Here is a 114,553-nt window from a genome sequence, read left to right as displayed (position 1 = left end):
TTAAGAGTTTCTTTCAAGCAGCTTTGGTCCTGCTAGAACTCGGACTAGCGGGAAGATCAATAAATTCTAGGCTAGTGGACTGGGGGCCAATTTTCTTTCCAATATTTTCATTCAGTATAAATTCACTGAAAAAAATCATTTCAATACGTATAAAGTGTCTTCCTTCTAGATGAGAGTTGAAAACTCTGGGTAAGACAGGGGAGCCACGAGAAAAAAGTATGGCTCAAAGGGGGCCACGGGAAAAAAAAAGGTTAAGAAACACTGCTATAGATCATGTTACAAAATAAAATACTGCATATAAAAATGCTTAATTCATGATCTAATGAAATGAAACAATAGCTTTTACAAAAAAAGACGATGCGAGATTGGAATTTGTGTTTATGTTAACGTAAGGTGACTTGATAAGGAGTTATTAATATAGCCCTTATTCTAGTTTAGCTTACTATATGCTTAACTATATGATAACGCACTCATGACGTCATGAACACGAGAACAAGCTCGTCGAAGGTGAAAAGACCGAGACAGTGTAGATGCCAAAGTCATCGGTATCGCTTTGTGTATATATATATACATAATAGGATATGTAATATCATATTCTTGTGCAGATGCAGCTCTGGTCTTGGACCAAACAACCAGTAGGGGTCTGGAAGCTGCTCAGACCTCGGTTTGTAGATTCGCTCTCGGAGCGACCTCACTCGCAGCAACGTGCGCAATTCAAGGTGAAGTTGGTATCTCCACCTTTGAAGTAAGGAAAGCAAGATCAAAACTATCATGCGTCGCCCAACTTTGGTCACTGGATGATCGTAGAGTGGTGAAAAAACTCTTCATCTACTCCTTCTATTGCCTCCAAAGTACATCCTGGTAGCGTAGGACCAACTTCCTCGGTAAAAAGTATCTTGACACGCTAGTGCTACAAAACATCCAGCGACCAGGTCGAGCAATTAAAACATCGATTCGCAAGAAGGCCCACAAATTGTGGAGGCAAGAAGTACTAAAGAAATCATCATTGAACTACTATTGCAGGAAATTAGCCTATTCCTGGGAGAGCGCGTATGATGGATCTCTTCCATCAACACTCTTCTTTAAAGCTCGAACTCGCTCACTGGAGACGAACCACCGTCTTGCTAAGTTCACTGTGAACATGGTCGCTACATGCCCTCTCTGCAGGATGAACGAGGAAACCATAGAACACATCCTATTACACTGTCCTGAATTGTCACGCTGCCAAATGTACCTACAAGAGCCTCCAGATGTAGATGACGTGTTGCTTTTAGACTCGGTCTAAACATAAGAAGACCATCTGACAAGGAAAAAATCGTGAATGACACGAAAGCACTGCTAATGCAGTGGCATAGCAAAAGAAATTAACTACGATGAGAAGAGACACCGGTGTTGCGGTGCTAGCCGTTACAAAGGCATCCTTATCCTTATCCGTTGTTTGTTTACAAATTTCCCAACACGTGGTGACGGCGTGGATTCGGACGCTCCCGTGAATCAAAATGCCGAAGAGAAGCAAATTGGATCGCAAAGAAAAGTAAAAATACTTGTCATTATTCATCTACACTTTGTGTATCAATTTATGTTTCTTTTATCTCTTTGTCGGGTTAATTATGTGAAAATATTTGAGAGGAGTTGAAAGAGATAGACCAGAGGTCTTCAACCTTTTTATAGTCGTGAGCACTGCCTGTACCAATCATCAAAAGAAGAGCACCATTACGGCAAGTTTGACATACGAACGAATGCCTTGAGTGCAGTTTGTAGAAGGTGTTTAATCGGAACATTGAAGAAGTGCTCGCGAGCACAAAATCAGACACGAGCGTTAAGCACCCTAGGTGCTTCTGGGAGCACCATTGTGCTCGCGAGCAACGGGTTAAAGATGCCTGAGATAGACGGATAAGGGTAACAACGTAAAAAAGCATCCGGGTTTTCCTAGGAGCAGGTTTACTATGCTGTGTGTAGCGATTGATCAAAAAAACCTGAACATCAGGTTTTTAACCAGTCAGTGTTTTCACACTCACTTGCACTCCTGAAATTCTACTCCTAAAGCCGGGTTTTCCTAGGAGTAGGTTTTTTGCTCCGCGTGAACCGAATTAAATCATTTCCGGCCGGCAGAAACGTGTTAGGTAATCGCGCTACGCGTTTGTGTTTTCCTAGCTTGGCGCATCAGATCAGGGCGGCTATATTATGGTATATGGCCCTGGCATCAGCTATTCTGTCGTCTGCATTCTCCGATTTGAAGGAAAGGGAAAGAAAACACAAGAATGAAGAGAACATCGGCAAAACGCACAACGCATTTGACTCCTCCAGAAGCAGTCTGACATAAAGCGCTGTCGTGAGACATATTGCGCTCTGTAAGAAAACAGTCATGCTGCTTTTCTTATTGGTGATAGGACACGTTTCACGCAACACAGGAAACCTACTCCTTTGAAAACCCGGTTTTTCCCTTAATATTTATATAACAATGTCGCCTAGTTTCACTCACTATTCTTATATAGACTAGTTTATTATATTATTGGCAAGTCTTTCCCGGATTTTCCGAATTTTAAGTCCCAACTCCTGAAAATCTTCCGAATTTTCACTGTGATTGTAAATAGTCCCTACTTTAAGGGGGGGGGATTAATCCCAAAGAATTTACCCAGAATAAATGACAGTTTCTTTTATTTTTATTCCCCGAAATGACATCATAAGCATAATATAGCAACCATAGGCGTACCCAAGATTTTCTCAGATGGGGTCAACTTTTTTTCCTCTTCCAAAGGCAACTTGCAAGGGGTGCTGGCTAAAATTCCATAAGCAGGGTTGCGCCAAATTCGCCATTTATTTATTTGCCAACTGATCATGTTGATTCTTTCAAGTTTTTTTTTTTTTGGTACAGTAATGTTTTTCAAAAGCCAACATTCCGTTTTGGCACAATTTTCATTTCTTATTGCTACCAGTGTCCTAAGTCTTGTTATCATCATAATTTTTTTATTGATAAGCATTGTTTAGTCAGACATCGGTTTTTGACCGCATTTAGCATGATCTGTTGCAGAAACGATAATAATTTCTTTGCTGGAAATGTGTCTCTAGCATGGTTTTCAACAGCGATAGCACCAAGAAATTTGGTTGGCGTTGGGCTGCCATAATAGGGATACAAAATTGTAGTTGAAATGGGTCGGTGAATTCCGTGATCAATACTCTCTTCATTGGTCCAGAATTCTTCTGCACCATGTTCTAGCTTGCCAAATTCATATTTTGTCAGCCGTCTCGATTTACCCAACGTTGAAGATGTTAGGCAAGCAAAAACCATACCAATTTAGCATACCAATGACATCTAAACATAAATCATTATACGTTTAAAACAGTATTGAAATTTGTACTCAATAGAAAATCAAAAAGCACAGTCATACACGCAACTGATATTCCTTAATTTAATAAATTTAAATATTCTGGCATAATATATTTATAAAATATGAGCTGCGATACCATAAACTCTTTCCTGAGAGAGAACCGCCTTCAATGAACAGAAGTGTTCATTACAAGGTATGAAGAATTTACGTATGTTGTAGCATAATCAAAAAGCATGCAAGGGGAAGAATTTGAGCAGTAAAGTTAATATGATTACTTTTTTAAAGAAACCTATCTTGTTTCCCAAACTGTGACCATTATTCCCTTACACAGGGTCAGGGTTGTTTGGTTTAAACCATGTGGTTTTTTTTAAAAAATCAAATAAAAGTTGCCTAAATATCATTTTTTTTCCTTGAAAAATATTATATTGGTTCATTATTAGCCAAAATGTTTCATTTTTACCACATTTTATATCCTTGGGGTACATTCTGACGGTATATCTTTAAATGACATAAGATTTTATAAGTGGTTTTTTTCAAAAAGTCTCATAAAAGTGGCCAGAATATATATATATACATTTTTCATATGAAGTATCTTAGTTATTTAAAGTTATATATAAAAGCCAAAATTTCTCATTCTTACTACATTGTCTAACCTTTGGCTACATTCTGATGCTCAATCTTTAGCAAATTCATGAATAAGGATTGCATCACAATCTAAATGTAGTGGTGTATTATCTCACAGGGTTTCTTTTTTTCTTCACAAAGAAGCAGCTGCAGTAGTGACACCATCATGCTAGGGGCAGGTGGTCCTATAATCCAATAAAGGCACCAGCTGTCCTTAAAGGACAAAGACTAGTGTACTAGTTATTACATTACCTCACATACATTTTCATTTTCTTTCCCATAAGCAGTAGCACATCTCGTACTGTATATCTCCCAGTCTTAATATTCTCTCTCTCTCAATAGCTGTTTTTTTTTTATACTTTCTCACACACACACTGTTAAGCCCAGTTAATCAAGGTTCTACTGTATAGTAGTAACAGATTTTTGAAAAATAATCAGCTATATACAGGGTGATTATAATTAAAGTTTTGATTCCAAAACTATACAATAAGTACTAATCAGAATGACTTGAAAATTTGCGTGGATACTCCTGAAGCAATGGAAGTTTCTTTCGCAAAAGAAAAAAGTGCAAAATATGCAATAGATGATGCTGTACTTGGCCAGCAGTATAATCTGTTTTGTGCAACCACATCATTTCGGCACTTCCACAACATCAGTGTGTGGATAGAACTTCTATCAAGATGCACATTGCAATACCAGCAAAGCAGCTGCTGAAGACCCATTTTGACAGAATGCACCTTAACCCTTGCAACTTCTGGCTGTGGGGGTACCTCAAAATGTTATAAACAGTGGTCAGATTGCAAACTTTGGTGAATTGCAATCACCAGCACATTCCCTATATGTTAGAAGTTCCTCAGGAATATTAACTATTAACGGGGGGGGGGGCACGTTAAGTTTAATAAAGCTGAATTGCAAGCACATCCCCATTATGACCATGGCATACTCCGATTCTGTTGTCGAACAAGAATTTTTGTGCTTTCAACCTCATAGCCAGAACACGCGGTGGACAACATATTTAACATTTCTTACGAAAGTTGTAGTTATTTGTTCAATTACTTCGTTTTTTGTGATGTTTCCATGAATTATGAAATCTTGAAATGCTATAATTAAGGTATCATCTACCAACACTGGCTATCGTTTCCATTCTGCGAACAAATTTCCCACATGTTGGATGATGTCATTAATTTTACATTTTTAAGTATTTTTTCCCCTTTATCAAATAAAATTGAATTTTTTCAGAAACATTCATGTCAATTTTCAAGTCATTCTGACAGTCGTTCTTTTTTTACAGTGTTTTGAAATCAGAACCTTAGTTATAATCACCCTGTATATCGTAAATCATTGCTAATTAATCTGCATTATTTATGCTTCATTAAATACATTATATTCACCTAATTTTTATTAGTTTTTGCAAAATAGCTTCCTAATTAAGTATACTGAAAGTAACTGGAGAAAAATCTTTATATATTATATGATTAATAATAACATTAAAAGAATTTTCAAATACACAGTACTCCATTGAGTTAAGCAAAAAATAATTAAATTGCAAAAGTCGGTTTTTGTTAAAATGTAATAAATATTTATTGATTAATTAGCATGGGAATAATGTTAATTACATTAATAAACATTTTATTTTAGTTAATTATTGGAAGTTTGAATGATTTTTCAGAAACTTCATTGCTTTAAATGTTAATACTATTTAAAACAAAAAACCGGTTTAAACCAAAAAAACCTGGTTTAAACCAAAAAAGCCGGGTTTTTTACCAACCCTGCACAGGGTGATTCAGAAAAGGTGGAGAAATCTTTAGGAGGAGATAGTACATACTAATATAAACAATTGTCATCAAAGAATGCATGGTCTAACATGAAACAGCCACTCCGCAAATATTAAAATGGCATTCCTGTTGAAATTTATCGGAAGAAAAAGAACACCTTGTGTGCAAATGTAACTTGGGTAAGAAGAAGAAACCATATGTTAATCTGCGTCACAGTGAATAAAAGACGCAGACGCCAGCCTTGTGAAGTTATTCCAACATGCAACCGTTCTAACAGTTGTAATGCATGGGATAATGGCGCACTTTAATAATACTGAAAAGGCAGACATGCATTTCATTCACGCATTCTTTAAGGACAATTATTTGTATTGGTGTGTACTATCACCTTAAAGTTTTTTCCATCTTTTCTGAATCACCCTGTACAGTGTATTTCCTACTTCCTCAAAGCCTGTAGTACATTCCTTTCATAGTACAAAAATGTGTCTATACAAGTTGATACCCTCTTTAACACAATTTCACCTTCTCCATAGTGAAAAAAGTTCTTGGAAAAGACTATACATATTAAGAAGACACCAACGAATAAAGCAAATACACAATTGTGTATTTGCCTTATTCGTTAGTGTCTTCTCAATATTCTTGGGCAAAGTGGATCAACTCTTCTATAAGACTATACATATTTTTCCGTAAAATCTCTTTATAATCTTATGAGAAAAAAATTAATTAATTGTACCGATCTCACTCTTCACCTAAAAAACAAATAATTTTATCTCATTTGTTTAAATATCAATGTGTAAATAACTAAAATATGATATGAATCAGTGTTGGCAGGTGGGAAAAACTGCCCCGGCAAAAATAGTTTTTGCCACATTTTTGCCAGTGGCAAAAATTCATAGAATTAAGAAATTGGTTTTATCTGTTTTGTCTGTTAGTTTACTATTAGTAGTTTAAATATTTGGATTGTCTCCTACTTATTTTTTATTATCATTTTTAGCTTCTCAATAATCACCAAGTATGAAGCATTTTACACCGGAGGAAATGTGCAGGTAAATAGAAAAAACAGGATTTGTATCAAAATCGTTGTTGCTTTTACTCTTTGTTGGTTTTGACATCCTCCTTACACACTGAAGTCTGATGACTGATAGAAGTTTCTACATCCAGACGATACAACACATATATTTCTATGGTGCTTCTCACGCAAGGATATCTGCGATTTGGCATGTTAGTCGAACTCCACATCAGTACTGCAACTCTGAATCATTTCTAGGTGCCATTTTAACAATCACAAACTCAACAAAAAATAGATATCAGTTCTACCACAGTGGTGAGAACTAGTTCGATCCCACCCTGATAACCATATATTTCTATATTTCTATTGTGATAGTATATTTTCCTGCATATAATCCAATGATTAGGCCTATGCCCCTTGAAAAATGATCTGAATTTCATAATGTGGATTATATACTACTGTGTATTATCTATCATGTGTACTTTGGTGAAAAAGGTTGCAGGTATTAGCTGCTGCGCATCAGTGTCTTTTGTTCAGAGTTGGTTGTTTGAAATTGAACATTATTGTTTCAGTTCACGAAAAATGGTCATTCCATGTTGTGCAGTTGTGATGAAGTTGTCAAAATAGTCAACGTGGAAGATGGAAAGATTACGAGTAATATTGGATCAAAGGTAATTTATTTTAATCTTTTACTGGCCAAATTGAGATTTGAATTGGTTTTCTAAATTCTTTTCTACTATTTCTTCTTCTGATCCTTTAGTATAGAAATATCAATCACAAAATTCATGGAAAAAATTTTCTTGTATGTTTTCTGGACTCTTGCCCTTGTCCATAGAAACAACATTAAAATAAAAAATTATTTTTCCCTAAAAATAAGCTATTTAAAAAAAATAATAAATTTATGGCATTATATAGTGCTGAAATGAATGAAATTTTTTGTTTTGTAAATTAAGTTTGGAATCTCATGCATTCAGGAAAACAAAAATCAAGTGCTTCCATGTAAGAAAATGTTTTTTCTAATTAATAAAACGATTAAACTTACTTCTGAAGTGCAGTCTGTTGTGACCACAGCTCACAGTCAGGAAAATAATTGTCGTTATAGCAGATTTTTTTGTTACAAGCGAATGTTTTTTATGACAATCACTCGTTATATCAAAATTCTCTTTATAACAGACTTTTACTATATTATACATACTCGTGTGTAAGCTGACTCGTGTATGTGTACACAGGGTGAACTTCACCTAATCAGCCAAACGAAAGGGGATGATAGATGAGCCCACTTGGAGCATAAAACACCATAGGAATCCTGTCTTATCTCTAACCGTTTTTGAGTTATGGTGGAAAGAAGGAAAATGCATCAAATTGAAAAAGCTGAATTTGTGAACCTCTCAAGAGACCTACGTGCAAACCAGAGGTGGGACAAATATTTGGCGGCTATTCGGTATTTAGCCTATTTGGCCCTTTTGTTAAATATTCAGTTCGGCAGAGTATCTGTGTAAATCTTAGCGCAACAAACATTTTTTTAAAAATTATATTAATTAAAATTTTTCACATAAATTAACTATTTACTGATTATACTTGATTGTATGGCGCATACCTATCATTTTCTGTGCAAGAGGTTATGTCAGGGTGAATTTCTAGGATAAGTAAAACAGGAAGCTGAAAATAGAATCCTAACACAGTAATGTGGAAGTGAGCATGAATTACACAAATTCACTAACTGAAGAATGCACCTATACAAGAAACGTATTGAGCTACTGAAAGGGGCAAAGGACATCTAGAGAGGAAAAATAAGTCGTAAATTTTATGACGCATTAATACTTGAGAGTAAATAATGATTGGCATTTTCTTAATTATAGATGTAAAATTTTGTAACAAGTGTTGAAAAAAAATTGATTTTGTAAGTACGGTGAACCTCTGCTAACTAAATTTTCCGGCTAACAAAGATTTTTTTGTGATTTTTCTGCTTTCGCTAATGAATACAGATTCAGCTAACAAACATTTTCAATGATATGAATGCACGCACTAATATAAAGTATCCATCGTGTGAGCTGAATTTTTGCACCAATCATCAGAATGAATGTCACTTGAGACCAATTATCTCAAGCTGAACAGTCTGGGAGATTATCTTCTCCATCAACGTATATAAGAGACAGAAATTAGCTGAGCAAATCGCAAATGGATGGGGACACATGAACTCGATTGGGTCGTGTCAACATGAGCTTTATTAGACTAAAGCTGGTGTTGGTTATGAAAAATGAAAAGATCTTCCTGTATATTCTCATTTATACAATTTTCAAGCTATTCATTTTAGCCTTCAATCAGTTTTTGTCTTTTTTATAACATTCCTCTGTGTTTTAAAAAAAACTAAATTTTTGGCAGAAGCTAGAAAGAATCAAACAATTTTCCATAGAAACCTACGGAAAATCACATTTCTGCTGACAAATGTGATTCTAGAACAAATCATCTTCATTAGCCGAGGTATCACTATAATATTAAAATAGAATATATCATCATTAAATTTGATCATCAGTATCACTGTAGCAAAAATCTTTTGGTTACCAGTTTTTTAATACCTAAATAATAAATTAATATTAAAATGCACTATCAATCATTTGAAATTACAAATTATTTTATTTTCAATTAAAAACAACAATTTTATTTATAATTTTGATGAATTTTAAGGAAATTGATACTTGGCCGCCAAATATTCGGTATTCAGCTGTTTGGCAAATCACTATTCATCCTATCCCTAATGCAAACTAAGCATGTACTTGGAAAGAGCAGAAAAATCCTATAAAGTGACAGTAATTCCATCAGAATATCTGGATTTAATGCTGAGCCTTTAAGCGATGAAAGATTGGCCAAAGTTCAAAATGAAATTGTCCCCAAAATCTGTTACAAATAATTCCATAAATCACCCTTCTAACTGTAGCAGGTCAAAGCAACCAAGAACTTGCCCACTCCACAAGCTCGAAAAAGTCTGCAATAAACCATATCAAAGTTCTTGTTCAGGAGAAATTAAGCTTTTTGTTTCATAAATCACTGAAATCAGTATTCATCAAAGTGGACATTTAATAGATTTCAGCAACTATTTTTTGATTTCTCACTTCGCCAATACCTCGGCACTTGTTGCTTGCCATTAAATCCAGATATCCTAATTGAAATGGTGGCACCTTATAGGATTTTTCCTTGTAAAATCAATTTGTCACCAAAATCTGTAACCACCAATTCTGAATAATTGTCAGATTCAAAAACTCCAATATAGGAATGAATCTTTCCAAAAAAGAAAAAAAAAATGGCATGCATACAAGATGTATTGAAAAACTGGCTGATTATGTAAAGATAGTGATTTTTGGGAAAATTTCATCTCTGCCGCTACAGAGGTGCGAACCCGGGTTCCCTCGAATGCTCTACCAACTAAGCTATAGTGATAGATAGAATGTTTCTTTTAGCATGCATATATATATGCAGAACGGTACTGTGCGACGAATGGTGGCAGCAATCAGCTAATGGCTTGTAAATGACATCAGGCCCCTCAGATGGTGGCATATATATAGAGGAAGATGTACCCTATGCTTGTTTATACAAGATATATTGAAAAACTGGGTAATTATGTAGAGATACTGACTTTTGGTCCCTGTAGCGACAGATGAAAATTTTTCAACAAATCCAGAGGACATGGGTGTGATTTCCCACAAGGGCAGTTTAATTTTATTTCTTTCCGAAATTTATCTTCCATACGTATCATCCAGCTGTTGAAAACCTTCGTATGGATAGTGGAGAGAGGCATCATTCTTGAATACCAGAATGGTAGCATTATCCGAGATGTAATAAGCAGTGTCTACTATATAATCATTACTGAACCATACATGCACCTAGTAAATAATTCTCTAGGGAATTTCTAACAAATTGGTGTATGCAGGAATGTAATGTGAGTAAATATGTATCACCATGAGATCACGCTGTGTTAAAAATTGATAGCTTTGGTTGAAAAAATAACAACGGTATATATATTTTCAGGAGGAAGATGTTGAACTTTCATCATTTCTTCTTGCCGATGATGACATCACGCTAATAACTGCTGGAAAAAATGGAATTTTGAAGCATTGGAATTTCAAAGATGGGAACTTGATGAGGACGTGGAAAGTAGGTGTTCTATGTATAATCTCAAGTAACTTTGTGGCAATCTCTTTCACTAGTGTTTCGCGAAGAACTTTCAATAGAAAGCTAGAGTAGTTTTTCAATTTTATAGTAAAGTAACATTTTACTACTACTACTGAATCACACATGCACATTGCCCATATTCCCCTGTGGAAGTAATGTTGTACTGGTTGATTATCCAGATGACCGTTCATATGCTTTTTCAAATTGGTGAAGTGTAGAGACTTTTTCATGGTAATCCTGGCATTCCTATTCTAGCTTGTAATTTTAATGACAACCTTTTTCAGCTGTCAAATACGCTCACATAAGGCTTGACAGGATTTTTTTCCCATCAATAGTTGGCCTAGTAACTGACCGTTACCAATAATACTTTCTTGCTCAAAGCAATTTTTTTGGATTGTTCTACAGCGAGCCCTCAGCTAAAATAACATGTAAGGGGCCATTCAAGTATTACGTCATCATCGATGGGGGGGGGGGCCGATTTTTTCTGACTTTTGATGACAAGGGGGTAGGGGGGTGTTTGGATAATGCTTACGTCATCAACTACCTTTTATGAAAATATGAAATATTTTTAATGGCATCATACTTAATGCCACCAAAAACGAGAAAAACCTTTCGATAGTTTGTGGGCAATTGAAGTAACATCCCCCTATTGATAAGTGCCTTACAGAGCCACTTTAGTGATCTCAATGTTTCGCGGATCCAAGTTATCTGGAAATGTGTCCGGGCTGCTTAAGTGCTCTGGAAATGTGCCCGGGCCACTTAAGTGCTTTGGAAATGTGTTCGGGTCGCTTAAGTGCTCTGGAACTGTGCCGCAGATCACTTAAATAATCTGAGAATGTGCCGCGGGTAATTTGAATGATGTAGAACCGCACTGGGGGACAGTTAAGTGCTCTAAAACTATGTCACATGTCACTCAAGAGATCTTTAAATGTGTCACGGATCGCTTAAGTGTTCTGGAATTGTACCGTGGGACACTTAAGCGATCTGTAAATGTGCCGCTTGGGTCATTTTTACAAAATTAGGTTTGAAGAGGGCAGGCTGTATCAAATAACCCCCAGGGACATATTTGGGTCAAGGAACTTTATGTGATTTATCATTATATGGCTAAAAGGGTGGGTCGTAATGAATTTATTAAAGATAAATTTTGAGTTCATAGCCTTCAAATAACACTGAAATTAACAGAAATTGATTATAATTACATATAAAGGTATTTTCTTCCGAAATTTCAATTTAAAAAAATGATTTTTTATGCATTAAAAAAATAAATTTGCGATCGTGAGAAGGGGGTACGAGAGAGCCTTTCTATGCACACCCCCCACCCCCTTGTGTACGTCTCTGATCCCACCAACATGTGTTAGGTTTCAGAGGGACAGAGCTGATGACAAAATTTTGCTGACAAGGGGGGGGGGGAGTCAAAAATGGCTAAAAATTTTCTTACATAATACTTGAACAGCCCCTAATAACTGTTTTCTGTACTGTTTGGTAAATAGTGCTTTTTACACATTTTTCTTAAAATTCTTCCCAAGATTGCTCTGCAGCAGCAGCAGCTCTTGTTGTTCTATGAGTTCAGTTACAGTTTTTGGCATGGTCTGCTTTGTGGGCTTTCTTGCCATTTACAAATACAAAAACAAAGGGCATAACAGCAAAATGCCTAACGAGGTGGCTAAAGCGAGAGGGATACTGCAAGTCGTATAGGTAAAAATGTAATTCACCAAAACCATAATAAGACGAATGTGACATGAATATATTTATATGACTGTAATTAATTTGTCCCGCTCATGCCAGAAGCATGAATGTGTAATGTCCTTGAAAAAAAAAAGAATATGGGAAATAACTCTTGAATTTTTAGTCTAACCCATCTTACTCAATGGAAGTTATTTTCCTAAGTTGTTTTGCAAAATATATTTCAATGGTGGGGGATTTATTTTTGCCTATCAGGCAAAACTTAGATAGCAAAATAAGATATCCAACCAGCTTATTAAAAAAAAGTGGAAATTTTCACATTCATGCTTGTAGCATGTGAGGGGGGACAAATTATGATAGTCATAATATAAATCATAAGCCATGAAAATAATCTTAATTCTTGATTTCAAAAATTAAAATAAGCCTTGTTGAAAATGTGAAAAGAAATGGAACATTTTAAGAAAACTACAAAAACATTCAGTAAAGTATGGGTGATATAGTTACCTTATACATACAGGTTTCTGGCCCAAGAGTGGCAGAAATACTGTATATCTGGCCTGCATACTGAAAAGGGTGTGTACTCTTGCTGTAATGCGTATAAGGGTTTTTTCATTATGTTCTCATACAGACTCAATGTCTACTCTGGTGGAAAAAAATTAAAAATTTTCTTAGTATGTACAAAAAAAAAGTTTTCATTTATACACATGGGTGAAAAGTTGTCTGAAGAAATCAATATTTGTCCTAACAGATTAATATTAGTTTATTTGTTTGAGATTTTTCTTTTTCTTTGGGCAGAATATCATTGAATTAACTTTTCCATATTTTCATTACAGTCTCTACATGTTGGTCGTGTTGCTGTTATGGCATATGATTCAACTATCACTTTGCTCGCTACTGGTGGAAGTGATTCTACCGTGAAAGTTTGGGATATACTCAAGAAGTATTGCACTCACAATCTGAAAGGAGCACAAGGCGTTTTTAGGTGAAGTGAAATTTGCCATCATTTAATTTTTTTCACAAAGGTTTTTTTTTCCTTTAATATCATACTTGTAAAAGCATAAAGGACTAAAAGAAAAATATACGTGCAGTCAAACATAATAAATGGTATTAGTGTAAGGGGTTGAATCAGTTAAGTAGATCATTTTTTTTAGTTCCTTCAGGATCCCAATGGAAAATCAATAAGGGATTCTGTTTTAGTAGATACAACCACAAAATTTACCCCTTCTTATCCATCCAAAACCTTCAACACAGTAAATGGCACCCCCAAGTGGGTATTAAATTGTTCAATTGGTTTTCTTGTTTGCACAAAACATACAGAAATTCACACGCACAAGGTTTGTTTAATGTATTAAAAAGTATTCGACCATAATTTTTCGTATGTAAACCAGTGAAGCTAGAAAAATGGTGTGGTGCAAGTATTCAGGTGATTCCAATGTGCATGCGTAAGTTTTCGCCTACCTGCAGAAGTTGCCAGTATGGTTGATGAGTGAGGGATTGTAAATGAGTGCTGTCAGATTTTTGCTTGACTGAAATCTGCCCTGATATCCTTTCAGGGACATTTTCAGCTTGGTGAAGAGCCATGTAACACAAACCATGTTGAGAGAATAGAGCTTGACGAAGCACAGACATGTTGTGTTCGGCCAATAAATGCTGAACCACAAATGTGAAGAATAGGCGGTTGCATTATTGTGATGAAATTGCCAATTGCCCACAAGTCCTCAGGCAATTTGCATCTCACAGCATCATGAAGACTACTCAGAATCTCTTGGTAGTACTCTTTGGTGATGATTGTGCTGTGTGATGTATATGCATGATGAACCATGCCACTGGAGCCAATGTAGACGATCAGCATGACTGTGGTCTCTGCAGTTATGTGCCGCGATTAGCAGTTGTACTACTCCTTTATCAGTGTTATACCCATTGCTTTGTCCCTGAAGACCTGTTGAATCTTGCGGGTTGTTTTCATTCAGGAATCTCAAAGCTTTGCACATGAATGCAGCAGCATACTTCAAGTGTTTCTGCCATTTTGCCAAAAATGAAAATCTGATGGCACACTTACACATGTTCGCTCATCGGCAATCTGCCAGCAACCAAAACTGGTTGCTTTTGCAGGCAGGAAAGAAAAATTCAAGCATGCACATCAGGAGCGCCTACATAGGTGCACCAAACCATGCCTCCTTAGCTTCATTGGTTTACGCACAAAAAATTATTGTCGGATACTTGTTGAACAAACTTTGTTAGAAGCTTTACCTAAATTACTTTGTGATAAAGGACAGATTAAATAAATTTAATGAAGCAATTTTACTGTATTTTACATGATCAGATAAACGCAAGTACAAATTCAAGGGCCACAACAAGCAAAATGCCTAACGAGGTAGCTGGGAAGAAAAATAAATGAAATAATAATAGTAATGATAAATATGAGTGGGTAAACTGCTCATGTGAATATTTTTTCCACAGTCCCAATGATAGCTTGAAGTACTGAACTGTATTATACAAATCCACGCTATTTAGTGAAATTACTGATAATCAGATGATCTTGTAATGTTTCAATTAAATTAGAAAATTCAGGTACTCAGAGCTGTGAAATTGTTTTTAATATTCTAATTAATGAAATTGCACAAGAATATGCATAGCTACATAGATTTTTTTTCCCAATTAATGTTTTCAATGTTGTAGAATTCTTTCATAAGAAAAACTTACGACTATAGACTGACCATATTGGAGTTCTAAATACAGGTTATCTGCAATTGCCACCATAAAGTTGCCAAAGATGATCTGAGTTATCAATTATGGTTACAGTTGCCAATGACTGGAAATGGCTCTACTGCAAATTGCATTGGATTGAAATATACTTCAGAAAAAAAAAAATGTTTAAAGTGACAAATATGCAAGATATGAATATTTCTACCTATTGTATTTCCACCGCATTAGTCGAAATGTTGTAAAACTTAAGGGACATCTGCTTCTTGAATGTTGGGGGTCTGATCCATTCACTGCATGCCGGAAAAAGCAAGGTTTAATAAGAATCACCACATGTATTCAGCCAATACCACAGATTTTTAGCATAAAGATATTTAAGAAATTTCCAGGACACATGACTCTCTCTCGAATTTTATAGCATGGCTGAAAATACAGGGATTCCCAGCATGCTAGTTTCCATTGCTCTTCTCTGGTATATTGGGAAGTGCAGGGGAATACTGTATTTATAATTACAATTATCATAATATAATTTATAAATTAAGATAATAATTTTACACCTTCATTTCAGTACATAATAACAATTTAAATAAGCTTGAGAAGCTTCCTTGATGTATTGGGCTGTGAAAAGCCATCTCATTCTCGCTAGGGTCCCACCTGGGGGCCATTTGCTGAAGTTAGCTGATTCAGGCAATTTACTTGTAGTTTACCCTGATTTTTTATTTTTGTTCCAGTGTACTCAAATTTCATAACCTGCATGGAAAATTGTGTATTTTTGGTGCTGCTGATGACTGTAAGATTCACGTATGGGATCTGGACTCGAGCAAACGAATCGCATTCCTAGACGGTCACTTCAGTGCAGTTACTGGACTGTTGTTTCTGAATGATAGAAATGAAATGATAAGGTACAGCATTCCCGAATGATATGATCTTTTCTCTCTATTTTTTCATTGCAAATATTTCATCAAGCTGATTATATATTTGAGGTTCTTTGGTTGGATATAAATTAAAGATGTCATTTATCTTATATTCCAGCTGCGGTAGAGATAAAGTGGTGATTCTGTGGGATTTGGAAAATTGCTCAAATCAATGCAAACCAAAGAAAGTAGTTCCAGTCTTTGAGGTATGGCATTTTATGTTTTCTCTACCACATTGAAGGCCTTGTAAAAATATTCAAAATGCACGATCATGATGAAAGTTGCACTAGACATTTTCCTAAACTGCCACAAAATATTTATGTTCAAATGATTAAAACAACCTCCCAGAAGCTGAAGCTTGTATCTACCAAAAATGTCCAGAACTTTCTAAACCAATATCAGCTGCTGAGTCTCCCAGATTTTCTGGAAGGCCTCAGAATTTCTATTAAATTCCTCCTAGACTCCCGAAATTTTGACTAAGTGAAAAAAAAAAAATCCCTACATTTTGGGGAAAAATTATTTTGAAAGAATTTGCCCCCAGAAAAAGTCAGTTGCTTGTTGAATTCCCCCCCCCCCCCAAATGATATCACATGTGTAAAATTACTTTTCACCATTGGGCCAAATAATGAAGTGTTTTATTTTGGTGAGGAAAAGACAAAATTTACCCAACAGCTAATGTTAGTTTGATCTCTTCACGGTGAAATCAGCATGATGACCTTGCATCCTATTCAGTCTTTCCCATTGGTTTTTTGCCGGCTTCATTTTGATTTGAGTGTAGCTATTTGATTTATGATTTGAGTGACATTTGAGCTGGTAAGAAACGTTTCCTCTAGCGCAGTAATAATGGCAGGTAGTTTTCCCTATTGTTGCGGTAAAGTACATGGACAGGCATACCTAACTCAGCTAATAGCTAATATATACTAACATTTGTATGAATAGCAGATAGCAGAGAATAGAATCCTGAAGTTACCATCTGATGGTAAAATGTCAGTATGTTTACGAGCTGTTAGCTGAGTTAGGTCTGACTATCCATCCCATTCCGCATATTTTATGCTCTATGGAAAGGTGTATGTCACTTTCACAGCATATTGGACTGTCACATTCAGTATACATGTGCTCTATTGAAAGATGTATGTCACTTTCATAGCATATTGGACTGTCACATTCGCCCAGATTGCAAAGGGGGGACTGTGGTTCAATTCTCTGCAGAGGCAGTTGTATTTTCTTTCCTGATTTCATCTTTGCATCAGCCAGTTGTGTGGACCAGTGGTTCCCAAAGTGGGGTTCCTGACCTCCAGGGGTAGCGAGAGATTCTCCAAAATGGAAGCGTTCGAATAAGAAATTTATTTTTATTTTTTACAATGTTAGTATAATGTTAGTATAAATATATCAAAACTAAAAAATGCTTCAAACACAGCTGAATAGTTACTTACATGTATCATGTTATGTTATTTTATCACATTCTACATGTACAGTAATTGATAGGACAAGTTAATATTTATACAGGGTATTCAGAAAGAATCAACCAATTTTAAAACATTTTTATATATTTTTTGAAAATAAAAAACACAGTATCTGAATGTATAGAGGAATGCCTACATTTTAGACCATGAACAATTAATAACGCTATTGTGTCATTTATAAAGCTTTGATGAAGTGAAGTTACTGAAGAAATTTTTGCACTGGGCCCTGCATTTGATAAGGGTGACCCTGAGTTTGGTTACCAAGTTATCCACTCTACACCCTTACAATACATAAGATACGTATTTAATACTAACTTGCCAACCATTTGGGTAGTTTGAAATCTCGTAAGAAAACAGTTCTGCCAACTAAATGTTGAAAAATAATTTGATTTCATTCATCATCGATTATGGAAATTGAAGCACATTCATTAACGAAAAATCAAGAATGGCCTTTAAAACGGGGTATATGGCCATTTTATATAGTGGGGGATGACCAATAAAATTCTTGTCAAAAGGGGGAGTCACGCTTCAAAAAGTTTGGGCACGCACTATTCTAGACCTTTGTATGAGTAGCAGAGAGTCACATCTTCATACAATTTCATGTTTTTGCAAAGGAAAAAAAATCCCCACTATTTCACTTTCATAATGAAAAATCCCTGCTTTTTTCTTTTTTTTAAAACCCCTTTTATATTTGTCTGTGTATGGTTTTTGTACAGAATTTGAATCCTCAGGAAAATCTTCTCATTCTCGAAATTTGGCTGCTATGCAACATTATTTGTATTGTGAAGTTATTTTATGGTTCGAGCCAAAGCTGCCATACTTGGAATTCTTGTCTTATTGTAACAGAATAAAAATGGGAAAGGACAAATTTAAAATGAAATTAAAATATTTGGAATTTATGTCTGTCAATAAAATTGATTGGGTTCACCTCATAGCTCTTTGATAACATACTTATTGATGTCTCCCCGATTTCCCATTCTTCCTTTATTTAGGCTGTGGAATCAGTATTCTTGGCGTCAAAAAGCTTACTTTCTACATTAACAGTTTCTGATGAAGATTTAGTAGTGGTAACAGCGGGCAATAAAGGTAAGATATTTGCTATATTTCCTGATTGTGTTTATGTCTTGTGTGTCTCATGTATATGTATTTAAATACATAAGTAATTGAAGTAGTTAGCAATGCAAATCACATATAATAATGCCCCGTAATACACATGATGATGTAGGGGGAAGTCTCATGTAACTTTGTAAATTATCAAGTAAATATGCACAGTTATTAATCCATTGTTGACAGGAAAACAGGAGAAAATGCCTTTGATTTCTCAAGCACAAAAGATGGTAAATGTAGTGGGAAGGGGGGAAGGAAATCACGGTTTACCTGTGTTATAATCTAACTGCATCGCAGCTGGATATAGTTGAATTTTTGGTTAATTCAAAATCCAAAGTCACTGGAAAAAAGTTCAAATCATCGAATTAATCTATCCCGGATCCGTGAACTGTCCACAAATTGCAACTTAATCATCAATATTCACATATGATAATAATGATCAGTTATTAAAATTTTATGATCAGTTGCAAAACTGTTTTCCAAATTTTTATAATTTGTAATTATAATAATTGATCTTAGCTGTGACATTATTCCATTACTCTGGAGTTAGCATCACTGCAGAATTTCTTCACCATGCTCAGTCTGATTAGCTGAAACAATTCATGATCATTCGTTACGAAACTGTTTTCCAAATCAAGGAAACAGATATTTTCTGGATATTATGCTGAAGTTAACTCAGAAAGGAAAGTCTGGTGTCTGCTGGGACTTGAAACCATGCCCTTTTGCAAACCGGGCAAGCATGCTACCATCTACACTACTTTAGACTCGACTCTGCCTTCCTTATTTCACACACTGAAGTAGAGGCGTTTAGTAGTCTCTCTTAACTTTAGCAAGTGGCAACCAGGTGTGATGGTAGAGAGAGATGGAAAACTTTCAAGGAAGGCAGAGTTGTCTCCAGTTGTGTAGATGGTAGTATGCTTGCCCGGTTTGCAGTCCAGGCAGACACCAGACTTTTCTTTCCAAGTTCACCTCAGCATAATATCCAGAAAATATCTGTTTCCTTGATACTTTGGGCTGAGAACAAAAAGTCATCCATCTCTCTATTTTTAAAATTTGTGACGGTCAAGGCCGACCGTATTCGTGAATATAGGTGGCGCGCCCGAGATTCGCTCTCGTGGCAGTCGTGTTCGATGTAACGTGCCGATGGTCCCCCGGCGTAAAAGTCTGTAGTCGCCGTTCCGTAAATCTGTTGTGATTAATATTGTTACTATTCATCGGCAGCGGTGATCGTATGGCGACGATCAAGGCCAATCGTGATGATGTCCACCTACGATCACATGCAAATGAGGTGACCTTGAAGCCGATTGACTTGATTAGATACGTGCGGTTGGAAGTTTTTGCTTTAAATACCGGCCGTACGTTGTAACAGGTCTGACTCCGTGTTCATCCTTTGTTTGTTCTTTTCAACTGAAGTCCTCTAGTAGGACGGTTCACCGTCTTGCTATCGTATCCATTGGCCTTAGGCTGGGAAAATAAGCTGATAATTAGTTAAAATGAAATAATTTACAGTATTTGAATTTGTTTCCCGGCAGGTCCGGAATCGAAAGCATTAATTAATCTTCACAGTCAAAATTCTTCATTGCTGATGATAGACGTAGCAGCTGGCCTTGTCAAGGCTACACATAGTAAGTGACACCAAAGTGGTCTGGCCCTCAACCGAGAGGCCCCTTGGAGCTGATCAAAGTGGTCCGTAAGGGCCGGACCACTTTGGTGTCACTTACTATGTGTAGCCTTGACAAGGCCAGCTGCTACGTCTATCATCAGCAATGAAGAATTTTGACTGTGAAGATTAATTAATGCTTTCGATTCCGGACCTGCCGGGAAACAAATTCAAATACTGTAAATTATTTCATTTTAACTAATTATCAGCTTATTTTCCCAGCCAATGGATACGGTAGCAAGATGGTGAACCGTCCTACTAGAGGGCTTCAGTTGAAAAGAACAAACAAAGGATGAACACGGAGTCAGACCTGTTACAACGTACGGCCGGTATTTAAAGCAAAAACTTCCAACCGCACGTATCTAATCAAGTCAATCGGCTTCAAGGTCACTTCATTTGCATGTGATCGTAGGTGGACATCATCACGATCGGCCTTGATCGTCGCCATACGATCACCGCTGCCGATGAATAGTAACAATATTAATGACAACAGATTTACAGAACAGCGACTACTGACTTTTACGCGGGGGACCATCGGCACATTACATCGAGAGTAGTTCGAATGAAGTTGTTGTAATGTCGCTCACGCGGTGTATATTTTGTTGTAAGCCGGATTTTTTTCCCCCCAGATGTAAATTTTCAGTCCCTTCTTGAAAATAAATATAGTAGTTTCAACCCTACGAGGCTACAAATTTTTGTTTGTCATTCTTGTTATCTAAGAAATATATTTCCATTAACGTATTACAATTTTTACTAACAAATCTACTTTCCATACTCTTAATGGCGATAAAATTATTCAGATTTTGAATGGTTAAACATTGATTCATTCTTCACCTTGGTCCATTCTTGATAGATTGAACAACGTAATCGATATCAAGTGGTACACATTCTTGATGCACTTCAGCTGGACAATAGGTGCTTTAAAAATTAGCATTGTTTGTAAACTATTTTAAAATGGGAAATTAAATTATCGAAGAAAGACTAGAGACAAACAGAATTTTCACTCACCTACACACACTTTTATTTGTTTTTGAAATTTTTTTGTTCTTAACAACTTGGTCTTTGGTTTTTAAAAACAAAGTCTGACACAGAATTTTTCCAAATTGAATTTGCTCATTCAAAAATCATGATTTTTTTCTTCCAACTTTGAGTTATCCAAAATATTTTTTAAAAAATTCAAATTAAAAAAAAATTTTAACCTTAAATTAGATAGAACTCCAGGGGAGTTCGTAAAAGTTTGAATAATCCAAAATTCAAATTAACCAGTTTTACTGTATAACAATTTTTTTTTAACAAGTCTTATCACTGGACGTTATATTATGATTCTGAAATATTGAGATTCTACCTTATATTGAAAAAACGTGCTGGAACTTACGATCAATTTCTTTCTCAGCAATTATCTATTAATATTTTCTTCTCATTTTGCCATATTTGCTGTGGATATTTTTACTGTGTAACATTTAAAAATCTCCATTATTTTTTTTATTAGGGGTTTTAAAAGTATGGAATGCATATTCGGGAAAGTGTTTGTTGGAGCAAAAGAATTCTTTAGTTGCACCTCCTGAAGATGCAGAATACGATGGGCAAGTGATCACCCATGCAGAATATGTTGATTCCATTGATGTCATATGTGTGGTATCTTTCGAACATAACATAGTTTTCTATGGGAGCACTGATTTTGAAGTCAAGAAACAGGTTAGATAATCGATGCATGTTTTTATTATTTCCAACCAAAAATGTAGATTTATATTGATGATTTTTTTATATGAAATATTATTAATTGTATTGATATGGATTAATTCGCACCTGCAGAAAAACCTTATTTAAAAACATGCATATATATGTCTCCATGTCAGGAGTATCAGTCAATTTTTTTAGTTGACTTTACTGCATTATTAGAGGATAGAATACCTTCAAAGAATAAATGTCTTTATTACAGTGAAACATGTCAAAGACAGACACTCTATGAGACAGAAACCTATCGTGAATATGAACATGGTGAAAATCAATAAATAAACATAGTGTCATTAATAATTAATTATTTGATATGCACTTTAATAAAACAGACGCCTGTTTAAAACAAAAAATATATTTCAATCTCTTGGCGTTTATTTTCATACAGGTTAAACCATATAACTAAAGCTATAAGTGTTAACCAACACAGCAAGTATTTACAACATATATGCCAGATACCAGCTTATTGACTTATTTATAAATTAACAATGAATTATAAATTATCTTTGGCCTCAGAGACAAGCAGTCCAATACAGTGAGGCCTTGCTACAATGATGCTCGATATAACGATAATCTCTCTACAACTATACTTTTGTTGGTTCGACAGAGTATTGTTATATTGAGATTTCACTGTATTAATAAGAGAAATAACAAATGGATTTTGTACATCTGATGAAGATAGACTATTTCAAATTAGGGAATAATTGTGAACAATGCAAATTTATAAAAATATATTGTTTATTTATATACTGTATTCACCCACATTAGCCAGCATGCTGGGAAACAGTGAGGGAGACTAGGATGCCAAGAATATCCACATTTTCCCAGCCTGCCAGGAAATCAGCAAAATTCTTAAATATTTTTATTATAAAAATCCATTGAATTGGCTGAATGCATACTGTGATCGTTATTAAACTCCTCTTTTCTCGGCATGCTGGACTCAAGCATTAAAAAATCTGGAGTTCCCAAGCACACCAGCTAATGTGGGGAATATACGACAATGGTAATACCTGTATACAGTGATAAAAAGACTTGTATCCCCCTGTCAACTTTTTGCACCCTGCAGTTGCATAGTCTCTCTCCTTACATTTTTACACAGTGGTAAGGATGCTCGTCTTCCACTATGAAGGTTACCATCAAGGTCCATGGGTTCGAATTCGGGCATAGAACATCAGAAGCAAGTTCTTTACCTACCGAACCTAGGGCGACCACCGATGGATGGAGCCTTCATTTCCCACCCAACTCCACTGGTTGGGAATTGCTGTATGGTGATATATGACCGGAGTTGGTGTGCGGTGAAGTAGTATATTTCTTTGGTAGCACAAAATCGATAAGTAAAATTTGGGAAACAGTTTTGTAACAGATGATCATTAACTGTTTCCATAAATCAAGCTTTGAGCATTATGAAGAAATTCCGCAGTGATGCTGATTCTAGAACAGTGGAATAATGTACTAGCTAAGATTAATTATTATAATTATAAATATATATTAGAATTTGGGAAAACAGTTTCGTAACTGATATCACAGTTTTAATGATTAATAGTTAGTATCATCCTATAGAGATGTTGATGATTAAATTGCAGTTTGTTTTCATTTTATTGATTCAAGATAGATTAATTGGATAATTCGAAATATATGAATAATTCAAATTTTTTTAAAGTAATTTTTGACTTAACCAAGCTGAGAAAGATTCCCCGTACTTACTTTTGGGATCCAATTTTTGGCAAAAACAAGGGTTTCTTACACACATTAAAATACAGTAGATGCACTTAAGCAAAGCTTGAAGGTATTTGACTACATGTTCTGAGAAGGGAAATGTTTCCTTGTTGGAGTCATTTTTAAGAGATGAATCAATAACAAAGAATAAGGTGACCATATCACTTGTATTTTACTTGACACTCCTGTAATTTCGGCTATCTTATTTTTTTATGCTAGTTTTACAATGTTGGAGGAAATAAATACAATAAATTATGATCATTAAATACAATCGTGGCCATTAGATTTTGATGAAACTTGAGGGCCTCATTATTTTAACAATATATCAGTGAGGAAAATTTACCTTACCACCCCTTTTTTGATTTATGTTATTAATCTTGGATCAAATTACTGACGTAAGTCAGAGTATCGCTGTGTTGTGAAAACTTACTATACTTCGACTATCCACTGCAATACTTACGTTTCAAAAGCATGATTTTGCAGGCTTATGATGCTTATACTAATTTTTGTTGAGAAATAAAAAGCTATGATCTCTCTTCCAGAAATTGACTATGAAAAAATATAGAACATCCACGTTGCAGCTAATTAAACAGCATTTTAAGTGTGCAGAAGTGGTTCTGAACATTACCAAGCATTTTCTAACAAATATTTGTTTATAGGATATGAGAAACATAATTACATGAAAGGTTAATTTCATTCCGGAAAGGTTGTGATGGGAAACCTTTGAACATAGAATGCCAAGGTGTGCATTTGCAACGTTTGCATTAAGCAATTTTTTTCCCATAGCTTTTATTTATAAGTGAGGCACCATGTCTATGTGGCAGGTAGGCCAAGAAATATGTTCAATAGGTATGTATAGCAATAAGTTTGCATGAATTTAGCAATCAATCGTTGATCATGATACACTGATAATATTTCATAGTTTGTTGGCTTCAATGATGACGTTCTTGATGTAAAACTCATGGGCAAAGATGATAGTCACCTTGCGGTTGCCACCAACAGTCCGCACATAAAAGTGTTTGAGTTATCTACATTCAACTGTCAACTTCTCAAAGGTCATCTGAACTTGGTAGTTGCATTGGATGTATTTCGGCGTGATCCATATCTGTTGGTCAGTGCATCAAAGGTGAGTTTTCAATATTTTTTTCTCCATTTTTGCAATCCATTCATTTAAATTGATTCACATTGTAATAACCCCATTAAATATAGATTTTTACCATAGTGAAGCCACATATTGTAGAAACTTTAAGGTCCTTAAGACTTGGAATTTTTGAGATTTTGAATCATGCTCACAAATTGTATTTCACTAATCATCACTGATAGGAAATAAAAGTGTGAATTACCGTACATACTCGTATGTAAGCCGACTCATAAACAAGTCGATCCCCCCTCCCCACTTCAGGACTACCAAAACCACAATAAATTGAAAACCCGTGTATACACCAACCCCAAAAAATCTGTGCATTTCAGAGAAATAAAAAAAATTCTTATATTTTCATACAAAATGAACAGCCTACGGAAATTTACAATAGAAAATTATTCAAACTTTTTAATCCGTTTCTGCCAGCTCTCTAAGCTCATCGTAATCCATCAGATCATCATAGGATGCAGCATCTTCATTTTTATATTCATCTGGACTGTCATCACCATTGTCACTTTCGAAGAGGATATCTTCAGTTCCATCCATCGCATTGCTGATGCAACACTTTTTGAAGGATCGGATGATAATTTCAGTGGAAACAGAATTTCACCGAAAAATATGTACCCATTGGCACACTACACTAGATCAATGTCAGGTTTCTTCGAGGCACCACTTTTTCTGGTTTCTTTATCATTGGAACTGATCCATTCGATCCACAAATTCCTCAAATAGTCTTTGAAAGGCTTGTTGATGCCCACATCTAAAGGCTGTACAATCGACGTTAGCCCACCTGGTATCAAAGCCAGTGATGTTTTCGATTTCTTTGCCTCGGCTTTGACATTATCCATTCTGTGGGGGTTTGAACATATCCCATACCAATAATGCTGGTTTCTCGAACACTGCTACAAAAATTACTACTGATTGTGGGGGTCAGTGTTTTCTCATCAAAAACTGACCCGAGTATAAGCCGACCCCCCGTCCCCAGTCGAGGAACGAATTTTTCCACAAAAAAACTCGGCTTATACACAACTATATATGGTATATCTCATTATATGTTTCTCTCATTTTTGATTTCTAATTCAATCTGTAGATAGATTTTCTGTATTGAAATTATGCCAGTATCAAATTAATTTCTCTTCCTTTTGAAGGATAATTTTCTGAGAGTTTGGAGAATGGATGACGAAACACATGAGGTAGAATGCAGATTTGTATGTCAAGGTCATACTCATTCTGTGGGATCAATCGCATGTAGCCGGTAAAGTTTGTTGACTATTTAGCAAAATTGGAATAACCTTAAACTTTATTATTTTTCATTTATGATTTTTCAGAATTATGAATAATAATGATTTCTTGTGGTATTTTTCTAAAGGACAAAGTCATTATGCTTTTTGAGTGGTTCTCAGGATAACACTCTGAAGCTATGGGACATACCTGAGAAAGTGCCCCTGGTTGCGCTTATGATTTCTGTGTCATCCCGCTGTGCGGTAAAAGCTCATGATAAGACTATCAATTCCATCGAAGTATCTTGTAATGACAAATTAGCGGCTACAGGTTCCCAAGATAGTACAGCAAAGGTACATAATTTGCATAAATATATTATTGAATCATAGTAACACCTTCAATTATAGATTTTTTTTAATGAAAAATTTGAACACCATATGTTTAAAAGAACCAGCAAAAAGTCTCCCCATCACTGGAATCCTTGCTCACATGTAGGAAATGAAGAGGGCATTTTGTTCTTCTTTCATAGACCAATACCCTCTTTTTTTATGTGTCAGGAACTTGTCAAGAAATTTCCCTATTATAGTTGATGCCATTTATTGAAATCATGGATAATGTTATCATTCCTATATTATTATTACTTTTGCAAAGAATGGAACAGATTAATATGATAACATGAGAAAAGATTAGTTTATAGTAAGTTATCAGAACTTCAGGTTTATGTTATCAATTTTTTTTTGTCGAAAGTTTTTTTCTTTTTGCATATTATTTTGAACACATAAGATCAAACCAGGCTTATTTTTTTTCTTTACAAATCATTGTTATCAATCTCAAGACTAAGATGGAGGTCAAAAGGCTCTGTTTTTCGTGAAAAATGCCTGTACTCAGTTCACAATGTCCTAATTGGGTCATAAGAGCCGCTATGATACATGTGTGTATCATCTAACCTGCTATTCAATTTCTTTTGTGTAGTGTAAAAAAATCCCTTTCTTCAGTTTGTGGTCAGTTTCTTCAACTGGCAAATTTACAGTTTTTGAGTGGAAGACGTTCACAAAGGATCTGTGGAAAATACTAGGGTTGATAAAAAATCATTATTTAAAAACATATGTATATCACATTTTGTTTTATTTAAATCAGATTTTTTTTAAATTTAAATTCAAAATATACTCATTTTTAGTTACAAGTTTGAAAAGTTCTTATTCAGGGTATTAAATATTTTTGCTCGTATTACATCTCACAAGTTAGAAAAAATCATATTATTCAAAATTGTTTGAAATATCAAAGTATCTGATTCAAATTAGTGTTTTAAAAAATCAAGATTTAAATTGAGACATATACCCTGGAAGTACTGTACATTATAAAAAGTATCGTAATTTGCGGTACACACATTATACCGTTCCATTTTAAATCCTCTTAATTCCTGAATGAAAAAAGGGGTTTTAGCTTAAAAGAGAAAAAAAAACAATCCTGTGTGTTTTAGAACAATATGAAAAAAATGAATGATGACACACCAGTAACTCTTCGCAGTTCTTCATACCCCCAACAGTGATCTGTTTTGATGGATGAAGATTGAATTCAAAGAGCATACATGAACATTCACTGTGTGTGTAAAGACACTAATATGGTTCTCCAAACAACGGACCATCATGTAAAAATATATCATCTGTACTTTTTTCATTTCAAATAATATGTGCTAAGATGTAAATTGTTTCTTAACATGCTTTTTTTTTTAAAACACATTTTTATTTATAAACTAAAACACATCTTTCATATAAAACAAATCATATGAACAGTTTCATTCATTCGGATATTCTAAGCAATATGAAAACAATATATACATTTATCTTTGACTGTCAGAATGATGACACACCAGTAACTCTTCGCAGTTCTTCATACCCCCAAAAACGTGGCACGGTGCAAAATTTTGAAAGCAGTTGTGTGTCCAAAAAAAAAACAACCCTGACTTGTCCCATTTTCATAGGTCCCGTTCGACCAAACAGGGCATTGTTATTTTATTTACTACCAGGAATTTTTTCACGTATAGTTATCAATTGGTTATCAGAATGTCTGTGTCCCAATGCATTCACATTAAGCGGTGTGCACTGTATTTTCAATTATAGTCCTCCTACCACGAGAAGAGATTTGGCTACGGCACGTCATGTCACATCAAATGATTCTATTTCATCCTAGAAGGACATGCCAATCGTGAAAGCTCAGTCACTGATGAACTTTTTCTCGATGTGCAATCATTTTACTAAAAAAAAATTGAATAAAATCATCCGACGTGACATGACATGACGCAGCAAAAATTCATCTCGTGGTCGGAGGACTATAGAAAGAACGAAAAGTTTATTGAAGTGAATAATTTTTTTTTCCCCTCCAACCTCACCCTATGGTTGCTACTTGCTAAAATGGAGGTACATATATATGCATTCCTTTCAAATAGGCTATGATGAGCTAACTCATTTATTATAATAACTTGTAGGGCAGAGGTTTTCAATGTATGGCCTGCAGTCCACTGAGCTCTTTGGTAATATGTGTGTAGTATAACCGTGTGACCTGCACTGCGTCAATCGTTGAAGATGCCTATTGTTTTAATGAAAGCTGTAGAGGTATCAAAATAGCTTCTAAAAAGCAGTTTTAGCTCTGCATTATTTTACATTTATAAAAACAGTAAAACATGAATAAATAATAAAATTCTGAAACACTTTGGTAGCAAAAAAAAAAAGGTTTTCATAAAGTATAAAAGTATTATTTCAGCATGCTAGTGAATATATCTACAGCATATATCAAGTATAATCAAGTGTATTAAGTTCACGTTCCCCCCCCCCCCCCAAAGAAATCTTTGTAACCTTTATTGTGAATAATGTGTTCTCTCTGCCTTATTACATAACATGTTTTTTTTCTTAGGTTTGGAATATGTCTGATCTTTCTCTTGTTGGCGTGATGAGGGGCCATAGGAAAGGGATTTGGTGTGTCAAATTTTCACCAATTGATCTTGTAAGCTCTTGTCTTTTGTTATCAAATCTGTTTACTTTGCATATTTATTTTTTGTTTTAGAAATTATATGAGGGTGTCTTTTTTTTGTTTTTAACTTTTTAATATCCATATATATATCGGCATAATATCCAGTGTTCTGTTTTGTTGCCTACAAAAAAAGTGAATAATTACAAAGTAATTTGCATATTAGTGATCAAATAATTGAAAGTTGAGTTTTTGGTAGAAATTCTTATTAAAGAAAGTACAACAATTTCTGAAAGAAAAGTTGCAGCATTTATGCGTATAAATGTTCCATTTGAAGTCATGCCACTTTCATGCACATTTTTACCCCAGAAACATTTTCTTTAAATTTCAACTAGTAAAAGCTGTAAATTGATAAAAAGTTAGGATTATCCTCTCTACTGTTGCTATGAAACTTCCTAAGCTTATTTTCAAATTCCATACTGTTTGCCAATAGAAATATTTTTGTCAAACTTTTTTTTCAGGTGCTAGCAACATCATCTGCTGATGGAACTGTAAAAATCTGGTCGTTGACAGATTTTACTACTTTGAAAGTATGTTTGAGTCTTATTTTCTTCCTCCCATCAAGATTATATTCAAAAACTGTAAAACTTATATAAGTGCAAGTTTATGCAAGTTGGAGATAGATTTGAGTTGATTGTTGAACATTTAATGTTTCCTTTACAGACTTTTGAAGGCCACGAATCTTCTGTTTTGAATGTTCATTTTCTATCCAAGGGCACACAGCTGATCAGCAGGTAATCAATACAACAAGGGGACCAACCTTTTCATTCCATTTCAAACCAAGAATGTTTTTAACTTTCATGCTATGGATCTGATTTATTACTTAAATTTTTATTAGGGCTGAGAATCAATTGAAGTTTTTAATTGGTTAATCAAACAATTTTAATTGATTAATCAAATTTTGATTGAATATTTAAAAATGCTAATCGTTCATATCAAATGTAATATTAGTAACTACATAATATTAATTTATGCTATAAAAATATATTCTATTCATTTCACACACACTAACAAATGTAGAAATAGATTAAGAAATTACAGTTTTCTGCTTGAAACTATTTATGTTGAATTTTGTCAAAATCTGTAATTTCTTCACTTGAATTGTGTCGTGTTTCTTTTTAAATCAGTTATTTTAGGTTAGTCACTGATTTCAAACTAATTTTGATTTTTTTTAATGATGCTACTCCTCCCGCCCCCACCTGAAACTGCTTTCAAATGGTACTGGTTGGGAAAGACAGCTGATGCTTCCCGAAATAAGAAAACTGTTAAGGAGAAATGGTTTACCCGTATTTAATGCTGTTTCCCCCCCCCCCAACTTTCCTCTTTTTCTCGAATTCGAATATCTCAGTGAATATTGCACTTGGAAATTCTGGATTTCTTTTGCTGGCATCAGAAGAGACAGGGCAACAACTTTGTAATTGGGCTCTTGAGCACAGGTTGTCCATATAAAAAAGTTAACATTTTTATTTTGACAACTATATATCCCCTTGCTACATGAATAACATATCTGGGTACTACACGTTATGTGGATACTTTTTTCTAATTGGAAATATGTGTCTAGGATCAAAGGTTTGCCAGTAAAATAACATATTCCCTGTTACCGATGCGCCCTGTGTGTATAAGAAAAATTTAAAATTTTAAAATTGGCAGTACAAAGAAAAATTGTACTGCCAATTTTTAATTGGTCTTTTTTTTTAATTGGTCAACAGTGCATCAGATGGTCTTTTGAAGCTGTGGGACATAAAGAACAATGACTGTATGAAAACATTTGATGGACACAGCAACAGAGTTTGGGCCTTGACTGTATCTTCCGATGAAAGCTTTGTAGTGACAGGTGGTGCAGATTCTAATATCATCATGTGGAAAGTAAGTCCTTGTGAAGAACTGAAATTTGTTTCTTCATAAAATCTTTATTACCAAAAGTTTTCTATAAGATAATATAAGACACTGTGTGAAAACTGGTTTTGTTTTGCATATAATTCTATGTAATAGAGCAAATTTTTATCCAGCTCTACAAGAAGCGTGAATCCAGGGAGATGTGTTGGGACGAGTGATTAATTGTTTAGGGTTGTTAAATTGTACTTTATTTTATGGGACAGGTAAATTTTTCCCTTATGTTTTGACTCGTGGGAGGAGCGATCACCCCCCTTCCCATATCCACAATCCTCTACAATCAGTAACAAGGCTGGCTTTCTTTCTCAAATGTTAAAATATTAAAAATATTTTGGTCGAAAAGGATTGTTCAATGGGAACTTTATGCACAAATGTGAGGGTATGCCATTAATTGCCATATTCCTTAGCAGGGACTATCAAAAACTGACGACATAAATGAAATTATGGCTTAAGATGGGCAATGGTATAAAACGCCTCTAAAGTGATACCTCTGCTAATGAATACAGATTCGACTAAGGCCGGGAATACACAATAAAAGTTTGATAAAATCCCTTTTATAAAACTTGAAAAATTCAACCAATAAAGCAGGCCCATCATTTAGGGGGGGGGCCTTTTCTCTCTTCCCCCCCCCCCCCGGCTTTTGAAAATACACTAAAAATGGTATATATATATATATATATACATACATTGAGTACATATGCTTTGCCCCCCCCCCCCCCCGGAAAAGTTGACATGACAGCCCTGCAATAAAGCTCATAGGTTACATTCGAGCAAATGCAGCCGATAATCTTATTGGTTAAATTTTATAGAACTTTTAGAAAAATTTTATAGTGTAATACTGGCCTAACAAACATTTTAGTGGAAATGGATGTACACGTGGCTATATAAAACAGCTGAGTTGTGAGCTGAATTTTTATATAATCATCATTAGAATTACTGTCGTTCCAACTCGATTAACTCATGTCCACATCTGAACTTTTTTTTCAGATGTATCTCTACTTCTCTTTCTCAGAATTGTTGAACCGTTTAATGTAAAATGAAAGATTCAATCAATAATATATGCATTTAAGAAGAAAAAAAGGGAGCATAGGTTTTCAGAGCATTCATTATTTCAGTGCAAGACTAAGCATCAAACTGAACAGTCTTCACATTCTAGGAGATTAGCTTTTCCTGCATGAATATGAGCCATGGGTGGAGATATGGTGGAGGGCAGCGTCAAAGGCAGAGCCTACTGATCTAATGTATATGCGTATATATGAACTGACATCATCATCGTGCCCCCTCCCCAGACTTTCAAGTGTATCGCCACCTATGTATGAGCACCAGAAATGAGCTGACCAAATCCCAAATAAATGAAGACAACTACAAGCTTGACTGAGTTGTGTCAATGTGTTGTCTTAACTGTGTTGGTTATGTAAAATAAAAAGATCTCTTCAGTATCCCATCTTCCTGTGAAAACATTCATCCAACATTATCATTACTTATTCATCCAATTTTGAACCTGTTCAAAACTGCCTTTGGTCAGTTTTTTCTTTTTATTTTATAGTGCTTCTTGGTATTTAAAAAAACTTATCTTTAAATTTTGCATAACTTCTGGAACAAAGTAAACGATATTCTATAGAAACCTGTAGGAAATTGTATTTCGGCTAACAAACATGATTCTGGAATGAGGTATCACTGAACTTTATCAGGCTTTGACTTTTTCCCAATTTTTTTTTTATTAGCAAGAAGCAATTCATAATTTTAGCTTTTTTTAGAAGTATCATGTGCTGGTATTCGTGTAATGACTGGAATCGATCTAGAAAACTTCATTTAATTGGGAAAATTTTAAGTTGCATTTTTCTCATGTTTCTTATTTGTTAAATTGAATATGATTTTGCAAATAAAATTTAAAAAATCAAAAGTGAATGAAATTTTTTTGTTGTTTATGTGATTAGTTTGTATCCCTTTTAAGTAATTTAAATGCTTTTTCTTTCAAATATAGGATATTACAGAAGAGGAGAAGGAAAAAGCTCAAGCTCAGCAAGAAGAGTTCATTTTGAGGTATTTACAACAGATCTGTTATGTGCATTTCCAATATTACTATGTAATGTAATAGTATTAGTTAATAATTTTAATGTATTATTAACCATTATTTATCTAATTAATGCTGTTGATAATATAGTAGGAATTAAATCCACGTCCAGTTCGTAACAATGATGACACCAGCTCTATAACCGATTCATAAAATTGAATCAATTAAGAGCTGGAAAATCATCATTAGTATAAAGGACTAATAGAGACTGAAGGTTGTCCATTTTAATGAAAGTCTGGTTTATAAGAAATAATTCTTTTTGGCGTGTATTGCAACAAGGTACATCAATCCATAAAAGTGTATTATACGGCCATCTCTCAGTATTCGCAAGGGGGTTACATTCCAGGGGTGACTAGGAATAACCCAAACTCTAAACTTTGATTTTTTAAGGCATCTCATTTCTACAGTATCTGCTTTGCATGGAAAAAGTAGAAAGGGGGTCCAGTGATTCAAGGCGATGCTGTCTGGAAGGAACAAAATAATGTCTGTTAGTCATTTCTTCTAAATTCCAGTTAATTTTTTGGAGAAAAGTATAACAAGGCTTCTCTACATGGGAAAAATGTACTACAGATGTTCAGTGTTCCTCTGTTTACATTATGTTTTGATTCTGTAAAAATTAATACTGTAAAGAAAAACTTGTTTCTCTTATAGAAGTTGTATTCATTATTAAATTTTTCATGTTTTTTCTTGTTGTTTCAATTCCCTTTCAAATTGGGACAATTTTTTTTGGGAAATTAGATTCAGAATGTTTTTATTGATGGGGTTGCGTGGATGTACCCTCATAAAATTTCTCTTAGAGGAAAAAAATAGTTGGTACACACGCACACACCACTTTTTTGAAAGGAATCAATCATTGCATATAGGGAATTTTAACGTTCATAAAATTACCTACAGCTACCAGGGCCACCTGGTATACACTTAATTCATCTCAATTTTTCTCTGGCTGGCGAGCGGTACGAGTCATGCAGAGCATCCATGTTTACACAAAACACAACGATCGATGTTTAAATCGTTTACTTGGAAATATAAAATTTTCCAGATGAAAATAAGCATCCTTTATTATTATTTTAAAAAATGTTTAACTATTCGTTATAATAGGGTCTGTTATAATGAGGTTTTACTGTATCATTACTTTAAAATTGTAGTGGTATTACAATTTTTTAGGACAAGTACTAGAACTAAGTAAAATTATAAATTCTTTGTGTATGCCATTGTTTTTTGCTTTTTTTCATTTTGAAATATTTCTAACTTTACACAAAATAAAATTTTTTTGATGATATGGGCCAATTTTCCACTTTTTCGAATGATGCAAATGGGTTAAGGAGACTACAATTGCTACAAAAGAAGAAAGAAAAGTGATGGCGACTACAGCAAAAAATCTGTCTCCACTCCCAAATGTCTGGTCACCACGTGGCAGATTAATTTTCGCCTTCACTATTCATGTGTTGAAAAAATAAATAAAAAATAGAGAATTTTTGTCAAATGTTGATTCAAGATTTAATGCTTTAACAATTTTCTGTTATTTTTTAGACTTATAGAGAAATAATTATATTGTGGCATGTGCATACTTTTGTGTATTATTTTGAAAAAGAATTGTTTGTGTTCATTGAAATGTTTATACTTTTAAACCATGTTAGGGAACAAGACCTTTCGAACTTTATCAAGCTAAAGAAATGGACTAAAGCATTACAGTTGGCAGTTCTTCTGGAGCAGCCATTCCGAGCATTGAACATCATAAATGGTTTTGTTTTACTAATTTTCACAATTATAAGAAAAGTCTAATTATAAAAATGTTTAGTTAGATAAAGCTTAAAAGATTGCAATTCATGAAAAACAAAAAAATCTTTGAATAGACTTAACGAAATCAGAAATTAAAAAGTGGCAACTGGCCCAAACTTTGGTAAAAAATAAATTCTCTTGCATTATAAAGGTGGATCAAAGCAGATCTGAGCAAAATCTGATCAGTTTTTATAGAATTTGGTTTATTTTTTTATGAGTATAGCGAAACTATGCAGAGCTAGAGCAGGAGGTAAGGAAGGCAACCTCTGCTGTGGAATGGACTTGCCCTAGGTAGTCATGCGGAATCAAATGATATGTGCTAGTGGTTGGCTGACAGTATCATCTGTTGTTTTTTCACCTGGAATGGTGTGTTTCATTCCACCACACACCTGGTGGAATGTTTGTGAGTAAAGAAGAGCAGTGTGGTGTTTGAGTTCACGAAGTGCATCATGAATGAATGCAGTGTACATGAACATGCACTGTGATTGACTTGTGTGCAGTACTTATCTATTTCAGTTGCAATAGAGGTATTCCCGTAACTATCGGACCACTTTGTGCACATTACTGGCACAAGCATTTCCACTGTTCACTCATTTTCGTGTAGTAGAGTTACTATGTAATGATGGCATGATTAGAACTGAAATGCACTATCACTTCTTGCTGATGGCCCTTATTGTGGATTGTCTGTTTGGATTGATTATCTGGTAGACTTCTTTCACCAAAGCGTACATGATGATGAAGTAACTTTGACCAAGTCGCGTATCATCATTTACTGTTTCCTGTCCCTCGCAGAAACGCTTGCACCAGTCCTGCACATGAGTCAATGACATGTTCATTGTAGACTGCCTTCTTTTGCCAATGCACTTCACAAAGTCCAACTCTTTCTGCCACTAAAAAACGAACAACACCACATTTCTCTTCTTCACCCACAAATATTCTACTTATGCAGAGTGTTTTTCCTGGTGGATGATACTGTCAGCCGACCACCAGCACATATCATCTGATTTCGTGTGACTTCCTAGGTTAATTATAAGTCCATTCCACGGTAGGGGGTTGCCTTCCTTACCTCCCTGGTATTACCTCTACACTAAGTTTCGCCACACTCATACAAAAATAAACCAAATTATATGACAACTGTTCAGTTTTAATTTAATCCCACCCTTAAAGATGATCATTTTGTTAATTCATTTTTTAAATCTTTTAGCAAAAGCCGAATGAAGATTTTCTTTGAATTTAGTTACTCTTTAGTTATTTCTGGGCTTCACCATATTATAACATAAAGAGTTTTTCATTTATTTTTGCAGAGATACTTATGGAAAGTAAAGGTAGAGAAGTTCTTGATGATACCATTAAAAAAATGCAGAAACATGAAATAGGTAGAGTTTTATGTATCACATAAGCTATCTCAAACATATATATTTTTAAAATAACAACTGATTAAAACATTTGCACCTTTTTTTTAAAAACTATTTTCAGATGTTCTTCTAAAGTTTGCAGTGGAATGGAATACAAATTCAAAGAACTACTTACCTGCACAATTAGTGCTGAGGGCAGTCTTGCAAATGAATACGACTGAAGAGTTGCTGCAAATGCCAGACAGGAGAGCAACCATTGAAGCCTTATTATCATATACAGGTAGCATGCTTAACAGTTTCAGCTCTTTTTTTTCTAATTTTTATGATATCCAAGAGATGGTTCAACAATTGAAATGGCTAGTATATATTTACATACATTTTTTTCTTTTTTTAATGCTTTGAATGTGTAGAAAAATTTTGATACAGCGATGTTTTGTAGACAGAGTGGAAATATTTTGTAGAGATTCATTGTTATAAAAAAAACAAGATTTGTTCAAAAATTATCCGACCATAATTTTTCATAACCAATGAAGCTATAGAGGTGTGGTTTGGTAACAAGTATGTAATGCAATACTAATTTGAAGTTTTTGGGTCCCCCCCCCCCTCCGACACTCATAGACTCGATCAAAAAAAAAGTTCATAAAAAATATTTTTCGAAACAAATTTTTTTTTTTTTTAATAAATTAAGAAAAAGTTACATTCTCCCCCCCCCCAAGGCAGGTTCTGCATTGCCCCTGAGAAGAATTTAATTGCATGTCAGTCTTTCCATGCAGAATAGAGAAATCACATCTACATAATGTTCATAAAGTATAAGTGTTTCCTTTCGTGGATGCTATAAGTGATTGATAATCTTGGGTATATGAATTCTTAAAAGCTTTATATATTTAGCTGTATGTAGCTTAAAGTTTTATATTTCTTTCCGAAGATGTTTAATCGGAAAAAACGATTTAAAAAAAATTCAAATATTACAAAGCTGCGGACGAAAAACCGTGTTTACCGCACGGCTGTTAATGGAATACAATAACGATTATACAGGAATTTCGGCAACCAAGGTCATGCCCCTGATAAATTATTGCCGAAAAACGCTACGAAAACAAAGTCGCGTCTTCGCCAGTTGCTTAAATCAGTCACAGAGACTTTATTTTACGGCTGCTCGATGGAAATGACTACTGCTGTCCTCTATGGGTGTTTTTCCTAACGACAATGGTAATCATTGACGCCACGACAACGTGAAAGCTCGCGTAAAATCTAATTTTCTGCCAAAATCAGGAGAAATTTTAACAAATCTGGAGAGCGGAAGGAAGGATGGAAAATCCGGAGTCTCTCGCTTAAATCGGGAGAGTTGGCAGGTCTGTAATTCCATAAAATCAAATATTTTAATTACTGACTGCACGAGATCATTGATGCTAAATATTTGCTGGATTTATGAAAATTATTATCATTCATATGCCCGCAGAGCGACATTATCAAAGAATCAGCCGAATGCTACAAGATGCCCACATCATTTCATTCCTGTGGCAAAATATGAAGATTGCAACTGAGTCTGCGGAATGGTAAATATTGGATCTTTTATTATGATATATGATTTTACTACAAGATCTTTGTTTTATTTCTCAGTCCATTGCCAGCATCTAAAAATCACTATCAAAATATTGTGAATGTAATGTTTGGGAAAATTACTGTTGTGCATAAGCATTTGTTAAATGAGATCTAGCCAAATATGAAAAATTGTTTTTAATCCTTCCACACCATCCTCCAAAGTCTTTGAGAACCTAAATTTATTTAAAATTTACAACAATCCCTTCTTTTTAAACATAATTTTCTTAGCAGAAACGATTTGATCTATCAAGAATACTTGCCATTTGAGTTGCCAGATTAATTCAAACATTAAAAGTAATCCATAATTAACCTTTGTTATGATATCTCAAAACAAAAGTTGACATCTTTCTAAACTATTTTTCTCCTTAATTTTGTCTTGGATCCAGCACCAAAACGTCTTGGAAGTGTTATGGTAAATGTGATAAAATTGGTTATTATGCAAAATCACCAACCATTTTAGTAAATTTGATTAAACTTATAGATTTTACCAATGAATATGAATAATACCCAAGCATTGGTAAGCATGATAAATCATACTAAATTCATCACATTTGCTGGTTATTATGCATAATAACCATTTTGTATTGGTAAATATGATAAAATTAATTACTCATTGCTATGATAAGCTTAATTATTTAGATGCCATGTCTGAACTGGATATAATGAATTCTGATTTAGCAAATAATTCTGAATATCCCCAAAATAACTCTCATTTGGCAAATTCTGAATTTCTTGATATAACCAACTCCTATTTGACAAATTTTACTATTTCACCCCGATATAATGAATTCTCTTCCAACAAATTTTACGATTGTGCCCTGATATAATAAACTTTTATTTGACAAATTTTTCTATCCAACTAATTTTTAATTCATGATTTTAATCATTAAATCTTGAAATTCATTATATCAAGGTCTGACAATCTTACATGCTAAACTCAAATATGAAAAAAATTCCGAAACATCAAATTCACCAATTACATTAGGGTTTTAAGTATAATCTCGGTAAAAGTGATAAATTTATCAAAGTTACCGAGGCAATCATGCATAATAGTGGATTTATGATTTACCATAACTTATAAAGGGTGTCCTGAAACTCCACATACAAAATTGGGAGGGAGGTATAGAACATTGTTAGGAATCATAAGAAAGCATGGTCGGAAATGCTACCCTCAAGTGATAAAGGCACAGTAAGGACACAATAAAAAAAAAAGCAGTGTAAAGCAGCTTTATTACCTAAAAAAAAGAGTATACAATAATAATTGCAAGCATCACAGGACGTGTTCAAAATTTTGCCCACTGGCATTGATTTATGTACACATGACATCCTGAGTGAACATTTCATGATTTGGTAGGTGCCTCGTTGGAAATCTTTCCTGATACAAACATACAGCAGCATGTCCATTTCCATTCTCTGGGCCATACACGAAGTGAATATCGGCTGTTCGCAAAACTATTATGTTGAGCGTACTTAGTTGACATCTACAATGAGGAACCCGCACGTGCGATCCTTGAGAGGTTATGTACACAGTGCCACCAATCAATTTCCGACTACGTGCTTTTCTAGGTGATTATGATTCCTAACAATGTTCTCTACCCCCCCCCCCCAAGTTTGTATGTGGAGTTCCGGGACACCCTGTATATTAGACGTGCATGTACATATGACATGCATTGTATAGTTTTTCCCACATCTCTAGCTTCAAACTGAAAGCGCAGCTGCAAAAATACTTGAAAAATTCTTGTTTTATTTATCTTTCAAAACCATTATAATTTACTGAAGAATTTTCAACCTCCCACAGATATCATTCCATGTTTTGAAGTACAGTAAATCTGAAATCTACCAAATGAATTGAAACAGTGATCTGTTTTGATGGATGAAGATTGAATTCAAAGAGCATACATGAACATTCACTGTGTGTGTAAAGACACTAATATGGTTCTCCAAACAACGGACCATCATGTAAAAATATATCATCTGTACTTTTTTCATTTCAAATAATATGTGCTAAGATGTAAATTGTTTCTTAACATGCTTTTTTTTTTAAAACACATTTTTATTTATAAACTAAAACACATCTTTCATATAAAACAAATCATATGAACAGTTTCATTCATTCGGATATTCTAAGCAATATGAAAACAATATATACATTTATCTTTGACTGTCAGAATGATGACACACCAGTAACTCTTCGCAGTTCTTCATACGTAACCCAGAATGTTATTGACCAGGGAGCCTGCGAAATAAAATATATACTGTAATGCAGGGTTACTTTGCACAATTTTTTAGAGTTACGAATTGCAAATCAACCCCCCCCCCCCCCTGCTAGAACCATGAATCTGCAAATTTTCACTTTTTGGGTATCAGATAGCAAAATAAGGGTTCCAAGCAGCTAAGTTTTGCCAAAAACATGAATGTTTAACCCCTATTGAAACGCATGTTACATAGAATAAAAATCCAGGAAAGTTTGCAGCTATCTTCCGGTCTCTCGAATTTTGGCCATGATTGTAAAAAAATTCCTACTTTTGGGGAAATTAAATTATTCCCAAACAATTTACCAAGAAAAAAAAAAATTTTAATGATGAAAATGGCATCACAAGAGTAATGTAAATTGCCGCCATAACATCAAATCACAAAAATATTTCATTTTCGGGATTTGTATCTACTTTGACCACATATACCACATGATTTGAGAATAGGACAGGTAATTTTAACTACTGGCTGGCGATGATTGATGACTTGCCTATATTCAATTTTGAATGGATTTCGTATCCGGGTGAAAACCTTCCTCATTCTCCAAAGTTGGCAGCTATGATGTTACAAAGCGTTTTAGGGAAATGGCACTCGTAGAATACCATAGGTAGAGTAAACATTCAGGTGTTATTTCCCATGTTTTGGAAATTTGTACATTCAGGTTTCTGGTATGAGGGGACAACATGTAAAATGATTTTGGAAATAATGTTGATATATTCTAACACAATATAAGAACAGGTCTGTTGCTATAGAAAACCATCATATTTCTTTTTAATTCTTATGATTTTTTTTTTAATTGGTGCAAAGTTACCCATAGGAGCAGGTTGATTTGCAGCACTATCGACCCACTTGAAATTTATTGTGTTAGCACGCGAAAATGGGTTCTTTTGGTCCAAGTGTGCAATTCATCTCATTTAACATGTAAAAGAAACAACTAGTATGAATGAAATTCTGCATTATATTATCAACACAAACAAAAGACAAATTTGGTTATTAATATCAACTGCGCAAGAATGAATTAGCAGAATTAAGACTAAAATGAAGTAAAAAAAAATACTTTGGGGGCGGGAGAGTTGCTTTACACGATTTCTCAGGTGGTGCAAAATAACTCCAGTTTTGCTCAGAATGTAACCATCAAAGTACTATCGATAATAATGATAAACAGCATTTATTTTCTAATTAAGTCATTTTTTGACAGCAAAATGATACTTGATATATCAATAAATCCCTCTACAATGATGTTTTTTCAAATCTTGTTTGGAATCACCTATAATCTAATGTTAAATGTCTCTTGATACAACAATATCCTTTATTACAATAAATCCCTCTATAACAATATTTTTAGGATATTTTAAAACCACTTTAATATGTTATATTTCACTCAAAATCACCAATATATTTTTTAAATTCTCACTAGTTTTTTATCTTTCCAGGGTGTTTAAGAACATCAGTATTTTGCACCATACTATCTATCTATTTACTATATATCCTCCGAAAGTATTAATAAAGTTGCTGTGAAACTACTTTCTGTGTAGTGTATGAAAGTCTTGTACAGTATATATATAAATTACTTTACAGGGTAAAACAATTAACTGAATTAGTGTTTGAGGGTTTCATGACCTGAAAAACCAGATGCAACTGGAAGTCTTAGAAACCCTCATCAGTAGCACAGCAGAAGAGAACATCATAAAATGTATAAACATTGATTAGTTAGAAACTAAATGCCAGCTTTCATGGTATTTAAGGAATTACGTATAGTTTTTCGGGTTGTTAGGCCATAGTCTAAGAAATTAAACGTTTGACATTTCATCCAACTTCAGAGGTTTAAACACATGTAGGGCTCCGTGACAAGCAAACATGACGCCATTATCATTTGTTGTAAAGAGACCTCAAAAGAGGTTTAAACCTCAGAAGATACCTGCCATAGATGTGGGTGAAACGGCAGGAATTGAATTGGCCTAACAACCCAAGAAAACTATACATAATTCCTTAAATGCCGTGAAAGCTGGCATTTCGTTTTTAACTAAATATGTAATTTATCAACTGTGTGAATTACATTCACCAACTAAACCATTAGAATTTTGTGCTGCAAATAAATAATTATAAATAAATTTTTTATCATGGTACTAACAATGCCAGTTCAGTAGAGACTGCAAGAACTGCATAAATGTGGTGGCATGTGATGAAAAAAGCTACCTCTCTATACAACGATAACACTGTTACAACATTATTTTTTCTTGGTCCATAGAGTATCACTATATCAACGTTTCACTGTAATCTTTTAAGATGAGATTAATAGAGTTTTATATCAATGTCATGAATTTAAATATTGACAGATACTTTTTTTATTAAAAATAACATTTACCATTCTCGTCCAGATTGGCACAAATCCTTTATATAAGGCCATAAACCCCTCTTGTTGAGTTGTTTTTATCAAGCAATCCACTGACGATTTGTAAAATAGGCCTCTGAAAAGTAAAAAAATGAATTTAAAAAGAACTGAAAAGATAAAATGAAACACATATGGTATTTTATAAATATGAGTTATTATTGATACAGCACTTTGATGATACTGGATTTTTAAATGCTACCTTAGAAAGAAAATTTTGTTTTTGGGAGAAATGGAGCCAAATTTACAATGGTTGCTCTGTCTTAACACAAATCCTTTTTTCTCATGTCTATTACAAACATTTGAACAAGTTGGAACATATTAGATTTTTACAACCATTACACTGAACAACAATTTTTGACAGTTTCTGCATCTGCAACAAAATGGTCACTCATTATGTAATTTTGTATACTGAACAGAAATTTGGCCATAAAAAAGCTGGATTGGTTGTGTATGTATTGCATTGGGTAATAACCCAATGCAATACATTGAAACAGAACATAAGTATATAAACAAAAATAAATAAACAGAAGAAAAAAAAATATATATAGAAATAGCAAAATACATTTTAAAAAAAATTTACAACAACACAATAGTTCATTTATCAACGTCTCGCATATACTTTGTTCTGCACTGTGCTTGTAGTGGGCATAAAAGCATTTCTTAAAATTTTCCAACAGTAGCTAACTAGCATCAAGGTTGGCCATTTGTCCTGGTAATGTTTTTCTATGGTGTGCTTACTGCTTTTTCACAATCTATATATATAAAATTGATTTTCTTTGTGTGTGATGTTCTCTATACAAATCTACAATTTTAGATTGATTCGTCAACAAATTTTGCATATGTACCAAATGGGACCCGACTTGAACGATAGGCTACTTTAAAATTTTGTCAGAGCAGGGAAAATGTCCCAAATGGGCAAAAAAACTGTTGGGCAACAATGGTTTTTGGGCATCAACAATCACTTTCCGACCGTTTACTTTGGTTATCGTGGTTCCCTAGCAATGCATTTTCATATGCCTTTACAATGGTTTGCCACTTCTTTAATCCTGTTAGCATATGTATAATATTTTATACCTTTATAATGGTTTGCCACATTTTCAATACTCTCAGTAATCAGGCTTTTTGAATAGACGTCAGAATCATCATCAGCATCACTTTGAGGAACAGGCAAAGGATTATCCCAATAGAAATCAGTGTTAAAATTGCAGATTTTACTGTAGAAATGCTGAAATTTGGTGGGGTTTTCTGTCACATCAATAATTTTAAAAATTGTATTGAATTCTCAATTTCTGAAATATTCAGTTCACTTAGAGATATATACGAAGCCCAGGAGATTAAATATGAAGTAATTAGCCGGGCCTACTTTTGAGCTGGATATCCATGTAATAACATTGATTTAAACTTTTTATATATATCTTCTCAAACATGAAAATTAAGTTCTCCGTATTGTCTTTTAATATTCAACTGCATAACTGGATATAGTTTAGGTTGTTTTAAAATTAATTATAGGCCTGTAAAGTACATCGAAGAAATTCCACAGCTTTAACTAAGCATTTTTGGAAGCAGAAACAGGCAGATGGATACCTTGAATTTCAAGGGGGAGGGAATCGAAATACTTAGCGCCCCTTAAAAAAAAGAAAAAAGTATTCATTTCTATGTTTCTTAAAATCTAGATTTCTTTATTTCATGATTCATGCAGGAAGTCGCCATATTGGTTAACTTAGACATGGTTTGCATGTCCCTCAATGAAAGAGGGAGATATCACTTGATCCAAACAGCCTCACTGAAGAAAACCTGGGCAGCGCCGGGTATCATAGCTAGTACAATAATAATCGTAAAGCATTTTTCAACTGTTAACAGGACAATATCTCGAAAAAAAAGGGCCAATAAAACTTTTTCATGGTGATATTCATTGTCAGCTGGCATAAAGCATTGAGAATTGTATGTTTTCATGTCAAACACAGTTTTATTGTTGTTCAGTGTTATTATTTCTGTGCTATGATGGGATGATCTCGGGCTGTTTGGTTGTTTTGAACTCAACAATTCACCCTCACTAGCGATAAGCATCTTAAGTAGTCAGTGATCACACAAGTGATGCAAAGTCAAGGACAAAACCTTTATTTATGCAATTGTCCGGCTGAGGTTACACTGCTTTGCTGTGATTGGTCAATAACATTCAAACTATATGATTTGTCATTTAAGCCCCGTTCACATGTACAATAAAACATCCCGGGAAGTTCCCGGTAACAGGGATTTTTGCTACAAACCGTTCACATGACGTTAAGTTTATGCCGGTAATCCCACCTCTTCTTTCCGGAAGTCATCACTGGTTACATAGGTTGAATGGAAGTGATTGATTCAAGATGGTTGATGAAGGAGCTTATAGCAGTTTTCGCTGCGCAAAAGACTATGGGAGAGAAGGTCGGTGTCGACCTCCAATCCACCCCAAGAAAGATGGGCTTTTTTTGATCAGCTTCTCCCCACCTTTTTCTTCCCTACGAGGGGAAAAAAAAGTTGTCATGCCGGTAATTATCACCAAAGCGACCCCCAATCTTGCACATATGAACGGGGCTTTAGTACCTCACCCAAGAAAAAAAATTGTGCTTCTTAGAGTGGAAATCTAAATGCTATTAGCTTTTTTCTTTTTCTGCTGAAGCAGCTTTTGAATCTGTTATATCACTCACCTCTCTGAATATTAGTAGCAACTTCTATTATAATAGAAAGAAAATCTGGATATAGCTTAAAATGTGTGTATGTTATCCAGTATCACCACTGAAATATTCAAAAAGGCACAATTGAGATTCAAACTACTGCTTCAACAAAAAACAAAGACATAAGATGAATGTTAAACAGTATTTAGATTCCAGCACTAAGAAGTAAGAAAAAATTGCACCTTGTCTAGGCCAGGTACTAAACGACTGATCCGATAGTTTTGAGTGTTATTGATCAATCGCAGCAAAGAAATGTAAGCTCAGCCAGACCAATCACATTAACACTGGCTTTATGCTCGACTTAGTAGCACTTGAAGATCACACACTTTTGAAGATGCTTGTCACTTGTGAGTTCATTCACTCATTTATGATGACTAAACATCTTGAAATATTTTCATCATAGTAATTCAACATGCATCAGCAATATTTCAATTCATTCAATTTCATAAAATGCCAAATAGAGCTAAATCATCAGACTAGATCTATGATTAGATTTGATTAAAGATCTATTCACACACATCTCCAGTCGCATTCAGAGAGGTCTGGTTTCAGTTCAAATAATTCTTCTTCCTTCCTCTACTAGCCTATTCATTCACACTCAACAGGCACAGTTCAGAATCTAATCCTAATATGTTTTGGAGAGACAAGACGGATCTTTTTTACACAGATGGACAGAGACTGTTGTGTATATGAATAGACTTTAGTTGTGAAGTTGTAAAATCAGGAATGAGTACGAGGTGCATGTATGGTTAAGTAGTAGTTATTGTAAAATCGTTGAAACTAACTTTCAAAATTGCTTTATCAAATAGATAAATAGAATCATTCAATATCACTCAAATATCATATTCATGTCTAATTTCAGATTATATACAGTGAAACCTTGCCAATAATATTTTTTAAAATCTTGTTTGGAATTGTCTATAATCTAATGCTAAAATCCTCTCGATACAGCAATATTCTTTGCTGCAATAAATTGTTCTATAACGGCATTTTTTGAGAAGATTTTCAAACTGATACAATATTTTTCTTAATTCTCTCAAAATATTCTTTTGTATATGTTTGAACTTGTTACATATTTTAGTTCTTCTGAGGATACCTATTAATATCAGTATTTGTCACCACCTGATCATCGAAAGTGTTGATGAAGTTTTTGATATCGCTACTTTTTGTGTGATACACCAAAGTGTATTACAACAAACCTCTTTACAGGGGCAACACATCTAACTGAATTTTATCAACTAATCAATTGAAAATTTTTGTGGTGAGTAAGTGCTCAAAAGTGCATATATTGGTAGTACTAACAATGCTAATTTAGAAAAGATGCCAACAACAGCATAAATTTGATGGCATGTGATAATGTTGCCTCTAGACATAACGATAATCCCTCTACAACATTTTTTCTTGATCAACAGAATATAGTTACCTCAAGGTTTCTCTGTATTTAAAGGAAACGGCGATTTGCACTAATAAAGTTAATATGACATGAACGTCGCTCTCCACTTGTTAATACAAGATATACCGAAGACTGGATGTTGTGAAGATATTTATTATTTGAGATGTTAATTTTTTAAGGAAGGAAAAAACTCATCTCTGCCTCTACCGGGAGTCGAAGGACCCGGGTTCGACTCCCGGTAGAGGCAGAGATGAGTTTTTTTCCTTCCTTAAAAAATTAACATCTCAAATAATAAATATCTTCACAACATCCAGTCTTCGGTATATCTTGTAATAAAGTTAATTTTATTGGAAGAATTTTTTTTCTTTGATAGGTATTTATATGAGTCAATCACCTTCCATTCTTGTCTGTTGGTTGATTCATAACTCGTGTCTTAACCACATCAGCTGGTGTACCAAGAGTCGCTGCTATCAAACCAGAGCAACTACTGCAGAGACAATATAGAAAAAACGAATAAGCTGAAACATATTTGAAAAAAAAAAAACACATTAAAATGTGTGTGTGTGTAATTAAATCATATTGTACAGAATTTAAGACATATTTCAATGAAAACAAGTCAAATATCAGTTAAACTAATCTAAACTTTTTATACAAATTCATTGGGTAAATACTATAATATGGAAGTGCAGGGGAAAAAATGCAGACAAATTTTATCAGAAAACAATTAATAAATGCGATGGAATATAAATTTAGAAGTTGGTTCTTTTATAAATACCTGGCTAACATGTGTGTTATGCAATTATCCCTGAGACCAGTATGTTTCAGAATGAGCTGTTTGCTTGTATCATATGTTGTCAGATCTAAGGGAAAAAATATATCAAGCTTTAATATGATCAATATATAAGTTGATTGGATCAAAAATGCAAGAATAATTGTGGCATGATGATGGTATAATCAGCAACCCTCCTCAAATTTTTATTTTATGCGCACGAATAGGTTTCTTCTGCGTGCAGAATGGCAATATGTTGTACTATGGTGTATTTCACGATTTGTGTGTCTAGCTGAAGGAATAATGGCAATCGGTACTCTGCAGTTATGATAAATATATCAGACAAATGAAATTTAAAAGATTAATGATGACCAAAAAACTTCAGGTCTGAAATGACTTGGATTGCATGAATTTACTAGTAAATAAAAATGTAAAAGGATTAATCAATGAAAATGTTATAACTGAATAATTATGATTTCACCTTAAATTCTCACCTACAAAATTTTATTTCTCTTCAATTAATTAAAAATGAATAGAAACTAAGTGAATTGATCATGCGAAAATGAAGTATCAATGCATGAATGCAAATCAAGTTAAATTTGCCAAATACAGTGATATCTCAGCAAATGAAAGTATTTCATTCTGGAATCACATTTGTTAGCTGAAATCTTTGTTGGTCAAAATGCAATTTTCCGTGGAAAATCTTTTAATTCGTTCCAGGTACAGACCAAAACATCAAAGTAACTTTCATAAAACACTAAGAAGCGCTGTAAAAAAAATAAAAACTGACTGAAAGCTGAGATAAACAACTTCACAATTGCACGAAGGAAAATTTAAAGGAATATGAAAAACTGAATATCTTTTCAGTATGTAAGCTATGCAATCAAGTTCATGATCCATAGTGAAAAAAAAAATGTGTGAGAAGTAGCCTATGTTATGTGATATAGTCAGTTCATTTCTCTTTCATACACGTGTTACATTTGTTAGCCGAAGCACAATTTTCCATTAGTTTCTATAAATAATTGTTTGCTCTCGAAGCAATCCAAAATTTCAAGATAAGTTTCATAAAAAACTAAGAAACACTGTAAAAAAGACAAATACTGGCAGATGAGGCTAAGATAAAGAACTTCACAAATGGATAAAGGAGAATTTAAAGGAAGCTGAAAAACTTAATATTACATTATGTATGTATGCTGTGCAATAGGGTTTATGAGCCATATTGGAAAATGCTACGTAATATAATCAGCTCATTGCCTTATCACATACATGCAAATGGAAAAGATAAGTTCCTAGAATATTCAGACTGCTCAGTTTGGTAGTAGGAGTCTTACCATATTTACTGAAACCATTCAAGTCTAAGGCTTCTTTTATATTTTTTTCTCAAATGCATTTTTCTTAGCGTAATCATTCATTTTACACGAAATGACTCCAAATCTTTCTGAAAGAGAAGTGTATCTGGAAAGCAATTCTGAGACGGGAATAAATTTGTCTGATTTGAATGACAGTTACTCATTGGATTTCATTTTGATTGGCATAAAAATTTAACTTGCAGCGCAACTGTAGTGTATGCATCTACATCAGCTAAAATGTTCATTAGCAAATCTATATTCATTAGCTGAGGCAGAAAAATGTCAAAAAAAATTGTTAGCCAAAAATTCAAAAGCTGGGCATTTGTTAGCTGTGGTACTTTAAAGTATGAAAGTTAATTTTATCTGGTCTTATAAAACGTAATTTAGCTCTTAATGGACAATGTGGAAAGTAAACCAAAAAAACTGATTAAATATACGGTAACATCAAACGGTTAGCACACAACCTCCAGTTTAGAAAAGCTGTTTAAGTTCGGCTTTAAATTATGCATCTTGATCTAATTAGCCCTAGTGAGAATAAAGAATAGACATGATGTAAATTAAATGATTCAGTATGGGTTCTCTTCTATGCATTATCTCCTCAGTTGTTTCTCTCTCTACTCTTTCTGAGGAAAAAACTCTTATTCCACCATCCTTCCAGCTATGAGTACATTCATAAGGTTCATTAAAATCATATAGGCATGGTTTTTTTAACCATTAAAGCTGTTTTAAATTTCACTCAAAAGAATTATTTATAATAAAGGATATATGCATGATACTTAATATGAAGATAAAATCAACCCCTTTTCTTTATGTGAATTTTAATAGTATAATTATTACATAATAAGGAGGAGCATACCTCCCATGTTGACCAGCGCAGCTCTCTGGACATTAGGTACCCAACCCTTCCAGAGGCCCCTGATCCCACCCTCTGCAAGAATCTTTCGAAATGCATGCCAAGTGCTCCGCACTCTGCAAAATCAATCAATCAAAGAAAAAGGTAACAAAAGAACATTCAAACAAAATAATCATCATAAAACAGCTAATAATAATACAATAAACATATATTTACTAGTTAAAATGTTATTACAATAAATGCCTCAAAGACTGACAATAGAATGTAGGTCGAGGTATAATTTTACACACAAGTACATTATATATTAGTTGATTGAATCCAAATTTTTTGAAAAGGAAAAAAGACTTTTGAAAAGTGTTGCCAAGGAAATTGCAATCAAAAATATAGGTTTTTCCTATTCATGGTTTAAAAACTATCATTATAAAGGTAAAATTACTCCACAATACTGTATGTACTAACAAACGTCATGTGTCATATTCAAGTAAAGAAATTCTTGAGAACAGGGCTGGAACTGGAGGGGAGGGCAACTGCTCCAGGTGGCAAATTTTAAGGGAAACAATAAAACTGTTATAAAATTGTCAAATTTTACAGTGGAGGGCAGCGATAAAATTATGTTTAACTATTCTTTAAAAATGGAAGCCGTCGTCCAAACCTTGATTCAAATGATTCTAAGCCTCAAATTTGTTTTCAAAATCTCGCATAGTTTAGCATCAGTGGTTCTTTTCCATTTTTTGCCGTGGCAAACACTCAGCATAACTATCAACTTCAACCTATTAGTCTATTTTCAATTTAAAAATTCTTATAAATACAGTAAAATAAATACCACTGGTTATAAGAATCAAATTGGCATCAGCGAAACAAAATGCTGCTTTAACATAAAAAGATCATTGGCTATAAGAATCTACTATTTATATAGATCTAAATGGATGAACAAAACGTGATTCTTTTCAGCAGTGGCTGCTGTAATTCTGATTTTAAAAAACGCTTGTCAACGCTCCGCAAGCAAAAAAAAAAGAGGACCGACAAATTATTAAAAGCTTTCGCTACTTCCAAAGACTACCAGTTTCATAAATTCTGGACTTTTATTAAATCTGGAATAATTTTTTTTATTAATTATGGAAATGATTTTCATTAGTTTAGAATTATTTCAGTTATTAATTTTCATTAGTTTAGAATTATTTCAGTTATTAATTTTCATTAGTTTAGAATTATTTCAGTTATTAATTTTCATTAGTTTAGAATTATTTCAGTTATTAATTTTCATTAGTTTAGAATTATTTCAGTTATTAATTTTCATTAGTTTAGAATTATTTCAGTTATTAATTTTCAATTAATTTTGGAATTATTTTTCATATTCATTTCTAAAATCTAAAACATTAATTTCACTGTTACAAGCACAAAAGTAATTCAAATAAATATGCAATACACCAAATAGCACAATATATGAGTATATTATATTTGAATTCACTTATTACCTTGGGGGATGGCCTTCTAGTCGTCTTCTACCTTCCATTTGCATTTGCACTTTTACTAGATCTGTCGGACTCGCTAAGAACTGACCAAGGGCACCAGATGTACTGCCACAGAGAACACACATCCTAAGAGAGATGCAAAATTCTCAAAAACTTAAAAAGTGGCTTCATTCCAATTCTAACAACTGTTATTATATGCATTTATTGCAAAATATTACTTGCAGGTGTGGTCAACTTGATATTAGTAGTATTTATACACATACCATTTTGACTGCATTCTAATATTTTTACAATTTTCACCTTTTGTGTATGTAAAATATTGAATTTGTACCATTCTGATGTGTGCATGTCAATAAAACTATTTACTTATGCTCGTCAAATGTTGCTGCGGGGGGGGGGGGAGTGATTTTCATTATCTAGCATAGAAATAAACATGATTGGAGAGAAAGCATGATTTACCACACTGTGCTATATAAAAATGATTCATATTTTTTTTAGCAAGTATGTGTAAATCTGAACATGGTTTATTCATGCATAATATTTACAGGAATTGAAACTCAGTGTCATGTACAGTGTAGAACCTTGATTAACAATCACTATCAATTGATACTTCTGTAAACCGAGGCATGTGGAAAGACCAGCAATATTAATTTGGGTTGTAGAAATGTCAGTAAGAGGTGACAAACTTTAACCATGCTTTTCATTAGAACATTAATGTAATCGAGTGATTTGAAACATGTAATATCTATGTCAATTCTACTTACTTTAACTTACAAGAAATTGGCATGGATGAATTGTACCATTTTTGAAAAGCGGTTCCATGAATATTTTGTGCTATGCATCATAAAAATACTTAATGGGCAAAAGTTTCCCAAAAATAATATTTAATTAAGAGACACCATGTCACACGGGCATCCTTCAGAGGAAGCACGTTCCTCAAAATATTTAAGAGCCAAAGACTCATCCATTCAGACAATGGTCCATCATCTCTATTAATTGATGTGACATAGGATTCATTCCTTTCAGTTAATGAAGGTTCTACTGTAATGCTCTATATATAAATGAAAAAAAAAAGTAGTGATATCTCACCAAAGTGCTGGTCTTTTATTAGCTTTATTTAACAGAAATTTTTCCCTGAAAGCCTCGTAAAAAGTCATTCGACATCCACTGTACACTACCAAAAGAAAATGAAGTCTATTTGACATGAATCATTTTATTATAAAGAATCAAAGATACTCATTACTGATTAAATCAGTAACGAGTATTCTGCACAGAACATTCTGTAAACAATTCTGTTTCATTTTGCACAGAAACTTGGTAAGTTAAGTTTGGCTCATACTTTTGAGAACTATTAACTCAAATACAGTGAAACCTCACTACAATGATAAATCCTTCTACGATAATTTTTCAAGGCTTGTTCGGAAATGCCTATAGCCTAATATTAAACAGCTGCCTCTCATCAATATTTTTTCCTGCAAAGTACCATTATATTGACATTTCACCGTAATAATAGAGCGTTCTCGTGTGGATAACAGGAAATTTCTCTAAATTTTTTAACACTTCTCAACCTCCTTAGTCCCAACGGAAACTCTAAGTTTCATAGTTTTAAGATTATTTCTAACTGTGAAGCTGTCTAACATTAGTTTTGGTCATAATATGCATATGAATAATTTGCTACCAAGTGTTCATAAGATCTAGTACTAATTTTGAGGTCTATGTGAGCATTTCATTTAGCGAGGTGGAATTTTTTAAAACTGCTGTCTAGCATCTCCTACAGGTAAGGCCAGAACTGGCAAGGTTAAGATGACTGATTGGTGGTTCAACTGAGAATACAGTTACTTTAGAAAAGTTTTATACACAAAATAAATTTATAAGCATAGCATTCTCAATAAGAGGATCAACAATGAATGAAAAATTTTGAAGGGAGAGAAAAAAATTCATTCTGCAAGCACATACCTAGATGCCTGTATATTGCTGGCGTTACCCCTTGCCATAGCTTCAGAAGACCTTCTTCTTGAACTGAAATGCATTAAGACAATAAATGTGTGTAGTTCAAAAAAAAAAAAAAATCAATTAGAATTGAAATACATAAAATCACCAACTGGTGGTGAAGTTGAAAAAAAATGTCTGATTTTAAAAAAATGTAACTTGTTAAGGGTAACAAGTTAACCATCTTGCACATAGAGAAGCCATGACAAAAAAAATGAGAGGTCAACAGTCCTTCACACCAACTATCAATGGCAACAGTGGTAACAGAGCTTAACAATTAAATAAAGGAAAAGTATACAATTTTGCAATATTTTAGTAATGCACTCTATTGTTTTTTTGTTTTTTTTTGTTCCTGTTGATCATGGTGGCAAGCACTGGGCACTATAACCCCTCATCTTCTCCATCTTCAGTTCCTCAATTAAAAAAGTTTAGTTTAAGCCATGGCAAAGTGGAAACAAAAAAAACAAAAAAACAGGAAAAAGGTATAACCATTCGCCCTAAAAGTTTGTCTCTTCTGAAAGATGGAAAAGGCTAAGATGGTGGAAAATCTCAAGAAAAAAAATCAAAACCAACAATTAACACTTTGAAGGGCAGACATTTTTCCAAAACCCACAGAAAACAATGTTAACAGGTGGTCTCATAGGGACAGCACCAGAAAGGATTAAGAGGGCGTTTATTTATTTTTTTCATGTCTCCATAAAAGAAAAAAAATTATGCATAGGAGTGATTTTTATTCCAAATTAAAGATACACTTACAAATTAAGGGGTCTCACACCTTTTAACATGGTAAAAAACTATGCTCTGGTAGAAATATCATTAAAAACACTATTTAACCATATTTCAAGTTATTTTCCACTGAATTATCCAATTTGAATTTTCAAAGCACACATTTTCGAATTCGTTGGTGATGCATGTTCATCTTCACTGTTTAGTTCTCTTAAGAGACTAAACTGCACAATCCATCATCATAATTTATACCTTTTATTTAGTGGTTAACTTTGCAGTGGTGATTCGCATCAGCCACATGACAAACTGTAAACCAGTGGTTCCTTGAAGAGGTTTTGGGGGGAAGGGGGAGGGTCTATGAACTTGGATGAGAAAACAATTAACTCACAGTTTTAACATTATTATATACATCATTTTCAGATGAACACCCTAGACACTAGACTACAAAGGTAACAAACAAGTGAAAGGATGTGGGTTTGATTCCCTGCAAAGGCAGTTGAATTTTCTCTCTTTTCAAAAATTCATCTTCGCAACAGTCAGTTGTTAAAAACCTTCGTAGGGATAGCAGAGAGTGACATCATCCTTTCAAAATTTATCTGGCTGTACAAAAACAAAGTTTAAATACATAATACAGCATCTAATGCAATTGTGCTTATGAAAATAAGCACAATTGTGCTTATGTAAATGGCCTAAACATATTACATGCAGCAGCAGCAAAATAATAAGTTCATTTGCCTGGTTGTTCTCCTATTGAGAAATTGAGTAAAATTGTGCAAGGAAATTTAGAATGAGATGCAAAATCAACCATGTGGGAAATGGGAGTGAACCATCATATGAGAAAATAAGAGCAAATGCGGGGGGGGGGGAAATCACCAACACCATCCAGTACACACACGTGAGCACAGTGCGCTTTGCTACGATTTCCCCTTTTCTGGTGACGGCACTAGTTAATCACGAGTTTTCCATAGAAGTGAACAAAGCTTTGTCCTTAAACCATCTATCTTTCATACCTTTCTCCTCAAAGAATAAATGTTGGCCAAGGTCATACACACTCAGTGATGGATTTTGTCCATTTCTTTGCAAAAAGGGGATACAGTATTATCTTGCAATGTAAAGTACAGTATTCCCCGACATTAGCTGGCATGTCGTGAAAATCAGGGAGCACAAGCTTTTTAAATGTTTGTGTCTGGTCAATTCCAGACATGCTTGGAAAAAAATCGATATTCGATAAGGATCATGAAATACACTGCTGGCCACCGTAAATGCAACACCCTGAAGGAAGCATGCAAATAATATGAAATTTATAACATGCATTAGCGGAGGTGAGATATGCAAATGATTAGAATTTCAGCGCAGACGCACATCACGCGCGCCTGTGGCGCCACTTCAGAGCGCTATTTAAGGCTTGGACATTTCGACGATTTGAAGTACGGCAATTGTGTTTTTCTTGTGGTTTTTCAAAAAAACGATCAATTATGCCTCGTAGAAAACAGCGATCATCTTTTGATCAAGTATCCGAGTTCGACAGAGGAAGGATAGTGGCCTACCGAGATTGTGGATTATCTTTCGGGGAAATCGGTAGTCGTGTTGGGCGAAACCAAACAACTGTAATGCGGATATGTGATTGTTGGATGCAGGAGGGTACGACGGACCGACGTGTTCGATCGCATCCACCTCAGTGCACCACTTCACGTGATGACAGGCGTATTGTGCGTATGGCAGTGACGGATCGCTCAGCCACATCACGAACCATAGCACGGCACATTCAGTCTGTACCGCATCATCCAGTGTCTGCGCGTACCATTCGACGCCGTTTACAGCAGAGTGGTCTGTCCGCAAGACGTCCATTGCTTCGTCTACCCTTGACGCAGAACCACAGACGTCTCCGCCGCCAATGGTGCGATGAAAGAAGGATGTGGACGGCACAATGGAATGTAATTGTCTTTACTGACGAGTCACGCTTCTGTCTGCAACACCACGATGGTCGGATTCGAGTCTGGAGACACCGTGGAGAGAGGATGCTGAACAGCTGCGTTATGCACAGCCACGCTGGTCCTGCACCGGGTATTATGGCATGGGGCGGTATTGGATATCACTCTCGCACTCCTCTAGTAGGCATTGCCGGTACTTTAAAAAGCCAGCGCTACATCTCCGAGGTGTTGGAGCCAGTTGTCCTTCCTTACCTTCAGGGCTTGCCCACAGCCATATTTCAACAGGATAATGCGCGACCACACATGGCACGCATTGTCCAAAGGTTCTTCGTCAATCGCCAGATTGAATTGCTTCCCTGGCCAGCTCGCTCTCCGGATCTTTCGCCGATAGAAAACACGTGGTTCATGGTTGCTCAACGATTGACCCAGATTACATCCCCCAGCTGCCACACCAGATCAACTTTGGCAACGCGTGGAAGCTGCTTGGTCTGCTGTACCCCAGGAACACATCCAAAGTCTCTTTGAATCAATGCCGAGGCATGTGGCAGCGGTGATCTCCAACAATGGCGGCTACTCTGGCTACTGATTTTGGCAGGAACCACACTTCACAGAAGTCTATAAATTTAATCATTTGATGCTTGGTCAACATGTTATCTACGAAATAAATATTGTTGCGATATCTCTTGTCTTTCTTGGTGTTGCAATTTGGGTGGCCAGCAGTGTATATATAAATATATATACATTCAGGCCACTTTTATAAGACTTCTTGAAAAAAACCACTTACATCATCTTATACCATTTATATATACTATTTACTATATTATATTATATACTATCAGATAATATACTATCCCAAGAATATAAAATATGGTGAGAATGAAAAATTTTGGCTAATAATGAACAAATATGATATTTTTCATGGAAAAAAATTGTATTTAGGCCACTTTTATTTGATTTTTTGAAGAAAAAAAACACTTGGTTTAACCAAGGTTTAAACCAAACCACCCTGAATTGCTTAATATTCAAATTTTTTTTAATAAATCAAGATTTGTGGTAGCAAAAATAAAGTAAGAACTACCTAAAATCAGTTCATAAAACAGAACTTGGAGCGACAAACCTGTTCTTTGCACAAAGATGGAAGATGAGTCCGCTTTCTTTTACATGCGCCTTAGTTACAATAAAAGAGCATAATAAATATGTATACCTATTCCAGCTGCTGTATGAATCATTCCTCTTCCTTTTGCTTTGGTGTTGAGCCTGGAATAGCTATTATTAGGCTTGTTGAGAGCATTTTCTCCCTGAATCTGGAGACGTGTCTTCGTGATATCAAGAGGATAGGTAGCTGCGATGAGAAGTATATCATCAAACGTAGCCAATTTAGCCAATGAATAACTGAGTTTTCATTACCGATTTATGCACAGAAAAAATGAGTGAAATATTCATGGAAAAGGAATAAAGAATTATCATAATTTCTCTGAAAAATCATTTCCAATACATATTGTGCCACACTTAATGTGCTTAACATTCAGGGTTTCTGATAACAATACCAGATTGATAACTATATCCGAAAAGAAATCCTGGTTATAAATATGACGATCACATGTTCTGTTTGGTTAAACAGGTCGTATGGAAACAAGACAACTGTTTTTCTTTCCCACATAACTGGTTTCAAAATATTAAAGCGTGAATTTTTTTTTCTCCCTGTTGTTTTAAAACAGGATTTTTCTTTCTTTTAAGCTGATCCTTGATTTTCATTCAGAAACTGTGAGGAATTGAAATGGATCTGTCTAATGTGTATTATGAATCACTAAAATGTTGTGAAAAAAAATGTGCACTGTTAAATGAACGATAGGCCTACTCACATTACTTGATTTCCGAGAAATCCGATCAACAGCATACTTTGTTTCATTTGCAAAACTCAACTGTTTCAGAAATATTTTCTCGCTTTGAAAATATATTTTCCAATATTCCAATGCACTGAACTTGGTAAAAGAATATTTTCCTTTTTGCCACCATGGAAAACACAGAATGTCTTTATTTGCCATCAAACATGTTTTATATAAAAGGGGGTTTTGTTGAATTTTATTGTGTGAAATTTCTTTTTGACCGTTTATTGTAATCCTACCAAGGTAGTATTACTCTACTGTAGTTTTTCAGCAAGTATCAGTAAAGGATAACAATCATCAAGTGGTCACATTTCTACATAGATTTCAGATATGATTCCGTGATTCACATTACTACATATTTGACTAAATTAGTATTCTTATTTCATCATTAGTCAGTCAGTAAAGATGTCTTTGAATAGCCGAAGCTATAGCATCTATATTAGAGGAAATTTGGTGTCACAATTCAACTCAATAGTTGCTGTGTGTATTACGGTAAATGTGATAATCTGTTTTAACTAATTTATGACATTTACCGTAACACATGAAATGAAAATGTCAAAACATTACCCGTCCAACTGACTGGTCATGGTCTTTTTAGGTAAAACTAAAAATATATTTTGGCTGATTTAATTTTAAAACTTATAGTTGGACAATATAATGCTTCTTATATTTAAAAAACAGTCATGAAATTTCACCATTCTAAACAATCTGGTTTATTATGAAAAGGGAAGATCGAAAATGGTCAAAAAATGACAGGCTTGATCCTTCTAGTGTTAATTAAATTCTGGTACATATAGATAAACTAATTATTCATGAAAATTGTTAAGATACAATTGATGCTCGTTGTGATCCCATGCAATAGCAACTGATATCCTATTGAAATGACTGATAGAAAAAGTGCCTAATTTTTCCCTATAATGCCTATCTTATGCTTTGCTTTTGATATAATGGCCAGGGCCACAACTAGATGTTTGGTCAACCAGGGCAAGTGTGCATTTTGGCGCCCTCTTGTAATGTTTAAGGAGAGGTTTGAGAATAAAATTTGCGCCCCCTGTGGTCCAGCGCCCGGGGCACAAGACCCGCTTGCTCCCCCTTAGTTGCGGCCCAGATAATGACCACATTATTCAATAGAACCTCAATTATCTGGGCTAATGGTGAGAGAAAGCAATCATGGATAAAATCATGGTTATCATTTTCTTGTCAGTATCAGCCATTCTGCACAGTTCTAAAATGTACAATGAGAATGACACAAATAGGTTATAACGCTGGTTCAGCTGAGGAATCATGTGGTCATGCAGTTGAAGTTACACCATCCTTGTCTTTCAGTTATAAAAAAAAGCAATACATTTCGACTAACACCTCGTTTTTCCCTGGCATCACCTGTAATTGGTTGTAAGGCTGGTCGTCCACTGGAAGCTACCACGAGCAAAAACAAGTCGATAGTAAGTGCAGTAACGTTATAGTAGTCCTATACATACACACGACTTGTTTTGCTCATGGTAGCTCACAGTAAATGGCCGGCCTAAAAGCCTGTTTACACTCGTTACGTGATTTAGTATTTAACTAAATTTTAGTTGTTAAGCGCTCAAAAAAGTGTTCACACGTTTAAGTGATTTAGTAAATGCTCATTGGATAATATGGGACCACGCCCACTGGCACATGTGCATCCTGCTTATTTAATCAAAAAAATACATCAGACTCTTTATTCTACTTAACCACTAAATCACAAACTAAACCTGTTTAAACAGGCTTTAATGTGAGCATACATTTTAAAGTTACTTGACAACTTAGCATATAGTCAACTACTTAATCACTTAATGTGTGTAAATGGGTTTTAAATCTTCAAATGTCCATTGCTCCAGGGCAATGTTTGTTTCTTACGTGTGCCTATAAGAGGCTGCCGTTTGAACGTGTTGAAACGGGGCTTCACCTCTGAGAATGGGAGTTGGTTCTGTAAAAGAATGAAAAAATTCAGTAGTTCTAAAAAAATGGAAATGTTTGTTTTCATTACCACCTTCACAAAACCGTACGTAACTATTGAAGAAAAACCACCAAAATGTATGTTGATAGGGAAGAGTCAAACATGAAGCTAAAATTTTTGTAGTACGGTTAACCTCTTAATGGCCAATGTTTCCAATTGGGAGCATCAGTTTTATTAATAAGAAACAAGAAAAAAAATTGTATATTAAAGCACTTGATTTTTTTTCTCCCTGAAGGTGTGAGATTCTAAATTTAATTTACAAATTTCAGCATTTATGCCATAAATTTAATTTTTTTAAAACAGATATTTTCAAGGAAGAAAAAATTTAATTCTTTTGTTTTAAATTTTTTAATTTTAATGTTGTTTCAATGGACATGGGCACATCCAGAAAACATACTGGGAAATTTATTTAGTGAATTTTATGGAAGAGTTGATCAATTTTGCCCAAGAATATTAAGACACCAACGAATAAGGCAAATACATGAAAATACAAAAATCCTAATGCATTTCAACAAGAATGGGTGTCATCTGCAGAGAAAAAATATTTAGCCACTAGTCACGCTGACCGAGTTTCCCACTTTGGTTGAATACCAAATCTTAATTCTCGGTTGCTCAGCAGAAAAAGTACATGTGTTCACTACAAACATCGTAGTGAGAATGAAGCTGTGAGCCTGTGTGAGATATTAATGCAGCGTCCTGATTGGATGCTTGCGAAATAGTGCTACCCGATTGATCTATTCAAATTTTCTTAGAATTCCTGCTCAAAATGAATTCAAGCCATGGTGTTGTGATCGGGGATGTAGATTTATTATCATTTACTAGTATATTTTTGAAGGCCCAAATATATGTGTCTTCGTAGAAATCTAAGTCAACTGCAGACTTTGTGAAAAACTCTTGCTTCTTGAAATTTAAATCTATGGCCCTTTTGCCAAAAGCGAGCGGTAATGGTCTATTTTTCACATTCCTGATTCTTAACACAGCGAACGTGTTTATTTAACCTTGCTTTTATGGGTCTCCTTGTCTGTCCTATATAACCAAGACGGCAATCACCACATGGAATGTAATGAATGCCCCATTGTTTATTCTGTAGTGTAGCATCTTTAAGGGACATGAAACCAAAGTTTTTAGAGGGCGCATCTAGGGGTGTTAGATTAAACTTTTTTATGCATCTGTTTGATCTTCAGCGAGAGTATTAGATCACAGGGTATGACTACACTTTTTTGAGTGGCCTCACTATAATATTTTCTGAAGTGGTTCCTTGTGACGGTTTCAAGAATTTTCTACTTATTGTGTCAATGATCTTTGTGTTAAACCCAGTCCTTCACAATTGCTCTGATGGTTTGAAGTTTCTGGTCTAATGTGTTCCGATCTGAACAGATGTTAAATGCTCTCGCTACATAAGTACGAAACACTGAAAGTTTCTGTTGCATGGGATGACAAGATCTGAAATGAGATGGTAATGACAACATGAAAGGCTTACGATAGACCGGGGTTTGAAACTGATTTCTGTTTAGTAACTAACACATATAAGAAAGAGAGTTTATTGTTAGTTTCAAATTCGGCTGTGCACTGAACAGATGGCTCTAAAGATGACTTGAAACATTATGAATGACAGACTCCCAGCGAAGAAGGCGGGTCTGGTGTCCGGGTGCCAGACCAGAAGGGGTTCGAATTTCACCTCTCCTTCAAAATTACCAGAGGGCGCCCAAATGTATGCTTGCCTCGGCTGACCAAGCATCTAGTGGCGGCCCTGATTTAGAAGGGGAAAATAACAATTAAAAAAAATTAGGAAAACCAATTCAAATCTTGGTTTGATCGGTAATGGTTAATTTGTACCCCGGACAATCAAGGTTCAACTATATAATGCCCGTTTTAGACGAAGCCATTCCCGTAGCCAGAAATTTCATTCGGAGGGGGGACCAAATTGATAGAACATACATTTGGACAACTTTTCCTATTTTTTTCGGTCGTTTCCTCATAATTCGAGAGCCCCCCCCCCCAGCTACGGCCTTGGACGAAGCGATAGGGGATCATTGTAACGAGCGCCGACTGTACAAACGGTATGGTGTACGCTAACATAAGTGTACGCAGAATTTTCTCGAGGGGGGGGTTTCAGATTTTTCCCTTCTGGTTACATTTTTTATTGCAAGATAACACTATGATCTTGGCTCAAGGGGGAGGAGGGGGGGGGTTCCCCTTACGTACGCCAATGAGTGCTAGTGTTTATTTTAGGAACCAGTGCATATCAAAAAGTGTATTTATAATCTCATACTCTATTTTTTAGGGATTCGTCCTTCCATTGGATATGATCGAACAAACGTACTAATTAATATTAATCATAATTATCGTTAGACGAAAGGAATAGTTACCAGTTTCGGCGACAGCGGCTGCAGTTGATGACAACAAGTATTTGAAGAGGAAAGTTTCTCTGTTTCCCACAGCAGCAGCAACAGCTGGCTTCGACTCGCTCGCCATCACAACGACCGACTGTCCGTCCGTCTGCTGTTGTTTACGTTTACGTCGTCGTCGTTGTTGTTGTTTTCCAGCCGTATCAACAGCTGATATCTGTTGCTCACAGGACGAAAAACTTTGATGACGTAATAGAACTCGGATTCCGACCTGTAATTCTTGCATGCCATATGGCCCGATGGTTAGTCTTTCCTCCATGATATGGCCCACATTTTTCCGTGTAATTTTAGATTTTATCTAGATACGAGATCCATGCATCAAAATTCAAAATTTTATTCCTCCAAATTTTTTTGAAGAGTGAAAATAGTCCTTCAAATTTCGAGTAATATTTTTTAAATATACATTCAACCCTCAGTTTATGAACAACAAAAAGTGATTCGATTTACGAAAATGAATTAAATCCAGAGGGAAGGATATTTGAGAAGTCTGTGGTCACGTGACAATTTTTTTTGAAGTGAAACTTATTTAGCGAGATAAGAGTGAAATTTTGTGAGATAAAAAAATTCGTCACGGAAAGTGGAACGCTTTCTTTTCCCCTCAAAACCGGTTTTGTAGAGTGACGAAGTTTCGAGAAGCATATGGGTTGTAGTGGTAGTGGGATGTCAATAGAGATTCGGCCGTGTAAGAAAATACAGGTGGGTAAGGGGTTGGTTTGGACGTTTGTGTCGGACAAAAATTTATTACCTTCCCCACCCCAGAACCAGAATCGTAAACTTCCCCCTTTAGTATGATGGGCAATTCACACAATTTGGAAGTTAGGAAAATTGGGTTAGACAAGAGTGGGGATCGAGGATTGTATGTTCCTGCACTAAATTTTGTTTATGCCTCTGCATGCCCAAAAAATACAGAAGACAATGCTATTAGGTAGCATCAGAAACACCAAACCTAGAATAGACCTTTGTATTCAATTGCTTTGTTATGCAAACTGTTGTTTCACTTATACACAAAATGTGCACCATAATTTTGAATGACTGCTAGTTTAAAGTCCAAGACCATGAAGTAGTGACTACAAAATTATTTTTACCATCCACACAGAAGTTTTTAATGACTACTCAACTTGTTGAACCCTCAAACGAAGCAAATGAAAAATTAATAAACCAAATGGTCATACACAAATAACCTTAAAAATAATACAATTTCTGCTTTGGCAGAACCATTAACTGCAATCTACTACATGTTATTTGGCAATATATTGTGACGATTCCCTCAATTAAAATTAACAGTTAATTTTGTTGATAGGATTTGGTAAAGTAGGACAAAAACTAGAAAGTAGGACAAGTGAAGCTTGTTTACAAGTGACCCCCCGAAGCTTTAATAGTGTAATCCAGTCTTTATATGCAACCAACTTTAATCAAATTCCAAAAATTTTTTTACTGAACCAAACTATGATTTTGAACCTTTAAATTTTTGCATTGACATAGATGTCTTCGCAGTCAAATCTCTAGATATATATATATATAAAACACTTATTAATCTTTATAAGATATATATTAAAACAAGACTTTCTATTCATATAGAATATTAAATTGACTTCGAACAATCATGCCCACTTTGTCACTGAAGTATTTCTGCACTTTACAGGGAAAAATATAAAATAAAAACATAAATCAAAATGCCAATTTATGAATATTGATGCATTATTTGTTCGAAATAAAAAAATTGATTTAAAATAGTTGCATATTTGTGAAAAATAAACTTTTCTGCACATTTATAGAAATAATTAGCAAATAATCCTGAGATGACTGGAAAAAATTTGACCTGAATATTTTAAAATTGATTTTTTTTTTACACGTGAGAAGGACGTTAGTTTGATTATTTTAATTTAAAAAAATTAGGAATTTTTGTTTTTTGATGTTTTTATAGCAATATTTTAATATTGCTATTTTAATATTTTAAATCTTGTAACAGTGAACAAAATCCATGTCTTTCAGTCATAAAAACATATATATATATATATATACACACACACACACACACACACACACTCATGTCCATAAATTAAGAGTAATTCAGAATCACATCGAAATCTAAAGTAAAAATTTCACCTGTGGAATTATCACACACATCTGTAAGAATGATATGCAAATATCAGGAAGCCACCAGATGATGCCGATAGTACGTCACAATTACGAGAGTGTAAGATCAGGGTATATAAGGAATGGTGGCAAAGAAGAAAAATTGTTCACAAAGGTCCTGTAAGGCACTCAGTGCTATAAGCGAATAGTTATGACACATAGGATAAATGTGGATGATTTTTTACATGGTAGAATTATCGGCCGTCTGGAATGTGGGCGTACTCAGATGGAAGTATCCGAGGAACTTGGAATTGCCCAAAGTGTCATCTCTAGGCTTTGGCAATGATTCCAAGATAACGGAAATGTCAGTAGACGTTATAGTACAGGTCGCCCCCGAGTTACAACGCCGAATGAAGACTGGTATTTGGCAGTAACTGCCAAAAGAAGCAGACGGAGCACAGCATCCGACCTGTCTCGTCAGCTATCTGCAGCCACGGGCATGGCCCCCACATCCTGAAGCAGGGCCCCTAGGCTGGGATCTTTTACGGGCCCCCTTTATGATGAATTTATAGCGTGAAAAACCAAAAAAATGATTAAAATCCTCCCGGGCCCCAGGGCTGGAGCCTTGTCAGCCCACCCCTTGTGGGGGCCTTGGCCACGGGTACCACAGTTTCAAGGCAAACCGTGTACAGACGTTTGGGAGATATTGGTTTATATGCTCGCAGGCCTGTCAGATGTGTTCTGCTCACGGCAACTCACTGTCGGCAGCGATTAGCCTGGAGTAGAGAACATGCAATGTGGACATCGTCACAGTGGGCTTGTGTGACGTTTTCCGACGAGTCCAGGTTTAGCTTGCAGTCTGATTCACGTTGGACTTTCATATGGAGAACGCCAGGTACCCGTTACCACCAAGACAACATCATTGAACGACACCGTTACGGTGGTGCAGCATTGCTCGTTTGGGGTGGAATTATACTGGGTTCCAGAACAGATCTGCATGTTCAAACCGGAACCATGAAAGCCCAAATTTATCGGGACATCATTCTGGAACAACAAATACGTTTGTTCAGGGGTGCCATGGGTGCAGAATTTGTGTTTATGGATGACAACGCCTGTCCTCACCGAGCAGACATCGTTAACGAATGCCTTGAATCTGAGGATATAACCCGTATAGAATGGCCAGCATTCTCACCTGACTTGAATCCGATACAGCATGTGTGGGACATGCTTAGCCGACGAGTTGCAGCCCGTCAACCACGTCCTACATGTGTACCGGAACTTCGGAGAGCATTGCTTGCTGAGTGGAGTGAGTGATCATCCCCAAGATCAGATCGATAATTTGATACTCAGCATGCCTAGGCGTTGTACGGACTGTATTTCATCGCATGGGAGACATACAATGTATTAACCATCATACCAACCATGTAATAGTAAGTTTTTGTAAAGGAGATATTTTTTACAATTGCTCCAGGGAGCAAAAATTGTAGTTTTTATGAATGGTATCATACATACACCATCGTTTTTGTTCTTTATCTTTTGTTTAATAAATGGGCTTTATGAATAAGTAACGTTTGTTTTGTTTCTGAACCTTTATTTTCCGGAGCTGGCATTATCCTCAATTTATGGACATGAGTGTGTGTGTGTGTGTGTATATATATATATAAAATGAAAGTGAATAATATTTATGAAATATTAAACTTAAGTCATTGGCTATAATTTGAGATCCTTTTTTATTTTGAAATTTAACTTTTGAAATTTTTCTGAATATAAAATGTGCAAGTAAATTTTTTTTGGGAATGACCTTTATGTTTGGATATAATAGTGTTTCTTCCCCCCCCCCCCCAAAAAAACTTCCAGTTAATCAATGATTATGGACCATAGGAGCAGTAGAAATAAAATTTGAATGTGAAGGAATGAATATTTCAAGTGAAATGGGAGGGGATATGATTCTCAGAAGGAGAGATGCCCATACAACTAGGACCAACTTAACACATGGCCCAAGGGACTGATGTCCATAGAAGGCGTACAGGAAGAGATCTTGTACTATGACTTTTCAGAGTACTTTTAGTTGAGTAAACAAAGTATGGGGCCTCAGAACATCACTTTGCCCAGAAGCCCAAGATGTTGAGAAGGCCTAGTACATACAAGCTCCCTACGAGGGAAATTTCTTAGAAATAAGAAATAAAGAAGTTCACTGAGCTGCATCCTAGGGGATTCAGAGATCAGCCACATTTGTAATATTTGTTCTTTATAAATTTAATGGAACAATTAAAGTAGAAAGGGTTTCACTTCTTGATAGGGGGAGGCAGGGCTGCAACTAGATGGTTGATCAACCGCGGTGAGCATTCATTTTAGTGCCCTTCCAATGTTGGAGAGGTTTAAAAGTGAAATTTGTGTTCCCCCCCCCCCGCTTTGGCCCTGGGGGAAGGTCTTTCTAGATGGCCACAAGAAGAAAATATGGTCTAAAAGGGGGCTATGGGCAAAAAATTATGAAGAAATAATCAGGTACAATGGTTAGCACAGCTACAAAATACTCCATGTATTTTGCTGATCTCTATCATTTAGCATCGTAAGCAGAGACACAAAATTCTTTATAATAAACCTATTTATCACAAATGACGTGTAAGGAATCACTTTTAAAGATGGGCCAGTGGATAAAAGGAAACAAAGAAATGCCAATTCCATTTAATCAAGAGGTGGAAAACAATGATGAAAGCATTCCAGCTTTAAATGGGCCTTGGACTCGGTAGCCTAGGACAATAAGACAGTCAACAATTGTACCAAAAGCTGTTCAGACATGTCACGAGTTTGACATACCTAACCAACGACGGTCTTTGTTAGAATTTTTCCTTTTTTTTACAAAGTGCAACCAAAATGGTGGCTTTGGAACACACATTGCAACCACAGGAAGTATCTTTGCGACAAAACATGAGAGAAAAAAAATTAAAATAATCTTTTTACTTCTAGTTATGAAATTGAGGGGGAATTTAGCAATCTTTAATGTTACACTTGTACAAGGTTTTTCAAAAAAAGAGTACGAGACAATAATTTTTTGTGCATAAAAACCAATGAAGCTAGTAAGGTATAATTTGGTGTACACATGCACGTGACCCTAATGCACAAAACTTGAATTTTTTTCTGCCTATCAACAGCAGATCAAAGATGAGTGAGGAAGTGTAAGTGTTCGGCTCAGACATGCCTTCTGACTAAAGAAATCAAATCACTACTCTTTGTTTCTCTTTGATGCTACACAACTAGTGTAGCAGACATTTTTTCATTGAAACAGAAGAAAGAAAATAACCATGTGGAAAACCTCACAAAATTTTCAATAAAATAAAAAACTTTTAGTGAAAGAAACTGTGTACCTTAGTCTGAGGCTGGCTCCAAATAAAAGTTCATAAACATCAGTTATAATGATAGCAATAGTTCTGTTCAATCACTAAATCGGAACAGTACAAATTTCATTCTGAAATACTTCTCGACTGCTGTCCACAGCATCAAAAGTGTGATGAGCAAATTCAATTATTTCGAATAAAGAAAACCAAAAGAGAGTGCAATTAATGTTGACAGAAATATACTTTTTTTTCAAATGTGTAAAAATTTATTAACAAATAATGTATTTAAAATGAATGACAAAAAACATGCAACAATAGAATATATTTGACATGTTCTTGATTCAAGACCTCAAAAACAAACATGAAATGTAACAACAACGCAGAAGCCTGATCACTTATGCTCGAGTCGGAAGCTCTGAAGAAGAAAAGGGCAAGAGCATCATTGCACATAGGTGAGATCATTGATTATCGTCCGGAACTTCATCCACCATTGCTCCTTAGGCATCTCGTGCCTTTAAAAAGACAAAGAAGTTTATTGTATAGAGTAAGTTTCAACAAACTGTGAAAGTCACAAGTAACAAAACATATATATATAAACTTGAAATTTGTTAAACAGAAATGCCCAAAAGTTATGTGATTGATGGGACAGATGATAAACAGGTAAGTTGAATTTGCTTAAGTTGGAGGCATGATTCAGCACACAAAGACACATAAATATTAGTTAACTAGGACCAAAAATTTGAGAAAAAACACAGGCTTCTGGTAAGAATTACAATCAAAACTACAGTTAGTTATTCCTACACAATGTATTAAATGAAAGAAGTTATTTCAATACAAATGGCTTCATAATAAATAGCTTTTATTGTGACAGCAATCTGGTCCTTGAAAATGACAATTTGAATGTTTTCATGAGACACTGGTTCATCGAGAGAAATAAGTTGCTTGTGTTGGAAAAAAGAAAATGACGTTCATTCGCTAAAATTAATTGTGAGTGTCGGACCATATCAATTGTGTATATATAATGCACATTCCCATTAAATTTTTTTTTTCTAAGATAGACAATAACATTGGTCATCAGGTATGAAACTGTGACATGTCTACAGTTGATGGTAGATGTCATGCAAGCCACAGGATTCATTCCTTTATCACAGCAAAGTTTTCATCTACAGGGTGAATTTCACCTAACTGTCAAATGGAAAGGGATAATAGACTAGCTGAAGTGGAACGTAAAACACCATAGCAACTTTGTACTAACTCGCTAGAGTTATGGTGGATTAGAAAAAAAATGCTCCAAATCTGAAAAACCTGAATTCATGAAGTTCCAAAAAGACATACAGGCAAACTAAGCACATATTTGAAAAGAGCAGGAAAAACCTTATAAGGCGACACCAAATCCATCGGAACATCTTGCGGAGTCACCACACAGAGCCACAGCTTCTTAATAAACATTTATTACGACGACACAAACATGATAATCTGGGTTAATGAAAAAGACAGGCATAGAAATTTTTGAACCTCACGCTTTCGTGTGCAGTGACTCTCTGCTCTGCTGTTTTCCAGACGGTCGTCTCCAGTACCCGGGATCACGTGACACACTCGAGGTCGTTGACCCGACTCTTGAGGGGTCGTCTGCGTGAGACACCACACACTCCCTCCCCAGTGATCACGAGTAATAAGAGGTGATCGCGTACTATGGAGTAGCATCAGTGATCACGAGCACTGTAGACGATCTGGAAAGTGGACAGTACGTCCAGAACGAGTGGTTCTGACTGGTTTCACAGCAGAATCAGCTGCGAGTCCGTCAGACGTAACTGCAGTTGGTACGTTTGGAGATACAGGTACCGGCTCCACCGTCGGATTCACAAGAAATGCCGGTTTAAGCCGATCGACTGACACTGACACTGATTTTCCTCTTATGTCCACGTTGAACACTTTGTCGGTCCGGCTGATCACTCTGTATGGTCCTTCAAATGGCTGTTCCAGAGGACGTTTCACCCTATCAGTTCTCACGAAAACGTGAGTAGTAGTTTTCAAATCATGCTGAACAAATGTAGGATGTCCTCCATGCCGTTTGATTGGTCGTGGCTGGAAAGTTTGGACGTGAGTTCTCAGCATTTGTAGAAACTCGGAAGCGTCAGTTGAGTTGGAATTAGCTCGTGCTTGGAAAAATTCACCAGGTAATCGTAAAGTTTCTCCGTACAGTAGTTCTGCAGGTGTGCACCCCAAATCTTGTTTCAGAGAGCACCGAAGACCGAGTAGAACTGTAGGTAATGCTTCAGTCCATTTATGGGTTTGGTTGCATTTCAACGCGGCTTTGAGAGGGCGATGCCACTCTTCCAACATACCGTTCGCTTGTGGATGGTATCCAGTTGTTCTAACCCGTTTTGCTCCGATGAATTTGGACAGCTCTCGGAATAGCTGCGATTCGAATTGGCGACCTTGATCAGTTGTTACTGTTAAAGGTGTGCCGTATCGAGAAATCCAGGTGGAAAGAAAAGCTGTAGCTACCGTGGTTGCTGTGATGTCGCGGATAGGTACCGCTTCTGGCCATCGTGAAAACCGGTCTATCATTGTCAGACAATAAGAATATCCATCGGAAATGGGTAGTGGGCCAATGATATCCAAATGAATATGTTGAAATCGTTGGGAAGGTTCCACAAACGATTGTAACGTGGATCTCGTGTGCTTGTGCACTTTGGATCTTTGGCATGGTATGCACACTTTTGTCCATTTAGCACAGTCTTTAGCTAGACATGGCCAAATGAATCGCTTCCTGACCAAATCAATAGTGCGTCTAATTCCTGGGTGTGAGAGTTTGTGCATATTCCAAAACACATCATATCGAAATTTTTCTGGAATATAAGGTCGAACAGCACCTGCTGATAAATCACAGTAGAGCGCTTTAGCTGAGTCTGGAAGAAATACTTTCTTCAGTTGCAAAGCTGATTTGCTCTTTAGAAGTTCCTCTAGTTCTTTATCCCCCTCTTGTTGCTCAGCGATGGCAGTAAAATCAAGAGGTCCAGGAACTGAAATTGCTGTTACGCGTGATAAGATATCAGCGGAAATATTTTGCGATCCAGGAATATGGCAAATGTTCGTTGTGAACTGCGATATATAATCTAAATGCCTTAGCTGTCTAGGTGAGCATTTTTCACTTTTTTGTCGAAACGCATAGCACAGTGGTTTATGGTCACTGAAAAGTATAAACTCACGAGCTTCAAGCATATATCTGAAAAATTTTATGGAAGAATATGCGGCAAGAAGTTCTCGATCGTATGCGCTATACCGTGTTTCGGTGGGTGAAAGTTTACGTGAGAAAAAACCTAGCGGTTGAAGACCATTGTCCGTCACCTGGTGCAGTGCACCGCCTATAGCATAGTCGGAAGCATCTACGTGTAGAGCTAATTGGGCAGACGGGGATGGATGTGCCAACAATGCGGCATTAGCTAGTAGCTTTTTGCAATCTTCAAATGCTTTCAAAGTTGATGTAGACCACACAACTTTTGTTTTGTCTTTTCTTTTTTTCGTGGAACCTTTCAATAGATCATGCAGTTGCACTTGTGTCTCAGCTGCATGCGGTAGGAAACGGCGATAAAAATTTATGAGACCTAAAAATTTACGCAATTGCTCTATTGTTTCCGGTTGCTTGAAATCGAGTACAGCTTGCACTTTGTCTGGACGAGGTGTGATACCAGATGGTTTGATCACATGTCCCAGAAATTCAAGCTCAGAAACACCAAATATGCATTTTGACACATTTAAAACTAATCCATACTGTTGAAGACGTTGGAATATTTGTTTTAAATGAATTTTGTGTTCTTCGGCATTTTCAGAAAAGCATAGAATGTCATCAAGATATACATAGCAGAATGGTAAACCTCGTAAAACTTCATGCATGAACCGCATAAAAGTTTGAGCGGCATTTACGAGACCGAAGCTCAATCTTGTATACTCGAATAAACCCCAAGGGGTTGTGATTGCGGTTTTTGGTATATCTTCTTCGGCAATGCCAATCTGATGGTATGCCTTGAAGATGTCTAGTCTAGAAAAAATAGACTTACCGTGCAATTCTTGAGAAAAGTCTTGAATATGGGGTATCGGGTAAGAATCAAATTCCGTAACACTATTTAGACGACGATAATCACCGACAGGACGTACAGTACCATCTGCCTTGGGCACAATATGTAACGGTGAGCTCCAAGGGCTTTTGGAGGGCCGGATAATCCCTTGTTCCAAAAGGAATTCAAACTCGGTTTTCACCTGTTGTTGAATTTTTGGATTGAGACGGCGAGGTTTGGAAGCCACCGGTGGTCCTCGAGTGATGATATGGTGTCGCGTCACATGTTTCACTGTTTTACCGATCTGTGAAGGGTTGAAGACATCTGGGAATTCTTGAAATATAGCACTGTATTCAGAATCTCCAATGGTAGTGACGGAAGGTTGTGTTGTGGGCTTGATCGATCCGAGTACCCGTAATGATGTTTGCGAATCGATGAGTCGTCGGTTTCGCACATCAACGATTAGGTTGAAGTTGCTGAGAAAATCAGCTCCAAGTATTGGTGAAGTGACGTCAGCTACGAGAAATGTCCAGGAAAAAGGTTTCCGGAGACCTAAATCAAGTTTCTTGACCGTGGAACCATAGGCAAGAATCTTGCTGTTGTTTGCGGCGAACAAATGGAAACTTGGGTGTAGCGCTGACGAATTTTTTTTAGGTGGGATAACAGAAACTTCACTGCCAGAGTCAACAAGGAAATGGTCACCCGTAACTCTGTCGATCACGAAGAGCCTGCTGGATTTGTTGCCCGATTCCATCATACCAGCGATGATGGAAGGTCGTCGTTTTTTTTCTGGAATTTACATGGCTGACGGCAGTAGCGGGCTTTCTCACCGAACTTGTTGTGATAGAAGCAGATATCCCGTGCTCGACTTGAACGAGATGTTGAACGCCTAGATCGTCGCTGTTGGGAGTTACTACGATATCTCCCTCTAGAGAGTCGATTCACCGTAGCCGTTAGCTCTGCCACTTGTTTGGTGAGCGTTTCGATGGCTGATGTCGAATTGGTTCGATCTGGAGTCAACTGTATTTGAGATGACGACGATGGCTGGATTCGACACACGTAATTTTGGGTAGTGACTTCAGCCACTTTGTCGGCTAGGACAGCAAGTTGATCTAATGGCTCACTGGAAACCGATAACACTGCTTGAATATTTTGCGGTAAGCGTTGCATCCACAAGGTGCGCAAGAACTCGTCAGTGACTTTGTTGCCGGAGAGTTCTTTCATCTTTCGCAGCAGTTGACTTGGCTTTTGATCACCCAGCTGTAGCTCGTTCAAAAGTTCCTTGACTTTTTGATGTTCCGTCGCGGCGAACTCCTTTATGAGGCGATCCGACAAGGCTTGATAGCGGTTGATTGCCGGAGGATTTAATATCAGATCCGAGACGAAAGACAAGCATTCTCCGTCCAAGGAAGAGACCAAGGCTGCATACTTCGTATCATCGTTTGTGATTCCACTCAGTTGAAAAGCACTGTTGCACTGTTGAATCCATAGTTGCACATTCGATTTCCAAAACGGAGGTAATCGAAGTCCAATCCTCGAAACTTGAGCATTTTCTTCCGCCATCGCTCAGCTCCAACGGGAGAGAGAGAGAGAGAGAAAAAAAAAAGAAGAGAAGACGAGAGAGAGGAGGAGGTCACACACCAGAAGAGAAGAAGAGCAGACGATGATGCGTGGGCGAGAGGGGTCTGTTCTTCAGGGGCCTGTTTGAGGGAAGAATGGAGTCGTCGTAACCACAGACATAATGGAGGCTCGGAAAGAAGAAAATTTCCGAAAATGCTTGAGATTAAATCTTCAATGAAGATGGACTTTTTTTGATGGTTAATGTTCCTAAACGTCGCTGGTCACCACTGCGGAGTCACCACACAGAGCCACAGCTTCTTAATAAACATTTATTACGACGACACAAACATGATAATCTGGGTTAATGAAAAAGACAGGCATAGAAATTTTTGAACCTCACGCTTTCGTGTGCAGTGACTCTCTGCTCTGCTGTTTTCCAGACGGTCGTCTCCAGTACCCGGGATCACGTGACACACTCGAGGTCGTTGACCCGACTCTTGAGGGGTCGTCTGCGTGAGACACCACAATCTCGTTTTAATGGCGAGATACAAGCAGGCTGTATTAAAGAGCTGATTGTCTAATGGCTGTCTTAAGAGTATCTTAAGCCCGCCCCCCCCCTCCCAAGTGATTTTTCAGAGGCCCTACCAGGCAAATTCTTGAAACTGCACCAGAACTAATTTTTGTGAGGGTGCCAGAGTGGCCCATGTATTAAGATGGCTTTGGCTACAAGTGCTGAGAAATTGGTGAATGCAAAATCAAATCATCGCCAACATCTGTGACTGCCAATTCTGTATGTCTACTTCAATAAACACAAATTTCAGAGATGTAAAGCAAAACAAAAGGCTAAATTTCTCCTGAACTATTCTCCTGGTTTATTGTACTCTCTTTCGAAAAACTCATGTAATGGACAATTTTTTTGGCGAATTTGACAGATTGTAATTAGAAGTGTGGTCAGAGGTTTTGGTGACAGTTCAATTTTGCATTTCACCAATCTTTCAGTTATTGTAGATTGCCATTAAATGCAAATATCCTAATGAAAATGGTGTCACTTTATAGAATTTTTTCTGCTCTTTTCAAATAGATTTGTCTATGGGTTTTTAGGAACTTCGCAAATTTATGTTTATTTCAGGTTTGAAGCATTTTTCTTTTATTCACCATAACTCAAAAACGGTAAGAGATAAGCCAGAGTTGCAACAGTGTTTTATGCTTCATTTGAGCTTACCTATCATACATTTACATTTGATAGATTAGGTTAAATTCTTCCTGCATAACATCTCAGCTTATACTGTAACCACTGAAAAATCAGTGTAGTTTTATTACATATAGTATCCTGATCAACTAAAACACTTTTATTTGATAATCGCTACCTTAGTAATGATCTGATGATTGTTTATAACATTTTTCACATAAACCTGAATTTGCGTAAATAATTTTTTTTCTTTTCTGCACTAGAAGTCATTGATAATCAGTTGGAGCAGCCTACTAAACTCATCATCAGGAGACCATGAGAGCAATTCAAGGATAAGACAAATGTTTCACTGAAAAACTGAGCACGCTTATATCAAGATATGGGCAACGTTTATGATATAGATGAGTAATATGTAAGAAAAAAAACACCCACCATTGAAGCATCACATTGTTAACAGGAGTAATCTCAGAGTTCCCTAGGCTAAAGCCTTTTTAGCCTCCCACCAGGGTCATCTTCGGGGCGGTACACGAGGCTCTGCACCCAGGTGGCAGGCGAGCTCAAGCCTAACCACAATAGTAGGTGTATACACTCAAGTGCAACTAAATTAGACATAGCTGTTGGCATACGAAAGTGATGTGGATGGCTTATGATGTATGCAGCACTTTGGCAATAAAAGTGCTGCACAAAAGAGCAGTCATAGTTGAATGCATTATGGGCTAGACGGAAGATTCAAATACACTTGTGGGTACTCTTCAAGAAGGCAGAGGTAGCATTCACATCTGGAGACTGTTTATGTGAAGCTAAATGGAACCACTGGTGCATGTGACATCATCCCTCATAGAAAAATGATAGAGATTTTTGGTGACCATGTGCACCTGTTTGCACAGCTGCAGCATCTCACCAGCAAACTCATGGATGCATAGTGCATTGTCTTGTAAAACAATGTACTATGCATCTACTTGGATACCATTGCTCCTGCATTGTATTTGAGTGGTTGGAGGAACAACTCCACTGACATTAACTTGATTTCCTGATCAGCTAGGTTAACAGACCTCAATCCAATCGAACCCATTTAGAACCCTGCCCTTCCACAAAATCTTCATGAACTGTGGGAAATTTGACAAGATCTATTTACACCCAAACGCTTCCGGTGCTCTGTTGAGTCCACGCTACCTTTACACCCCTAAAAACCACAATGCACACTTTGAGAATCACTGTTCCACAGTATAATAAAATTGTGTGAGGATGATCAATTCGTTCTGCAGCATAATGTTAAAAATGTGTTAATTCCCTGGATTAATGGCTTGAAATGACAAAAACCATTTGCAAAGCCTTCCTGATTCAGAAATTCATTTGGTAATTTGGATAATTTTGAATAATTTAAAACACTAATTTGCTATCATTAAATGCCAGCATTATTATTGGTATTAGTAACAAAGTATATTAACAACAAATTATTTACAAGAAATAATACATATAAAACAAAACATACACAGTAAATACACAACAAATGTTTAATACCACAATGTAACATCTCACAGGTAAAAAACGCTGAAAATCATCACATCTTCGGAATGGGTCTCATGACATTGATGTTTCTGTTTTTATGGCAAACCCTTCAAGTGATAGAGCCATCAATATACTACAGGCTGTAATGATGTCACTGGTTGAACATAACTAAAATAATGTCAAACACCAAAGCACCAATAATAAATTCACAATTCCAAACTCAGATATACTATCATGTATATTACAAAAATGTAACTAAACATTAAAAGTTTACTAAAACATATTATACTAAATCGAATGGAATAATAAGGGATTCTGATAAACCACCACATGAATTGGCAAACATTTCTGTAAGTAGTGTATTTAACCACTCATAATTATGACACATCTTATTTTAAACCACATGGGGGAGTAAAGTATAAACTGTAGATGCGCATTTTCCTATTTCAAAAAAAAAAAAAAAAAAAAAAAAAAAAAACCCATCGCACAGTCCACAGCAGCACATAATATGCATGCAAAACTTCGTTCGTCAGTAATGAAATCTCGAGTAATGGAAGGGGTTGTTTGTCATATTGCTGTAGAAAAAAAATTTGAATTTTTCTACTCATATCTTTAATATATATACTCATATCATATAATCTACACTAAGAAATTTCCATGTTTTTTTTCAACATTTAATTCACATATTACATACTGGGGTCGATGAAGTGTTGAATGATGTTCAGATGCTATAATGTATCTGATGATCATGTGGAGGAGGAGGCTCCACAAGAGATCCCAGAAAATGTTTGCGGTGCATAGACAACAGTCAGAGTATTAAATAGAAAATGTTTCTTGTTTATTATTATAAGGTAACAGTGAGCAGTTATATGCATCACCTGAGAATTATCAGCAAATTCCTTTTGTTGGATCTATCAGAAACCAATGAAATGACCTGCATAATATACCAGGGCTTGACAAATACCAGAAGCAAAGTTGACTAAGAAATTAGTATTGGCGTCTAAAAGTTTCTACATGTAATTGGTAAATTAGCATCTAAGGGTGGATACATTATTCTGATCTCATGGCAGCATTCCATGTCTTCCAACATGGAAAAGGGATCACTAAGTCTTGGAAAAGCCAAATAACTGTTGTTAAGGACCATTTTTTTAAAACCAATTATGCTCGGCTCCTAAGAAATTTATGTAATGGCTAATTAATAAATGGCTCCTCTGGCATTTAATTTTTCCCCAATTTGCCAAGCCCTGTAATACACATTAATAGTCAATACATATTCAAATACCAAACTTACATATTCGTGGTGATAAACACTGAAAATTACAAAAACACTCATTTCATAATTATCAAAATGAAATTGAGTGCAATGTGGTACTCATGCACTCAGAGAGTACATGCGATTAAATGCACACATGAAAAACATTTCCTTAAACTGTATTTTCAAATCCAAAATTGTTAATAAAGAAAATATACTAACTCGAAATCTGTTGCTGGTATCAGTGATCGAACTGGAGAAGTGATATATTTACTTTCCACAACTCCAAGCAAAACTGCAGTGTCATCTGAATCTTTCGGAACAATGCCACCATCATAAGTTTTAAGCATCTCGGTAATCCACTCTGCTGCTCGCATTCCCATTTTTGTTCCAAGATTTCTGTCGAAAGGAGAAGGCGTATCACCCTGAAATGTAAAAATACTTAATGAACACGCCTATATCACAAAGTATTCCTCAAGTGTAGGCCTACATAATTATAAAATAGTGCTATAGAGATAATGAATGATTATTTACGAAACCCAATGGAACTTATCCATCATATATTACACAAGTTATATGTACAAGATCATTTGATGAATTACTTAATATCAGTCCCAAAAAATTCATACTTCTGTTATTTAGCTACATTTAGTGCATTCAAAATTTTATTGACTATTTTCAGGGAGAGAAAAAATATTGGCAAGTGTTTAAAACTATTGCTTGTGATTTTTTAATGCACAAAATTACCAATTCTTTCTTTAAGAAAAAGAGAAAAAAAGAGAGAGAGAGAGAGAAAGATGAGAAGATGTAAGATGCAACTACTAAAGTGCATTGGTGATGTTGAAATGAAAGTTGTGTTGTGTGGAATCCTCTGAATCAGTTTTTATGACTCCATGAAGAGTATTTAAAATATAGAAAAAAATCATACCTGTTGTAAATGACCAAGAACATTTTCTCGCACAGAATAAATATCTTTTCCTTCTTCTGCATAAATTCGCCTTATCGTTTCAGTGTTGTAATTTTCACTGGCTTTTTCATTCCTGCATATAAAAGACACATTGTCCATCAAATTTTATTAATTGAGATTAATAGAGATATACTAGATCAGTATCTCAAATTTTACTGCAATGGATAACAATGAATCTACTTTTCAATACAAACCTTGCTTAATTAATATTAAAATGAATAGAAAAAAATTAAAATGTCTTCTCTTTTTGACTAAAGTTTACTACTAAATAAAAGTAAACAGATTTCCATCAAAGAGAAATCTATTCAATGATATTTGCACTACACATTGAAATATTTTATTAAAACTTCAAATCATATTTAAGTTAGTTAAACTAGTTAGTTAATCTACATTTTTCTGCATTTTATCAGAACCACTGTTTTTTTTTTAACATTAGAATCTACACTGCTAAGCTAAACAAAAGTTTCCTGACAAAATAAAAAAAGTTGCCTTTAACAAGTAACTTTCACCTTGAGCAACAAGTACTTTTTTACTTTGTGTGAAAAGCTTTTTTTTTAAGATTTTAATTTTTAATACATGTAATTTGTTTTAAAACTTTAATAGCATAAAAACTTGCTTATCAAAAGTTTGAACACATCAAAAATTTTAGTTTTTAATGAAACTGAAATGACCAGGAAAATATTTTGCTATTTACAGTAAACATCAGATCAAGCCTTCAACATCAAATAGTAACAGTATTAGAATACATTTTAAACATTTGAAAAAATAAAATAAAAATGTAGTACTGATCAAGGAAACAAACTGTGCTACCACATACACAATAGAATACCCTGGCACTGAATTACTTCACTGCAATTTTTTTTTTTAACTAATGTTGTGAGATCTTAATTTTTTATTTTCACACCATAAACACGACCACAGACTTTGATAACAGAGGATATTGAATCCAAAAAAGCAGAACTCTAACCTCAGAATGAGACCTCCTGGCACTCCCGAAATAATTTTAAGTCTCAGCTGTGAAGCATCGGACAACAACTGTCTAGTTGTGAATTGCTCCTCAAATATATATGTCACATCAGCTTCACTAGCAAGACCAGACATTGTGGTTAGATAACCGCAATAACCACCCATTATTTCGGCTACAATTGCCCTATTTTTCATGCCTCGTGCTGACGTACAGACTTTATCACATATCTAGACGAATAAAAAGCAATTCAAAATTATGGTCAGCAGGTAAGTACTAGTGAAAAGACTGCTATAATTTTGAATATATTTTTGAAGGAATGAAAATTAATACAGAACAAGATAATCTCATGATAAGAGTGTTCTATGCTCCTATTTGAAAAACCTTTTCCCCATGCAGAACTTTAAAGTATTTTAATTAAAATTAATTCATTCAACATGTAAAATCAAATTTCAAAGTAAAAATACGAAAAAAATTCTTGTGCAGCATTTAAAATGATTAAATTTCAGTATTTTTTGATTTCAATTAAAAAAATCAAAAACCTAGAAAAAAAAAGCCCCTTTCATTTTCTATCTGTATCCACTAAGAAAAATGTGTGATGTCACTCTCCACTGTTTATGCATGTATGATTGACTGGATACCAAGCCGAGATGAAGATGAGTTTTGCAAACAAAAGACTGCAAGGGGGAGGGAGGACAGAGGTTCGATTTCCTGCAGGGCATATGGATTTTCTTTTCTTTCCAAAACTCATCTTTATCTTTCCTCTTGATATATCTAGTCTATCATACTTTGTTTATGCACTCAGTCAAATACATAATTACCACCAATATGTTTAAAAAAAAGTCTAGCAATGATGATCCATATTTCAATAATTATTAATCAATGATAGTGATATGCTGACTTATGTCAATGATTTGTTTCAAGAAAAACAACATAAGTCAAAAAAGACATTAGTCTGGTATATTTTTCCACTGTGATATAATGTGTTTCCCCCCCCCCTTTCTCCGCGAAGGTGGTGAATGTGTAGATTTTCTTTATTCTTATCTATTTATATTCCCAACACGACTCTTGGAAGTAATCATCCCCATTCTACAGAATGCAATGTGAAAATCCTTTAAAATTTGCTCAAACTGTCTAACTAAGAAAAAAAAAATTATTCAAGGACAAGACTATGTAAATTTTGGATGACAAAAGGCCAAGTATTAATGTATTTGCAATTAAAAAGTTATCATAAATATAAATGTGTTTAATAGTACACATATATCTAAATGTGATTAATAGGAAAAAGTGGTTTACCTTAGTGATTTCATTCAGAGCAGTATCACTTCCTATAGTTAAATCTGTTCCAGGGACATTATTATCGATTGTAGCAGGGACAACAACCATAGGAATACACAGTTCTGGATACCTATTTCTATGCTGAACTAATTGCAAAAGAGACTTATATGCCTATAAAAAAACATTTAAGAGTTTGTTTCAATAAAAAACACATTGCATTAAATTAATGATATTGTAGTTATTTAGGTTTGTACAAACAGTTCAACACAAAGCTTAAAAATGAATGTCGTCCCATATGAAGTGTAATAAAGGATATATTAGTGTATGTGTTCAGAAGGCATACAACTGTACAATGTACCTGAAAGTCTCCAATTATGAGCAGACTCTTGATGCTATAATTATTTAGTTGCTTCACAATTTCAGGCAAGTAATTTTCAGGAAGTGTTCTAGTGTATAACAAAAGAAAAAAAATTATAGTAGTCAATAAGATTGGTAAAGTTGTGAATAAGTATGAAATATAACTAAAATCGTTCTTAGAGGAAAAAGCATACCTTTTGACACCAAGTAAAGCACCACCTTGACATACCCATCCAGAAACATTGGACCATGACAATTCCATAACCTTATGAAAAGTAGGAAATGTCTGAGAAACTGGTTGCTTACCACGTTTAGAAATAATATTTTTAATAAAAAATATATTCATCGATTTTTAATAACTCCCCCCCCCCTGCACCTTTCAATTTCAATATATGTAAGACAAGTCTAATTAGTCTTTTATGATGAAAGTAGTAACATAGTTATCCACCCAAGAAATGAAATTTCACATTAGAATAATTTATGCATAAAAGACGGAAGGCACCTAAGCATAGACAATTTATCAGGACTGAAGCACTTGGTCCATTTGTGGTGAGTTTGCAGTGAAGGAAAAGCTATGAGGATACAGCATCACTCTTTTTTATGACAATCACAGCCTTTTAACCAATATATAGATGTGCAACTTCGGTAAGGTATGGCAAATGTTTTTGCTACCATCATTAACAAAAATAAATCCTTGCGTGTAAAGTAATACATGTAAGAAAATTACATAACAATTTTAGTTAACTATGATGATGGGGTAAATAGCATAGTTGATACTTTCAGAAATTTAAGTGTGGTGTTCAAAATCAAAAAAGTTTTTCCCCCCCTCGGAAATTACTATACACTGAAAAGGGATTGAGAAATAGGAAAAAATTATTATCTTGCATTATGAGTATTTGAACTTCATTTTGACTTCAAGTCGATGTACGTTAAGTAAAAAGGGTGGGGAATCTTTTATTATTTTTTCTTTCATATTCTTTTTCCCATATCTTTTATTTTTCTTAGTTTTGCATCTTCTTAAATTTCTTTTATTTTTATATTTTCTTAAAATTTTTTTTTTGCTTTCATATTTTTTTGTACCATAGAATTCTTGATAGCACTTTTCTCGTGCTTCAACTGATTGTCCACACAAACATTTATTGTAAATATTATATATATTTTTATTAATGTCTCATATGTTATATAATCTTATTATTTGTGTTTAATATTATATTCAATATATGTATACTCATATCATATAAACTCTATTTATCTGAGATATAATATTGCATTTCAGTCCACAATACATGTGACTTCTTGTCACAAGGGCATGTAGAAATAAAATATTTTGTAAAAAGACACATAATTCATTAGTTCCAAAATATATTTTTAGTAATTTTTCAAAAATCATAAATTTCACTAAGAATTTCTGTATATGTGCTTTTTAACAACCTCCAAAATATGGGAATTTTTTTCTGTGGTGCGAGAAAATACACTCCCTACTCTTCACTGCAAACTTGACCTCAAACGAACTATAGCAAGCCAAAAAGCATTATAACAATGTATCTAAAATGTGATCATTTTAATGTCGAAAATCAATATAAACCCAGAGCTTAACTTCATTTATTCATAATTTAAAATTCAGCAATTTCAAAAACTACACAAAATGAAACTTACATGTCCTCCCCTTAAACCATCGAATCCATCCTTAATGCCAAGAACTGAAATACCTTCTCCCAAACACAATCGTACAAAAGACCAAACCACAGCATTCATGCCGCAACAAGGGGCTCCAACATGCATAACACCAACAGTGAAAAAATCCTTAGGATGAAAAACATGGGGTAAAAATCAGATACCAGAGAGAATTAAGATTACATAAAGTAATTACAAAAATTCCCCATATTTTCCTATGTATAAAAAGACTTCAAATTCTTAGAAATTGCCTTTATGCTCATAATTTTATGAAAAATGTAACAGAAGATACAGTCGATGCTCATTTTTACAAACCCGTATAGACTTGAAAAATTATTTTGTGAAATCAAAAGTTCACAAATCGGAAAGATGTTTAAAAGAATAGTATGTTGTTCGGGACCAGAAGATTAGTTCAAAAAAACATGCGGTTCGTAAATATGAGGAGCCTAAAATATAGCATCAACCCCAATCTGTCCCTTTTTCATTTGATTTGTGTATCATAATTGATTAAACTGGTGGTTTGAGAAATGGTATGATAAATTATCTCATAAGTTCTCAACTTTTGCTCCAAGGAGCTCTAAAGGTTTTGTCTGCCCTTCCCAGGTAACTCTATGGGCGCCACAGGAAAATAAAATAAATCAATAAACTTGATGAATAAATTTTTAAAAAATGTGGCCTACAGGACTTTGCCATAGAAATTATAGACTAAAAATGGTCCATGAGGCAAAAAACAAAAAAATTTGAAAATCTCTGCATTAGCTTGTTGATAAGGCCATTTCTGAGTAGATCAAATTCTACTTCGTCTAACTGCTGTTCGTCTACTTTTCTCTTTGTGAATCACAATGTAAAAAAAACAGAAAGGATTGTTCTTGGCTGCAGATGAAAAAAAATATTTTGAAAGAAATTAATGAGCGAACTCTTACAAAGACTGAAATTGCAAAAAGTACGAGATTCTAAAAATTACAGAGTTCTCGAATCAAAGATCAGCAAAAGATTGTTTTGGCTGCAAGTGATTCCAGTGGGTTTTTCATTATCCCGAAAGTATTTCAGAGAAGTGGAATTTGCGTGAAATTTTAGTCTGCATCAATTGCATGGAATCTCATATTTACCAAAATGCTGTAATGAAGCAAACAAAAACAAATGATTTTAATGCAAATCATCAATAAAGATTAATGACTAACTCATTTTTTATGAAACCATTCTATAATATTCACTACCTTATTGTTATTATTTTTTCATCGTCGCTCCCATTTACAAACTAATTATCAAGTCCGTACAGGTTCGTAAAAATGAGCATCGACTGTATATAGTTACAGACTCTCTCCGTTAGTGGACAAAATTTTCTGCCTCAATGGGTGTCAAACATTATAAACAACAAGTTCCACTATACAATCGAAAAAGTATTAAAGTTTGAATTTACATATATATTTTTGCTGGCTACTTTATAAAACCAAAATAATCATATCCTTGTTACGACCTTGAATATAATACTCTGTACCTTGAATTCAGAAGTTTCTTTGGGAGTTAAATTCAGCAACAATTCACACATCTTCAAATTATGCTCAAAGGTCCTAAAAAAGGGGGAAAAAAACCTTTGATATTACAATAGCTGAAAAAAAAAAAGTTTCACTTTTTTTTTTTCAAAAACGTTTTGAAGAATGTATAACAGAGGATGGGACTAAAAAATTTTAACGATATATATTTTTCAAATTCATATTGTGCTATGTCTTCTATACATTATTGAACAGAAGAAAGTGAAAACCCAAGTATTTGATGTCTATCAAAATTTACATACAGGGTGATGCCTCAAGTCCCTTGGCTGCAAGGTACTGGGGCATACCATTGATCCTAGAGGCATGCTTCCAATTAGAAAAAGTATCCATATGATATGCAAACCTAAAGTATGTCATTCATATTGCAAGAGGGAATATAGTTATTAAAATAAAAAAAATTAACTTCTCATTTGGTTATCCCGTCCTAAAACATCTAATTAAAAAATTGTTGCCCTGTTTCTCCTAAGCCCAATAAAAAAGAAAAGAAAAAAGAAAAAGAATTCTATGTTTCCAAATGCAATATTAGCTGAGTTATATGAATTCAAAATTGATGCAAATTAGGAAAAGAACTACAAACTAACGGAAAAAATTATGCTATTTCTAGCCCTTCTTCCCAAAAAGATTTTTTCTAAAATTATATATCAGCAAATATTGCCCTTACGAACATAGAATTTTTTTTTTGTTAATCTCAGGAGAAACCAGGGAACAACTTTCTAATTGGGTCTTACAGGACAAAATGTCTGAAGTCTACACTTTTGTTATATTGTTATTTTTGGATACTTTTTCTAATTGGAAATATGCCTCTAGCAGACCTGCCTTCTTCCAGTAGGTAAAAATCCTGTAAATTTCTAACGAAAATCTAGTAAACGTACCTTTGAATGTTTAAAATTTTTTATGAGCATAATTTAGAATTAAAATAAGTAGTAATACATAAGGGTGGACCATATTACCCATATTTTTCAAAACAGCTGTATTCATCATTATCATTTGGCGTCTGACTTTTCTAAAGAAATGTACAGTTTTTTCAATGACGCTTTCATGAATTTCTGATATTTACTGGATATTTTCATCCTATGATGAACTTTTTTTGTGTGGAATCATTATACTTGACCGAGATTTGTTGAAGCCTTCAATTTCCCGCATATCTACAATTTTCAGGCAAATAAACTGATAGCTTTAACTACAACTAGTGATGTCCTGTATTTTCTGGAATCAAGATCCCGATTTTTTGTAATTTTCTATGAAATCCAGACTCTATGTTCCAGACTCTGCTACAAAGCTGGGCTGTTTATTCATTCATTGCTATGAAATATGATCAGTGTAGTAACACAGAGTGAAAATACGGTTATTGAATCATCTACCAGCCAATTTACGATTAAACACATGTATAAAAAACGTTTTTAATGTGAACGAGCCACTGTGTTTGTTACACTCCCCTTCATACAGACTGCAGCAAAAAAACAACAAACTCAATATATTTTTCCTTCTTTTTCTCAAGTTATCATTTCTAAAGAGATGGCAAAATCGGCAATTTCAATGCATAATTTGGAAGCCCTGATAATGTCTATAAATCTGGCATTGCCAGGCTAAATCCGGAAAGTTGGCAACTCTGCTCCAAGATCAACGGTTGTTCGCCAGTAATTTGCAGTCAAGAGACTTAAGGTGTATGAATGTATATTTTTTTTTTTCTCAATTGACAATCACAATAGGTAATTTTTATTAATCTTTTTATAAAATTATTTATGCTCTCTAAAAGTTTGTTACATAAAAAATGTTCAGGAAATTAAGTTTATGTACAACGAAAAATATCTCACCTGCCTCGCATTGCTATAGCATCATCCCATTTTTTCTCTTTCAAAGCTGTTGTAACAGATCTTGTCTAATAAAAATACAATATATTATTCATCTTTTAATACATATCATATTTAAAAGTAGTTGATCATTTTTGTCGCACCAGTCATTTTCTGCACATAAAGGCTTATTAAACCAGGACCTACAGTTTATAGCCAATTCCAAACGGCAGCGGTCAACATTTCTGCCTTTTTATGCTCACCAAGAGGTGGGACTCTCTGCTGTAGCTTTTTTTTTCTGTAGTTATGTTGTCGCTGTTTCTATGTACCCTCATGCCAGGAAAGATTCTGACAAGGACATCAGGTATCAAACTCACGACACCTTTGAACATCCTTTGATATAATGTGACCCCAGAAAGATGGCCTCTGGCCTTGTATGATTTTCATCACGAAAAAAAGAGGGTTCAATCTTCAGTAGTATTAAAATTGAACCCTCTTTTTGTGATGGTCATGCAAGGTCAGAAGCGATCTTTCTGTGTGGTCACACTATACTTTCAGAAAGCATAGGTGCCAATTCACAGACTTTAAAAATCTGTAGTTTATCCCATGATGGCACATTCCGCACCAGAGAAAACATATAAAACAAATAAAAGGGAAAAACCGAAGACTTTTTAGAAATTTCAATGGGTGACCATATACAATGCCCGTTTTTTCCGGGATGCATTTTTCACTGTCCCAATTTTTTTAGCTATAATTACCACTTTGCTTGGTTTTGGCATTATATTTGGTGACAATTACCAATTTTTCGTACTTGAAATCCTGATTCTCCATATTTTTCCACAGGAAACGGGGTCAGTCTGAAATTGCAAGGACAAGAAGAGTATTTTCTTCAGGGATTTTCCATTAAAACAAAGCTTAATTTGATTACTTTTAGGGATTTTTCTATGAAGATGCAAAACTGGAAAAATTGGATTTCTGACCGGAAGATTTTAATAAAGCTGAAAAATCGGAAGCATTGGCACCAATGGGCGAGTATGTTATTGACCTGCCTGAGCTACCGTGCTCTTTAAATTGAGCCCTTTAAAAATGTGAGATAAGTTATGTTCATTTGTTTAACGTCAACCCGAGATCCAGCGATATTGACCTGACAAAAAAAAGATTAACCCTTTGACTGTGTAATTAGTTGTATAATTATTTGTGTAATTTACTTAATCTTTTTACTGTTTTACGACAAAATAACAGTGGAGAGATCGTGATTCTATGCACCAGTGGTTGTTTTAAAGTTAAAAGTGAGCTCTTTTTTTTTAAAATCTTTTACCGGTCTAATTAAAGATTTGATTTTCTATTTTTTTTTTAATTTCCTGTCATGATCTTTTAGTTTAGACATATCAACCATAAAAGTCATGAAAAAAAATTTTCTTGTATGTTTTCTAGATTTGCTCATACACATAGAAACATTAAAATAAAAACAAAAAAAAAAATTAAACTTTATTCTTCCTTAAAAATAGGTGATTTAAAAAATTAAGAAAACCTCCACTTGGAATAAGTGCTGAAATGAATAAAATTTTTGTTTTGTAAATTAAGTTTGGAATTTGCTCAAGCATTCAGGAAAAAAAAAATCAAGTACTTTTATGAGAGAAAAATATTCTTTTGCAATTAATAAAACTGATGTTCCCAAATAAGAACATTAGCCATTAAAAGGTTAACCAGTCGATTATGTTTTTTTTATTCTTTTAGTAATATTTTGATTGAAACAGACCACAACGGAAACAAACTCCACAGTTAGGTGTCTCAGTCTTAAGCAAGTCAGCAGCATTAAGCAAAATAAGCATGTGCTTAGGGCATCAAGAGAAAGGGGCACCACAAAAAAAGATCAACTAGTACTTTTTTCTTAACGTACAATTTTTCCCCCAGTATCAACAACCTGGTAGAAATCCTAATTTTAAGAGCATTTGACTACAGTTGAAAATTATCAAAAGGTTGACCAGAGATGCAACTAAAGGCCCGTTTACACGATGCAAGCGCTTTAGTTGGTAACTTAATTTTTAGTTGCCAAGTACGATACAATGTATGCAGACGATAAGGACCGTTTACACGGCTTTAGTTGACAAGTGCGCAAGTGCAGAAGTGATTTAGTTGGTAAGTCAGATAAGAACGGTTCTATTTTTTCCGGTTAAGTAGACATATGCGCATGCGCCAGTGGGCGTGACCTGCCGCGCTGGAGGGGTCATTTTGCTCTCTCACGGAGGGGTTTATTTTGATCTCAAGCGTGAACCTGTTCATACTCCGTCGTCTCCTGAAGTTTCGCCAGAATTCCGCGGAAATATTGGATGGTGAGGTGGCCAGAGGACACAACCTTCAAGTTTGTTGAAAAATATCTTCGCCATGAATGTTTGTTGAACTATAGAAATGAAAATTACCTTAACAAACAAGCTAAAAATTATTCGATGTTGGAAAAAGCTATAGAATATTCTGTCGACGTGATGTCAGGAGTGGAAAAAAATTGAAGATTCAAAAATATTTATCGGGTGGGGAGGATTTATATATTAAAAACTGGAGGGGGGTTTCGAATATTTCTCTCGTCCAGAACGAATTTGCTGCCATCTGTTGTAAAAATTCATGATCAAATATTTAACATAAAGATGTCATCTCTATAGATTAAATTAAAAAATAATAATGATTTCGAAAATTTGGAAATAATTTTTGTTTAATGAATTTTTATTATTTAATTTTTAACCCTTAGAATTTCCTACGAATGCCAAGAATCTTCTCCAGTATTTTCGGCTTTCATAATTCATATAATTTATCTCCTCTTCAACTTCGATTAAAATATCATATAATCGATATTTACAACTTGGACGAGAAATTGAGAAATCTTATATTTCTTCTCGATGACTTACATAAGTTTATAATATGTTGTGTATTCTTTTTTCCCCTGTGGCGTCATCTCTCGCCCCCCTTACGTGGATGCAGAGGCGAAAAAAGGGGACAAGCGAAATGTTTCCCTTGCGTGACCTACTTCTTGCTCAGTGTGTTGCTCTCGCGCAAGTGAGAAAAAAGTTTCCCCTTTTTTATTGAATAAATTTATTTAAGTGAATAAATTTATATTCTTTAAAAAAATATCATATAATGTGGCTGTGATCACAGTATTCGTAAGTTCTAACCTGATCAACTTCATCCATCGTTACGAAAGCTATGAGCTTTAAAAAAAGCACCTCTCTGAATGCCAGATAAATAAAAAATTATTACTATTATACTCCCGCGCGTTGTGCGTCTGTCTCTCTCCGTGGATTTGAGTAGACTGAAGCGCGCATGCGCTAACTGCTCTCGCCTCCGTAAAAATTATCCAATGAGCATCTACTTGCCACTTATACGTGTGGACACTTTCAAGAAGAATCGGTAAGTTAAAATTAAGTTGCCCACTAAAGCGCTTGCCTCGTGTAAACGGGCCTTAAGGGAGAGCAGGTGGGGGGGGGGAGTCTGCTTGTTGAGGGCGACACAAAAGCAGAGGAAACTAATAATATTGCAAGTAAGAGCTTGTGTTAATGCCCAGTTTTTCAATTGAAATTTTGTTAAATTTCCATAAAATAAGACTAGAGCCATCTCAACAGCATGTAGCTAAAATATCTGCCTAGCAATTTGCACATACATACTTTCTCCAAAATTTTAGAGAGACCAAACTGTCAGGAGGCCTTCCTAACATTTCAGTCTCCCGAATTGTGGCATCATAGATCACGAGTAAAATGATTTTTCTGAAGCCCCCATTCTAACATAAAAATACCTGCTTACTGATTTGAATACTTACTATCGAAAATTTTAAAGATTGTTGTGATGATGATTTAATTGTCATGAGGGTCCCAGGCCATGTGTTAAGGAGTTAAGAGGGTGAAATGTTAAGTTTAAGTGGGACAGAGAGGGCACCAAAAACATTTAGTGCTTAAGGCCTTCATATGTCTTAATCTGGCCCTGGGCTCAGATTAGCCACAACAAGTTTGAAAACCTCCGCTTTGTACCTAGCACTAATTTAATGCATTTCATTACACTAACTAAATTCTACAATTTCACGGATTGAATACAAATAATCAAATCATCCATTATTTCACTAAACTACAAACAATAATAAAGTGCATACCGGGCAAGCATACTGACCATACAAGCAAATAATGCCTGACACTGCCTGGGATTTCTTTGTATTCTCAGACTTGAGAAAGTGACAAGTGTACATGCATATACACAGAAAGAATATCAATTTTATACACAACTTACCTTTAACACAGCTTACCTTTTCAACACATTCCATAAGAGGAACTCGAGTGACATGGTTTCCTTCCAAAGAAATAACAACAGGAACTGAGTCATGCAGCATTGTCAGCAAAGCATGCGCACCTTCAGCACCCATGCGAGAGCCCTTATTAGTTGATCAAATTTAAAAAGATGACAAATTTATTTCTAAAAAAGGATTTTTACATTATATTGAACTACTAATAAATTTTGCATCTTAATTTTACGTCAAGCTAGTGAGGGGTATATTTTTCTTTTAACTCTTTGGTTAACACTATGGAGCTTCTGACAGACAAAACTTTTTTTGTGCTGAGTTCGCAATCAAGTCATCAGCTAACATATGAGATGGTGATCTGAAGAATGAAATCATGCAGCTAATGTTATGCATTTGTTAGCTACATGTGTCAATGTGTTAAATAATAAATTTTGATTATCCCTTTAATAATGATCCAATATCAAGGTGAATGGCAGTGAACTAATAAGCAAGTTGATAACCAACAATGAAAAGAGATGGTTATTGATCAAGAAAAGACTAAATGTCAAACAATTTCACATGGGGATTCTTTGCAGAAACTGAAATTTCAGCAGCGTGCACCCTAGCTTAAAATTGAAATGCAGCAATAATTGAACAAAGCATTGAAAAAATAAATGAGACCAAAAACTTTATTTAGCTCAGTTAAATTAGTAAAAAAATTAACTTCCCTTTTAAATTTTGATCAAAAATAAAAAAGTGGGTAAAACTAGGATCACACTATAAAAGTTTTATAAAAATTATTTTGTAAAGGTTTTATAGTGTAATCCTGGCCCTACATGAATTTTCAAAGTGACAAAAAAAACGTCAGATTTAAGAGATTACTGTGGAACCTCACATGACCCACACTCCCAGTTAAAGCAGACACTTTTTTAATTGCGTCAACAGGTTTAATATTCAGTGAAACTCCCCTAGGTAGCCACCTCTATTCCCGGCCAGCCCCTTCCCTTCACGGTCAGTTTTCTTTGGAACGAGCAATAGGCTCCATAGACATAATACAAAAATCACCCCCTTTCTGCGGTCAGTGGAAAACCTGTCAGCAGCTACTTCCTTGTAGATAAGAGTTTAAAAAAACAAGTGTTTCAGCGTTTTTTTTCCCTTCCTAGTGCATTCAGAGCTGGTAGTTCTTTTTGTATAACCTTATAATCTTTATACATCAACATAAATACCTTTTCGGATCAATTGGATTTTCTGTTAATGTATGATACTATCAGGTCAGAAACATTTGTAAATAGGATGACAAAAGATAATACTATAAAATTGCTGCTAGCTGGTGATACAGTTAAAAAATTAGATCCCGGGGTGACAGGGTAAACCAGACAAATATAATCTATGATCTTTACTGAATAGGTAAAGGATGTGAAAGTTTCGGCTTTCAGTATACTTTCTTCAGAGATTCAGTAGAACAACGGTGAGGAAGTAAAAGAAATGTGATGAAAAAGCATGTACAGTACTTGCTATAAAGAAAGAACAGATTCAGGATAATACAGATTAAGGAATTGATCGAATGATCTGGTATTTCAAGTTCTTGCATAAGATACAGTGAAACCTCGATATACATATTGGTACAGAACCAAGAAAAAATACCTTTGTAGACAAATTACCTTTAAATTGACAGTCAAAATTATCATCACGTGTCATCAAATTTATCATTCTGTTGGCAACTTTTCTAAATTGACATCTTTAGTATCAACAAAAAATGTGCCTTTGAGTATTTATTCGTTGCAAAATATTTTAATGGATTAGCTGATAAAAGAAATTCAGATGTCTATTGCTCCTGTAAGGGGGTTTATCACAATATACTTTGATGTATCGCACAAAAAGTAGCAAAACCGAACACTTTCTGTGATTAGGTGATACCCAACATCGATATTGTTAGACGTCCTCGGAAGAACTGAAACACGTGATACGAGTTAAAAAAATATACTGAAGGATATTTTGAGCCGAAAATAAATAAAAATACTAAAAGTTGTAACGGTTTCAAAAAATCCTCCTAAAAATATTGTTATAGATGGGGTTTATCATAGTAAAGGATATTGTTGTATCGAGAGAAGTTTAACATTACAGACTGTTCCAAACAATATTTGAAAAAATACTGTTGTAGAGGGATTTATTGTTATACTGAGTATCATTGTAGCGAGGTTTCACTGTATAAGTATCTGTTTTGTGGACATCATAAGTAAATTGCGCATAAGATCTTTTGTGACATTGAAAACCGTTATTTTGACACGCCCCGTGATTCTGTGGTCACCTCTGCAGATGGCCACTTTTTTACGGAACGCTGAGTGGCCATTTTAGAGGAGTTTCACTGTACTTTACTACCCAATAATGAACACTCCCCTGTTAGTAAACAAAATTTTCTGTCGCAAAGGTGTCCATTATCGAGAGGTTCCACTATAGTTGGTAAGATGAATTATAATTATACTATCTCATAAAAAAATCTTAAAACTAATTTTAAAAAAAGTGTTTACCAAAATTCTGTCGAATGCAGATGCATTTCCACCCCTTTGAAAATGTCCTAATATAGTAACTCGAGTATCATAACCAAGAGAATCAACCATGACCTAAAAAATAAATTTTATGATCATTTCATATATAATGATTTTTTCATCATTTAATAACACCATCACATCTTTCCATAATTTTCAGGCTTCATCAAGGAAGTAAATTTAGAGCAATATAATGACATGACATAGACTTGTATGTATATGGGTTTAATTGGAACATCAACTCCTATAGAGACATGTAACCACAAGTTAAATTTTTGTTAAATTATAACAATATTACTACTGCAGTCTACCAATGTTGCAGTGGCGCCTTTACTTGTTAATTTAATTGAAAATTTTTCAAAGTAAATTATCTATACAATTTTTTTTAATAACTATACAATTGGGCTGTGAACCTCTAGGGACCCAGGCACCCAAATCGGAAACTGGTTTGGAGAACTAACTGCTAATGGTTGATATTCTGTTTAGCTTCTAATATCAGAGCAATGTGGCCCAAAAAAAATTTTAAAATGCTAATAAAGTGAGAATTTTATACAGGCACCTCTTGCTTAATGCGATTAATTTGTTCTGTAAAATAATCATGTAAGACGAAATCGTGTAAAGTGAGTTGAATTTAACATGGGTAAGATATGAATAGAGGGAAGAGTTTCTTCACAGAAGAATAAAGAAAATAAATTTAACTTTAACAGCAAAATAAATTTTTGTAAATTAATTATTTAAACACAGATAAATCTCACGAATTTATGTCATGCAGATGAATTTAAACTTCCTACTTCTCACTGTTTTTAATTGATGGACTGGTTCAGGTGAGCATGAATTTTTATCTCCTGAAAAGCTCCTGTTAAATTTTTAACAAATAGTCGAGATTCAAATGAAAAGCAGCATTGTTCGTCCATACAAAAACTGTTGTAGAAAGTCAGAGAATCCCGAATATCCTTTGCAAATATGACAATCATTCTTATAATTTTCTTAACATTCTAATTGCATTGTCAATGTATTATCAAAAGATGTTCATTGGTGAGCTCTGATGAGTTGGATTTAAGAGTTTTATCCCTGTTTGTCTCATTCACTGTAGATCTCACAAATACAACAGATTTTGTCATTACATAAGGATCAATCATGTCAAATTTATTTTGCATGGCAACTTTCAGAATTAAAATTATGCCAAATTTCATAGGTTGCAATTTCTTACATTGATTTTTCAAAATCATGTTATAGCAAAAATGCATAAAGTGAGGGGAACCTTATAATTCATTACCCAACAGAGCAAAATGAATTGAATTCACTTACGAGGAGAGGTCCATTACAATGGTAATTTTTTTTTCTTGATAGAATGAGGCCTTGTTATAACTGACTTAAACAATATAACTGACAATCACAGTCACAAATGAGGGTGAAAAATAAAAAACTTTTGAGGGAACAAACAAATTAAACAACCTTCTTTACTGCTCCAACGGTTATAGGATTCAAGTCTTTATCAACTGACCCCTCAGATACAATGACAATGTTCAGTCTCTGTTCACCGGATTCTCTAGTCTGAAACAGATGATGAAAATTAATATTTCTTTCATCAGTCATAATTTATAACAGGATACAGTAGAACTATATTTCATGCCAAATCAGAGTGCTAGTATTTTTTTGTACTGCATATTTAAAGGCAATATATATTATTTACTTATATACAGCAGTGCCGTCTTAACGCATGGGCCCACCCGGGCACGGCCCGGGGACCTCAAGGGAACAGGGGCCTCACAAAAATGAGATCCGGTTGAAATTTTCTAGGATTTACCATGTAGGGCCTCAGAAAAACCACTTGGCCCGGGTGCTCATGCCCGGGGCCCATGATGCTCTTAAGACGGCCCTGATATACAGTAGACTCTCTTGCTAATATGGTTACAAGATCTGCTGGATTACCAAAATTACAGAATTACAAGTTGATTGAAAAAGCTCATTTAAATAATATAAATAAAACAAAATAATGCACACAGACATGTAATGACATATTTTAATATTCTATGCTTGTAGAAAACCCACCTAAACCCTGTTTACGTGGAAAATGGAAAAAGAGTGGTCAAAATGGGCTTCAAAGAGTTTCACCAAAACCTGTTTACATGGACCGGCTGGCACTTTAATCCTACTTTATAGATGTTGTCAAAGGTCATGTGTGGATCGGCCAATTTATTTCCCTGCGCGAAGGATTATAGAAAAGAATTCTCGAAGAATAATATATTCTCGAAGAATAATCAACAAAGAAGGGGCGATTCCTACTCTGCATTTCTTTCCTTATGAGGAAAAAAGTCAAGCAAGTGCTAGAACTCCCAATGCTACCGCAATCGCAATACTGCACATGTAAACAGGCTTAAAATGCTAGATTACTGGAGGGCTGGACTAGAGCACAGCCAGATTATCAAGAGTCTACCGAATTAAAAAAAATATATTTTTTAATGCTTAGAACAATTTAGATTCAGTATCATTACACCCACTAATACAAAATTTGATAAAACTTAGAACATTATTTTACCTACACACTATGGCTAAACTTACATGAGTCAGCCTTTTGTAAAATAAATTTTCAATACAATGAAATAATTTTGATCTTTAATCAGGATCTCATGTAATATTAACTCTGATAACTTGAAATATACATTTTTGAAGCATTTCACGATATCAAAGTATGATGGTACTTTGTAGGTAAAACATGTAATCATTTCCTGCATATAAATCTGCAGGTGCAAATTTCATTCACCAATAATAAAATCTTAAGGAAAAAGAATTGGTTGTTCATGTTTTTTTGGGGAAAAATGTTGACTCTTCTATTTGCGTCCACTTATGCATCTTTACAATTTATTTTTGGAAATGTTTATTTCTACAAAAACCTCTCAGAAAAAGAATCTGCAGATAAAACACAGTGATATGCAATCCACATTTAAATGCTTCCACAGATTACATGCAAGAAAATATGATGATTGTTACATAAAAACATCCCATAAAATTTTTTCAAGAAATATCTCATTGGAGATAAAAGCTGTTAGACACAATGGATACTAATAATTTTTTTGTATTGCTCAGTACATATGATTGTTCATGAAAAAATAATTCCAGCATAAAGGCTAGTTAACTTGTACATGCATATATTTTCAAAATCTGTATTCATCAAATGACATTTTACCAAAACTCATACTAATAAGTTAGAAAACGTTTTGACACAAGACTTATATAAAAGAAGAAAAATATGACTAATGGCTGACTTAAGTTTACCTCACAGAAATCAAGAAATTTTGCAAATTAAAATAGTTCTCTCATTACAAATTAGACAAAAAAAACCAAAATATTCAGTCACCATTTTGAGCTTCTTGCATAACTCTTCAGGCCAGTTTTTGTCAGGCGGCCTTTCCGGCAGAAAAACATAATCAGCCTCACTGGTAAGAGCTGCTACAATCGCTAAATACCTAGATAGACAGAAAAATACTTATATTGTTCTTAACTCCTTCAACTGTGCAATAAGTTGGAGATTCAGTTACCAACAGCAAGAAACAAAGGAAAACCAAACTTTAGTTTGGTGATGGGCCGTTCAAGTATTACGTCAGCACAATTTTTAGCCATTTTTGACCCCCCCCTTGTCAGCAAAAGTCTGCAAAACTCTGAACACCCTCTTGTTAGCAAAATGTTGTCATCAGCTCTGCCTCCTAACGCATATTGGTAGGATCACAGACATACGCGGGATGTGGGGGGGGGGGGGGCGGCGGCTCGTGCCCCTTCTTCCAGATCATCAAAAATGTAATTTTTTAATGCAAAAAATATTTTCAAAAAATAAAATAAAATTTCGGAACAAAATAGCTTTATATGTTATTATAATCAATTTCTATAAATTTCAATACTATTTGAAGAACTCGAAATTTAATTTTAAGAAATTCATTGCGATCCACACCCTAAGCCATATATAATAAACCCTTGTCCTGCAAACCAAATGTGGCCCTGGGGATACCTGATGTGTCCTGTCCCCAAAACCTAATTTTGTAAAAATGAACTGTGCAGCACATTTACAGATCACTTAGGTGACCCATGGCACAATTCAAGAACACGTAAGTGATCCGAGGCGCATTTAGAGATCCCTTGAGTGACATGTGGCACAGTTTTAGAGCACTTAAGCATTACCCAGTGCAGTTCTACATCACTCAATTTACCCACGGCATAATTACGGATCACTTCAGTGATACGTGATACAGTTCTACAGCTCTTAAGTTGCCTAGACATATTTCCAGATCATTTGGATATGCAAAGCATTTTAGAGATCACTAAAGCGGCTGTATAGAGGACTTATCAGTAGGGGGAATGTTAGTCAAGCTGCCCACAAACTAGCGAAAGGTTTTCCCATTTTTGGCGCACTGAGTAAGATGCTATTAAGAATATTTCATATTTTCATAAAGGGTGGTTGATGAAGTAAGCATCATCCAAACACCCCCACCCCTGTCATCAAAAGTCAGCAAATCTGAACACCCTATCGATGTTGACATAATACTTGAATAACCCCTAATTGCAATTTTCTTATTTTATTTAAATAAAAACTATCATCTAGTACAAGGCTATTACTGGGAAAAATTTTAATATATCAGATATTCAAAAGTATTTAAAAACTTGTTATAATTGGTCTAACATCTTTTTTTTTAGATTTCCAAGTTCATAAGGACAAAATAATTTAATCCATACTTCATAACACAATAAATCCCTCTTTTGTGAACACTGGTGGGAAAAAAAATTTGTCAGTAAAAGAAAGGTGACCATAAAAAAAAATTATTGAAGAGTTTAAAATAAAACAATTATTGCATTGTATTATAGTAAAAGAGGGGCGATCATTAAGAGTGGTTTTACTGCATCTTACTCAACCAGAAGGTTCGTCTGTATGAAGCTTAATGTAATAGTGAAATGATTATCAACAAGGAAGTTAAACTAAGATAAGGAGAAATTAAATATACATGGGAAAAAAAAGCATTACAATCTCTTACCCACAGTGACGTCCCATGACCTCTAAAATGAATGCTCTTTTATGACTGCGAAAAACAAAGTATATACTCATTTAAATCTATGAAATCAATGCATATGAAAAGAGCATAGCAATAACTCGCAGCTAATATGTTTTTTGCTGCAAGTAATAAAAAGTTACAAAAAATTATATATTATTCGTTACAAAGGTATAGACTCTTTGGAGTGAATAGTTATCCTTGTGAGCATAAAATCAATTGGGAAAGAACTTATTCAATATGTGAAAGCTCAAAGCCGCCGACATTGATCTCAATCACTTTACATAGAAAAATTTGGTTCAAGATACAAGAATGTTCGTTGAGTTTTTTTTTTTTTTGCTATAACAGTATTTGTTAAAACAGGATTTCGACTGAATTAGCACTACGAAAAGGCATATCATTACATAGGACTTTCACTGTACCATATTCTGCAGATATTAAATAGCGCTCATTTTTTCCAATATATTAAAAATTTGTTTAATGTAAAAACTGTAACTTCAGATTTTATTTCTAGTTATTACTTTGTTATTTTCTGTTAAAGACTACTTCCATTATTTAAACTTCACTAAACATTGGAGTTAAATCATGTGCATGTAAAGTAGAAAAAACAGCTAGTATAATAATTATGATACATGCGCACAAAAATCACTTCTTTTGAGTTGTATGTAATATCAAAAAAAAAAAAAAATTGCCTACCTGGAAGCAGTAGTTGAAATGGCATCAACAACTTCCGTTATTCGATGCAAGGCAGAATCTGTTCCTATAGTCATTTCAGTGCCACAAAAATCATTGTCAATGGATCCTACTATCCCTACGATGTTTATAAAACTGCATTCATTGAGCTTATTTTCTGAAATCGATCCTGAAGAGATAAAAACATAATCAAAAGAATTCATGTTTAATATAATCAAAGGTTTAGGCATTTTTAAAATTATTCAATGACATCATGGAATGAATAGGTCATTGATTAATTAAATATGAGACAGAAAATTTGAACGAAAAAAAAGAAAGATAAGAAAATAGAAAGCTTAGCATCAAAAGCAGATTCCGATTACGGAATATTTTTCGAAGCTGATGAAAGTTCCTCAGTTGATTCGGATATAAAAATAAGACAAAATAATCATACCATCTTCAGCTAGACTTTTAACAAGCGTAGTCCACTGTTTTCTGAACTCATAAGCTCCAGTAAGGCTCCCATCACCTCCAATCACAACAAGGTTGTTAATTTTTTTTTCAATCAAATTGAGAGCAGCAATTTTCTGACCTTCAAAGGTATGGAAATTCGGGCATCTCGCACTGCCTATAATTGTGCCACCCTAACATAAAATATATATATATCTCAGGAAAATTATGACTCTTATTTTTCACAGAAGGTCAAATGCTATAAAAAGTAGGGTCAGACAGGGTAATTAGAAACAAAACAGCTGCGAGCGATTTGGTGGCTTTTGTTGAAATTGATTAGGCCCAGATAACAGCTGATAGTTAAAAACAAATAAAATTCTGTTGCACGTTTCTTTTATTTTTCAAGTTTTGCTTCCCCACCTACTGCTATAAAAAGGTAAGTATCAAATTATTATTGTTATATGATTAGTATACATTCACAACTTCATGCAGTGTTGTTTTTTTTTCATCTTTAGTCCTTCTGGTGACCCATCTATATCCTTTTTTTCAATTACCCCAAAATGTTGAGAGCGTGGGGGTAATTGAAAACACTTGTTTTATTTACTTCTTATTTACATTATTCTTACTATTTGAAATTATGTTATTTTAATACTTAATTTGTATTACTTTATAATTTACTTGTTATCTACAGTTTCACTGTTGTTTATTTACTTTTTATTTAATTGTAGTAAGAGACCTTGATGTTACATGATCTGGAGTTGAAGTAATATGTTTTCTTTGTCTTAGAAGATAGAAAATGCCATGAAACTACAAGAGAAAGACGCTCGGTCAGATGTTACATAGGGTGTTAGCTTTTAGGCTGGAATGTAACTGAAATGCATGTTTTCGATCAAGAATTTGGAGTAATTGAAACTGTTTAGATGGCTTTAAATCAACTTACTGACTTTGGCTGCTTCATAGTTATAGTTGATAAACAAGTACAGAATAGGCATAATCCTTGAAAAGAAGCAAATTTTCATTTCCAGCAGAATTATTACATGTTATGTTCGAACTAACCAAAAACAGTTTCCAATCACCCCACCTGACCCTATAATAAAATATCAGTGAGTAAAAAAAAATTATTACAATAGATTCTGCTTAACACTAGAAAGACGGGTCAGGGGAACTATACCTAGAAAGATGGCAGGGGGCCCTACTGACTGTACTTTTTCCAAAAATGTTTGAACATTTTAAATGATGGTGTAATATTTTTAAAGACAGAATAGAGTTGTAACATAAACAATTATGGACGAGACCATTGGCCCATAAACATACTTTTATTATTATTTGGTTTCAACCTTTTGCGGCTCTATGTCGAGTCCACCTCGACATAGGTCTGCATCAGGAAACAATGGTACTTCATTGTTACATGGCCCCTTACTATAATAGGAAAACCCCTGTGAATTCTGTTTCTTAGTAGAACTCGTAAGTTATACAAAAACTGCAAAGGGAAAAACTTTTAGGGGCCTCCCACACTGCATTCATATTTTATAGTGCCACTATGAGGCACTATAAAATATGAATATACCAATGAAATGCCGAAGAAACCTCTGGATCACAGAGTTGAAGCATTCCATGCATGCAGCCTCTCTGGATGTGCGTTAGTGTGGACAGAACTCTGGACTATTTTTTTTTCTCCCCAATACAATTCCAGTATTGCACCAATTTTTGCAATAGGTTAGTTTTGGATAGGATTAACAAGAATATTTTGGAATCCTGACATCCTATTGATGAGGAAAGTCTCATGATATTTCATGCATTTCCATCTATAGCAGTTTTTTTTGCAATCAATAGTTAGAATATTATTGAGATCTCAGATATTTATGGAAATCATTTGAGGTTTGGGTGTAATTCTAGGTTGTTTTTGTGGCTTCAATGTGGTTCTCATTTCTTGTTTCCAATAGCATTTTATTTTGCATCAACTGAAGCAATGTTACAGTATAATTTAATTCTCATTTCACATGTCCATTCTCTATTGCTTGCTTCACAAATGTTTTGCCTGGGATAGTTTTGATTCTCCTCTGAATTACCATCAGCATCACTGCTTCAGGGTTTCTCTCATGCAATCTTTGCTAACTTCTGAAAAATGTTCTCTTCAGTGACTCTGCATCTTCTTGCCATTTCTACCGCAATCATAAGCATGTGAACATCTTCATTTTTTGTTTATTCTTACTTGAGATATGGGAGCAGAAAGAGCACCCAGTGATGTGTTTCTTTAACACTTTGTGAGCCAAATGGATATCACATAAGTATTTATTTTGATGAGTATTTATTATTACGTTAGACTTAGATAGATTACATATATATAGATAGTAAGAATTTATAAAGAGGAAAGAGCAGAACATATAGACATTTTATCTACTTGATGTCTGGGGTGGAACTCACTAGTTCCCCTTACGCAACACTAGGTGGAATTGTATCTTGTATGTTCTTATCAATTTGGTCCTTTTAGTCATTTCTTATAAGGACACCACACCCAGGGTCACACAGACACTGTCCGTCTTTCTAGTATTAACAGAAAATCAATTATGCTCATTTGCTTCATTTATAATTATTTGTGCTTATTTTATTAGCAACCAAAACAATATGGATAAAGTTTCTTGGAGAAAATATAATGGTAATGTTCATCCTGCCAGATAGATTTTTCATCAAAAATGTTGATCTGAAAATTTAGAATATGCAAAAAAATGTTTTTAACACAGGTGAATCTGCCTTGTGTTGTACAACATTGTTAATTTCCTACACGTTATCTAAAATATTTTATCAAAATTAACCTTTATCTAAACCAGCGGTTCTCAACCGGTGCTCCGTGGAGCCCTTGAGGCTCTGTGTGCACTTCCCAGGGGCTCCACGGCGACTCGAGGAAAATAAAGTAAATCAGTAAATTTGGTAGATGAATAAAAAAAAGAGAGATCTACAAGGGTCCACCATAAAAATTATATGCAAAAAGGGCTCCTGGAGTCAAATAGAGCTCCGCCACAGAAATTATATACTGAAATAATACATCAATTGATGATATATTTAAAAAAAGATAAATTACTCATTCGACTATATCTTATTAAGTGAAATTTGGATAAAAAATGATGAAATAGATTTATATCAAATACCCGGGTATTATATTATTTGTGAGACAAGAACTAGGAATAAATCCGGAGGAGTAATAGCATACATAAAAAATGTTCATGCTGCACAAAAAATCGATTTGCATATGACTACAGCAGAAATAACTTGTTCATATGATTCTAATCTCGAGTTGTGTATAATACTGATTTATAGAGCACATGATTTCCAACCAATGCAATTCGTAATCGAATTTGAATCCATTATTAGCAATATAAAATATCAAAATGTAATTTGTATGGGAGATTTCAATATTGATATCTTAAAAATAAACTATGAATCGGAGGAATTAACAGGCATGATGGCGAAAAATGGATTTTTGTCTTATACTAATACGCCTACCCGATCAACATCGTGCATCGATCATATATATATAAGAAATGCAAAATTAAACTGGCAGTATGAAACTGCAATAGCCAAAATTCATATAACTGATCACTGGCCATTACTTTTAAATGGTTATAATGCTGAAAAAACAAAAATTACAAAATCTGAAAATCATGAGCAGAACAACATTGATAGGGTTGATTATGTAAGCTTTGAGACCTGCATAAAAAATTATAAAGTGAATGAAAATGTTTTCTCGGAGAAAAATGTGAATATATTATACGAAATATTTATTGATATCATCTACAAACACCGTTGTTTCTGGATGAAAAGTATTAAAAATAATAAAAATGGAAAGAAAAATGAATGGATAACGGTTGAACTAAAAAAAATGATTGATATTAAAGAGAAATTATATAAAAAATTCAAGCGAAACGCACATAATCAAGAAGCCAGGTTAGAATACAAAAATTATGAAAAAATGCTGAAAAAAAAGATTAGATATACCAAAGAGGAATATTTTTACAATAAATTTAATGCTTGTGGAAACGATACAAAAAAGCAATGGAAAATCATTAACAACCTAATAAATAAAAATGAGAAAATAATAAAGATACCCACTGATGAAGATCTCGGTATTGTGGTAGAAAAAATGAATGACTATTTTATTAATGTAGTCAGCAATGAATCAAATGAGACAGATACTGATAACGATCATTGTCCAATTCAAATGTCTTATAACCAAATTAATTCTATGGTTTTTACTCCAGTGGAAGAAAAATATGTTAAATACATAGTTATGAAATCAAATAATAACAAAGCAATTGGATATGATGGCATTAATGCTAGAATGCTAAAAATAGTCTGTAAACATCATCTGCGGTTCATAACATATATAATCAATACTTCAATTACTGAAGGTACTTTTATTGAAAAACTTAAATATGCCATTGTTAGACCAATTCACAAAACTGGAAATATTAATAATTATAATAATTATCGCCCAATATCGATACTTCCAATTATGTCTAAAGTCATAGAACGGGTTATGAAAATGAAAATTATGGATTTCCTCAACTCTAACTCTTACTTTGCAAAAAACCAATTTGGATTTCTTGAAAATAAAAATACAGAAATGGCAGTTCTAAAACTCACTGAATACATTTACAAGAATGTCAATAACAATAAAAAAACCCTTGCTGTTTTTTTGGATTTACGTAAAGCATTTGACAGCATTGACCATAAAATACTTCTGGACAAAATTAATAAGGCTGGTATAAGAGGAAAAATACACGACTGGTTTAAAAGCTACTTAACGAACAGAAAACAGGCAATTAAAATTAAAAATGAAATAGGATCTTTTAAGCAAATAGTAAGCGGTGTCCCACAAGGATCGGTACTCGGAGCGATACTCTTTTTGATTTATGTAAATGATATAAAACACCTACAAATGAATGGAAATATTATTAGTTATGCAGATGACACAGTGCTCTTCATTTCCGATAATGATAACCTAAACCTTAAATATAAAGCGGAAAATGATATGACAATAATTTCACAATGGCTAAAATATAATAAATTGACCCTTAATTTAAATAAAACTAAATTTATGCATTTTCAATTATATAATAACAGAAATATAGAACCAATAACAATACAATATCATGTAGGTCATTGCTCACGCAATGAGTGTCGCTGTACTGAAATTAAGGAGTCCGATGAAATAAACTATCTTGGAATCGTTTTTAATAAAAACCTTAAATGGAAAACTCAAGCGGTGACAGTAAGCAATAAACTAAAATACATCAATACCAGGATTTACTGCTTGAAAAATATTATATCCCCTAAATTTCTTCGTACTATTTACTTCGCATGGATTTTACCAGTCATACAATATGGTATATCGGTATGGGGCGGTGATTATGACTCAAATATAAATATAATAAGAAACACTCTGAGAAAAGTTGTGAATAATGTATCTGAAAAAATAAATATAATCCAAGACTGTCACAATGATTATAGATTTAACATCAATAAACTCTATCTTTACAAAATATTATTCTTTATTCAGAAAAATCCCGATTGGTTCAGAATTAAACACCAGCAGAGACAAACAAGACAACACGGAATTCAATACGCCATAATTAAACCAAACAAAACCATAATACAAAAACAATTCATATACATAGCACCTAAAGAATATAATAGATTGAATAACGAAATAAAGACGGAAAAATCACTGCACAAATTCAGAAAACTACTCATAAACAAAATCAACACAATTGAATATTAATCCCATATACATGCATCTTTTTTTCTCTCTTTACGAATGTAATGTGAAGACAATATTATATTTTAATTATATACACCATTGGTCTGTTGTCAACCCCAATATATACTACACTATCAATATGCCCTGGACGGATTATGTAATCCCTTGGGCTAATATATAAATGGTAATATATATGTTTTTTTTTGTTTGTTTTTTTTTTTTGTATATTGCGTCTGTATTATATGTTGTAATATGTGTGTGTGTAATAAATTTCAATTTCAATTTCAAAAAAAAAAAAAGGGCTCCGCGAGTCAAAAAAGGTTAAGAACCGCTGATCTAAACCAAAGTTAATGGATTTCATTGCAGAATACACCAAATTAATGGTGACATTAGAAAGAATGCTGTGCATTTCTTTAAATACACAAATACATAAATGGTCCCTTATGATGAAATATGAGAAAATGACTACTACTTAACTGTATATGTACCTAGTATACATTCCTCACATCTCTAGAGAATTGGTACATGTACAAACATGATGAGTGTGTGTTCACGTGTGGTCCTAATGCATTTATTCTTGTTTTGTGTTTTAGTAGTGCTGTCATCTGTCTTCTATTATTTTGAAGAGAAAATTAGAAAATGACTGAGATGTACATCCTTTTAAATAGACTTAAAAACATGTCAAATAAAATAATATGGGTGAGTCCATTACTCTGATCCCTCTTTCCCAGAATAATTAATTATCACCTCCAGAAAAGTGTATTTTTATTAACTTTTTTCACTTAATGAATTCTAATGTACATTCAAGTCTCAAAACATTGGGGTTTTATATAATCAGAGGTGCTGAAATTTTCTAAATTATTTTGTAAAATCTGTTTTTCGCAAAGAACGATTTTATTTCATTTTTTCTCATTTTTTTCTACAAATACAATTAATTTTAGTCTCAAGGAGTCTTGACTTATATACTGGTGTCTTCAGTGGACCCCATTTGATAGTTTTTGATCAGTGGACTCCAGACCAGAATTTTCCATAGGCTCTTCTAAAATGAATTTATAGTGAGAAAAAATAACATTGATATCAAGCCCCTAGGGCTGGAGCTCCTATATCAGTCTCCCTTATAAAATAGCCATTGATCTTGGCAGTTGTTTAATGAATTAAGCTGTTGAATTATGGACAAAACAGTTAAGAGTAGGTAACCTCTTTCCCCCCCCCCCCCACATTACCAAACACACATTTGAGACACTGTTTCTTATTATTTTTCGAACGATATTAGCTCTCAGTATATAATCCGAGGTAGTCTTGGTACTATTAACCTCAGATTATTAAGACTCTACTGTACAGTGAAACCTGTATAAAACAGAATGTGCCAGGGTTGAAAAAAAAATTCTGTTTACAGGGCAGTAAATTGTTATCAATATTCTTCCCCGGGGTCAAATCAAATGGACTTGACGGTAGCCTTCATGGTGGTAGACAAGCATCTTAACACTGCACCACTCGTGCACTCAAGGGAGAACTGTCAGTCAAACCAAATAAATTACCACCTCGGAGAAGCGCTTTTGTATTTCATTTATATGTACTTATCTTTCTCTTTTAGAAGAATTTTAAGCTATTTCATGTGATATGAATGATTGAGCTGAAAGAAAAAATACACTAAAAAAAAAAAAAAGAGTTAGACTTCAACGATTTTACTACATATGATGAGACTATTAATACCAATCTGAACTGCCTAGGAATACATGTTTTTCTTTTGCATGTGTGTGTGAGAGAAAAATGAGCCGACTATATATATCACATAGCACATAGCACACAACTTCACAACCCCTATTTTTAGCATACATTGTGTAAAATAAAGAGATATGTTCAGTACTTCATTCTTCCTAAAAATTCTCCTCCCCATCCAATTTGTTAAATAGTTTATCTAAGCCTTCAGTCAGTATTTGTATCCTTTAGTGTTTCTCACTGTTTTATGAAATTGCAAATTTTGGGCTGTTTTAGGAATGAATTAAACGACTTAGAAACACGTGGGAAATTTTGTTTTGGCTAACAAATGTGATTCTGGAATGAATTATTTTCATTAGTGTTAGCCGAAGTATCACTGTATATGCATGGCCCAAACATATTTACATTGCAAAGTTATGCTTATTTCCTTGATGTGAAACTGTATAATGTAAATAACATTATACATGAAACACTGGTTTATGTGAATTGAGTACTATCAAAGAAGTAAATGATTGCTAACATGAAATTCAGTTAATGCACAATTATTTAGCTAGTCTCTCTGATTTAGTGTACATATGGTTTGACTCTGTACAGAATCTGCAATTCACAAAATGAATACATATATATAAACTTTTATATAAATTTATAATACCAATTTTTAATTTAAAAAAACTCACTTTATGGATTATGCCTCCAACATCTTTCCATTTTGCTTCGATAATATTATCCCCACCATCGATCATTCCCTGGTATCCTTCTTTGATGAAGTAGACTCTAGCACCAAGATATAGTCCCATTCGGACAATCCCACGGATAGATGCATTCATTCCTACATAATATAAAAATTACAACTTTATGGAGGGTAAATGAAAAGTATATAAAAAATTTAAAACATATTACACAACAATAAACATTGATTTTACCAAAGAAATACAGCTCAATCCAGTGATTTATACAAGTGGTTTTTAATCCTTCTTGTAGCCCTGGGATGATCTGGTGGGGGGCATAGTGTGAAAGTAAAAAGAGGCGGCTATGGCAAGTGATTAGCTCCCTTAAAGCTTTTGACAACAAATTTGGACGATCTGTATTTGAAGTATAGGTAATAACTCTCAAAAACTGGTTTCCTTGTTTCTATGTTAGAAGTAGAAGGGGGAGAAAAAGATGAGTGCAGTAGATTGCTCTTTTAATTTTAGATTTCTCATAATTTTTAAGAAAAAAAAACTGAGCCAAGATATCTCGTCCATGATCATTAAGGAGTTAAGCAAGACACAGGTAATTGTGAATAAAAAAAACCAGACCAACGCCCCACCCAAATGCACTGAGAGGGGTTCGGCGACAAAGGGTTCAATGCAAAAATAATTTTGGGGCTCATTCATGGGAGTACATTAAAAATAATTCTCTTATTCAAAAATATGCAGTCACTGTGTATTAGTGGACAAAATCCTTCTGAGTCCTATGTGGGGTCACTAAATATAACCAGTGTTTTACAGAACATTCCTGTATTTTCCCTTATTTTTGTTGTCAGAACTTTAAAAATGTCTTGTTATTTTATGCAATGTATTTTAATCCTTTGAGCGGTTTTTAAAATTCCCCATGATCTGCATTATAACTGCCACAGTGGAAATCAGTAAACCCTCTGTAAAATCCCCCCCCCCCCCCACTAAGAATTAAAAAAAAAAACAAGGAAGGAAAATGTTCCATATTTTATTATTATCTATACTGTGTACATATTATTCCTATACTACCCTGAAGCAAAAAAAACTGTCATGCTCCTTCTGTTATCAAACTTTGAACAAAAGCTAACTGCCTATTGGCAGTTGATCTGACAGGTTTGGGGGGGGGGGTGGAAAACATGTTTGCAAAAAAAGTTCTCTGTACAGAGCTAGGTATGTTCGGCACGCAGAAATGAGTCAATTTCAATCTCTAATTGCCACTCTAAGGAGCAATTCACATTGAGCAATAATCCTCTATTTCCCGCATTTGTTATTTTTAAAAAATATAGGCCTATACATATAAATTTTTAAATTCATATTTCTTGAGTGCAGGGCCCCAGTGCAACAGCAGCTAGACTGACCATATTTTTTTGAGAAAAACACAGAAAATGGGAATCCTAAATGCGAGGGAAAATAACAGGAAATTGCCAGTTGTTACCAAAATGATGCCAAAGAGAAGCAAAATGGTCAATTAAAATCACTGCAAAATTGCAATAGCGGAAAGTGAAGTGCAACTGTAAAACCTGCAATGGATTGAAACACGTGAAAAAAATTACATGACAAATACGTGAGATGAATATTAACCCTTTATCTACCAGATTCTGAAAAAATTAAATAATTATATCATGCAAGTTTATAGGTAGATCATTTTAGTTAAGGTCTAAAAACCAAAAAAATAGTTTTTTCAAAAAATTATTTACTACAGAACAAATTAATTAACCTGGTACTTGAAAGTTTCATCAGCACTACGCTTATGATAAAGATAAAAAATACTGATTCAAATATGTTGAATAACACGTAACAATGAATATATTTTTTTATTTCACCACCAATGAAAGCCAAAATTTGTTTTATACATTTGTTAAGGAACATTTTGTAAAAGCAGTGTTTTACTTTTACAGGGGCGGAACATCTAGCTGAATTTTATTAATTACACTAGTCTACAAGGTTTTTTTAACATGGCAATAAAATTCAGCTGTTAATTAATTTTTGGGTGCTGATTCCAGATCTGATCTTAAAAAATGGACATCACGTCTAGTTTTTTTGTTATATGATATTTAGTTTTGAATATCTTTCAAAATTATACATAAAGGCTATATGTGTGAAATACTAGAAATCATATTTCTATTTTTTGTCATCTAACACTGATTTTATTTCTAATTGCACCCGTATTCCCCAGTTTTTTAATTGAAAGAGAAACACAGGCTTTATATTTATCTACAACCCTATAGTAAAAAAATGGCGCCAAGTCAATTTCGCAGATGCATTAATTTCCAAAATAAATTTTGCTATATACGTTTTGCTGCGAATACTTTTCATTAAACCGAGGCTGATCAGAGGTGCATGGGGGCTTGTGCATCTCCCAAGATGATCAAAAATTAAAAACATTTTTAAATATTTTTGTAAACATTAAAATACTAAAAGACTAAATACGAAAGACTAATAAAATACATTTATCAGCTGTTTCAATCAATTTCTGTTAACCTAAATGTTTTCTGAAGGTTAATGACTAAAAATTTATCTGGAAGAAAATCCTTGTGACCTCCCTCCTAAGTTGATCCTGCGTGATAAACATCATACATACAGAAAAACTGTACGTGACAGTGATTTTTTACATTCATATTTGAAATCAGCACCCTAAAATCAGTCTAAAAAAACTCACTTCACTCATGTTATTAAAAAAAGTTAAAAATTGTTAACTAGTGGTCATATTTAAAAAAACTGGCAGTTTCACACTTGTGCTGTTATCTGGTAATTGCAAAATAGTTATACAACCTTTATACTTCAAAATACCAATACCAAACAATGTAGATAAGGGATGTTACAGGGGATAAAAAAGTTGGTGGTACTTTAAGGTACTGTCAGCAGATAAAGGGTTAATACAGTTGAACCTCAATTTAATAAAGCAGATAAAACTGACGTTTTTATTTGTTAAATCAAGGAAAATCCTTATATTAGGGTTGTGATAATACAAATACACTAAAACCCTGCTAATCCAAAAACCTGCTTAATCCAACCAGCTCTTTAAAAATTGACGACATGTGCAAGATAGTTGAAGAAGCAAAAAAAAAAATGCTCGTAATTTCTGTATCGCAACGTTATATTTTACGTAAGAATAATGAATACATGACCATATCTCAAAACAATGAATAACAGGTATCTAAATTACTAAAATTCCTACATTAAATGTAGTTGCCTTGAAAAAATCTTACATCTTCATTTGACGAAGCAACACACACATACCTACTACACCACACATGTACCTCGTCCATATTCCTCTGCGGAACCTCTAACGAATTGGTACATGCGGGAATGTGTGTGTACGTGTAGTGAAACCTGACGTGAAGTTTGTTTCTGTGTAATGCTTGTTATGTGTAGTGCTGTCATCTGCCACCAGTTTTTCTAACTATGAGTGAAGTGTAATGATTGAATAATTAATCGTTGTAGGCCTGTTGCTCTCTGTGGCGAGACTTTTTAATGGGGACATCAGCTCGCATTTGCACCTCGAAGTTGGGAACCACAGGAAACCAACTTCAGCCAACCACCACTATGGCGACGGTGGGGTTCGAACCCAGATCCTCGCGATGCGAGTCCGTCATTATGATCACCCGACCATATACATACCTGGCGGATAATGCAGTTCGTAGCCATTGTCTCAGAAACATCATGTCTGCAGGTATAAGCATACAGAAAGGTGATCCTACCCCTCCTCTACTATGCACATTTTACCCCCGTCCCCGTTAGAGGAGACTGTATCAACTTATGTCTATGCGTGAAATGTAATAGTGTAATGATTGAATATTTGTACCATTGTCTGTCTGTTGCTCTCTGTGGCGAGATGTTTTGATGAGGAGATTGGCTTGCATTCATGACTCGAATAGCTAATGACCATTTTATAGAAAGTTTCTTAAAAAAATGGAAACAAATAGCTATTTAAAAAATAAAATGATACTTTAGATCGAGATTTTACAGTAATAGCAAAAGTATGACCTTGTGAGTCTCCACCGCTCGTTAGGATGCCAAGAATTGCACCTTTATGACTCCCTTTCTTCTCTTCCAGCTTCTCATAGTCAGGAGGGGTGAAATGCATAGCAGCAATTTTCTTGCTCATTGTTATTATCTATGAAAGGTGAAGGCAGAAATGTCAGAAAAATCATGGCGAAACAAAAATAATTATCATCTCAATATACTTTGATCTTTATTAATATGCATCGATTTGATTTCAAGCACATACTAACATAGAAAAACAACCTAAAAAATGTTGATGATTTTTTTCTAAATAAGCAGCCAATATGTTAATTGTTAACTTGTCACTTGTTAATCCTTCAATACCCAAGACAGGTGAGGTATGGAATACGGGTATGTTTTGGAGACCTTTTTTTTGAATGGCGGAGAAAATGAAAGCTCTCATCTGTGAGGCAGCAACTGGAAAGGCAGGTCTCATAGGAGGGTGGGAAGAAAGAAAGTAATCAAAACTAGGACAAATCAACTTTGAGAAGAAATATCCGAGCATTACAGAATTAAATTTCTGCATGCTTAAGCTTAGAAAGATCACACATGGACAAACTTAGTTTGAGAGAGCTGGAAAGATTAAAATTATTAAAATGTTTATTTTAACTATCTATATAAACTTGCTTAAAATTGCAGGCCAGTACAGTCAAAACTAAGGACTGATGGGCCTACCTTTCACTGAGGCTACAACTGCTACTCTTTCTCAGAAATGCCATGCACCATTCCCATAAATATTTCTTATTTAGATGGAGAAAGAATTCTTTTAAAAGAGTCAAGATTAGTTTCTGTATAGATTTCAGCTGTTGTGGCCTGTGCATGCCTCTTCCTCACAAGAGTAGGGCTAAAGCCCAGGGAGGCGAGCCAAGATAACTTTTTTTTTTTACACCATAAATTCATAAATTTACTATTATGGGGACCATTGAAAACTCTGGCCTGTGGGCCCGTGAAAGATCCTAGCCTAGAGCCCTGCTGCCGGATGTGAGAGCCATGGGCTTGTGGAACATTGCAGTTCATCCTAAATGTTTCCCAACAGGATTCAAGTCAAGCCCTAAGTAGGCCAGTCCGACTCCTGCAAACTTATTTGAGTATCCTTAGAAATGTAGTGATGGGGCAGCATATCCACATAAAACCCCAGAGACTTGATAACCCTCTTGGATATACGTAGAAGGCTGGTTTACTATCTAGCTTGTCTGACCAAACTTGCTGAAGGGGGAGGGGATAGCATCATGGGTGAGCCCCCACAAAGGCATGGCTGACAGGGATTTAGTCATAGGAGATGATTCTTATTATTATTTTTGTTTTTTACACTATTTCACTACAGGGGGTCTATCCAAGATCCCAGGCCAATACTTTTCTACCGAAACACCCTTCACGAAGGCCAAAGGTTGAGCATCCCCCCATGGCCCCCACAAGGCAGGGCTGACAGGGCTCTGATGAGAGCCCTAGGGCCCGGGATAATTCTTATTTTTTGCTTTATAACTATAGAAGGGCCCATGAAAAGTCTGACTGGGGCCCACAAAAGAAGATCCCAGCCTAGGGGCCTTGCTCCAGAATGTGGGGCCATGGCCCCCTGCTATAGAGGGGTGCATGAAAAGTCTGTCATGGTGCGCTGCTGCAGGATGTGGGAGAATAGGGTAAACAAGGCACAGATCAAGGATGTGAGAGGGATGAATTGAGACTTAGTTTGATCGTCCTATATATTATGGGATACACAAATTTTCCCATATTATTTGGTACTTGGTGGGGGGGGGGGAGGGGGGGGGGAGGTCATTCCCATCATCACTGCCTCCCCAATTCATGTTTGAGCAAAGGCACACATCATTAGCTGCAAATAAAAGGCATCTTAAGCTGAGAATGGAGTGGAGGGGCAGACATCTTCAGATTTGAATAGGGTGAAGGTACACGTATCTTTAGCTTCGAATGGAGTGAAGGTAGACGTATCTTTAGCTGCGAATGGAGTGAAGGCAAACATCTTCTGAGGCACTGGCATGAAAAAACATTGGGGGCAAGGAGCTAGCTGACAATTTTGAGGTAATTTGCAATTATCTCGTATATACAAGACTCAAGCCCTTCTGCAGGAGGAAAAGTGGTGCATTGTATATTCATTAATTATTAGGGGGGGGGGGGTAAAAAACTCCTCAGATCGCTGCGCCTATGTCTTCAGCTGCAAACAGAGCAGTAGCAGACACCTTCAGCCTCAAATGGAGCGGAGACAGGTGAATTTAGGGTGATGTGTCAATGAATGGATGATCCCATAAATCACAGGACAAATTTTTTCCATATTGTTCGCCTCTTTGGAGGTGTGATCACCCCAATCCTCTGGTTCAGCGCTTGGGTAAGACTGGTTGGATTATTTTTTGCTGCAAAAAACTGGCCCGTATATAAGGTGAGACCCAGCCACCTCCTCCCGAAACAGGAATGAATAAATGAACGAAAAAATTCAGCTTATTTACAAGTATATGCCAGGCTACACAATATGTCGCTGTGAAGGTCCCGGGTCCGAACACCCCCCCCCCCCCCCCCCCGTCGCCACAGTGGTGGTCTGCTGAAGTTGTTTTTCTGTGGTTCCCAAACATAGGCGGAGATAGACTTGGAAGTCTGGGGGGAGCAAGATGATGATGTCAATTCATATATATATATTAGATCAGTCTCTCTCCCCCCCCCCCCGTATTCCGCCCATGTTCCCAACTTTAAGGCGCGAATGCGAACCGATCTCCCCTTCAAAAAGTTTCGCCACAGAGAGCAACTGACCAACAAACAGTACAAATGTAATTCAATCATGCCACATCACTCACTTCACTTCTGAAATATAGATGGCAGCACTGAAAAAATCCACACACTACGTATGTACTCAGACTGTTAGGTACACACACAGTTCCGCCACAACTCACTAGGTAGCAAATCGCCAATAGATGGTGATAGAACTGAGTTGTGCTCGGTTTAAGAGAAAGAAAGGCTATACAATATATATTATAGGGCTGAGATCACACATTGTTTATATTGCGTATATAGTTTGTATCCATCATCGTTCGCATATTTAATTATTTAAATAGCCGCTTTTAGCGAATATACTTACATGTTTAAATATCACTTTATGAGTATTTGATGTATAAAACAGAAAAACGCTTCAAATGAAACTTCTCCTTCGCTTCCGCGGATCAATTCCTCATTTCAACACGAAATTATATTCGATTTCCCTTCTCGAGTCGCGGACTTTTAATCGATTCAAAAAGCGTTGCCAAATCGCAGATTCCATTCCTTCTTGTTTTGTTTTTTCTGATAAAGTCCAGTCACAGCCGACTTGATATCACACTCTAAAAAAATCATAATCAAATGAGCATACATCCTGTATTTTTTAGGATTGGCAAAATTTTGTCCCTCCGGACTAAAGTGACCATACATCCCGTATTTCCCGGGACAGTCCCGGTTTTTTCTGTTTTTTTGGCCGTCCTTACTTTTTAACGAAAGTGTCCCGGTTTTTCCCGTTTTTTACACGAAGCTTATTTGAATTTTTATTCTTTATATTGAATCAAAGAATGAAATTATTTTCCCACTCATAAATTATATTGTGATAGTTACAAATATAAATAAATATATTAATCTCTCACATTTGTCTTGGTGAACGTTTTATTTCGTCGAATTCATTTAAATTCACTGCAATTGGCAGTAATGCTTTATTTCCCGCCATTTTGATTTTAACGTAATTTCTCCAATATTTAGCAACTTTGTTTACTTTATGGCGTGATTTTTG

General features: G+C 34.7%; 4 protein-coding genes across 6 annotated transcripts; 1 reads left to right on the top strand and 3 right to left on the bottom strand.

The window, feature by feature from the left end:
* Positions 1-1,429: 1,429 nt before the first annotated feature.
* LOC149076865 (transducin beta-like protein 3) lies at positions 1,430-39,999 on the top strand. Its single transcript, XM_089244588.1, has 22 exons — positions 1,430-1,534; positions 6,720-6,771; positions 7,307-7,405; positions 10,758-10,883; positions 13,418-13,566; positions 16,019-16,189; positions 16,320-16,407; positions 18,657-18,750; positions 21,921-22,126; positions 24,804-25,007; positions 26,171-26,277; positions 26,392-26,596; positions 29,154-29,243; positions 29,729-29,797; positions 29,931-30,001; positions 30,977-31,133; positions 33,145-33,203; positions 34,872-34,975; positions 36,318-36,389; positions 36,490-36,648; positions 37,825-37,921; positions 39,766-39,999. Coding segments are annotated over exons 1-22 (2,415 nt in total). The 5' UTR covers positions 1,430-1,499; the 3' UTR covers positions 39,767-39,999.
* A 68-nt stretch (positions 40,000-40,067) lies between these two features.
* Ucp4A (Uncoupling protein 4A) lies at positions 40,068-62,240 on the bottom strand. The gene is made up of 10 exons (XM_089244589.1): positions 62,042-62,240; positions 57,010-57,147; positions 53,116-53,178; positions 52,249-52,333; positions 51,163-51,285; positions 49,691-49,803; positions 47,492-47,576; positions 47,111-47,203; positions 42,586-42,688; positions 40,068-40,203 (listed from the first exon to the last, which is right to left on the bottom strand). Exons 1-10 carry the CDS (start codon positions 62,145-62,147, stop codon positions 40,132-40,134), a joined length of 981 nt encoding a protein of 326 aa, XP_089100715.1. The 5' UTR covers positions 62,148-62,240; the 3' UTR covers positions 40,068-40,131.
* Positions 62,241-67,743: 5,503 nt separating this feature from the next.
* Positions 67,744-114,036, bottom strand: LOC149076862 (ATP-dependent 6-phosphofructokinase-like). Of its 3 annotated transcripts, XM_089244585.1 has the most exons (21): positions 113,879-114,036; positions 110,782-110,911; positions 106,756-106,907; positions 98,606-98,795; positions 98,176-98,341; positions 97,465-97,509; positions 95,802-95,910; positions 93,899-93,997; positions 92,426-92,518; positions 89,925-90,050; positions 85,667-85,731; positions 83,798-83,870; positions 82,282-82,428; positions 80,820-80,890; positions 80,627-80,714; positions 80,287-80,439; positions 78,994-79,220; positions 77,988-78,099; positions 77,282-77,484; positions 75,820-75,975; positions 67,744-68,003 (listed from the first exon to the last, which is right to left on the bottom strand). In XM_089244585.1, exons 2-20 carry the CDS (start codon positions 110,900-110,902, stop codon positions 75,933-75,935), a joined length of 2,283 nt encoding a protein of 760 aa, XP_089100711.1. In that variant the 5' UTR covers positions 110,903-110,911; positions 113,879-114,036; the 3' UTR covers positions 67,744-68,003; positions 75,820-75,932. The 3 variants fall into 3 exon arrangements, with proteins under 3 accessions (XP_089100711.1, XP_089100712.1, XP_089100713.1); XM_089244586.1 differs by lacking the exons at positions 67,744-68,003; positions 75,820-75,975 and having other exon boundaries at positions 77,134-77,484; XM_089244587.1 differs by lacking the exons at positions 67,744-68,003; positions 75,820-75,975; positions 77,282-77,484; positions 78,994-79,220 and having other exon boundaries at positions 78,014-78,099; positions 113,879-113,961.
* LOC149076863 (uncharacterized) lies at positions 72,303-73,112 on the bottom strand. Its single transcript, XM_089242299.1, has one exon. The coding sequence runs from the start codon at positions 73,110-73,112 to the stop codon at positions 72,303-72,305; it is 810 nt and encodes a 269-aa protein (XP_089098425.1).
* Positions 114,037-114,553: the final 517 nt, after the last annotated feature.

The sequence above is a fragment of the Pholcus phalangioides genome, unplaced genomic scaffold, assembly GCF_987345545.1.
Source record: "Pholcus phalangioides strain wild (caught in Gottingen) unplaced genomic scaffold, Ppha-v1.0 ptg000015l_1, whole genome shotgun sequence".
Classification (NCBI taxonomy): domain Eukaryota; kingdom Metazoa; phylum Arthropoda; class Arachnida; order Araneae; family Pholcidae; genus Pholcus; species Pholcus phalangioides.
Note: the sequence above shows the minus strand (reverse complement) of the source record. Positions and strands in the feature narration are given on the sequence as shown.

What these genes read in the sequence shown, in the direction of transcription:
- LOC149076865 (XM_089244588.1), top strand. Translation starts at nt 1,500, where the DNA reads ATGCCGAAGAGAAGCAAATTGGATCGCAAAGAAAA. An exon ending in ACTTGATGAGGACGTGGAAA is followed by an intron (nt 10,884 to 13,417) that starts GTAGGTGTTCTA and finishes TTTTCATTACAG; the next exon opens with TCTCTACATGTTGGTCGTGT. An exon ending in ATTTTGAAGTCAAGAAACAG is followed by an intron (nt 22,127 to 24,803) that starts GTTAGATAATCG and finishes AATATTTCATAG; the next exon opens with TTTGTTGGCTTCAATGATGA.
- Ucp4A (XM_089244589.1), bottom strand. Translation starts at nt 62,147, where the DNA reads ATGGCGAGCGAGTCGAAGCCAGCTGTTGCTGCTGCTGTGGGAAACAGA. An exon ending in AGCAATATACAGGCATCTAG is followed by an intron (nt 52,334 to 53,115) that starts GTATGTGCTTGC and finishes TTCTTTTGGTAG; the next exon opens with TGTACAGTGGATGTCGAATG. An exon ending in TGCGCTGGTCAACATGGGAG is followed by an intron (nt 47,577 to 49,690) that starts GTATGCTCCTCC and finishes TTTTTCCCTTAG; the next exon opens with ATCTGACAACATATGATACA.
- LOC149076863 (XM_089242299.1), bottom strand. Translation starts at nt 73,112, where the DNA reads ATGGCGGAAGAAAATGCTCAAGTTTCGAGGATTGGACTTCGATTACCT.
- LOC149076862 (XM_089244585.1), bottom strand. Translation starts at nt 110,902, where the DNA reads ATGAGCAAGAAAATTGCTGCTATGCATTTCACCCCTCCTGACTATGAG. An exon ending in GTCATGGGACGTCACTGTGG is followed by an intron (nt 95,911 to 97,464) that starts GTAAGAGATTGT and finishes CTGTCTATCTAG; the next exon opens with GTATTTAGCGATTGTAGCAG. An exon ending in CTGCATTCGACAGAATTTTG is followed by an intron (nt 90,051 to 92,425) that starts GTAAACACTTTT and finishes TCAACTAATAAG; the next exon opens with GGCTCTCGCATGGGTGCTGA.